The following is a 133,908-nucleotide window of genomic DNA, read 5'->3' on the forward strand; positions in this document are numbered from 1 at the left end:
CTGTTCACAGGCGTCCTCCATGGCCTGAATGAAGGGTACCTCTTCCTCTACCGCCTTCTCCTCCTCTGTGGATTTCCCCTTTCACCCTCCCTCTTCTTCTGACTGCTTTGATTTTCTGAACACATTATTGGTTAGTGTGGGGTGTGTGTTCACCATTGTGCACACAAGCGCATCAGAAGCGCATCCGAACAACGCCTGCACTTCGACCAATCAGAGCATCTACCGGGCTGTGACGTGTGTCGAATTATGGGCGGGGTGTGAAGCTAAAAACTGGTCCCTCCATCAAGAAGCCCGGATAGACTGGCTCAATTTAACGTGAAGCAACCTGCCGACCCTGCGTTACGTTTCATCATGCTCTCCGTGTCCGAGATTGTGTCTGTGTGAGTACATTAATATTTACTAGATAATTAGTAAGCTAGGCGAATAGGCTATTATTATAAAATGTATATATATTAGATATATGCTACTTTTGCTGTGACGCAACCTGTGTTGGTTTATCTGTTTTAAATGCGTCACCGGCTCTCCATCGCTCATTTTACAACATGTGGAGGCTGTAATAGGCTACTTGAACTTCAAATGTAGCTACATTTCCCCCAAATCCCCAGAGACACATACACTCAGGCTATATGATTAAACTGCTAGGCTAACGCTAATTAAAAACGGGCTGAGGAGCGCGCGGATGTGACGCTCGTGGGGATGCGGCTCAATTCTTTAAGCTTTTCAATGGCCCACGTGGAAGAGACTACTGTTGGCTCCGGACAGTTGAACACTTGCCTCACCGGTGGGACGGAAAACCCCCAACTTGGCTCATGGCTCAGCCGTGACGTGACGTGACGTCTATAAACCCACTGACCCATTATTACTCCCAGAGGTGGCATCTGTTCTGCTGCTGTGACTTTTATTTGTACACTTTGTGACACGTTATATGGCTTTGCCGCACGATGAGAGAGACGCACAACTCTCCCCTAACGTCGCGTGACAGCCTGGGATGACTGCATGCTGGCATTGTGCTATGACTACAACAACAAAAAATTCCAAACAAGATACAACACTAAGTACATCTACTCAATTACTGTAGGCCTACAATTTTGAGAATTTCCACCACACCTGTAATGGGATAACCAAGTAACCCAAAGGTGTAAATATGTATCACCTATTTTATGGGTCATGCTTCTGAGCTATAATACTCTTTTAAAGTATGTGTTTGTTTGGCTGTTAGTATTGTAATAATGGTAGCATTTCTTAATATGTTGTTTGTGGTGATCTGTCTTGAACTTGTGTCTTGTTTTTGTTTTACTATGCATTAGTAAACAAAAGAGTTTCTAAACTTGTTAATACGTGTATGAAGGTTGGATTAAGATCCAAAGGCAAAGGGATGGATAGATTCAACAGTAGAGCCCTCACATGTGCTTTATCGCATTGTTGGCACAATAATGTGTGTGTATGTGTGTGTGTTATAAAGATGCCCCCACGTCCCACAAGCCTTCTGCTGAATCAGATATTCCTGTTTATTTCCTTGTAACTGAATGCAGCATGACTGTGCACAGAGAGAGAGAGCGCGGAAATGAGGACGTCACTGTGTTTATACTGTGTCACAGTGGGTGTGTATTAGGGCTGGGCGATATGAAGAAAATCAAATATCACAATGTTTTTGACCAAATACCTTGATGTCGATATTGCGACGATATTGTAGGATTGACAATTGGTGCTTTAACAAAATATTATTTACACAATGAGATTTTTGATAAATAATCATCAGAAATGTAGATGTAATGAGTAAAGGCAAATAATAGAACAGCTAGAACAGTCTGCTAAGTACAGAAAACCTTTACTCTAATGCAGCCTTCAAAACAAGGAAAAGACCACACTTAGTATATTACGATTTTACGATATCTAAAATCTAAGACGATATCTAGTCTCATATCACGATATGGATATAATGTTGATATATTGCCCAGCCCTAGTGTGTATGATGTCAATGCTATTATTCAGGAGTTTTAAATAGTAAAGAAAGACCCAATACATCAAACACCGCATGCAGGCCAGGTGTCTACATACTTTTGGCCGTGTAGTGTGTTAAACGTTACAGAAAATAAACGCTGTTGATACAAGAGCTTATACATAGGTGACTGATCTTTGTTTTTCTGACTCTCTCAGTGAAAGCTATGAGGAGTGTCGGATCACAGCTGATTGGCTGCTGTCCAACACCCAGGTGCGGCCCACTGTGGGAATTGTCTGCGGTTCAGGTTTGGGTGGTTTGGCTGAGATGATCAAGGACCCTCAGGTCTTTAAATACTGCGACATTCCCAACTTCCCCCGGAGCACAGGTATGCACAGCCTGCAGCTGTCTGGAAAAACAGCTGTTGACATATATGTGTGTGCATGTTTGTGGGCTCTAAGCAAATGCAATGGGTGGCTAACTAAGTTGTGTGTGTGTTGCAGTGCATGGTCATGCTGGCCAGCTGGTGTTTGGAACTCTTAAAGGGAAGCCGTGTGTTTGCATGCAGGGCAGGTTCCACCTGTACGAGGGCCACCCCATCCAGAAGGTGAGTAGAGATTACCAGTCGTATGTTAACGGCTAGCAGTGGTGGAACAAGTACTCAGATCTTTTACCTAAGTAAAAGTACTAAGGTAGGGTATTGTCACTGATTTCCTGAATCAATTTCATTCTGATTTACAAGGTCCTGATGGAATTTCAGTTGCAATATGAAATTTAGCTTGGATATGAAGGAGACATAAACATTTACACAATACCACACTGTAAAAAATACTCTGTTACAAGTAAAAGTCCTGCATCGAAAATGTTACTTTAGTAAAAGTATGTATCACCAAAAAAATGTACTTACAGTATTAAAAGTAAAAGTACTCAATGCAGAAAAATCCTCACATTTTAGAAACTGGAAACGATCCAAACTGTTCTGCCAATCAATTACGTGTTTAATGGTCTAATCGTTTCAGCTGGACTTGTAGGCCTACTATTGTTGGGTGGTTTAATTTGTAATAAAACATTGTATTTTATAAACTATAGGTGTTTTGTGTGCCAAAATCTTAATTTGTAAAGTAACTAAAGCTGTCAGATTAATGTAGTGGAGTAAAAAGTAGAACGTGGCATGAAAAGAAAAGACTCAAGTAAAGTAGAAGTAGTCAGATTTGTACTTTAGTACAGTACTTGAGTAAATGAGTCTGTTACATTCCACCACTGCTCTACAGTCAGCGAGTATTGAGTGACATTTCAATTTTTTCATCTTCGTAGCATTATTTAACCCCCTTCCCACAAGCCAGAATGGCATAGTCGGTACCAATGGATTCCTTAGGTATCTAGTTTCATATGATGCAGACAAATGAAAATCGATTTCAATCGGAAAAATGATTTTATTTTAAACTCAGTCCTACAAAGTACCAATACCACGATGTATAAGTATTCCATTAACCAGCTTTCCCCCTGGAACCTAAGTTTTGTTGATAATCTACTGTAGGTTTTTATTTATTCAGCTGGTGTGTGGACACAATGTGCACAGTTGGAGATATCAGGGTGCATGTTCGATGAGAAGCCACCTGTTTAGTCTCGCTCTGAAAAACAACCTCAGACAGAACATCCACTGCAGTAAACATGCAAATATCTTCTCATCACTGACATTATCTAATGCTCTGTGTACTGTCAACTACTTGAGGTGCAGATTAAGTAGCAGATATGTTCCCTCCCTTTTGAGCAGGGGTGTCAAACTCAATTTAACTAAGGGCCACTCTGGAAATGAGAATCTCAATAAGGGCCAGACATGTAGTTTGACATGCTTTTATATTTAACCGAAAAAGTAAAATATCTTTGACTGTACAGGTGCTGGTCATATAATTAGAATATCATGAAAAAGTAGATTTATTTCAGTAATTCCATTCAAAAAGTGAAACTTGTACAATGTATACATTCATTCCACACAGACATATTTCAAGTGTTTATTTCTTTTAATTGATTATAACTGACAACTAATGAAAACCCCAAATTTAGTATCTCAGAAAATTAGAATATTATATATATATATATATATATATATATATATATATATATATATATATATATATATATATATATAAATAATAATAAATAAAAAACCAACTGAAAAAGTATGAACATGAAAAGTATGAGCATGTACAGCACTCAATACTTAGTTGGGGCTCCTTTTGCCTGAATTACTGCAGCAATGCGGCGTGGCATGGAGTCGATCAGTCTGTGGCACTGCTCAGGTGATATGAGAGCCCAGGTTGCTCTGATAGTGGCCTTCAGCTCTTCTGCATTGTTGGGTCTGGCTTATCACATCTTCCTCTTCACAATACCCCATAGATTTTCTATAGGGTTAAGGTCAGGCGAGTTTGCTGGCCAATTAAGAACAGGGATACCATGGTCCTTAAACCAGGTACTGGTAGCTTTGGCACTGTGTGCAGGTGCCAAGTCCTGTTGGAAAATGAAATTTGCATCTCCATAAAGTTGGTCAGCAGCAGGAAGCATGAAGTGCTCTAAAACTTCCTGGTAGACGGCTGCGTTGACCCTGGACCTCAGAAAACACAGTGGACCAACACCAGCAGATGACATGGCACCCCAAACCATCACTGACTGTGGAAACTTTACACTGGACTTCAAGCAACGTGGATTCTGTGCCTCTCCTCTCTTCCTCCAGACTCTGGGACCTTGATTTCCAAAAGAAATGCAAAATGTACTTTCATCAGAGAACATAACTTTGGACCACTCAGCAGCAGTCCGGTCCTTTTTGTCTTTAGCCCAGGCGAGACGCTTCTGATGCTGTGTCTTGTTCAGGAGTGGCTTGACACAGGGAATGCGACAGCTGAAACCCATGTCTTGCATACGTCTGTGTGTGGTGGTTCTTGAAGCACTGACTCCAGCTTCAGTCCACTCTTTGTGAATCTCCCCCACATTTTTGAATGGGTTTTGTTTCACAATCCTCTCCAGGGTGCGGTTATCCCTATTGCTTGTACACTTTTTTTCTACCACATCTTTTCCTTCCCTTCGCCTCTCTATTAATGAGCTTGGACACAGAGCTCTGTGAACAGCCAGCCTCTTCAGCAATGGTGTCTTGCCCTCCTTGTGCAAGGTGTCAATGGTCGTCTTTTGGACAGCTGTCAAGTCAGCAGTCTTCCCCATGATTGTGTAGCCTACAGAACTAGACTGAGGGACCATTTAAAGGTCTTTGCAGGTGTTTTGAGTTAATCAGCTGATTAGAGTGTGGCACCAGGTGTCTTCAATATTGAACCTTGTCACAATATTCTAATTTTCTGAGATACTGAATTTGGGGTTTTCATTAGATGTCAGTTCTAATCATCAAAAGTAAAAGAAATAAACACTTGAAATATATCAGTCTGTGTGGAATGAATGTATACATTATACAAGTTTTACTTTTTGAATGAAATTACTGAAATGAATCAACTTTTTCACGATATTCTAATTATATGACCAGCATCTGTATTATTGCATGTCTCGTATAGCTTTTCTATATGCCGACTCAAATTCTGTTTTGAGTGTCACATAATTACAGTGTGAAAAACTATTCGTGTCTCTTTGGTTTGGTGCACAACTAGTGGGGCCAACATTTGTTGTGAACTTAAATTGATATGCGGGCCGGATCAAAATTTGCGAGGGCCTTGAGTTTGACACGTGCTTTTGAGAAACACGCATTTTGCATTCTGTCCCCTTATCTTTGTTTCAAGCAAGGTTTGTGCAACTGGCATGCAAGTGATTCTTATATTTTTGCACCATTTAAAGCCCTAGCAGTCATTTGATTTATAAATTGCATTAGTGTGTGCAAGCTGAGACATATAGTGTGTGCAAGACACTCCCCTCTGGCAGGAGGCTGAGGTCCATCAGGACCAAAACCTCACGTCACATGAACAGCTTTTTCCCCTCCGCCACTAGCCTTATTAACATGGCACGGAAACCACCCTGACACTCCACCCCTGGCTCTTCATGCTGTAATGCTCTTTGCTCTTTATTTATTTTTGTATTTCTATCTTTATTTTTAATTTAATTTAATACATACTGTGTACATATACTTATATTGTTTATACCTATACTTATATTGTTTAATATTCCATCTAGAGAATGTGTGACGTGCACCAAATTCACCAAAACAAATTCCTTGTATGTGTTAAAAAACGTACTTGGCAATAAAACCCTTTCTGATTCTGATTCTGAAGTGTTTCACATTATCTTGTGTTCTCTAGATCACGCTGCCCATGCGTGTCTTCAAGCTGATGGGCGTGGAGACGATCATCCTGACCAACGCGGCTGGAGGCCTCAACCAGGACTACAAAGTGGGAGACGTCATGATCCTCAAGGACCACATCAACATGCCGGGGTTCGCTGGAATCACCCCGCTGGCCGGACCAAATGATGACAGGTAGGTGGAGGAGAGGAGACGGGTGGACGGATGGACGGATGGACGGATGGATGGTTCTGTGAGGGCAGATACTGCAAATTTGACGTGTTTAATGCGTAAAACAACCAGTATTTTCACATCATATGCAAAGGTTTTTCATAGTATTTGGCCTGGAATATTTTTTATTTGTCATCAAATCAAAAAGCAATTTTCATTTGAGTTTCTCCTCAAGTGTTTCCCACAGATAAGAAAGCAATTTTTTTTTTTTGGGGGGGGGGGGAGATACTTATTTTCGTAACAATCGAGGATCAAAAACTGAGGAGGCTCAGGCTGTTGGATGCTGTCCTCCTCTCATACTTCAATGCCTAACGAATCTATCTCTCTCTCTCTCTCTCCCTGACCCTGTCTTCCACTGAAGCCTGAAAATATTGTAAACAAATTTATAACATAATTAATTACACTGGTCGGACTGTTGAGCTCTGTTTCAGACTGATGCCTCTGGTTCAGGCTGGTCCTCATCCTCAACACGTGCCTTTTTCAGTCGCAGAAAATACTTTTCAATACTCAAGCAGTATTCAATATTTGAAGCAGCAAACATTCAGTGTAAGAGTAAAAAAAATGACATAACATTATTTATAATACCTTTTATTTGATTCACAGCTGCTACATATAGTGTTTTGACCTCAACAACCCAACTGCATTTTACTCAACTTGCGACTAGTTAACTTTCTAAAGCAGGCGCACGGTGGGAGGAGCTGTGTGTGTGTGTGTGTGTGTGTGTGTGTGTGTGACACAAGTGACAGAGAGACGGAGGAGGGCAGGGAAAGGAAATGGCAACGTGTTTTAAATAGCGTTTAAAAACAAAAAAACAACAGTCTGTGTGTGTGTGGGAAACACTATCCTTTCTGAAGCAGTCGTGACTCATTCAGGTTTTTTTAATGACTAAGCTGTACCCAGTGTTTCCCCTCTCCCACCATATTTCGTTTGTTCTTTGTTTTGTCCTCTCACACAAAACTGCCACACTTCAGCCCCGGAGTGACGATAAGCTGATGTCATTGTTAACAAAAGCGCCTATTGTTCTCGATGGCCGGAGGCTTTAACACGTATCAAAACTCTTTAACATGTTTTGTAGCTTCAGAGCAGAAGTCTGTGTAATGTCAGAGCATCAATGCAAAAAAACTGATTGTTTTTTTCAAATCCATGCACTGCGGGAGTGACCTGTTGACCCGTATGTGGACATTACAAATCTTCCATGCCCAGTGTTCACAAGTACTGTCTTTGGTTGTCCTCATGAGGACATGAACCAATCTCAGAAACTTGGTGTATTGCTTTAACGTTACCTGAGTCATTTAGGGGGAATTTTATTAATAGGCCAGCTGTGTGGTTGACTCAACACTGTCTTCCCCCTTTCAGGTTTGGCGTCCGTTTCCCCTGCATGTCTGATGCCTACGACCGCGAACTGCGTCAGTTGGCCCATGATGTGGCATCAGACCTGGGATACGACAACTTCGTGCGGGAGGGGGTGTACTGCGTCCTGGGAGGTCCCTCCTTCGAAACAATCGCTGAGTGTCGCATGCTGCACAGTTTGGGCGCAGATGCTGTTGGTGAGTCTGAAGTTTCCCCCACCCACACACACACACACTATGCACACAAATAATTGCAATTGAATATAATTGAAAACTGTGCAATTCCCTAGGCCCTAACCTCAACTACATATTTAAAAGGACAATTCACCCCAAAATCAAAACTAAATAAATGTTCCTCTTACCTGTAGCGCTATATGTATGTCTAGATTGTTTTGGTGCGAGTATGAAATTAGATAGCAGTTTCATGTAGGAACTACAGTATGGCAGAAAGAAAATAGTTCCTACATGAAAGTGGTCACAACCAGGTCTGAATTATCTTGAGTAATGATTTCTGCAAAGAGACATTACTGTTGAGTTTTTTTAAATGTATTTTTGATGGCGCTTTGAGCACCACAAGCTGAGTGCCATATCATTCCGTTATATTGGAGAGAAGGCAGACGGTGTGATGTGACTAACCTTGTGACTAACACAATAAAAAGAATTGTCACAGGATGTCTTTCGAAACCTCACTTTTAAGCAACGTCAAAAAATTTTATGTTGCAAAGTTTGTATAAAGCAGGATGTTGCCCTCATAAATTATATATATATGATATAAAGAACAACAAAGTTACCATAAAAAATACTGAGAAATGCTTCCCCTTACTCATACTACCAAATTACAATGCGGCCTTTATACTATATTTATTAACAAATCCACACTTCCTCTTAACTTCAAATGTCTGATTGTAATGAAAAATAATGTATTTATAATAGGGGTTCTATGTTTTTACATATGGATAAGGAAAGCCTGTTTTTGGCTGTCCAGTGAATTTGTATTTCATCTCACTGATTCTTTATTCATAACTTCTGTAAATCCAATATTGCCATGAAATAGTCCTGCACCCTGAGAGTCTTGCTAGAGTTGGGAGCGCTCCCGTCGTCTCAATCGTTTGATGTAAGGTGGTCATAAAACTCAGTCCGAGTCAGTGTTTTTCCCGCCTTGACGTTCCGACAAAATCAAACATGTTTGACGTTATCGTAAGTTTTAGGTCTTTGTAGTGAAGTCAAATCATGTGAACATTGTCAACAACCAATGGGTGCGCTCCCTCCAGCACCAAACAGGAAGCAGCAAACTGGGTAGAGTTGGTGTTGTTTATGGCTGCAATGGCGCTGCGCTAAGCTAAACGCTAAATCATCCAGCAGAGATTTACCGACAGGTAAACGCAGACCTGTGGGTACTGGCGGCATTCATCTGCATGTACGGCAGAACAGAAAATCGCCAAACTTTCCCTTAAAGGGGTGCTATGCAGTTTTGGCCATTTCTTCGCTTTTTGCTCGCAGGTTTCTCTATAGAGCTCCCCCTACAGCTTCGGAATAGATATTTGGCAGCTCCTATGTTTACTTGTGTCCGAGTCCTCGCTTGGTCAGTCTGCCGTTTCCTCTTTCTCTGTTCCAATGTTTTCCTAGCTTTCTGCTTCTTTTTTGCTGGCTCAGCCATGACGATGGTGTGAAAAACTCCATCGCTACCTTGTTAGCCGGTTCCTGAATAGGCGTATGTGTGCAGTGCCGTGAAGCAATTTGTTACATCGCGAGACTTGATATCACGCGTTACTTCCTGAAGCTGAGGCCGGCGGCTTGCCGGTCGAAAGTTTGCAAGGCTGGATTTTCCGCTCACAGGCACTAGGGGGGAGCAAGACGACCACCATTCAACTCGAAAAAAAACATATAACCATTCCAGTGACTCCGAAGCTGTTCAGTTAAGGTAAATTAAGCTAAAAAAAAAAACTGCATAGTTCCCCTTTAAGTTACCAGCTAACGCTAGCAGTAGCTTGCAAGCTTGGTTACATTTTTCAAAAACAAATCAAGTTGTAGTCTTGCAAATTGTGACCCTGCAAGATCCCATTTGTAACAAAATCTTCTAGTCTGTGACCAAAAACTCACAATGACATAATGACAGATTTACTTTGAAGTATTTTCAGAGTCTTCTAGTGCAGTGATCTTCAACAGGGGGTCTGCGACCCCTAGGGGGTCCTCAGTCATTGCAGGGGGGCCGCAAAATTATTATTTTTCCCCCCAAAATTAAACTAATATCTAATTAAAACTAATAATGTCTGAAAATATTAACATGAGTCCAACATATTATTAGCAAAGGTAAATCGGCCTATTCCTCTAAAACAACCTCAACAACATTGATATGATTACTGGCCTGTAAGGTAGCCACTATGGTATCCATCAGTTAAGCTTATGAATTCACTGTGTGTTTGACATTAAAACATGATGATATATGAATATGTAAATCATTTTAATAGCTTGGTGTTATATGGCACCATACAAGGGTCTGTATAAAGGCTTTAGGCCACCCTACACGTTATTGTAGGCCCAGTTTATTATGCAACTCAATTAAATACAATACATGTAGTAGGGGGTCCCTGCTAAGTCTCTCTTTCAGGTTAGGGGTCCTTTGAAGACCCCTGTTCTAGTGTATGGTAGGCATTAGAGCTGTTATCGAGCCTTAAAAGTTAGGCCCGACAGAATTTGTCCCGAGCCCGACAAGTACATTTTGATTGACAGCTTTTTAAAAGCCCGAACCCGTTTACAGCCCGACATTATTTAAGTGTGCGCATGCACACAGCTCTTTTGCCTTTTGTCAAGAATAAGTCATTTTTTAACATCATTTATTCATGACTAACTAGGGCTATAAGCCACTTGGAAGTTGGAACAAAGAAATAAAATAAGTCCTCCGGAGGCCAGCCTCCGTTTCACCTCCTCTGCATCCATTTTCGCACTAATCGAAACGCATCACCTGACCGCTAATTTACCACGCAACCCGGAGCGCAAGCCCGAGCCCGTGTAAAATTATAGAAATTAAGAGCGGTTTGGGCAAAGACCTTCAGCTCTAGTAGGCATAACTAACGGGGACACTGACTAGCGTTTGAATATTTGCAGCGTAACTTCTCACCTCCCTCTTTGTGTTTGCTGCAGGGATGAGCACTGTGCACGAGGTTATCGTTGCCCGCCACGCCGGGATGCGTGTCTTCGCCCTGTCATTAATCAGCAACCGCTCGGTGATGGACTACGACAGCCAGGAGAAGGCCAACCACGATGAAGTGCTGGAGACGGGCAGGCTGAGGGCCGAGGAGCTGGAGAAGATGGTGTCCACCATGGTGGCCCGGCTGGAGCTCATCAACAACAACGCCTTCTGAACATGTGACTGACGCCGCTCCATCTCTGCCAGACAGCACGCTTGTTAGAACTTAAGTTATAACCCCCCCCAGTATGGGTTTGCTACTTACTATATGAAAAAATAAGTTTCTTTGCTTTGTTTCCACTAACTGTTACTTTAAGTCTAGTCTTAAAAAATCCTGGAAACTGGTTAGTTTTCTTTCTACACTCCTGTCAGTAACGTTTACAAGTGTATAATTAGAGTATTTTTCTGACACATGCCCTGCAGTGATGTGTTACTGTATTCAGCTGACTGTTTCAGTGAAACAGTATTGATTGTAATTTTTAAAGTAATAGCTTTTAAATTAAATATACATATTTATTATTCTTTTTGGTTCTTTTACATTCCCAGATATCAGATGACTAATATGAATACAGAGATATTCACATTATTTAATGTAGAAAGTCTTGATAAGATTACGGCGGAAAAGTGGGAATAATAATTTCATAATGGTATAAAAGACGTGTAAAATATTTATACTAATTGTATATTAAGTGGTGTTTTTATTTGCTTTGATAACATATCGACAGTTTGATGAAGAGCTGGTGAAAAGGGATTATAACCTGCATGGGACAGTTACCAAAGTCAAAATCTCCTTGCATGTCTAATCACTGTTAGCAGACTGGGATCTGTGCTTTCAGAAATACTGTACTAAACACTATGTATGGAGCTACTTTTACAATAAAATGACTAAACTTTAAAACAATGTGGCTTTGTGTGAGTTTTTTCCAATACAGATGCAGGGTCTTTAACCACAGTCTAAAAAGGAAAAATCCACCTTCAGTCCTGTCATTTCATTTTGGCAGGTACAAACTTTCTCCTGACTTTCCCCATGTCTCATCTACTTCTTGCCAAGTTAGTTGTTTGCACATCCCAATCACAATGCAGTTTGTTATTGTATTACAATATAACATTTGTGCAATCCATTGTATAGCAACATAATCTCGCTTTCTCGCCTCAAAGTTGACATGCTCTGGACACTGTGTACACTGGGTTTAGTGCCCTCACTCACTAACTCAAAACTCAAAGATAATAGCTATTAATCTGCTGCCACAAAGTTGAAAGCGCAAAATTGTCTAAAATATCACTGTTTACTGTAGCATTAAAGGAGAACTCCGGGTAGTGTTTACGTTAATCTTGATCAATATACGTATGTGAGTACTGTCGATAGCAAAACAAAAAAGAGCCGAATCGGTGGTAGCAACATGGAGCTACTGCAGCTAATGCCGAGAGCTCCCACTTAGCTAAAACGGCAGTTATTGGGGCATAACATAAAGAGTGCCTTTGTGCCTCTTAACAGACACAAAATGCAATTAAAATGTCTGTGCAACATGAACAGGGCTCTTACATGACAACAAGATGCGTAGTGTATGAAGAGTGAAAAGCGGTGGTGTTCACAAGGAGAAGCTTGGAGTAACGTAGCTAACTATTGAGCTAGAGCTAGCCTTCTGTAACGCTGTTACTTTTCCATGTAGTTACATAGTCACTGATATGATCATAACACTACAGTGCTCAATTACCTATTTTTGAGGGGGGAATAAACTTAAAAAATTCGCAGCGAAAGCATGAACTGTCCTCTGGAGGACATCCACCAGACCAGCGGGCGCCCGTGGATTGTTGTCGGCCGCGGCAGGCAGGGAAGGCGGGGAGGAAGTAGGAGGATGCCGGACCAAACTCTGGTCAGGCCAATCACATCGTGTATAGAGTCGGTAGGCGGGGTTATGGCTGCTGCTGCTGAGAACAGCGGTCTTCTGGAAGACTTGGAGTTAAGCTTTTCTTGCACTGAAGTCATTCTTAAAAAAGGAAGATGTGTTCAGAGTTTTGCCGACCGGATACGGCAAAAGTTTAATCCATCAACTAGCTTCGCTACCTTCTTCATTGCTCTGCCTGGTTGAAGCGCTATCCTATTGCGTGCAGAGGGAATTTAAAAGACAACCGTTTATCCCGCCCCTCGGATTGAGCGCCGTCAATGGTGAGTTCCCAGACCCAACATCTTGATGTGGGTCTGGCTTGTCAGGCTACCTAAAGGGCCTTGTCTGCCCAAATCATGCAAAACAGCAACAGACCAACGGTACAGGAGACACATACTTGTGGCCATATACATTCTGTATGAATAAAACATATTTGAAGACTATTATTATTATTATTTATCTACAGGAATGAGGCCAGAAATGCAAACTGTAGCCCTAACAACTGTCTCCTGTCTGCCGATAAAGCACAACCTGCTAATTCACAATGTCAGCTTCCCAGGAAAAGAATGTCAACAAATGAATCAAGATGGTGTCCCCAGCTGTCTTCGCTGAGAGAGAACACCATCGTTATAGTTGACATTTTTACTGTTGGTTTGTCCTTCACCTTATCAGCCATCTTTTTCTTTTCTGCCCACTCATTCCACTGACATGCATACTCCAGTCTACACTCTGTCTTTTCCCACTTTCTAACCCAAACTAGAACCACTACCATTTGTCCCCTTCCTCTTCCTCCAAATAGAAAAAAAGAAAAATTTTCCATGACGCTCCGGCACCGTTGTTTATGGCTATACAAGGCTGTAAGTTTCCCTGCAGGGAATGAGCATGTGACATATGGCTACACACACACACACACACACACAGAAAGACAGACAGACACAAACACACACAGATACACACACACACACACACACACACACTCACAGAAAGACAGACAGACTCACAGAAAGACAGACAGACAGACACACACACACACACAGAGACAAACACACACACACACACACACACACACACACCTTTAAATGTGCTTAGGTTAAAAGTATGAAAATTATGTTTAACATGGGATTGTCTGTAGTTTGAAATGTTGCTTGTTTAAGCTGACATTAAAGTCAAAGACCTGTTTGACTGTTCTACCGTCACACCTTCTAATCAGTGTGCACTTACACTTTACACTTTTAAATGATGGTAAATAAAAAATGGTATGTTTTCACCACAGCATTTCTTTGCCCAAACATCTACTGACTATATACCACTGTACTGAAAGGAAAAACAGATGACTGAGTTCTTGCAGGAGTGTCTGCTCAGTGTTCATCAAGACATCTACTTCCTCCTCTAACACCTTTAAATAACTGTGTGTTTATGTTTGCAGTGAAGCTCTCCAAACTAAAAAGTTGCAGTAAGTGTCAAACGTGAAGGCTGCTCTTTCAATCATGTATGAAAAAGGAAGTGTCTCTGACTCTGATCACTGCTGCAGGACATACTGTTCCAGAGCAGTATTTGCACTGTACAACTTTACTACCTGTGTAACCCTTTCAACCCCAAACTAAACATATGTTGACCGTTAGAGACATTATTAAACCCCACAAACTATGGAAAGTACACTTAAAACGTCAGCCAGACCACAACAAAGACTAGGACTGAGTTGAAATAATCAATACTCCATCTAATCCATCTTTGCTGGAGTTGATCTGATATCAATTCATAAAATCTAGAAATCAATCTTTTAGTATCTGCCTTTTCACCATGGATGGATAAGTAAAAAGCACTCCAGACCCTGCTTTATAATCTTCACCTCTCTCATCTTCATTCTGTCTGAAGTGCAACAACTGCAAAGTATAAGAAAGAAGAGAGCACTTTATTTACTATGTTTCCAACAGCTGCTTTACTCGTTGAAGCTTTTCGTCTTATAGTCATCTTTGCTATCTGGTCAGGAAAGAAGTCTTAGTCAACTCTAATCCTAGTCGAGGGCGTTCAAGGATTCAGTTTTATGACTTCTGATGCAAATAAAAAAGCCCAAACAAGGAAGCGAGTCAGTAATTCATTTACTTTCTATTATACAATACAAGTCAATATTCCTAAATGGAGACAAACACAAGTGCAATGTGTTTGCATAGCGCTAAACATAGAAATACAACTATATACTTGGTAAATAATGAGCTGTCTAAAGGAGCGAAAGATCTCTTGCAAGTAACAACCTGCAACACCTACCCACATGCCTCATTAAAGTCTCCAAAGCCTCTGAGGATAAGAAGAAAACAGCTCGCTTCATTCTAAAGGAGAGAAAGATCTCTTGCAAGTTAACAACCTGCAACACCAACCCGCATGCCTCATTAAAGTCTCCAAAGCCTCTGAGGATAAGAAGAAAACAGCTAGCTTCATTCTAAAGGAGAGAAAGATCTCTTGCAAGTTAACAACCTGCAACACCAACCCGCATGCCTTATAAAAGTCTCCAGGTATAAGAAGAAAACAGCTACCTTCACTGTGGTTTTCTCTTATTTTGATATTGTTGACTCACGTTTTCCTGAAGACTAGCCAAGATGAAGTACTGCTTCATTTTGGCTTGACTGTATTGAGGGCATTCACATGTCCAATCCGTAGGACTTCAACTGAGCTCCACAACACACTAACCTGTCAACTTACTGACCGACAACTCAAAAAAAAAAAAGGAAAGGTCCAAGGCACTCTTCATGCAAAAAGTAAAAAAAAAAAAAAAGCCTTTATATTAGGTTTATATGGATGCAGTTATGGCATACAACTGTTTTAGAATAGAAAGTTCTTACTTTCACTTTTAGTTCAGCTGTATTACTTTACAACAGGGATCTTCAACAGGGGGTCCGGGACCCCTAGAGGGTCATCAGAGTTAATTCAGGGGGGCCTCCAAAGTATATTTAATTTTTGAAATAAATGCAACATATTATTAGCAAATATAAATCCCGACTGTTTACTGGCCTACAGTCAAGGTAGTCACTAAGGCCATCCACAGATGTGTGCCACATGTATGTTTAACATTAAAACATGATTTATAAAGTCATGCCAACAATTTTTAGGCTATTTGAATAGCTTAGTATGATATGGAAAAAAAGGTATGTATAATTGCTTTAGGCCGCCCTACAAGTTATTATAGGCCCAGTTTATTATGCAACTTCATTTTATACAATATATGCAATAGGGGGTCCCAGCTCCATCTCTCTTTCAGTTAAGGGATCCTTGGCTTAAAACACGTCAAAGACCCCTGATTTAGAGCATAAGTTCTCCAAGAATCTCTTTTATATCCACGCAGGTGAGTGATGTGTTCATACTGTATACTGTATGGTTTGAACTTTGTTAAAAACAATAAAGAGCTGGACGATATGGAGGAAATCTGATATCACGATATCTTTGACCAAATACCTCGATGGCGATATTGCGGCGATATTGTAGGATTGACAATTGGTGCTTTCACAAAATATTTTCACAATGACATTTAAGATAAATAATCATCAGTAATGTGGATATAATGACTAAGTGGGTAAAGGCAAGTAATAAAACAGCTAGAACATTCAGTTCAGAAAAAGTACATCACTTTACTGTAATGCAGCCTTTAAAACCAGGAAAAGACAACACTTAAGCCATTTACGATATTTATCTAAATCTAAGACGATATCTAGTCTCAAATCATGATATCAAAATCGATATATTGCCCAGCCCTATCTTCAACTGGAGAAAAAAAAAAAAAATAATAAAACCATAGTGAGCAGAAGGCAAGAGAAAGACTAGTATAATGAATCAGGGATGACATGTATGAATGGTATAAATACACAGTGAAATGTACAGTCCCGTCCCTGCAGCGGTGCTGTGCTGAGAGCTGCTGCAAACCGCCGAGGATCACACTCACAATAAACAATAAACAGGAGTTTCAACTGTTCAGGGTGTTCAGGCAGCGTGTCGTCATCTCTCTGCACTGGGATGTTTTTACGGTTAGGTTAGGCTGCCCTCTGGTGTCATTTCATCCACCACGGCGCTACAGGCTTGAACGAGGCTGTAATTGGAGTCGTGGTGAAGCAGTTAGTCGATGATAGTGAATGAATCAGTGATTCGTCCTTTATCAAGCAAAAATGCCAATCATTTCCTGGATCCAGCTGTGAGGATTTGTTGCTTTTTCTCTGTTTTTACACAAGTGCAAATTGTACGTTTGTATACCGAAACTGCCCGTTTAAAGGGAAGGTTTTCCTCGCCACTATCAATGCTTGCTCTTATGGGGTGGGGGGGGTATGTCCAGACCTACTCTATCTGTAAAATGTCCTGAGATAACTCCTGTTATGATTCCAACGCTTTTGAGTACATTTTAATTGAACTGAATTCCATCCTTCGGTTTTATGCTGCAGGACAGAGAAGGCCAGCAATCTGAAGGCGACATTTTGTGCTCTAGACCAGAGATCTTCAACAGGGGGTCCGGGACCCCTAGGGGGGTCCTCAGAGTTAGTGCAGGGAGGGGGGCGCCAAATTATTTGAAAGTTTGATAATATACATTAATATGAATGCCACATTTTAATAGTAAAGATAAATTGGCCTATTTGTAGAAAAAAATAAATGTATTTACACATTGAAGATAAGCTTACTATAGGTAAGGTAGCCACTATGGTAGCCATACAGTTAAGCTCAAGTGAGAGTCACTGTGCCTTCCACATGTATGTTTAACATTAAAACATGATGCAGAAATAATATCCATTTCTTTTCATCCATTCTGCACAGTTTAATATGCAACTTATGTTGTTAACGTTATGCAGTATGGGGGGGGGGGGTCCCTACTCGGTCTCTCGTTCAGCCTAGGGGGTCCCTGGCCTAAAAAACGTTGAAGACCCCTTGCTCTAGACAATTGTGATGCATATTTTTTTCACCCTTTTCTGACATTTTATAGACCAAACAACTGATGAGAATTATTCAAATTATTTCAAATGAATGAATCGTTAGTTTGTTGAGTCCCTAATAAATACAGTGAGAATGACCTGAGAATCACAAACGGTGATGAAATCCAGCTGCTGATTCAAACGATCCTTTAATATAAATCATAACAAAGGAGGGTAAAGGATTTTGGGGATACGTTTTATGGAAAGATTTAACTGGGAACAACATAGTCGGGCAGCTTTTTACCAACTATGACATCACAACATAAACCTGAGAGGTGCTTCTTCACTGGCTCTGAATGGAAAGCCCTCTGCTGACTGTAAAGGGGAGAGTTTATGGGGATAATAATGAGCGTCTTGAGCTTCTACAGTTTCAGTGTTCAGATGAAGTAAGGCATAGTTCCACTTGATGAGCTAAAAACAAACTGTGAAGATCAGTATGCAGGTAACTGGAAGAGGGAATTTATAGAATATTTTTCTTTATAATGACTCCACATTTCAGATCTTGTTTTTTTGGGATTTCTAGCATTGGAGGTGCCTTAAAAAAATACTGACTTGTGTGATTTTTGTTTGAGGGTGCAATTCAGTTTTTAATAATTATAAGTATTTAAAAAAAAAAAAAAAAGAAGCAAACATCTTAAAATCCATCACGATGGATTTTGCATAGTAGAATATGCATTATTATACAAAGTCCATGAGCAACGCAACGAGTTTACAAATCCCAACCCCCCCAAAAAAAAGCTGGCTCACTGGCTTTTTTGGTGTGTTCTTGGAGGGGTCACTTTTTATCTTTTTCACCTGAGCAACATTGCCGTAGACGTCTCTCCCTCTCAGCTGTATGTGTGAATGATTCTGTGGCGTTTCAGATGGTGCATCAGGATGAAGCTTTTCCCGCAGAGCGAGCAGCTGTAGGGCCGCTCCCCGCTGTGCGTGCGCTGGTGGACCCTCAGGCTGCTCTGCTGCGTGAACCGCTTCCCGCACTGCCCGCAGCCGTACGGCTTCTCGCCCGTGTGCGTCCGGTGGTGTATGCTGAGGTGGGACGAACACTGGAAGCTCTTCCCGCACACCGTGCACCAGAACGCCCGCTTCCTCTTGTGGCTCTGCTGGTGCAGCTTGAACTGGTGCAGGCGGCCGAACGTCTTCCCGCAGTGCGAGCAGGAGTAGCCTCGCGACGTGCCCGAGAGAGCTTTGAAGCTGCCTGTTGTCAAAGTGTTGTGCGGGCGACTGACGGCCGGTCTATCTCCAGCCGCACCCTCCCTCTCAGTGTGCTCGTCCGGCTGCCTCGCGTGTCCAACATGTGAGGGGTTTCTCTGCGAGTACCCTTGTTCCTTCTGCCTGTCCGGCTGCAGCAGGCCAGCCTGAGCTCTGGGTTGAAAACTGGACAACTGTGGGACGTCCTTCTGATACTCACTGCTGTAGATCCCGTTGCACGGCCTCTGAGAGGACAACTGCTGCACGCCGGCAGACTTGGCGGCGTTAGAAACCACGTGAACATCCGAATGGTCCGGGAATGTGTTGGAATACTCCTCTACCACACTGGAAAAGTCAGGGAAGCCGGCATCGATGTCATTCCCTTCGATTATGGACGTCCAGAGCTGATTCTCTCGATCGTCCACGGAAAAGTCGGCAGCAAGTTGAGTGTGCTTCCCCGCGCCGTGCTGGCATCCATCCTGGCCGAATCGGGATCGGTCCTCCTCCTTCTCTGTCTTGACGGTGAACTGAGGGCCGCCGATGTCTCCCGCATGACCAGAGTTATACAAGTCACCGAACTCGGATGATTTTCTTGTGGCTATCTCGGAATGGTTTAGCGGACGGTCCTCTTCAAACTGCTGGCTCTCCGGAGCATTACCCGTGCGGTAATGTACAGCAGAACCTGCAAGTGACAGGAAAATTCAAGAGGGGCCATGTAGTTCATTTAAAAAGGGGAAAACTTTAACTTCTTTATTTTCATTTCATTCTTGCATGATATCCAGTTCTTTAAAAGGACAAATCCGGCGCAAAATGAACCTAGGGGTTAATAACACGTGTACCGAGTCGACTGTTCTCTGGGATATGTTTTCATGCTAATGGAACGACGAACGCCGTGCGTATATTTTAATAAACAGATATAGTTCATGCATTTCCATGTCATTACATTTCACAAACGATAACTCCTATCGACCCATTGGGAAACCACAGACCATGGGAGATTTCAAGTGACAGTTCAGCTCAAGTTGCACGGCGTTCGTCGTTCGACTGGTCGTGACTGTTTCCCCAAGATGGCGCCCACCTGTATATGTGAACGGTACTGTCTTTCTAAAATATCTTTTTAACAAACTGTCTGTACAATTACAAAGTTCTCCATGCTTCGGTTTACATGTAGGGACCCTCATTATGCTACCGTCGAAGTGTGGTGCTATTTTGAGCCTTGTTAGTGGTATAGCAATGGCGATTTTTTTTTACTTTACCCTGTGCCCAGACGACTAGCGTAACTAAACTAAGCTAATTAGCGGTTTGCGCTAAAACTGGTCACATTTGATTAGCATGAAAACAAATCCCAGAGAACGGTCGAACTCGGCAGACACGCGTTATTAACCCCTAGGTTCATTTTGCGCCGGATTTGTCCTTTAACTCACCGATCGGTCCAGCAGAATCACTGATCCACAGCATCTCATCTGGACTCTCTTCTTTTATTGTGAACGAAACCGTGGCGTCTTCAATATCAGGAAACTAGATGGAGAGAGGACGGATTCAACTTTAGCTGGGACTGTAAACACAACGTTGGCATATTATAGGGCTGTGCAGTTAATCACATTTTAATCCCGATTACGATTTCGGCTCCTAACGATCACAAAAGCAATGCAATCGAGAAAAACGATTATTTTGCACATTACGTTTTGCAAGTCTTATTTTGTCTTGTGTTCGGAATATAAAAAAAAGTTCAAACAGGAGAAGAATGAAGGGAAATTTCACAGTTTAAGGTGTTTTCACTGTTGTGAACAGTTTGTTGAACAGTTTCACTGTTTTTTAAGTTCAATAAATGCAACATCTTTCCAAAAAGTCAATGAGTAATCGTGTTAAATAATAGCGATTTCAATATTGACCAAAATAATCGCGATTATGATAGTTTCCATAATCAGGCAGCCCTAACATATAATCACCATACAGCATGAAGTAGATTTGATGAACATGTTAGAAAACGTTTGCTGACACACAGCAACCTAAGCAGTCATTTGGAGTGGTGTTTCTGGCCACCAGGCAAATGTAAATCCAATATTCACTCTCGTTTTACTGTACTGTATTAATCAAGACCCCATTTTGTCCAGTGAGTTTACACTAATGCCTTCAGGACGGCGTTATCTGCTGCCTCCCAAGAAAGACCAACCGTTTCTCCAAATCATTCATTCCCTCTGCAATTAAGTTGCTGAATGCGGAGTAACTATCTTGAATGTATTTTTCACAAACCCTCACATTGGTTATGTGTTTAAAACCGATTGCAATTTATTACGTATGTGCAACACTTATCGATTTGATTCATTATTACACTTTATTGCACAAAACAGGGGGTCTGGGGTCCTCCGCCAAAATGGAATGGGAATCCCATTTCCACATTAAGTTCAGGGACTATGGTGATACAAATACCAGGAAATAATTAAATTGATCACAATGATAAATTCTTACAGAAAGAATATTTGAAAGTGGGGGGGGGGGGGACACGTCGCCCCTGTCCCCAGTGGAAATTATGCCCTAGCAGATACAACTACTGCTAGGGCGTTATTTTACTGAGTAATAACATTGACATAAATCAGACCTTAATATCTCCTGTAGGATGCGGACAGTTCCCCACATCAGTTCCTCTGTCCATGTAGTTTTCTGGTACACAAAAGGAAGAAATACATTTAAAAAAAAGCTAGACCAAAGTGAAATCAAATATATTAACATTGAACAATAATGTATAGTTAAGAATGTACAGCATTCATACAGTGCTTCCCTATACTAATGCCCTGCCGTTTCACAGAATAATGTGGCGTTTTGTTATCACGTCTGATACTTCCACATTAATATACATTATTTGTTTACTCAAATCGTCAATTACTAATAAATAAAGCAGAATTGAGCATCTTACCAAAGCCGCGCTGCAGCTGTGCATTTTTGTTCTCCATCATTAGTAATTTCCTTTTCAGCATATCATTCTCGCTTTGCTTTCGGGATATTTCGAGATGCAAAAACGCACATTTGTCATCGACTAGTTTAGATATCTCTGTCACTGCTGCTTTAACCAAAACCTCCATTATAGAGGATAGCTGGGTTTGAAAGGGAATGCACGTCGCCATGTCGACTCAGGAATAATTGAGAACAATATATGATAAAAAATGTCTCCTCGCGCAATTATATTTATTAAAAACGCGAAAAACAACCGACGCACTACAAAATGTTACATCCCTGTGTTGTTTCTAGCTAGCTGGAACCTTTTCTTCCGTGTGGCGGAGGGCTCTACCGTAAATACACGAGTAGGAACGCAGTAAGATTACAACCAACCAGGAAGAGAGGAAAAGGAGTCTGAGATGATGGCCTTAACATTTCTTTGCCAATACTCATAGGTGTGTCAGGTAAAACTTCTAAGTGACTTACCTTTACTAGTCTGGCATACAACTGTACAGCCTTAACAGTGACGGGATTGCTTTTTCTTTGGGTAAAATTTGCTCGGCTATACGGCAGGCCAAGATCTCTTCAAACACAAGAATGATGGTCGGTTGAAAACACAATATTAAAATACAAATTCACACTTGAATGTAGGCCAAATTTCCGTACTGATAGCTGCATTAATAAATCCTAAGAAAGCTCACCAACACCAGTCCACTTTTGAACACAAATAGTAGAATAGCACGGACCCCAAATCAAATCTACCGTACCTCCTTCTGCAGAACAAGCTTACGTTAATGCTATAAAATACAAGCTTGATTAAAATAATGAACCAATGAACTAGTTAGCATTTTAGTTGCTTAAGACAAGTTAATTCTAAAGGCCCAATCTGTGATTTGTGACCTTAGAAATTGGGGGTCCCTCATGGATCCATTTTTGGTCCTGTTCTGTTTATTGTAGATCAAATTTGACACCTTTTCAATGAATGTGGGAATCCTAGAAGTAAAGTAGGTAAGGTGAGAGTAACAAAAGGGCAATGGAGGAAGTTGTAATGAAATAATTTAACATTCAACAATCATTTATTTACACTGACTACTATTAAAATAACCAGACCAAAGTGCCAGACTCCACAATTTGATAAACTTAATTTATTTGAAAATACAAAAAAAAAGAAAAACAGAAAAACTGATTCTCATATTAATCTGTTCAAAGGTAATCTAACATCCTGTATAATGTGATAAACTATTGCTACAATTGGGTGTCAGATTAACATTTTTAAAGAGTGTTTTTAAATGTAATAACAAAAGAAAAAGTAACACTGCAGTGGCAGGGTTTGGGATTTCATTCCCATGTGAAAAATGTAGGCACTCATACTGTACTGGAAAGGTTTTTGTGTCACCATGTCAGTCCTTGATAGGTTCCCTTTCTGTGGGCTCAGCTGGAGTTAAGTGCTGTCAAATTAGTTTAATGACCTCTTCAGGTCCCGCCACCTGCTCCAAACTAATGCAAATTGCACCATTCATTCAGAACCAACTATTTACTCAACCAGTTTAATGGCCTTTTATATTACAGTTTAACACTGGCTGTGTAATTTGTTTTATCTGAGAACCAATGTCATTACCAGGGCATACTTTGTAAAAAAAAATATCTCCCTCAAAATAAATAGTAAAAAGTAACAACATAAGCAAAGAATAGCTTCAAATTCCATGAGTTTTCCAAATACTTGACTATGGAGACCCTGTGTACCACTGGGTCTTTAGTGTCCTGCATTTGACTTAGCATTAACTTATTGTAATCCCTTTCCTTTCTCCAAGAACACCATTGCCATGTTGTCGTTAGTGGGAGGCCGTATGTTTGAAATTCTGGCATGACAACATTTGCTTTAAATTTGTCTTTTGAAAGACTAAACCAACAAAATATTGAGCTAATTATCGAGACATTTTTCCATGCAGCTTTAAAGGCATTTGATGAATACAGTACATTGTTGTATCAGCATAGGGTTTGTTTGGTTCAACTTACAATTAAGACACTACTGTCCACCTATTTTATCAACATTATCTACATCTCTAGAAACAACTTTCCCTCACTGCATCCTCCTCAAAAAAAATATTTGGCATTATTCCATATTTTCAGATGCAATATACTGATGTGGATCCACATCACAGAAGTCTATCTTAGTACAATAATGGTTAGCTACCGTATGTCTTGATGAAAACTGATTAATTTCACATTTTATAGAAGAGGCGTGCTAGATCTTTGGCTGACATGCTAAATCCATGAACTTTGCATACCGTAATTTGTTCTAATTCAGCCAAATTCCACTAAATACTGTTTAGCCAAAAAATGTAATATCTTCAAACCCAACCTCACACTAAAGAATGAAAAACACGCTGACCGTATATATCCTTGATGATAAACAGCATGTTTCCAATCAGGAAATTCAGTTACAGTGCAAAAACATTTAATTTAAGGAACATAGAACTGTATAGAGCTTTGATTCTGTATGAGGGTGAGGTTAGTTTAGTTGGACTGAAAAAGTTTGAGTTACAGCCAATATTGATGACACAATACTATTAGTAGAGACCTAAATGACTCCACATTTATTTGCACTGTGAAAACAGCAAAAAACTGATATTTCAGTAAGTGGAGTGATCAGCATTAACTTAATGGTATTTGCCCGTTACCATTTTTAAAACAAAGACAGGTATCGTTAATTTGAAAACAGAGCTAAGAGGAGGTGCAGAAGTCTAGTTTTCACTCAGAAAACTTAAATTACAATATGTTGAAAGATTTAGGGATGCTAATTAGGGGTGCAACGGATCACAAAACTCACGGTTTTGAGTCAAGGATCGCATCAATTTTCGGACCAGCACAAAAAGGGGAGGAAGAATATATATATATATATATATATATATATATATATATATCACACACACACACACACGGGAGAACAAGTATTTGATACACTACCCATTTTGCAGGTTTTCCTACTTACAAAGCATGTAGAGGTCTGTAATTTTTATCATAGCCTATCTAAAACAAAAATCCAGAAAATCACATTGTATGATTTTTAAATAATGAATTTGCATTTTATTGCATTACATAAGTATTTGATCACCTACCAACCAGTAAGAATTCCGGATCTCACAGACCTGTTAGTTTTTCTTTAAGAAGCCCTCCTGTTCTCCACTCATTACCTGTATTAACTGCACCTGTTTGAACTTGTTACCTGTATAAAAGACACACTCAACAGACTCCAACCTCTCCACAATGGCCAAGACCAGAGAGCTGTGTAAGGACATCGGGGATAAAATTGTAGACCTGCACAAGGCTGGGATGGGCTACAGGACAATAGGCAAGCAGCTTGGTGAGAAGGCAACAACTGTTGGCGCAATTATTAGAAAATGGAAGAAGTTTAAGATGACGGTCAAGCTCCCTCGGTCTGGGGCTCCATGCAAGATCTCACCTCGTGGGGCATCAATGATCATGAGGAAGGTGAGGGATCAGCCCAGAACTACACGGCAGGACCTGGTCAATGACCTGAAGAGAGCTGGGACCACAGTCTCAAAGAAAACAATTAGTAACGCACTACGCCGTCATGGATTAAAATCCTGCAGCGCACGCAAGGTCCCCCTGCTCAAGCCAGCGCATGTCCAGGCCCATCTGAAGTTTGCCAATGACCATCTGGATGATCCAGAGGAGGAATGGGAGAAGGTCATGTGGTCTGATGAGACAAAAAATAGAGCTTTTTGGTCTAAACTCCACTCGCCATGTTTGGAGGAAGAAGAATGATGAGTACAACCCCAAGAACACCATCCCAACCGTGAAGCATGGAGGTGGAAACATCATTCTTTGGGGATGCTTTTCTGCAAAGGGGACAGAACGACTGCACCGTATTGAGGGGAGGATGGATGGGGCCATGTATCGCGAGATCTTGGCCAACAACCTCCTTCCCTCAGTAAGAGCATTGAAGATGGGTCGTGGCAGGGTCTTCCAGCATCACAACGAGCCGAAACACACAGCCAGGGCAACTAAGGAGGACCTTGAGATGCTTCTTACGGAGCGTAAGAAGCATCTCTAGGTCCTGGAGTGGCCTAGCCAGTCTCCAGACCTGAACCCAATAGAAAATCTTTGGAGGGAGCTGAAAGTCCGTATTGCCCAGCGACAGCGCCGAAACCTGAAGGATCTGGAGAAGGTCTGTATGGAGGAGTGGGCCAAAATCCCTGCTGCAGTGTGTGCAAACCTGGTCAAGAACTACAGGAAACATATGATCTCTGTAATTGCAAACAAAGGTTTCTGTACCAAATATTAAGTTCTGCTTTTCTGATGTATCAAATACTTATGTCATGCAATAAAATGCAAATTAATTACTTAAAAATCATACAATGTGATTTTTGGATTTAGATTCCGTCACTCTCAGTTGAAGAATACCTATGATAACGATTACATACACATTCTACATGCTTTGTAAGTGGGAAAACCTGCAAAATCGGCAGTGTATCAAATACTTGTTCTCCCCACTGTGTGTGTGTGTATGTGTGTGTGTGTATGTGTGTGTGACTTTAACCCCATCAGTCTTTTTGGTCAAAATTCTTATTCGGTTAATGGTTAAATGGTCCCAAGAAAGATTGTATTGGAATTTTTGCCCGACCGACGCCAAAAGTAAATTAAAGCCCAGACCTGGCCAGCTTTAAAGCGTGAATTATGCTTCTGCGTTAAATCTACGGCTGACGTGCTCTTCTTAGAAAATGTAACTACATGTTGCGGCGACGCATGTCGCTTGGCCGTGTCTTGGCAGCGTTGCATTTCCCCCCGACTCATTTCCTGGTTCTCCTTCTCCATAAACAACATGAAATCAAGGAGAGGGTTAACTTTTCCTGCTCCAGATTTCCAACCGTGGTCAGAAAGCACTTTGTTTCTCTCTCTCTCTGACTCCAGAGTCGGTATTCGCTCCAAAGCTAATCGCCATCACTCTCTCACTCGCTCTACCACACACTCCCCACGCACACACACACGCCGGCCCTGCTATTCTCTTAAAGAGATCGACGCACAAGTGTAAACTTCAGGTCACTTGCGTAGGCTATGGCTGAAGTTGTGCGTGGAGCCTCTGCAGAAGCATAAATCACGCTTAAGCAAGCAAGGATCAACAGTGTCAAACACCCAACAATGCTTAATCACCTTTAAAAAAGTGTTTTATAAATGAGGAGATGAAGTAGGTCAAATTAAAAGGAAAACATTTTGTGCAAAGTACATGTTGTACTGGAAATGTGACAGAAGCTAAACAGACTGACTTTACTGCGAAGAAGATTGTAATTAATCAGTACTGCAAATAGAAAACTAATGATTTTTTTTTTTTGTTCTTCTGCATTTACTTTTGGGACATGCCGAGCATTTATTTAGATGTCACATTGGCTTGTCGACCGTCTGCACTTTGCCATGTGTTATGACTGAATGTGATGAAGCTTGGTGGAGAATCGCGTAGTTCTCCTTTTGTTGTGTATATCATGCATGAAGTTTAAGGTGCAATTTCAGGATGCTCATCTGATTGAAAATCTTACCACATATCTCACAGCTGAAGGATTGCTCTGTGATATTTTTACACTGGTGCCTCTGAAATAAATTAAAACTGTCAAAGCTTTGCCCACAACTTGAGCATATAAAGCCATTTTGCCTGGCGGCATCCCCGTCACAGTTGTCCGCCTGGTTGCCTGAGGCACTCATATTAAATTCAAACACACCTCCCTCGCGAGTCCTATCACTCAGTGCTGTGTACTCATTCACAGCCGCCTCTGATGCAATATGTTGATCTTGCAGCTCAGGTGCCAGCGTCATATCAGAGCTTCTGGATTGCATACCCATCATAGAATACTGATTATTGTGCATCGTTTCTTCCTTTTCTTTGTCGTCTAGAAAAGGCAGATCCCTTATCGGTGATGTGAATCCCTGCTGCCCGTTGGCTGCTCCAGCAGCAGGATTGAGGTGATACTTGGCATCATGTAAAAGCACGCAGACCGTTTGGTCAGGATCACTACTCTTCTCTATCCCAGATGTCCACAGCTGCCTGTGGTCGGGCGCTCCGGTGCCATTGTCAGTCAGTAGAGTTTGGAAATCCTCCCCGTTTGGCTCCAGCTTAACCGTCACTGTTTGCTCACCAGCTGCCTCGCCGTACGCGGTGCCCAGGAACTGTTCCTCTAAAGCTGACAGTCCGGTCTTGGCTTCTGCCAGGTTCTTCAACGGCTGGCTATCGGGCATCGTAAACATCAGGTGATGAGCCTCCAGCACGTCTGCGTTCTCCCCTTTTCAGAAAAACAAAAGGCGACAGAATTAAATGAGCAAATAGTGTTAACAGATGAACTTTTTGTTGTGCTCCTAATTTATTTATTATTTATTTATGTATTTTCTGGACTCTATTTCAAGACTTATATTTCTATCTACTATTTTAATTTATTTTTTATTTTTTTAGAAAACCCACTTTTTTGTAAAAACCTATTGCCTGTGTGTCACCTTCGGATAGACAATGTTTTGGTTACAGATTAATCGTCAAAGTCTTTTTTTTTTTTTTTTCCCCAAAATGTGAAAAGTGCTTTATTGTCATTACATCACCTTACAGACGTGTAATGAAAATAACTTGTTCCATCTTCTCAAATGTGAATATTTGCTAGTTTCATGGTCTTCAATGATAATCAACCAAATATTTTGCATTTCAGAGTGTTGGTTGGACAATACAAGCACATTGACAACTTGGACTTTAGGAAAATGTGATGGGCATTTCTTTTACCACTGTCTGCCATTTTATGGATCAAATGATTGATGAACAAAAAAAGTATTTGTATTTTGTTAGATTACAACCCTGGTTATGTTATCTGGGACGGACACCGTTGGCCTCTTACCATTCCTGTGCGTCTTCATGTGGCCCTTGAGGCTACTCTTCTGATTGAAGCACCTCCCGCAGATATGGCAACCGTACGGCTTCTCCCCGGTATGAATTCGTAAGTGTCTTTCGAGGTGGCCGACACGCTCAAAGACCTTGCTGCAGTACTGGCAGACAAAGCTTTTCTTTGGTTTGATCATCTGAATCGACCTGGTTCCTCTCGGTCTGTGGTGACTCAGCGCGGCTGCCGCCATTCCGTGCAAGCCCGCCTCGCTTGATAGAAGCGTGTCTGGGGATCCGTACGGCGTTTGGGAGACCATGCTGTTTTTGAGCTCCCTGTACGGTTTCCCTGGAAAGGAGAACGTGCTACAAGAAGCTTCGACTGGCGGCGGCAGTAACTGAGCTTTCCCCGGGAAAGCCGAGCTGCCCAGATACACTTCGCCGCTGATCTCCGCGTGGTTTTGCCCGTGTAATCTGGTCATCCACTGCTGGCTGTCTCTCTCAAATGTTGGGAAGTTCTCACTGAGGCTGTCCCCCGTCTCCTCGGTTCCTCCGTGAAACGCTGGTTGTAATAGGTTCTCCTCTGCCGGCTCAGATTTGACGTGTACGGGTGTTGCGAGAATATCCTCGTTCTTAGGTAGGCCGTCCTCAGCTTCCCCCTGGCTCTCTTTTTCGGTGCGAGGAGTATCGGCACATGGATTCCCCTCGGGAGTCTGTTTCTCTTTGCCCACTTTGATCTCAAGTGGACGGGGCTCAATACCTGTTTAAGTAGAAAGAAGTCAATGAAGAAAATGCAATTAACATGTGGCCATATATAGTATGTAAGTCATGCAAAGGTTGCTTTTCAAATTAATTTAATCGCAATTCTGTGATAATCAATAGATTGCTAGCCAATCCTATAATTACACATTATGATATGGGAACACAAAATGCCTGCGAGAAGGTTAAGTGCAGGTTTTTTTCTCTTTATTCACTGCAAGTCCAAACTGTTAGAAAACAGCACAATTCTGCAGCACAAGTTTTCACTCTGTAAATTTAAAATGACAATTATAGAGCAACTCTGAGTCCAGACTTTGGACTTAAACGTGGCTGGGGGGCATCGGTTATTTTCCTCAAACTGCTTTCTGCCATCCCGTTGAAAACCTCTTCCTCTTAGGCTAGTTAACATATGTTATATGGTTTCCCCTCGTTCATGTGTTGAGCGCCACCTCGAAGAGCCATGAAGTAACCACGCTGGGAGCAGGGAAATGTATTTAGAGCGCCCTATTTTATTCATTAAAATATCCATATTTGACGCCAGCGTATCGATACTTTTATCGCACGAAAAAGGACATGCACAATACTGACATATACAATACTGATATATTGCAGTATTGATATTTTGTTCCACCCCTATTCCTCATATCCTTTTAGTTTATACCAGTTTAATGCATTTATCCCCAAACCAGTCTGTCCCCGTGTTTACGTCCCGGTCTCCCCATGACCTTTCCCGATAATCTGTACAGTATATTCAGATACAGATGCACTAGAACGCAAAAACATCCAATTTGTGTTAATCTGTCAAGAATCATTGTCTGTAAGAACCAGGTTTGTAAAAATTTACACCCCAATCTATTGTACGCGCTACAGCCCTCAGCAAATTAGGCAATGAAGTTCTCCGTTAACGCAAATCAGGGAAAATTGCCGAGCCGTGCTGAACGAAACGTCCCGACACCAATCCGTCTGAAGAGGAAATGTGTGGAAGCATTATTGATTCGACAGCACAGATGGAAAAATCATGGATAAAAAGGGAAAGCTGCTTGCTGCCACTTAAAAACAGCCTTACAGTAATTTGGGCAAGAACATGAAGTGAGATGTGACCCCCAGTAATAAATATCCAATAAGTCTCGCCCTGGGGAAGCAGAGAGGATATTAAAAGGCTGGCCTTCTTATGAACCAGCCAGGCAAACACAGCTGTCAGCGGGGCACTTTTAAAGTCACCATCCCCCCCCCCCCTTTTCCTCCCGTCTGGCCTAAACCATAGAGTTTTTCTCTGCTTGCTGTGACGCCGAGGAATGTCACAGCCAGAGACTTCCAACTGTGAACTGAACCAAGACTCCGAGACGGAGGACAAAAATAACAGAGATACTAGCTACCAACGTGTCAGGGCGATATAGACGAGCTTCCAATTCAGAGAAACGTTTGCGGAGAGTCACACCCATTTTAAACATTATTCAAGATCCAAGGGAAGTCTTTATGCTATGAACTTTAAGTAGGGCTGTGCAATTAATGCTCAGGGTGCCTTCTCCCAACTCCGTCCCATCTGGAGATCAAAACAATACAGCCTTAAAGGTGCACTATGCGTTCCTGCATGACGTTACTTCTGTTGAGGTTCCAAGTAAATTCAAAACAAAACAGAGCAAGCTCGCCCCTCCCCCGATGTTTCCGTAACTGTCATGACTAACTGACTAACTGTAACTAACCCCCACCCCCTCCCCCAACCATCTTGTCAGTGATTGGCTGGAACGTGTTTGTTGTATTTTGGTGCCTATCCTGTGCCTCTAGTCTTTGTTTGACGTTTACGACCCCCTGTGTTGTCTCCCGAGACCGGGCTTTTTCACAGTGTATTCAGGGAGCAGGCAGCTAGCGGCTCAAGGAGAGATGCCTACGATTTAAGACAAAAATGAAATTGTGCTGAAACCATGCAGGAACGCATAGTGCACCTTTAAAACGAAGATGCTCCTATATAACTGCAATGTAAAGTCTGTTCTGCTGTACGGTTCAGAGAGCTGGCGAGTTGTCAAAACAGACATGAGGAGAATGGAACTTTCCATAACGGATGCCTCCGACGAATATGCCAGATCTTTTGGCCTAATAAGATCTCCAACAATGTACTGCACAAGAAAACGGGAAGCCGGAGAATCACCAAGGAGATTACGCACAGACGCCTGAGATGGCTAGGACACGTGTTGAGGACATGTGTTGAGGATAGAGCAAAAGTCGCCTTAAGATGGACACCACCTGGCAAAATAAAACCTGGGAGGCCCAAAACCACCTGGCGCAGAACTGTGACACAAGAGCTGGAACAGATGAACCTGTCATGGGGAGAGGTCCAACATGCTGCCAGGGACCAAATGCAATAGAGAGTGCTCATTGAAGCCTTATGTCCCATAGAGGATGAAGAGGAGTAAGTAAGTAAGTAACGTGTTTCCAAGTCATTGAGTAATAGTCGTGATTTCAATATTGACCAAAATAAATCGTGATTAGGATTTTTTTTCCATGATCAAGCAGCCCTAACTTTAAGAGAATCATTTATGCAATCATCCAGTTAAATATGAATACTGTATGCAGGCAGAGAGACAGGGATCACAGGCTAGGGCTGCACAATTATTGGCAATTTTATCAAAATTGCAATTGAACTAGTGCAATATCCAAATCGCAGGAGGGGGGGGGGGGTGCAATATTTGTTCAAGGCAAAATATGTGTCAAACTGTTCTGAATGAAGTATTGTGGTGCTGCAGAGACATCCCGGCCTACAAATCCTATCCTATGGACAAAAGAAAAAAAATCTTGTTTGGTACAGATCCTCGCATAAATCACACTATAAATCATTTAATTTTTAAATATTGCAGAAAATGAGAATAATGATACAAAAATGATCATTCCCTCCAATATCATGAATCATATCGCAAGATCAGTCAAAATAGTCACAATCTGATATTTTCCTCAAGTCGTGCAGCCCTATCACAGGCATCTAGGTTTGATCCCTCGCGGCCCTGTGAGCCTCACTAATCCTGCCCCTGCTGAAGGGACCTTGGGCAAGACACTCACTCCCCACCAGCCCCACAGCCAAACCTCCTGACCCTCCCGGAGCAGCAAGACAGACGGAAAGAATTTCTTCATTTTCAAACATTTCTCAAGACAATATTGCCTAAGTGACTCTTTTGGGGCGACACCCTGCTTTGCATTTTAGATCTAATCGAACTGACGCTTGAAAAAGTCTTTCCCTCTTTCCTTGTAATGAGCTTCAGGCGACAAACTGCTTTTTTTAAAGAGATGGATATTTTTTAATCACCTAAATATTTTCTGTTTATACGATACCGCTGATGGCGACTCCATCATATCCGTTTCCAGCAAAACAGAGTGAAAGCAGAAAATACAGAAAATCCACATTATGTCTTTACAAATGAAATAAATGTCAGACTGACTGACTTGTGATGTGCATTCTTCTTAGAAAACAATTAGTGTTTAGAAATGTCTCATGATATATTTTCTCTAGAAGTGTATTATTCAACATTTTGTTTTTGTTAAAGGAAAAGAAAAGAAAATTCTTCTAGAATCGCAATAAATGAAAATCTCAATACAAATCGAATCACCACCCATGTTATCGTGAAAGAATCGAATCGGGACAAAAGCACATCGTCCCGGCGCTGCTACTTACATCTTTTGTGTATCTTCATGTGCTCCTTTAGGCTGCATTTCTGATTGAAGCGTCTCCCGCATATCTCGCAGCGGTAAGGTTTTTCGCCAGTGTGTATCCTTTTATGCCTCTCCAGGTGCCCGGCTCGCTCAAAACATTTACCGCAGTATGGACAGATGAAGCCTTTCTTAAACATTAACCTCTTCACCGTCCTCCTCCGCGCGATGTTGTACGAGTTACGGTACGGACTGTAACCCAGCAGCCCGCGGCCGAAGGCGCTCTGCTGACACCCAGAGGAGCTGCTGCAGGGCGCGGCCAGTCCCGTGTCCAGAGAAGATTCAGGGAGACACGACACGGGGTTCTGTCCTAGGTTTAAATAGTCAGAGTTGTTGCGTCCTGCCGGAGTTTGCGTTGTCAGCCTCCACTGCGCGCTGTCCCTGTCATACGAGCCCAGTTCTTCTTCTCTGGCCTCTTCACTTCCTTCCTCCACAGGTTCACATTTCACCTGCACCTCAGGTATGGACAGGCTGTTTGGGTCCTTATCAGCGGGCCCATGCTCAAGCAAGCTCCTCTCATCACCAACATCATTCTGACTATCTGTGGAGAGGCAATGATAAAGTTGTAGAACAGTGTTCAAAGTAGTTCAAATGTTAATGTCATAATTAAGTCTGTGCAATAAAACTGGTAAAACAGTAAAAATTCATTCCAAAAATAATGGGGACCAAAATAAGGAGGGAGGTGTGTCTGGGCTGAAACACACTTTTTGTGATCCTCAATTGTACAGGTATGTCACACTTTCATTTCACACTGTTATAGTTTAGAAACAAAGTGTTAGTGAAATCTAAACTGTTACATAACAATTTCTCAAAAACATGACACAACGTGCTAAGTGAGGACACTCGAGCAAAGCGGTCCTCTCTCGTCCAATTTAAAAAAAATAAATGTAAAAAAAAGGACACAGGGTCTTTTGTAGCTGATACATTACTGCTGCCAGTCAACCACCTATGTGGCAGTGTTTATAAATGTGAGCAGGTTATTTCACAAGGTACATTTTTATTCAAACCCCCGCAGATAGACAGAGCCTTGCAGAGATGTAGAGGTCCTCAGGTAAACACCAAAGTCAGATGGGTGTCAAGAAACAGATTCCCATCCCTAAGAAACCCTGTCCTACATCAGTGTAATAGTAAAGGGTGATGTAAGAGAGTGTATCCCAGTCAGATTTATCCCAGATTAAGTAAGGTGTGATTTAAGAGAGTGTATCCCAGTCAGATTTATCCCTGGTTAAGTAAGGTGTGATTTAAGAGAGTGTATCCCAGTCAGATTTATCCCTGGTTAAGTAAGGTGTGATTTAAGAGAGTGTATCCCAGTCAGATTTATCCCAGGTTAAATAAGGTGTGATTTAAGAGAGTGTATCCCAGTCAGATTTATCCCAGGTTAAATAAGGTGCGATTTAAGAGTGTATCCCAGTCAGATTTATCCCAGGTTAAATAAGGTGCGATTTAAGAGTGCATCCCAGTCAGATTTATCCCAGGTTAAGTAAGGTGCGATGTCAGAATCAGAATACTTTATTGATCTCCTCAGGAAAATTGTTTAGTTGCTGTTGCTTACAGTCAAATTCAAGGTAAAAAAGAGTAAGAAAAGAGCAAGTCAATAAGTGTATAAAGTAACAAAGTAACATAGCTCCTGTAAGAAATAAAAACGTTAAGTGGAAGTAAAGTGAGATCAGGTTAAAAAGATTGTTTCTAAAACAATGGATTAAACAAATTCTATTGTAGTACAGTGTGAACATAAAGTACGAACATAAATAAGTACAGTGTGAATATAAGTAGCAGAAGTACATAACAGATATTGCACATGTAGCTGATAAATTATTGCACCAGATAATTATTGAACATAATTGTCCAAGAATATTAAGAGTTGATGTGAAAATACATGATGCAAGTCCAGTTTTTCTGTAAGAGTGTATCCCGGTCAGATTTATGCCAGGTTAAAATACAGTGTGATGTAAGAGAGTGTATAGATACAGTGCGATGTAAGAGAGTGTATCCCAGTCAGATTTATCCCCGGTTAAGATAAAGAGAGTTTTAGGTTTGTAGTCATTTCCATCTTACCATCTCTGCCATGGCTGTCAGGTCGCAGGGTCACTCTTTCCTGCAGTGATCTCAGCTCGTCGTGCAGAACCTCAATGTTGCCCTTTAGCTTCTTGATGTCATTTTCACGCTGACACATTTCCAGCCGCAACTCCACCACGCCATCCTCCACAACTTTGGCGATTTCTGCCACGGCTGCTTTGGACAGGGCATCGATTATGGAGGCAATCTGAGCCCGCAGAGCGACGCTGCTCAGCATTGTTAAAAAAAACAACAAAAAAACAACAACAAAGTGGCAGCGAAGCCTTAACTTTAAAGCGAGAAAAGTGTCTCAGTCGCATTAGCTAGCCGAAACAGGTCATTGCTGAAGCCGCTGCCTGTACATAAACTGCAGCCAAAGGGTTAGCTTTCTGTTGGTTTTAATGTGTAGCGCTTTCAGCTAGCAGAAGCTAATTGGTACAAAGAATAAACACAAGTTCTCGTTTTACGGAAGTGATGACATAAATACCGTAAAACAGGCGGGAAGGCGCAACGCATATTGCAGAGTCACTTCCGAGGTTAGCCCAGTTTTTTTTTTTACCAGCAAACATTACAAACATATAAGAAATAATCCAAGCAGCAGTAACCTATAAAATAATTGTTTTCAGTCATTGTTGTTACAATTACTCTTTGTAGTGGTTGTTTTATAGTTTGTCTTTATATGCTTATAAAACTTGTAGAGTTGTTTTTTTTTAATCCCTTAAAAACCAGGGACACAGACTGCATATTAGTTACGGCTAGAAGTCCTAGCTACATACATTGCATTGGTTGTCTTTTATTTAAATATAACAATGCCTGTATGTATCATCCCTGTCAAATAAATGAATACAATAAAATTAACATAAATGAAATAGAAGTTGATAAACATAAGAAAACTTGCTTAAAACAATACTTGTTTTTCTTTTCTTTTCTCTATGTATCTGTACTTATTTTTGTGAGTTTCCCTTTCGGGATCGATAACGACACCTCTTATTTTAACAAATGTATTTTAGCACTGTTAAACAACATTACATTTTACAGTTGACCTAAGGAGATTTTTTTGGCCATTTTAGGCCTTTATTATATAGAACAGCTGAATATGTGAAAGGGGAGAGAGAGGGGGAATGACATGCAGCAAAGGGCCGCAGGTCGGAGTTGAACCTACGACCGCTGCAACAAGGACTGAGCCTTTGTACATGGGGCACACACTCTACCAAGCGAGCTATCCAGGTGCCCTGAAATTTGACTTTTTTGCCACCCTTAACTAACGGTATTGTAAACTGGCCTGCCCCAGCACACACTGAGACACAAGGGACGTTGACAACCATTAACTTACTTTATCATTTATTTATAGGTCCCTTTTTCTCCCAACAAAATATGATTTTATTCTACCATATTCATTTACTCAGAACATAGAAAGCTCACTCAAAACAAAGAGGAAAAAATCAGATATACTGTATATAAACACTATACAATGTTATAAAAATAAGTTACGGAAAAAATAAGCAGGCATATAATATAATATATATATATATATATATATATATATATATCCTTATATACTAAAAAATCCTGCTTGGGAAAGTTAGAACCTTTAAGCCAAAATGGGAAAAAAAGGAAACATTGGGAACATCAACATACATAACTAGAGAACACAAATATCTACAGACAATTTTAAATAAAGTGCAAATATATAACACAATAAATGATTGCACAGGCACACAATCACACTCCCTTTACTATATAACACAGTAAATCATCGTCACTGTTTTTAGAGGACTACTTGTGTGTAATCAAGGTGTGACAAGTCATTTTAGGTTCCATACACAGTCCGTATCTGGAAAGGTCCAGGGACAAAAGGAGCATTACAAAAGAAAAGTACCAATCAGTGAGAGGATATCTGAACATTTCCAAGGCACTAAACTCCTCTATGAACAGTAAGATCATGATAAAACTGGAAAAGCTAGGCATGCATCGGTCCAACTTTTTCTCTCCCGATACATATTCCTATACCTGAAGTGCTGGGTACTGATCTGATAACTGTTCTTTTTCTGAAATTGCATGGAACTAAATAGAATTATTATTATGTAAGGTGACACAAGCCAAGAAATTCAGCCCGCAGTTACTGAACTTATTTTACTGGCAGCGCAACTTACATTTTATGACATTGATAAAGAGTGTTTTTAATATGGAACGTTCATGTCACGGCAGATACCCAACCTGCTTAAAGGAACACGCCGATTTATTGGGACTTTAGCTTATTCACCGTATCCCCCAGAGTTAGATAAGTCCATACGTACCCTTCTCATCTCCGTGCGTGTCGTAACTCTGTCTGACGCACCCACCGCTAGCCTAGCTTAGCACAGATCCTGGAGGTAACCGGCTCCATCTAGCCTACTGCTCCCAATAAGTGACAAAATAACGCCAACATGTTCCTATTTCCATGTTGTGATTTGTATAGTCACAGCGTGTACAAATAACAAGGTCACATGAGACACAGCCATCTTCTAACCGTATACATACTGGGAACTATATTCTCAGAAGGCGAAGCACTGCTACTTGGGCGGAGTGATTAGCGCAACACCTGAAAAGCACCGCTGTTACTCTCTGCTCCTCAACCACGGGGCTTCTCAGGTGCTGCGAGCAAATCACTCCGCCCAAGTAGCAGTGCTTCGCCCTCTGAGAATATAGTTCCCAGTATGTATACGGTTAGAAGATGGCTGTGTTTCATGTGACCTCGTTATTTGTACACGCTGTGACTATACAAATCACATGTAAATAGGAAAATGTTGGCGGAGCAGTAGGCTAGATGGAGCCGGTTACCTCCAGGATCTGTGCTAAGCGAGGCCAGCGCTGGGTGCGTCAGACAGAGTTACGACACGCACAGATGTATGGACTTATCTAACTCTGGGGGATACGGTGAATAAGCTAAAGTCCCAATAAGTTGGCGTGTTCCTTTAATAAAGTGCATTGGCTCGTTGCAGGGAAACTGTTGCATGGCTGTAAATCTATCTAAAATCAACACCACTACTGGATTTCAAGGCTGAAATCCCCAATTATGAATTTCACAACTACAAGTGTAAATACAGTATGTGTGCGGGGTATGTTTGGGCGATATGATGAGTCTGCAACATATGCAGTACACTGGTTACAGCAATTTGTAAACATAACAGTCAAATGTTTCCTTGAACACTGCCAGCAACCCTGCTTTGCTCCCTGAAATGCAATGCAGACATTAGGGGTGTAACGATACATCGATCTGGACGGATATATCGATTCAATGATCCACGATCCAGTATGATCAAATGCAAAGTTAAGATATCGATACATATCATCTGTAAGATGCCTCTTTATTTTAGATTCCCACTTTGTATTTATTGTTTTATTGAAACGTCTGGAAGAGCTCAGTACTAAAATTGTCTAATCATATTTTAGTTGCTTCTCCAGAGTTGAAATAAATGGAACGGTGTTAAATGGGCATTAATCATATCGTCTCGTATGGACAGCAGGGCCCTGAATTGAATCAAAATCACATAGTGACAGACTTTTAAGATATCAGCAAATATCCTATTGTTGTCCAAAGAATCAATATAACATGGTATTGTGATAAAAAAAATGATGATTTACACCCCTAGCATACATTGGATGGTTGCATTCGATTCATTCAAACTGTCAAAGCGCACCGGGAAAATTGTTTTCTGAGCGCTATCTTCCTTGCAGGTGAATCTCTTGATGGATTTTGAGGTTACCCAGCACAGTGAAGCTTTTGCCACACTGTCCGCAGCTGTGCGGCTTCAGCCCGCTGTGGAAGCGCTCGTGCCTCAGGCAGTTGTCCTGCCTGGAAAACATTTTGCCGCAGATTTTGCAACTGAACGGCCTCTCCCCCGTGTGCACACTCTGGTGCGTCTTCAGCCGGGTCTTCTGTGTGAACGATTTCCCGCATTCGAGGCACCTGAAAGGTTTAAAGAGTTGGTGGGAGGCCTTGTGTTCTTCAAGCTGAGACATGCGAGGGAAACCCCTGTTGCAGACCGAGCAGATGAACAGTTTCTGGTTTGTTCGCCAAACGTTCATTAGCCGTTTTGCTCTTAGGTGGTTTCTATTGAGGATGTGATCCTCTGTGTGTGATCCTAAACTGGCTGCTGTGGCCCTCTGTGGATGGGGCGGGGCTAGTGATGGCCCAGCCTGTTGCGAGCACGGGTCCTGACTGACTGCAGGGTGTGAAGCACGTCTGAACTGTTCATTAGGAACAGACTCTAAAGTGGTACTTCCCATGCACATGGGGTGAATATCTACCTCTACTTTTATCGGCACACTTAAGGAATCATCTGCAATTCCCTCTGCTGCGGCTGATGAAGAGTTATGTTGACTTTCTGTATTTCTAGGAGCGACATATTGCTCAGCATGAGGTGAGAAAAGCGATATGTGCGGCTGCATTGAAACAGAGCCTTTCTCAAACATGCTACAAGCAGGAGGAGGCCAGATCAGGTCATCTGGCTCTCCCAGCTCAAAGCAAACGTCTGCCGTTCCAGTGTTGTCTGCTGTTTCCTGTGTGGCGAGTACATCGGCGGGCTCGTGTTTCACCGCTGGGCTCATGTCATGGCTCTCCTCCGTTCCATGGCCGGGCTGGCACAGTGAATGAGCAGACTTTGGTTCCAGATACACTGCGCATGTTTCCTCATCTTCTTTTTTATCTGCAATTGACAGAAATAAAAATTGCAGGTAGATATTAGACTTTGACTTCACAAATCCAAGTCCATTAAGCAAGGACACAGTAGATGTGTTTCCATCCACCTGGTTTTGTGAGCATTTTCTGTATCCAATAATGGATGGAATCGCTGTAAATAAAAAAAATCGAAATATCACAACAACAAAATGTATGCTTGACTTGAGGTGAAAACGTTGGTGTAGCTATAAAAGCAAACACTACAGTTTAAAACAAACATGTCATTATTTGGCACTACTTCATTTTTATTGGAAGTAAATCCTACAAAATAACTACAGTTAATCGTTCGGTTTTGGACTCTTGCTCAGACAAAACAAGCAATTTAAGAATGTCATCTTGGAAAATCTCAAAAATCATCATTTCGTCATTTATAGATTGAATTGTTGTGAATTGTGAAAAAAACAAAACAATGAGTGCCTAACAGCATTGATGGCATTCGTAACGTTACTTAGGCTACAATCTAGCTAATAGTTTAGATTGTATTAAAATAAGTGATTTGTCTTTAAGTCGAATTTAACAAGAGACCATTAAAATCGTTAAGGATCTTAAGTTGTGTGTATTAAGCAAGAAATGTTGTGCATAGGAATGGAAAATCTGAATTTCAGACTTTTTGAATAGAGTTTGGTGTGACGGTTCTCTCCCACAGAACTAGATGTGGGAGCTAACCTTACTGTAGCTTACCAGTTATTGCTCACCTTTTCGCGGTACCCGATTCCCGGCTGTTTGTTCCGGTTTGTCCTGCGTAGCTCGGGTCGCGGCGGCTTCCTGAGCGTTGCAGAGTTCAACCTCCATCAGCTTCAAACTTGTTTTGAGCTCCTGAATCTCGCTGTCCCTCCGACACATCTCCAGGCGCAGCATCACATTACCGTCCTCCACCAGCTTCGTTATTTCGGCGACCGCAGCTTTCGCTAACACATCCATGATGGCCGCAACCTGCGAACCGAAAGAGGAGGGGAAAGACATCCTCCGTCCCGAGTGAATATAAATAAAAACACTGTAGAAGCAAATGCCAAGCTTTATTAAACAGCTGGGCTTCTGCAGTGAGGCGAAGCAGCTTCCCAGTGGTTTTATTTTTGTTTATTTCCGGGAAAATTAGATGGCGGATGTGATGTAAAGGGCAACTGACGTAACTCTTCTAATAAACGTGAATTAAAAAATAATAATAATAATAATAAACGTGAATTACAAACGTCTCTATTTCTATCTCCAAATACTAACAAACACGAAACAATGAATAATGCATATTAAAATAATACGTATTTTTAAATAATGCATATACCATGTCAAAATGTTTCTGTATAAGTGTAAACTGGATCTGGACTATACTTCATGCAACAACAAAAAAATTATATATATATATATATATATATATATATATATATATATATATATATATATATATATATATATATATATAAAGCTCTTTGTCAGGTAAAAGTCAGCAATATATTATATTAAATGTCAGTAATACATTAATATAATAATAATAATAATAATAATAATAATCCAATGGCTCTCAGTCACTTTGTGACACTTCAAATAAATAAACATGCAGAACAAAAAAAGAAACACTGAAACTATCTTGGAAACATCTTTTTATTCACATAACCAAAAAAATACTTGACTTCTGACATTATATTCATCATAAATGATACATTTGATTCATCATCCCTGCTCTGAAAATATTTAACTACATACTTGAGTGCAAACAGGTGTGAGAGAGGTCTGAGACTAATCTTTTTTACTTTTGATCAAAATGGAGTGGGGTGACCTAGTTCTGGGTTATGCATGTATTATTTTATCCTCAACATGTTTCAGCAGCACTTCACCTTTAATCTCATCTCACCTCTGTGTTTGCTTTCAGTTTCAGTTTTATTAATATCAGGCAGCACAATTGCAACCTTTGTAATGGTATCACTGTTGTTCCAATTACATCATCCCTAGTTCGAGTCCGTCCGGGGGACTGTCTCCCCCCTAACTCTTCTCCCTAATTTCCTTTCAGCTCTATATGGTTCTCTAACGAATACAATAATAAAATCCTCCCCAGAAATTATATATATATTTTAAAAATACTAGTTTCTTGACTGCACATCAAGTTTGTGTGTTGTAAAAAAAAAAGAAACTCACCTTAACATCTACTAGTAACAACTAGCATTGCAGTGAGAATAGGCTCCTGTAGCCTATTAATAAGCCATCCTCAGTATTGGAAGGAAAAAAAAATACAGCCCATTATGCTACACTTAGAAAAATAGTTCAAATCAAATCAAATCACTTCATATCAATATACAGACACAAAAAAACACTTTACTGTACTTCATTTCCCCAATCCCTCTGCCTCTCCTTCTCTTTCTCGCACTCTTTCTCTTTCCCTCTCCTCATGGTTGCTATGGCAACCGCCTCATCGAAACACATGCTGAGGGGGCTGTTTGTGCTGGTGTCCCTCGCGTCCCTTTCCTCCCCCTCCCTTCTCCTCTCCCTCTCTCCTTTCTCCCCTCCCCTGAGTGTCGGCTGCTCCTTTCTCCCCCCTCCGTCGTCTTCTCCGTCTCCCTCACACCCTCTGCCCTGCTCCGCTGGGACTCTGGCCGTGTTTTCTCTCTCTCTGTCGGCGTCTCTTTGCTGCTGCTGCTGCCGCAGGGTCAGGGCGGTGATTTTGCAGTGCTGCGGCTTCGGGGGCACGACCGGCACAGCTTTTACTTGGTAAACCCTCGGGTTTTTGGAGATGACCAGCTTCCTTCCCACTCCCCCTTGGCTGCTGTCACCTCCCTCACACTTTCTGCCCTCTTTCAACTCCTTCACATCACACCTGACCTCTTTCAGCCATTCATCCACACTTGGCGGTGTTCTACATTGCTCATCGGCTCTCTCTTTGTCATTGTTCTCTTTGTCCACTCTGTCATGCTGCTGTGCTTCCTCATTTACGACATGCTTCCCATGAATGGCTTCTTCTGGTTCACATGTCTTTGTAAGTTGTACGTTTGTCTCTTGTTCCCCAAACTCCTGCTGCATCTCTGCGTCTGTGAGCTTTTCCTCAGCCGTCTCCATTGATTCCTCCGCTACCTCTTCTGTAACTTCTGTCTCATTTGTCTCTTCTCCGTCCACTTCCACCATTCCCTCTCCTGAAACCTTTGCTATCTGCTCTTCCTCTTCTCCGACTCTGACATCTCCGATCATGTCTCCCTCCCCACCGACACTTTCTCTTGTACCCTTCGCCTCGACCAGCTTGCTTTCCTTATCCTCTATCACTTCACATATAACATGCTCAAGTTCAACCCAAATGTCCCAGCCTGCCCTACAAATTGCACCATCATGCTCTGTGTCGCCTCCCTGCATCTTTTCTTCATGTTTTTCTTCAGCTATCACTTCAATGCCTCCCTCAGTGGTTTCTTCCCACATGTCATCATCCCTTTCTTTTATATCCAGAACCATTCCTTGACATATGTCCTCTGTCTCTTTGTACACCTCCCTGTCCTCTGCCTCATCCCCGTCTCTCTCTTTGGTATCACAGGTTTGGGGCTGCTCTGTTACAGAAAAGTCTCCGGACTCCTCTAAAGAAACGTCATCGGTTTCTTCCTGTGTAGCACAAGGGACGTCGTGACGAGGTGGGTAATCGCTGCGATGACTGTCAAACACGTCCGCCTCTTCCTCCGCATTTAGGTCGGCAACGGTGCTTGATTCATCATCGCTCGGGAGTGGGAAGTCTACGCAGCAGCGCGTTGAAGCCTCTGGAGTGAGAGGTTGTTCTTTGTCACTGGGAGGGTCTTCCATGACATCTTCCTCTGTCGCTTCCCTGCAGATGGATGACACATAGAAACATTTAAGACAGCGACATCTTGCTTTGGACAACTAGTTTGTGAGGTTTGTAAAATAAAGTTTCAGTGTATTTAGTCGATTTTACATTGCATTAACAGTTAGTTTTGATTATTTAACAAAGTTTGCTGTGTGTTGCATTGATGTGATTTGGGAGAAACTATTTTGCGATTTGGAAGAACTTTTTTTTCCCCATTTATTTATGAGGGCCTAAACACACTCTGCAAAAACATGAGATCTACTTTTTGCCCATTTCTTGATAGCTTGACTTTTATCACGCCAATATCTGCAGAATTGTTTCATGATTATATGACCTTTCAAAATATTTATCGGCCTAATTTTATATTTGTAAAAAGCGGGATAGTGGAGTGCCTTGCTGTCTTCCACAGAGCCCTCTCTGATACCCGTGGGTGGTGCTGAAGTATGTCAATTTCAACTCGCTTTTGGTGTTGTTACTTTTGCAGGGAGCAATTACAAGATAATGGTAAACGCAAAAACAGTTAGTTAACTGACTCAGTACTGTCAGTTGGGCAGAAATATCTATCCAAGGTTTGCTAATATTAGCTAAGATATACTACTGTACCACTACTGTTGGCTATTGGTCATACCAGGCCAAGTTAGCCTGGTATGACCAAGGTAAGCCTGGTACCTCGCCAAAATGCAACCTAGGGTCTTTTTGTGAATGTACCCGAGTCAAACTTTCGTTTAAAAGCATATTTAGGACGGAATCGCCACTTTTAAGATTTACCGTATTCTCGTTTTTCGGTCAAATGACCTTTTGAATGGGAGTGCTGGGGGCACTTTTATGCTAGCCTCAAAATAGCTAAGAAGGCTTGACACAACATGAGACTTTGCTCCAAGTATCACCGGGGGCTCTACACCTTAACGAAAGCATTGACAACATTGTTTGTGTACCCAGAGTTTACTAAAAAGAAAGGTTTTGAACAACTCACCGTAGCTCTGAGATAACAGGTGTGTTATACATATATTGTTATATATTTAAATGTCAAATAGGTATCAATTTCACCTTTGCCTATTGTTTTCCAGTTGCTCACTTCCCCGGTGAGCTTCCTCTTCCTTCTTTGTTATCTCCTTTTCTTCCAGCGCATCATTTTCTCCCTTATCTTTCCCTTCCACCTGCTCCAGATCTCCAACAGTTGATTCTTTATGTGCAGAAAATGCAAAGTTCAGTGACTGGCATCCTCTGTCCGCAGAGCTCTGGGATTGATGTGTAGGAACTCCATCTAGAGTGCATCTGTCCTGTTTGTGAGTGTCTGGTTCAAAGCTCAAATTATTTAAGAAGAAATCAGGGGGAAGGCTTTTAATAAACATGCTCTCATCTTCCTCGCTGCTGTAATCGTTGGCATCGCTGTCCTCCACTGCAGCCTCCTCTTCAGAGCAGGACTCCTCCGGCCCGTGGATGGGGGAGGTCATGTACGGCAGGCTGAGGGATTTAGTGTTTCGGTTGTGTGAGTTGATGCTGAGCGGCCTGTGTGGATTTAACTCTGCCTGGCTCTGGGTTCGTGTTTGAGGGGCTGGTGGCAGGTCTGTTTGCAGCTCCGCAGGACGACTGGAAGGCCGAAATTGCGCCATCACTTCATACTCATCATCTGAGTGTCCAGGAGGTTCAACGGAGAACTCGGTCACCTGAGAGGTAAAATAAAGAGACAGGAAGTGCAAGGGAGAAAACTCTTCATTTATCTTTTACCCCAAAGAAAAGAACTACTGTTCAAATCTGTATAAATACACTCTGGATCAATAGAAGATATTTCCAGGATAATTGCATGAGTTCTGGCGTGTGAGCCACACGCGGGATGTCCCTCCCCTTCCGCTCTCTGTGTGTTGCCGTTCTCAAACTGTGGTCGCTTTGGGAAACAACAACAAACTTCGAGCTAGCAAGCTACACATTTTGCAAGTTTTGAAGAAAATTTGGATTGTGCAACAAGGCAGGCCTGCTTGGTTCTTTTGGGGAATGATTGTAAAGATTTACAAAGAATATGTTTAGGGCATTTCCTCTCTAACTGGGATGTTTTGGGATTGATTGGTGAGATTGCTGTGGACGAAGTACACACGGCGATACACTGGTAACAGCAAATGAGGTTTAACAATGTATCCAGCTAATTTAAATAACTCAGGTTACTGCTCAGGCTGTGTCACCAGTTAACTTCTTTTAATATTGTATGTGGCGTTTTCTATTGTGGGGGTGCAAATGTTCCACCAAAACAAGTTCCTTCCTGAGACTATTTAGAGCCACTGCCTCTGCTTCCGGAGCTTAGCACCGCCCAAGACCATTGTGATTGGTTTAAAGAAATGCAAACAACCCAGAGTGTTTTTTTTTCCTCCTATCCCAGAATGCATCTGTGGAGGAGCCATACCTTACTCCACAGCGCTGTGGAGATAGAGCTGGCAAAGTGAGACTAGTACAGATACAACAGTACACACCTGGTAGGAGACACTGCAGTCCATGTGTTCCAGGACGCTGCAGTCCATTTGGTCCAGGAATTCAAAGTTATCTTGAACGTAGCCTGACATCTCCTGGTCGTCCCCCTCCACTGCAGTGGAGTTGTGGACGTCAGACTCATCAAACACACAGTCTCCAGCTGGCAGAGTCACCTCTGGCTCACAATCAGCTGGCTTCACCACTTTCATATCTGGAAATGAAGCACGGGCTAAGATTAAAAAGAGCTTATATTATTTACATCCATGTAGTGTACAATAAATGCATCCAGTGGTGAAAAAGTATTCCGATTCTTACTTAAGTAAAAGTACTAATACCCAGGGGCGATTCTAGGATCAGACCTTTAGGGGGGCTCAGCCCCTAATGAGAATGTGACACGGATACAGTGCCTTGCAAAAGTGTTAACCCACCCTGCTAAATCAGTAATTTCATTAGCCGATAATCTCTGCACTAGCTACTGAACAACTTTTTTTTTTACACTATTAACACTATGATGGAACTAAACCTGACACTTTATAATCCACAGTAATAACGACCAGTTTGACACAGTGTTCTAACATTCAGCAATTTGAGTTACTTACGTTTCAATTTGGGTTCTAATCTGCGCCATTAAATGACCAACTTCTTCTTCTCTGGGGACTACCAACGTTAAACTTCACAACCATCTCCTGCTCTCCCTCTGACAGATCAGATAGAGACTCAGCCAAAGGCGAGAGTCTGGCACAACCTTCTCCGATTGGCCAACACTACGTTTCTGTTAACCCTTTCCTTGACTGGGTTACAGGTGCATAGCATCGGCGGAAGACACACAGGATATTAAACCTGTTTCAAGCCCTTTGAACAGGTAACTGTTTGTCCTCTGTCACTAACAGAGAAGTTTGCAAACTCTCACTTGAAGCACCAAAATCGATTTTAATTTTTTTTTTAATTATTATTATTATAATTTTTAGGGGGGCTGAGATGAAATTTAGGGCTTTAGTCCCCCTAAAAAGGGTCTAAAATCGCCCATTCTAATACCACACTGTAAAACTACTCTGTTACAAGTAAAAGTCCTGCATTGAAAATGTTATAGTATGTAAGTGTCATCTGGAAAATGTACTTAAAGTATTACAAGTAAAAGTACTCAATGCAAAAAAAATCCTCCCATTTTAGAAACTGGAAACACCAAACAGTTGTGTGTTTAATGCTCTAATCATTTCAGCTGGACTCGTAGGCCGTTATATTGTTGGCTAGTTTCATTTATAATAAAACTGTATAAACTATAGCACACATGTTTTGTGTGCAAAAAATCTTAATTTGTAAAGTAACTAGTAACTAAAGCTGTCAGATTATTGTAGTGGAGTAAAAAGTACAATATTTCTCTCTGAGATGTAGTAGAAAGTGGCATGAAAAGAAAAGACTCAAGAAAGTACGAGTACCCTGAAATTTGCACTTGAGTACAGTACTTGAGTAAATGTACTTAGTTACATTCCACCACTGAATACAATAAAATAAACATATATGCTTATGAAATGGGTGAAATTACCCATGTAGTCGTCACCATCCTTGTCATCATCGACAGCAGTATCTTCCTTGGTGTTGGAGGCTCGTTCCTCTCTGGGTACACCTTCCAGGACTGGCTTGCAGCTACATTCTTCTCCGACTTCCTCCTCCTCTTCCTTCTTCTCATCCTCCTCTTTCTTTCCTTCCTGTCCTTCCTCCCCACCACCACCTGCCACTGTATTCCCTCCTGCATCCGCCACTCCTTTCTCGTCTGTCACTTTCTCACTGGAATTCTTCTCCTCTTCCTCAACCTTTTTGCTCTCTTCCACCTTCCTTTCCATTCCTCTGCTTTCACTCCTCTCCACCTTCTCTCCTCCCTCCCTCCCTTCCACCCTGTCCCCTGCATCCTTATCCCTGCCCCGGTGGATGACCCTGTCGCCCCCGCCCCCCTGCAGAACCCCTAATGCCAGGTTGGAGGTGATGTGAAGGGGCACAGTGACCGTGGTGGGCCCTGTGATGTGCATGGCTGCTCTTCGGCCCACTTTAGTGGAGAGTCCCGGGGATCTGGACTGAGTCTTGTTGCCTGTCACTCCTGAACCTTCGGAGCCAAAGGAAGTGTAGGTGCCCTGGGTCCCCGCGCTCCCGCTTACTAACCCTGTTCCCCTGCGGTACGTCACCGCATATTCACTGCCACCGATCGCACCGGCAGATGGTGTGACCTCGGAGCCAGAGTGGGGGGAGGAGGTGACCAGGGGAGACATGTTGGTGGACGGAGGGCGCTGGCCAGTACGTCTGCAAACTGCAAAGAAATAAAACAGACAGATAAGACCAGAGGCTAAGTGTAACTGTTTTTTTTGTTTTTTTTAATCTGTAAGTATGACTGTTAATCTGTATCACAGAAAGATGTGTATCTTCTGACTAACAATTTAGTTTTAACCCTCCTATTGTCCTCGGTCTGACCCCTTTTCAAAGTTTTCTATATCAGAAATTAGGGTTTCTTTCAACAAAATTGCCCAAAAATAACATGGATGGTTCCATGCAACGCTCTTCGCAAGTACAATTAAAATGTTTAAAAAACGTCAAAAAATGTTCAAAAAAGAAATGACAAAAGCGCCAAATACATTGAAAAAAGCGACAAAAGGCACTGAAAGCCTCGAAAACAGCAGAAAAAAGCTTTGAAAAAAAGCGTCAAGGTGATAACAAAGTTAAAAAAAGCTTTAAAAAATGTGTTGAAAAAACGTGAAAAAGTGTTGATTTTCAGGTATGACCCGGGAGGACAACGCAAGGGTTAAAGGGTCAGTACACACAAACTAGAAAAGTTCCCCCACATATCCTCAGGGTTATCCCGCCATAAAAGATGTTTAATCTTTCTCTAAAACTTCTCAAAAGTCAAACTAAACTTTTTTTTTCTGTTTGTGGTGCTCTAAGAATTACAATTTGTTGTGTCTTGCAATTCCCAGTTACTCCTAATAATCCACAGGCTGTCAAATAGAGGATGGATACCTGGTTCGGACGGATTCGGGTAGGGCTCGGTCACATCAGCGCAATAAGGCATTGAACATTTTAAATTTAAAAAAGCTTATTATGTAGGTATGCGTCTGTGTTAATGTGCGCTTTTTGCCCCGTGTGAGCTGATGCGCTCATCTGTTGACATTTCCGAATGCCTTCCTACAGTTGTTTAATAAAAGCGGGCTTTCCACACAAACAAACGTATGTGTCATTAGTATGCGAACAAACTGAATGAAATGTGTCTTAATGCCTGTCAGGCTCAGGCCGGGTTCGGTTAATGCTCTGTCGGACGCGGGCCGGGCTTGGACAGAAAAATGCGGCCCGATCCGCACTCTACTGTCAAAAACTTCCCCTGTAACTACTTTTTTATCAATATAAATTGTATATATGAATAAAATAGTCCCTATATTGACAGAATGTTCTGCTCATGATTCAGGGAAACAGGGACATCGTTTATGTAAGGACTAGTACTTTTGAGTATTTCAAATGTTGTTTTTTTTTATTATTATTTGAGCAGCACAAACAAGATTTAATACATTAAGTTTCACAGGCAGGCATCTCCATGCTTTAGTTACATGAGAATGTGTTTATCTATATATTTATTTTGGTCATTTTGGGAAAACTGACCCTTCAACAAAACACATACAGGTTTTTATTTCTCCTTTGTGTGTGCAGAGTTAAATAATTAGTTTCTTCAATCGTTGAAATATTTATCGTTCTGACACAATGTGTTGGGAAATGTGTGACAGGAGCAGCACCTTCGTTTGGAGAAGGCGGGGTGCTGAGGGAGTCCATGCTTCTTGCCGGTCTCAAAGCAGGCCTGGCTTTCTCTGAAATAAAGAAGCAACTATTTAAGAGAAAATATGAAACTGGGGTGAGGGTAAACAAACGAGTTACGGCAGGAAGCGATGGATCTCACTTCAGAGTACGGTACCGTTCTGTTGTAATATGGTACAAATTACCTTCTAATAAGATATAACAGTGGGAAATAACGACAGATCTCACTTCTGTCCTTAATAAGGATGTAACTAAACTATAATCCTCACAATAAAATAATAATAATAAAATCTCACAGTATCTTAGTGTTTTAATGTCGTACAGGATCATACTGTAAATGGCAATGCATTCTGGGAGAAAGTAATAAACAGCATTATATTACATACATATATTACAGCACTATCTCAGAATGTTACAGGTTACAGGTATTTACTGTTAATAGCAGTGCATCTCAGCAAAATAAAAAAAAAGCGGGAATTACACTTTGAAATATTTATTTTTCACCAGTCCAAATTAGGCTTTTAAAAAAAAAATTTTTTGGATTAGGAGCTAATAATTTCCGAGACAATGTTTATTACATAGCCTATTTATTACATATTATGGGCTAGCCTATGGCTTACGGCAGAGTGTGTCTATTCTTTGTGTGTGTGTGTGTGTGTGTGTGTGTGTGTGTGTGTGTGTGTGTGTGTGGGGGGGGCTTGTTTAACTATATTTGTGGGGTCCAAAAACTGGGAGTCCAGTATACTTGTGGGGTCCCAACAGCTTTGTGGGGCCAAAATGCTGGACCCCACGAGTTTAAAGGGCTGTTTGAGTGTGAAGACTTGGTTTTAGGATTAGGGTTAAAATTAGGTTATGGTTATGGTGAGGGTAAGGGTTAAGGTAAGGCATTTAGTTGTGATGGTTAAGGTTAGGGTAAGGGGCTAGGGAATGCATTATGTCAATGACGGGTCCCCACAAAGATAATGTGTGTGTGTGTGTGTGTGTGTGTGTGTGTGTGTGTGCGCGCGTGTTTATTTTCTCATGTGACGAAGCTGCTACCAGTATATTATGTAATGTAAATTAAAGCCTATATGTGGTTGGATAGTAATAAGGCATTAGATGTTCTGATGTATTAACTTCTATGGGAGTAGAGCGTCAATGAAGCATGTATTATTAATAATATATATATACCACCCACTAACTCGGCGGGACTCCGGAGAGCATGCAGGCATCAGTGTTGGGGAGTAACGGAATACATGTACCGGCGTTACGTATTCAGAATACAAATTATGAGTAACTGTATTCCGTTACAGTTACAATTTAAATAGTTGGTATTTAGAATAATGTTACATTGTTGAAATCAATGGATTACATGACGATACTTCTCTGTTTTTTATTCACACTCGCAACTCCATGCATTTCCCAGAAGCCCCAGTATGAAAACGAAAAAATTTGCTATTTGCGTGATCACTGATAGAGGTAGAGATGGAGCCGGAACCGGCACAACAGAGCCAGGGCAGGAATGCGTTTCTATCTTGGAAATTCAAACAGCATTTCACATTAAAGAAAGAGAAGGGAGAACGAAATATAACTGTTCACTGCAGTGCAACTTCTGCTTGCCAACAACCAACCTCCTTTTAGCGTCCAAATTACTCCACCTCCAACCTGAAGAAGCATCTTAAAGTAAGTTATTTTATTTAATTAGCCAAGGGTAGTCGTCTGCTGTAGTTTTACTGGTCACCTTGCTATTTTATAGTTGACGTGCGACTTTACATCCTCCTACGTGCTGATTTACTATCCCCAGAGCCGTTGAAAGACTGACTAGCCCCGTTTGACATGTTAGCTAACGTTAGCTAAAATTAGCTCGTGGTAGCTTAGACTGCGGTTAGATTTTTGTAGTATGCAGTTCGGGACTAAAAATACAAAAATCTATCTGCTTGTTTAGGTACACATTCAGCCAGTTGGAACAGAAGAACACACCAGAATAGGGCTGTTTAGTAAGCTGTATGTGATGGCCGCATTCCTACACTTATAAAATGCAATTCAATGTGGAAGTAATCCAAGTACTCAGATTGAGGAACGTAACAGAATACGTTACAAATTACATTTTTGGGCATGTATTCTGTACTCTGTAACGGAATACGTTTTGAAAGTATCTTTCCCAACACTTGCAGGCGTGAGGGACTGTGTAAAGTAGACCAGAGGTCTCAACGTGGTTTGACATTAGTTTTCTTCTGAGCAACAAATGACACTAAAAAGCTCTGCCCAATATTTGGTTTCTAAATAGAGTGTCATTTGGTATAATAGTGTCTAATAAGTACAGCATATTTTTGGGTTTAATACGGCAATATATGCAGTTTCTAGTTACAGCATAATTTAGGTGTATGGTGTCTAAAACTGTGTTTTGTGTTGTTTTCTGTCTAATAAAGACCACATCATTTTCTACTTACATCATTTCTACTTACTACTATGTCTTATTTATGTACAAATTACAGCATCATTTAGGTGTTTGGTTTCTAACTAGGGTATAACTGTTAATTTACTGTCTAATAAAAATATTATTTCTAGTTTTGGTCTAATTTGATACAAAGTACAGTTTATTACGTCCTTTTAATGTACCGTAAAATAAAGTGAGACCCAATTAGGTTATAAAGTTTAGTTAGGAATCAAACCCCACCCCCTCCCAAGGACCTTATATAATTTCCTTTGCATAAAAAAAGACATTTGCACCATAAATTAATGCAGAAAAGATACAAATTGTTGCAGAAAAATTCACCAGAATGCTGAATATGAAGTGTTTGATGCTCAAAATGTTTGCTCAAAATGGAGAGCTCACCCCCCATGTTGAAACCAAAGTTATGCCCTTGCCTAACTAACATTACCAGAGGCCACAATATCTGTCAGACATTTTAAATTATGATCATCATTTTTCAACAGAAATGTCTTCCTTTACCAGAGAAGTGAGTCATCTTCCCCTGCTATACAATGTATGAACCTCAATGGGAGGGTTTTACAGTTTAAATTGTAGAATGTAGTTAAACAATAAACACAGATGGAAAACACTGTAATTCATTTAAAAGGAAATCATCAAGGGTAGGATCAACTAGCAGGACTAATAACCATGATGAGGTTTTGTACCTTTGGCTGAGTGTTTGTGCCTCCGCCGGGGGTCCTGGAACCGCCCCCCGATGTTGAAGATGGACATCCACTTCCTGCCTTTGAGAGATCCTTTCCTCCTGAACAACACAGAGAAAAGAAGTCTAAAGAACCTTTAAAGTTTTATAAATTAGTTACTTGATGTAATGTCATCATGGCAGGAAACACTGTAAGCATCTTTCAACCACAAATATTAATATAATAACATGAGCTAAGGTTCTCTAAATGCATGCATGGTACTGTACTGTCACTTTAAACCTCTTAATTTTCCTCGTCTTACAGAGCTGAGAATGATTGACCTTTGACCTGTGTATAGCCATGTTTCCATCCACACGTTTTTATGCGAATGAAGTAATATGGAATGAATAGTGGCTTACAGAAACAGTACAATTTGATTGAATTTCATGAATATCGACACAAAGTTTGTACCTTCGATCTCATCGGATTTTCTCTTAATCGGTAAACGGCTTATGCGATAAATGCTGATGGAAACGCTGTTTGCCGAATAAATAATGAACTGTGATTACGTTTTAGGTCATTTTATTGTTGCAACCCGCCATAAAACAAAGAAGTAGTTTTAGATCATTTCCGCCACATATTTCCGCTTTCTTTGCAGTGGACGAACGAGAGACGTTTTAAATTTAAATATAACAGCTATTTTAGATAGCAAAAATCGAAGAAATGCCATAACTTATCTGCATCATCATAGCGATGTTTTGATAGCATCGTTGTTGTCTAATTATAGCTTGATATGTCGCTATCAGCTGGCACATAAGCACTATTACAACTTGTGCAGTATTAATCATTTGTAGACGGCGCGATCCATTTTGGCGATCAAAACTTTGTTCGCAAATGTTAGCTTGAATGTTGTGTGATTCAGTACAAAAAGAATGGAAACACCTTAACATGTCTCAAATCTATTCCATATACCAATTTGACTGCAAAACAGCATGTGACGTCATTACGCAACAGGTTTTTATTCGCTTTAAAGCCGCTGGCTGGAAACACACTCTCACCGGCTTTATTCACATGAATGTTTTTAGCAATTCGATTGACAAGTGGATGGAAACATAACTTATGACAATCTTCCGATCAACCAGATGAGTCCTAATAAATAATGAGTATACTAACTTGTCAGTGCCTTCGATGATGGAATGGTAAGGTCTTATGGCTAGAGGACCGTCTCCTGGACTGATATTACCAAAGTTGTGGAGAGGCTTAATAGAAGAGGCCTTGAAAAACCCTTCCTCCTGATTGGGCATCGCTGACGGGGAGGGGAGGGACTTTCTTCTCTCGTCTGATGCACCTGAATACAGAAGGCAGAAGTAAGTCAGCATGCATAGTTAGCAGGGTTTTCCCTACCATTATAAGTCTTAGGTGCAGCCCTGAGCCCTTTTTGCCAGCACCTAAGCCGAATGAATGTGAAATGCAGCAAAAAAACGCTAACTAACTAAAAGACTAGCTAGCTTTTCCAAAGTTTTAGACTCACATATGGTGATTGTAATGGTCAAATATTATGTCGAATTACATATTTGTTTTAATTGAAAAACATCACATTTTCTTGAGGAAAGACCCCTAAATCTCCCCGCCAAATATGCACACCTAAGTCTTCGATAAACCCAGGGAAAACACTGAGTTAGGCGTGTGAAACCAAATGGAAACAAAGTGTTATTATCAGGCCGGTGTGTTACCATGTTCAGGAAACAGCTGGGGGACGTGGTTTAGGATGAACTCCACCACGATGGACTGAACCCTGACCTCCATGAAGGCTGCTGTACCGTTAAACCCAGACGCCTCGATGTCCTTGGACCTAACACACATATTGGGTGATTGGTTGATTGATTGATTGTTGGAAAGAAAAATGGAAAAGAAGAAATCTAATGCATGTTGTAAGGAAATAAAGCAAGGATAACCACAGGTGAATAAATAAACAGATAGTAGGGCCGCACAATTACATAGTTTTTTCATCGTCATGGTGATATCAACTTGCGAAAGGATGCGACACATCACGAAAGACACTCAGAGATTTTTTGTGTTAGATATATAGATAAATATCAGCAGAAAACTGCATTTTAAAATGTAACTGTCATTCATTTTTAGTGGTGCCTTTTATATTAGATGTTAGAATGTTAGAAATGATTTCCTTTCATTTGTTTTAAATTCAACAAGCGTTTTGTTTCAAAAATTATTTTTTTGCTCAAAGGCACCTCACTAGAACAAGCCAACACATATATATTATGAAACATTATAATATGAGCAAACCTGAGCAGATTGGGGGCCCAGACGATGGCCAAGTTCCTAGAGTGCATGTTGGTCTCTGAGCAATAAGAGGCCATTCTGATAAGATGGCGCATCAGAAACTCCAGAGTCCTGATGGCAAGAGAGTGAAGCGCTGAGTCAATGAGTGAAAAACAAAATAAAAGCTTTCAAAAAGTATGAATTGGCTAAATCATTTACCTCTATGTTGACGACCGTGTTAATTACTTTAACAACCAAAATCATATTGTACAGGGTTTCTTAGGAAACAACTTTATGTATAATATGATTGCCCCCCCCCCCCCCTCATATTATAGGGGAGGCCGTTGCCACTCTGTGCCCCCCTTCTAGCCCCTGGGGCTAGAAGGAAGAAGGAAGTTGAAAAACTGAACAAAGAGGCAGGCCACATGTAGATGCCCCCAGTTTTTCCTAACTAGTGTGGACTTTGTAAAAATCCCCAAAACTCATCCAAACTGTAAGTAAAATAATGTAAAAAGCTGTAAGGGTTCCCACTGGATGGTTTAACTGCAGAGAAAAAAAACAGACTTTAACCTGCTTTCTCAGTTTCATGTAGAAAGCAGCATGAAATGAATAAAAGAGGCCCTCAGACAGTTATACTGGACTGTACCTGTAATGTGGTGCCGGTAGTTCTTGCAGCACATCTCGGATCTTTACCAGCCTCTCCTCCTCCAGCTGGATGGCCACAGCCTCCTGTAACACAGATGTGGGTTTAAAAGAATATGTTAATACAATTTATCACTTTTAATTTTAATTTAGTATTTGTTGGAAATATGGCACATATAGGGAGATCTGGACTTAATCTGATCCTGAGGGTAGGAAATTTATGAATAATTTTCAATGCATAAAAAATACTGTATGTCCAGCCCAAACAGGCTTACAAAACACCATTATTTACAACAAAGGACCATTTACCAGATAGTAGCAACATAAATGACATACTATATTAAACAAATTAACCTTCTTGTCATTTTTCCCATGCTTTAGAGACAAAGGTCGCCAACTTATACACATTCAATTTAAACAACCACTCCGTTTTGTCGTCATCGGTACAATAAAACATTTCTGGGTTTTGAACAGACATTTCATTTAGGATGGATGTTGTTAACTCATCATAGGTACTTTATACCACTGTGATACCCCAGTCCAATACTCTGAATGAACATGCAACAGGGTTGAAATTATGTGAAATGTTTGCATGTCGGAGCTACTCACCGCAAACTTGTCATACAGCTGGTATGTGAGCAGAGGGTTGGGCAGCTCTCTGAAGTAAGCTTTACACAGAGAGCTGACACAGTGAATGTCTTGCAGGTACACATCCTTGTGCAGATCTGGAGTCCCGTCACTCTCAAACTCACCCCTGCTTGTATGCACACATAGATTCACTTTAGAGCAGCGATATTCAACAGGGGGTCCGTGACCCCTAAGGGGATCCTCAGAGTAAGTGCAGGGGCGGCGCCAAATTATTTAAAAAATGTTTAGATTTTCAAAAAGGAAAATCTGTCTAAAAATATACAATAATATGAATCCAACATATAAGTAATAGCAAAGATAAATTGGCCTATATGTAAAAAAAAATAATTAATTTACACATTGAAAATTACTATAGCTTACTATAGGTAAGGTAGCCACTATGGTAGCCTACAGTTAAGCTTAAGGATTCCCTGTGCCTTCCACAAACATGATGTATAAATAATACATTAATATTAATTTATTTTTATCCAACCGGCCTAGTTTAACATGCAACTTCATTTTATAAAATATACTGTATGTACAATAATAGGGGGTCCCTACTCCGTCTCTCTTTCAGATAAGGGGTCCTTGGCCTAAAAAACATTGAAGAGCCCTGCTCTAGAGGTATATATCAACACAACATTAAAACTCCGGTGGAGCATACATTTACACATAATAGGTTCAAAGAAACCTGCCTTAATTTCTGTATGTTGGACGACACTCCAGACAACCTGTAGATGCCATCCACGATTCCCTGTTTCTCAACAAACTCACTGCAGTATTGCAAGACCTGAGGAACTGTGTGAAACAGTGATTTCATGAAATGAATGATAACATAAAAATGATATGCAAAATGTTCAATTTTTGGACTTCATTTAAAAAAGAAAATCAGCTTTTATGTATTGTGTCTGTGTGTTTCTCTGTGTTTCATAAACAGTAGTCATACCCCTTATATGTTTTGATTATTGTGACACATGAAAAAATGCCCTGCACTGCTATCTCGTGACTACGACTTATTTTATTCTATATGGACACATAGTTGTGATGGAAACATCATGTTTATGGAGAATAAAAGAAGCTTTGGGAATGAGATAGCAATGTGCAGGGTTTTTTTCCCCTGTTTTTTGCAGATTATTGTTAACCAGCACCTGCAATCATCCAATCATTTATGGATGTGCATGTACCTGCTGATGATTGCCAAACATGTAATGCACAAAATATGTATTAGCATCATATCGTAACATATTGAAAGCATGGAGTATGAGTACTGTATCAAAATGATTTAAGACACAATATACAGACATGTGTTCATAAAAATGTATCCAAAGGTATACATTTATACAATTTTTATACCTTAAAATATTTTGGGAAACCATTGTTTTTAATTACTATTAACTATTTAATTACTATTTAATGGATTGCCATAAAAATTCATAGAGACATTCATGGTCCACACAGGATGAATCCTACTGACTTTGGAGTCTCCATCAGGTTCCTATTTTTGGTTTTGTGGAGTGAAATGTCTCACCAACTATTGGATGGATTGGTACAGACGTTGATGTTCAAAATGAAAAAGCGAAATCCACTCTTAATGAGTTTGAAATGGCAGGATGGACTGTTGAACACAGACTACTGAGAGAAAGAAAATAGTAGCATGTACTCACAAGGCTCAAAATATAAAGTGCTCAAGAGTTACTCATTCGAGCATTTGTGTAGACCCAGTATGGTTAATGCTGTGTGGTTTGAAAAAATGATTGAACATGTACTATAAAAATGCATGGGCAAGTGTTTTCTTGACTTTATCACTTCAAAATGACAAACCAAGCATGTTTAAAAACATGACAAATGATCTGACCAAATATCAGCTGTAGAAAACCTTTCAACCATCACTCCCGTTGAATGATTCTCTTACCAACTGTTTCGTTTCTGTCAGTGACATTTAGAGGATGTCATTCGTGGTTTTGAAATATTCACAAAAACACATTGGGTAACACTTCTATTTGACCAAATAAATGAGGACATTTATCCATATCTTACACATATTGTTAGATAAACTCTGTATGGTTATTAACACTTTTGTTTCTGGTGAGGTTACATGCACATCTATTGATATATAATCGGTACAGGATGGTGTTTAGTGTGTGTGTTGTAATGCCTGTCATGAGGAAAATGGTTACAGGACTAAGTCAGTTCACTTACTCTCTTGATTGGTGGCGGCAAGGTGCTCCAGCAGATCACATCCAAACACCTTGTCTTTGTTCCCTCCTTTTCTTCGAACTCTCCGCATCTCTACCTGTCTGCAGTTTCACCTCACATTCAGACCGGCCCAAGCTGCTCTGTTTGTGACCGTCAGAATGCCTGACTGTCTGTCTGTGTGGCTGCTGGATATGTTGCCCCGCTCGGTTAATGCGACACTGACTTCGTAGGGGCCCTGCACATTTCACAGATTTGACCGTGCTGCTGCTGCTGCTTCTGTCTCCCTTGCCTCAGTGCATGTTGTTGGGTGCAGGTTGTTTCTTCTATAAGCTGCGTTCCATTTGGAGTTCATACATTAAAGCTGGAGTGTTTGGACATACTTTAGGTTATCTTCCACCCTGCAAAAAACAGAAATAACAAGTTTCATTCTGCAAACACCAGCTTCAGGTCGCAGACCACAGTCTCCTCCAGAATCAAACGACAAACTGCTCTTAATCCTCAGCGTGCATATGTGGCTCTCTACTTCCCCCCTGATGCACTAAATTTATTTTCGAATGAAAGGCCACACCCTTGCTTCTGTACTTCTCCTATTCAGTGAAGTGTACCTCAGAATGTTTCACTCCAATCACACCATACTGTCTTTGTGTGCTGGTGGACCCACTTAAACGTCCACTCTCAGCTCCGGCCTGAGGACTGAGTTCAGCCCAGGCCCGGTCTCTGCTTCCTGCCTGCATGCCACAGCCATTGCGGCCCCACTTTTTTCACTGCAGCGGAAGTCGAGCACTCTTTAAGCCTGAACATATAGACTTGTACAGCCGTTCAAACTCACTGCCCACCCCCTCCATCTTCCTGACACCTGCTACTGCTCTCCTTCTGTCCACCATCCCTCTCTATCTGTCCACTTTTAGGAAAGAGTTCAAACATAGAAACGTGAGGAAATAAAAAAAAGTTCAAAAGCAAATAAGAGTGTTCCTACCTTCAATCTGCATCGGCACACAAGTAGCAGCATAAAATGATGACGCAAGAAACCACTAAACTTCCCCTGTTAACTTCCTGAGTGTCTCTCCTTCTCTTGTGCTTTCTCTCTGTATGTGGCCCACAGTTTCTCCGCCTATGCTGAGTAGGGAAATCAGTTCGGTGTATCTGTTCAATGCATCTATTTCCCTTTATGTGCCCTGTTTGCCTCTGGACCGAGCTCCATGTGTGCTTCTCACCCTGACAAAAAGAAATGGACATGTAATGTACGTACGTATATGACAAATTCAACTCATTTCAGCCCATTTCCTTTGACTGTCAGTTGTACATCAATACTACATGCCAATACAAACTAAAGCATCACACAGAGCCTCAGTGAGCTCTGTAGAAGTATCACAAGGTTCAACAAAGGCTCCAAAAGCACTAGTGCAATTACCACAAATTACTTCAAAATGCAAAAAAACTACTGCAAAGCAAAACGATCCCGAAGACCCAACAGAAACTAAAACTACAACAAATAAATCACAAGTTGGCAGAAATGACTACAGATTAACAAACAGTAACACGTAGTACAGGAATCATTATAATGTACTGCAAACAACCACAAAGCATATCCCAAAGTACCACAAACATACCACATTAGTACATAGAACCAAAGAGAATACCAATCAGCTTAGCCAAGTATCAAGAGCTTCCATAAAGTACTAACAAGGGACACAAAAAGCATGTGGTGAAATATTCAAAAGTACTAAAATAACCACAAAGTACAACAAAGAATCTCAAACTACAACATTAATACAAATAATTGTAGAATACCACAATACCACAAAGTAAATATGCTCTCCATTACAAGTAAAAGTTGTACTGTACATTTAAAAAAATGTTGTTATTGTAGCTGTCCTTGGCTTAAAAAACATTGAAGACCCCTGGTGTACTATATACTGTGCGATATTGTATTAAATAGAATATTTATATGTTTATTTCTCACACAAACACATATCTAAATATGGCATGCATGCTCATTACCTAGGTGAGATTTAGCTTCCTGTTTTATCAATATTGATAATGTTTGAATGTGGTTTCTGTATATCGACGTCGACATAAAGTTATGGACATTGTTTTTTAAAGCTTTAGTATTTTAGGTCATTGTTAATGTATAATAATTACAAGAAAAACTAAATGTCTTGCGATATTAGCAACTCTGTCATATTTGCAAATGTCTTTAGTCACCTAGATTCACTGTGACTGCTGACTTCCGCCGCTGGGGTCACAGTCATACTGTCTATGGTCACAGTGCGGATGTAGTCAAATATTTACGGTAATACAACAAGTGACGCTGCTACGGTCACCTCGTTACGGATTCCAGTACGTCCCTAAGTGGCAGAAATAACGTTGAACTAACAGCACTGCTATCGTTAATTAAAACAAACATTCCCCAACTTGTGTTTAAATCATATTGCGGAAGGTGTCGAAATATGTCAGTAAGAAAAGATTTATTAGTTTTAATGCGACTAAAAGCAGAGAGGGAGTGAGACCGCCCGAGCTGACCACGGGTGGTAAAAACGAGCGACCCTCCCCCTACGTTACCGTCCGCGGAAGACATTTAGTATTTTTACAGCACGAGTACACACAGTCATCTGAGGAGCAATTTGCATCTATTTAACCTGCAAGTGAATGACATACAGACGCGTACAGGTGAATATATTTATTTCTTTTTGAATAAAGAGACTGAACTCGGCGTCAACATGGAGGACTGCGGCTTCCAGAGCCAGTTACTATCCGTCATGGAGGTCCTGGCCAAGGCAGCTGTGGCGGAGATAACCCGGCGTGTGGATGACAGCTGCGCGGTGCTCCGGCTGGAGGTGAGCCAGAGCCGGCGGGACATCGAGCTGCTGAAGCGGAAGAGTGAGGTGATGGAGGCAGAGCTGAGGAGGAGCAGGATGAGAGCCAGGAGGAAAGGTGAGGACGGGTTGCCATGATACATTTATTTCCTGGTGTCATGTTGTTGTATGTAGTTTCTGCTTTGAACCCTTCACCTACAACTCCTACTCCAGCCTGCCTGGTTTGTTTTTGCTGTTTCGACTGAAAAAATGTCCAACAAATGTGAAATGAGTGAGTGCCCTTGCCCTTTTTATCCAGGTTTACTTAAACTTTCAATATATGGCAGTTATTTCATACTATTATGTGTTATGACTGTGTAGCGCTGGGCGATAGGAAGAAAATCAAACATCACGATATTTTTGACCAAGTACCTTGATATCGATATTGCGACGATATAGTAGGGATGACCACTGGTGTTTTCACAAAAATATTTCCACAATGAGATCTGTGGTAAACAATCATCAGTAATGTGGATATAATAAAGTGGGTAAAGGCAAAAAAACAAAACATAAAACAGCTAGAATGGTATGGTAAGGTCAGGAAATTACATCACTTTACTGTTATGCAGCCTTTAATACCAGGAAAAGACAACACTTGTGTCATGTCACGATATTACCATATCCAAAATATAAGACGATATCTAGTCTCATACACCAATATTGATTTATATTGATCTATTGCCCAGCCCTGTGACTGTGTATAATACCAGTGTAAAATGTGGTGTATGTTTGTTGTTCTTCCTCAGCGTTTTACCCTCCAGCAGCAGAGAGATTCTCTCCTTTAGTCCGAGTGGTGTTGAACAGAGGGAGACAGAGCACATGTTGGGATGCTGAGGCTCAAACTCAACCCCAGCAGGTATGGATACTACAACATATTATTTTGATTGTTTATTAATATGCTTGTTTGATTAATCAGTTGATAATTTAGTCTGTGAAATGCCAACAAATAATGAAAAATGCCTCTCACCGTTTCCCAGAGCCCAGTGTTATTTCTTTAATTAGCTTGTTTTGTCTGACCAACAGTCCAAAGCCCATCTATGCTCAATTTACAATGATAGAAGCAACAAATCCTCACATTTTATAAGCTAGAGCCATGGCTGTAACAATTAATTTCTTACATGTTCGCTTGGTAAATGACTTAAACGATTCGCTGATTATAAAAAATGTGTAATGTCTTTGTCTTGATTCATTAGTTAGTCCTACTCAATAGCGAATGTTTCTTGTCTTTCTTGTAGGGCTGGGACGACATGCTTTTGTCCCGATTCCATTCCTTCCCGATACATGGGTGCCGATTGGATTTGTATTGTGATTTTCATTTATTGCGATTCCATAGCATCGATACGCTGAATATTGCGATTTTCAAAAACAAAAAGTTGAATAATACACTTCTAGAGACTATATATCATGAGACATTTCTAAAAACTAATTGTTTTCTAAGAAGAATGTATATCACATGTTAGTCAGTCAGTCTGACATTTATGTCATTTGTAAAGAAGAACATAACATGGACTTTCTGCTTTCTTTTTTTTTTCTTCCTGTTCTCTCACGGATTTGATGTAGTCTCCGCCAGCGGTACCGTATAAACAGAAAATATTATGGTGACTCGTTGGTAAAAAAATAAATAAATGAAAAAATATTGATTCTGGGGAAAAGAATCGATTTTAAAAATCGTTGCAAAAAAAAAAAAAAAAAAAAATCACAATACATGTGTTTTTCAGTTTTTTCTCCCACCCCTACTTTTCCAGTGCCCCATGTGAGCTTAAAAATAAAAGGTTCACGAAATGCATAATGAATGGTATTTTACAGGTAGTTAGTCTCGCGTGTGTGAGTACTAATGTTGAGCGTGGCGTTGCAGTGTGCAGACGTGGAACGTGCGAATGAAGCTGGACACATCCTGATCAAAGAGGAGTGTGCAGAGGAGGACCTGTGGAAGAACGAGTCGGAGGACAAACTCAGTGAGTTCAAACACAAACCCAACACTAACACTGGGCTTATTTCATACTGCCAAGGGCTCATTGAACGGGTGGAAAAAAATAAAAAAAGATCTCTGGTAAAAATTAGGGCTGCACAATATATATATATATTTTTTTTAAATCGTAATGGCGATATCGACTGGCGCAATAAACACATCCCGACAGACACTCAGAGGATTTTGTGTTAGTTGAAAGTAAATATCAGTAGAAAACTGCACTTTGAAATAGAACTGTCACTCTTTTTTTAGTGGTGCCTTTTATATTCAGTTCAATTTGTATAAAATATCGTTGGAAATAATTTCCTTTTTGTTTGTTTAAAATTTTACAAGCAATTTGTTGTATTTTAGCAGAATACTGACAGCAGCCGTATTCAACAACTTTATCGCATATTTCCCTCATATCGTGCAGCCTTACTAAAAATGCATGTCTCCTTCAAAAACAATCCAAGGCACTCGTAGGAATATGAAATGTCTGCATGTACACACTGCGTTTCACATAACATGATCAGCAACAGGTGTATACTTTTAAAGCGTGTTGTAGCAGCGTGTGTATGATTACAGAACGTGACAAAAGAATACCCACATTTCTTAATACATTCCAAGGTTTTATCTGCCTATTTCAGAGTAGAGAATAGAGCTGAAGAAAAGACAGTTTAGCTACAATGTGACTTATTGCCCTCCATTTGGAAACACACATTCTTTGTGTTCATAACTTGGATTTGTTGAAACCACTGGAGCCAAGCAAATTCAGGTCAAAACGGACTACAGGTTGTGTTTTATTGTCTTTCATCTCCTCAGAGTTGGTCCAGTTTCTCTTGGTTCAACAGCATTTTATTGAACCTGAATCCAGTATTGAATCTGCTTTTTGAATGTGAACCCTTATTGGGCCCATTTAGGTTTTATTCATTTTACGCAACAAATTCTAGAAATTTCATATTTAAGAACCACAACGCAAATGGTAACATTAAACATAATGAACACTTGTATTTGTTGTGCTATTTAAATGGCTAAATGTTTTGTACGTTGCTCTCTGGCAATAAAGAAAAGAGTGATATCAAAAGATTTGTTGGACGTAGAGCCGATATGAGCAAAACATGCGATAACTTTGTTGAATACCACGATAACGATGTTACTCGCGATAAATAAAAAGAAAATAAGTTCTAACAAATTGAACACTGATATAAAAGGCACCACTAGAAAGAGAGACAGTAACATTTTAAAGTGCAGCTTTCTACTGATATTTTCTTTCAACTAACACGACAAATCTCTGAGTGTCTTTCGCAATGTGTTTATTGCGCCAGTTGATATCGCGATGACAAAAAAAAACAAAAAAACCCCGATATATTGTGCAGCCCTATTAAAAACCACTACTTTAAGATGCTGTGTGGTTCCTGTGCTTTTTCTTTAGTCTGTGAAGCTGAGCAGATGCCACGTTTGGAAGCCTCACAACCGGCCCAGACTGACATCTTTGTGGAACATTACCACCCAGCTGAGAAGGCAGCCGAGCCTGGATCTCTGGTTTTCCCGACAGACGGCTACGACACGTTCCCCGAGCAGCAGCAGCAGCAGCCGCCGAACAGACACCAAACTGCCGCAGAGCTCGTAGTGAAACACGAGAGAGACGGAGAGCCCGAAGAGAAGGCAGCTCCTCTTGATTCAGCCCACAGGTTTGTGACAGAGGAAGGAGACGGACAGCTCTGGTCGTCCAATCAGTGCAGAGACGCTGCTGAGCAGAGCTTCCCGTACGCTGAGCAACAGTTCGAGCCACCTCCCTCTGTGGCCCCGCCTCAAAGCGGACTGCATTTGGAAGACACGGTGCCCCGACTTCACTCGATAGGGAAATCCCACTCGGTCGTGGTGAGTTCAGCGCGCGTGAAAAGACGAGCCAGAACGTTTGGATGTAAGAGGCCGCAGCCAGATGAAGGACACGGTGCTTTCTCACAGATCAACACTGTGGGCCGATGCTCGGCTCCTCCGCCGTCACAGCTTCATCAGTACCCAGAATCTCCCCAAGGCAGGAACCCAAACCAGGATCTGACGCCGCCGCCGAACCTAGCCGCAGGCGTTTCTTCTTTCTGCGGGCACAGCCGCAGCGGCCTGGGCCTGGCGAGGAGGACGAGGACGCCCTGGAGGTCCGGCGTTGGCGAGAAGAGGTTCAGCTGCACGTACTGCGACAAAAGCTTCATGAGGTTCAGTCAGCTCAAGGAGCACCTGCGGAGCCACACGGGGGAGAAACCGTTCAGCTGCCTGCAGTGCGGCCGCAGCTTCACCAAACAGTGCAACCTGATCCGACACGCGGTGGTGCACAGCGGAGAGAAGCCCTACGCGTGCTCGCTGTGCGGCAAGTGCTTCACCCAGCGCTCCAGCCTCAAGTCCCATCAGAAAACAGCACACTGACTTCACAGGGGTTTAAGGCCGATTTATGCTTCGATGTTAAACCCACGGCGTAGGTATGTGCAGATACGGACCCTACGCCGTAGGCTGGCGTGCTCCAGGCCTGGGTACGGACCCTACGCCGTAGGCTGGCGTGCTCCTCTCAAAAAATGTAACTACACAACGAGTTGTTGCGGCGACACAGACCGCAAAACAACTGTGTGCGTGTGTGTGTGTGTCCATTGTCAGCGTCATTTCCCTGCTTCGCATTCATTTCTATGGGAGCAGCGATGCAATGCATTCTGGTAGCGTCGCAGGGACTTTTGCCCTTTGTTTGACCTTTGTCGATCTGAAATGAAGACAGATTCAGCAACTGCATGGCCTGTTTCTCGCTTAAAATGTTTTCAGAAACACGTTTGCTTGTCCAGACTGATCTCATGAAGTGGCGTATGTATGACACGCCAATTCATATGCCATTTTTGCCGTGTTATCAAGACGCTTACTCGTTTTTTAGCGTGTTTATCAACGCCGTATGGCCTCCATTGACATTACCTTGCGATTGCGTGTGAATTTACGCCGTAGCGAGTAGTATGAAAGGGCGAAAATCCACATAGGGAGGTTGGTTGGGGTGGTGGATGGGTCAAACACAGGACTTTCACCCAGGAGACCGGGGATCGTGTCCCGCGTGTCACGTTTCCTAAACTCAACCAGTTCTTCTTTTCCTAAACCCAACCCGTCCGCTGTATATGGCGCTCAAAATGCGTACAGATAACACAGCACTTTGCTTTAGAAAGTGGGCGTGTACGTTTACGTCCGCTTTATACAGCGTAGACATACACGCGGATAGCTCAAAATGCGTACAGATAACACGCCACTTGGCTTAAGAAAGTGGGCGTGTACGTTTACCTGAAGTCATGATGTCATGTTGGCTCGTCAGTGGTCAGTGAAGAGAAACTGGTGGAATCCCACTAGCATGCAAAGGGGAAGCATATAAGCATTGCTCGGCCGTGGCTTGGTAGTGTTGCATTCCCCCCCCCCCCCCCCCCCACCGAGTCGTTTCCTGGTTCTCCTTCATAAACAACATGAAATCAGGGAGAGGGTTAACTTTTCCTGCTCCAGATTTCTGACCGTAGTCAGAAAGCACAGGGGAGACTCTTTGTTTCTCTCACTATGACTCTAGAGTCACTACTCGCTCCGAAACTAATCGCCGTCACTCTCTCACTCGCTCTACCACACGCACGCACGGACACGGAAGAAGCATAAATCGCGCTTTATTTTATACATTTGATTCGCTGATATATGGATGCAATTGTTTTGTTTGTTTTTACTGTTGTTTAAATGTATATATTTTTGTTTAACACCGTTTCATATTATAATATTTAAATAATATAATAAAACCGACTAGTCTGGAATTGTAATACCAAAACTTTGTTTAAAGCTATAGTGCGTAGTTTCTGTCGCCCCCCCCCCCATGAGGAATTCTAAGTAATGACAACAACACTGTCCGGAAATCATTAGCCTTTTTTCCTGGTATTCCTACCGCTCAACGCAGCCACTAGTGTCCATTCTTTTCCGTACAGTATGTTGGTGGACTATTGAACCTTGAACATGTGAGTTGTAATCCATCACACCAAGTCTACAGTTTTTTAAGTCTTTACTGCATTACCTCACAACAATAAATATCGGACTAAAATGTATGTACAGACTTCAATTGGCTGCCTCAAACTGGAGGGAATGGTCAGTATATCCTGTTTTGAAAGGCTCCATTACAGTAAAATGTCTTATTTACACCTTTATCGCTTTGGTCTTATCAACATTGTTAATATATTTTACATTGTAAAAGTACTTGTCTAACATGTATTGTTGTGAAATGCAATGATGCACATAAGGAGTGACAGAAAAATGAAGGATACCCTTATTAAGGATATAATACCTTCACACAAAAATACCTTCACAATTGCAGTAAGTTTTGTCAAATTAGATCCAGATTCTTTTGAATATCGCCAGGGATTTATCTTTCAGGAAAACAATGTTTAGCTCCAAGACATGCGAGAGAAACAAAGTGGCCTCACAGCCAAAACACACTAGCTCATTTCATTTCGGCGACCATGTTATCCAATCTGTCCGTTCATACCAGCTGTGATCAGGTGCGGAGCGGCCGCGCCGGCCCGCGTGCTGCGGCATTCGTCACAGCGTATACAGGAAGGCCACAGTGCAGCTGGATACTTTACAAAAATAAGACACATTTCAAAAATAAAACACCCAAGTTTATGGTGATTTTGGCTGTCGACTTCTCAGCTGTGTCTACAGCAAGACACGCGATCAGGCACACACACACACACACACACACACACACACACACACACTGCGGTGTGTTTTCGCTGTTAGGCTTGCCTGAGTAAAGCAGTCTAACATCACTTATTGCAACCAACCTGTAGAGAGCTGAGACGTTACTGTGACACTTCATCAGGATGACAAGTGTGGATCGTTTGACACCAACTGTCCACGAAGGTTGCATAGCCAGACCTATCTCCACAGCACTGCGGAGGAAGGTCTGGCAACAGGAGCAAACACTCTGGGTCGTTGGCATTTCTTCAAACCAATCATCTTGTTGGGCGGCGCTACGCTCCGGACGCAGCGACGGTGGCTCTGCTAAATAGTCTCAGGAAGGGACTTGTTTTGGCGGAACATTTGATCCCCGCTTAAGAAAACGCCACATACAATATTAAATGAAGTTAACTGTTCACACAATACTGTAACGTGAGCTATTTAAATTAGCTGGATACATGGATAAGGCTCATTTGCTCTTACCAGTGTATCACCGTGTGTACTTCGTCCACAGCAATCCCACCAATCGGTCCCAAAACGTCCCAGTTAGAGAGGAAATGCCGTAAACATATTCTTTGTAAATCTTTACAATCATTCCCCAAAAGAACCAAGCAGGCCTGCCTTGTTGCCTGATCCACATTTTCTTCAAAACTTAAAATTTTCAGCATGTTAGCGTTGCTCAGAGGTTCCGGTTGCTGTTCCTCAAAGCACCGGAGTTTAACGTAAACACAAAGGAAACGGAAGGTGACGGACATCCGCAACTTTCCGGTAAATGAACCGTCGTCGATCCAGACCAACTGTCCACATGATGAATCCAGTCTCGGAACTTGCAAATCGAATCTGAGAGCAAAAGTTTTCACACGTATTTTAAAACAAATATGACATCCTAAATGTTAATCCCAGGCTGCCTGAGCTTCTCTGAGTGTGAGTAAAGTTTGCACTGAAATACAGAATAAGAAACAAAACGCAAGGAGAACTCTGAGAAGCTTTGTTATTCGATCAGCAAAAAAAACATCTCAATCTGTATTCATCCAGGCAGGGAACACAAACTTTTTACACAAATATACAAAGGTAAGACATTAAAAAGGTTTTCTCATAAATATCAAATTAGATCCTTTATACTGTAAAACAGTGTCATAAACGTTACATTGGTTGCATAGAAAAGTAGTGATTAGTTCATAGGAGATCGCTGTACAAGTGCATTTTAGTTCCTATTGAAGTGATGGGACCGTATGAGACCGAGATCAGCAGAATGGAACAACAGAGACAAATCTACAGTCATTTAGTTTGTACACAAACATTTAGATGAACAGTGAAAACCATTTTGATGTTAGACAAACCTTCGCAGTGAGACTCTTTACCTCAAGGAAGTCTATTTTTAGAAATCCACTGGAGTGTGTTGATAAAGGTAGAAAATGTCACGACACCACCAACTTCATCAGACAAATTAGGCCGTGTGTCTCGATTAGCTTTAGATTGGGAATGTGCTCGGTAACACTTTACTTGAAGGTATCTACATAAGAGTGACATGACACTGTCATGAACACGTGACACTGTCATGAACACATGAACCCTAACCCTAACCATAACTTGTCAGGGACAAAAAAAACGAATGACACTTACTAAAAGAAGCATTATGTAACGTATATAACGTTTATGACTTCTTGGTTATAATGTTTATGACACGTTCATGACAGTGTCATGTCACTCTTATGTAAATACCTTCAAGTAAAGTGTAACCATGTGCTCCAATTAAATGAAACTATACATTGGATTTGAAGTCAAATCCCGCCACTTGAAGTTAGCTTGTACCATCTTTGCAAGAAAAGTGTATTCATTTGTTTAGCACTAATAATTTGTGATAGAACAAACATATTTTAGGCGTTTCAAGCACTACTCAGCTCGGCTCTCTGTCAGCTCCGTTTGGACATTTCCCTCACAACAGAGTGGAAAACTCGACAACAGGCACGTCTGAGCGGTAAGAACTGAAGGACTAGGTTGTGCCGTTTCCTAAAAGCCACTCGTCATCTCAGCACCACCATGGCAACTTCCTGGTTAACTGATAACCAACAATTTGTAAGGAGCATCAACAGTAATCGCCGTTTGTTTCATAACACACGTTTCAGGACATTTTTGCAGCATTTCGACAAATGTACTATCTTTTGTTGTATATAGTTGATGTATAATTTACATTACTGCTGTCTAGGGCTGGGTACCGAATTCAATATTTTTTTAGGCACTGACCGTGTTGCCTCTTAAGTATCGGGTATGGAAAAATGCCTCGTCATTCAATACCCAAGAAGTAAATCAGCATCAGTGAGCCAATAAGCACGCAGCATGCTTCTACGAAGATCTAATAATGTCTGTGATTGGCTGTCGAACGTGACACGACATAGAGGCACGCAGGAAAAACTACGCTACACAGAGAGACGGTGCTCACGTAGCAGGAGCTGAAAAAATAAATAAAAAGGTTTGTGATGTTGTTGTGATGTCTTTTTTTTTGTTTGTTTTATAAAATTGGCATTGAAAAAAGTATGGTTTAGGAACCGGTATTGAGAACAGAATTTTATATTGTATAAACGATTGTATCTGAACGATACCCAGCCGTACTGCTGTCCTTTATAATAAGGTGGACATACATTTGATTTCCCCCATTTTCAGGGAGCGCCTTGTTTCTAGAAATTTCAGTTTGGACTTTAAAGCGAGACTATGCAACTTTTGCAGCACAACATCCACTGTAGACTACATTCTTGGGGGTGAAAGTGGATTCTTGCCTTTGGAGACTGTATTTGTGACACAAAAAGGATGTGGTACACAGAAAACAGCAGCAAAGGAAAAGAAAGTCAACGCAGCCATTTCTAAAGTGTGCTAACATTAGCCACCATAAGCACGGCTACTACGGCTAAATCCCTGAGTGTATTGAAGTGAGAAAGTAATTCAACTTTTCATTTGAAAGAAGATTTGAAGGAAGATTGTTATTTTTTTTCTTTCAAAAAGTTACATAGTCTTGCTGTAAATCTTGCTTTTTGTTAGTTTCTTTTTTTACTTTGGCTTTATTTTTTTGGACAATTTCATCGTCATTGTGCGTGAATAGAGAGGCAAGAGGGGACTGTTTTGAAAACTTGTGGTGCGTTCGATTAAACTCCGACATCCGAGAAAAGAAAGAAAGAAAAAAAAAAACGTTAGAAGGTCCTTTTACTACAACATCCGTGTTTGCCTACAGTTTGTGTTCTGGATGGGATGTCTCGCCAACACTGCCTGTGAATGCTCGGCTTTGTCTGTTGAATGGTGTTAGCTTGACTGATTTACAGCACAGCTGACCCAACAGAAAGGTCACTATGTCACCGAGTGTTGTTTTTCCACGCACTCAGTTATTCTAAATCCCCTCTAAATTGTCTTGTCGTAATATCAGCGCACCGTCTTGTTAATCAGAAAAATATGGGATGGTTTTTATTTTATTTAGCATAAACATTTGTCTAACAAAGAACACAGGAGGAAAGTGTCAAAACACGAGCCTTGATTTTTAACAACATACACAACACAAGGGATCTTCAGTACACCTCGTCATGGACAAGACGCCTAAGATAAGACACCTTTAAAAGGAAAACAAATCTACACCATCTCACAATATTAAATATAAACCTTTTTCAAAAAAAAACAACCTCTATGCCAAGTGTCCACTGTGTTGATAAAACTTTTTAACTTTTTTTTTTTTTTTTTTAATGGAGACTTGTCCTGTCACACCTGGGTGATAATATCTTTGAAAGAGACTTATTTATTTACATCACATGTGCTTGATTTATTAATCCACGTTATACATTCACTTGACAGATTTAAAAAAAAAAAAAAAATATCAAGTGTTTTTTCTCTTCTCTTTACATTTTATTTTTCCAAAACCTTTGAAATGTGTCCGGTCTGTCAGTCTGCTGCCTCTATGTCCTCCGTCCAGGGGAAAAAGTCCCCTCTCTCTTTTCCAAATCCACCACATCCTCCACGTGTGTGTGTGAGTGTGTGTGTGTGTGCGTGTGCGTGTTACATGGGGCAGTGTGTTTCTGTCCCTCTCTCTGGTCCCTCACCTTCGGCCAGGCTGCTGGAGCAGTCCATCGCCTCCCCACTGTTTCTGTCGCTGCTGGGGACCATCAGAGACCAGCTCTCCCCAGGCTCATCATCCTCGTTTCCCTCCTTCCTCCCCTCTCCCTCTCGTTCCTCCTCCCTTCCTCTCTGCCTGCAGTAAGGCGGGATCTCAACCACGACGTATTTCTTCACCCAGCCGCCCAGCACTCCCTTCTGCCGGACGTCGTTTCCCATCAGGCCTGCGTCACACCTGGAGATCGTTGCTGAGAGAAATATAAAAAGAGGGAAATGGTGTTAAGGACAAAACTCAGGAGCAGCACATCTCATTTCACATACGTGAAGAAAGTTCAGAAGACTTTGATGACTTACACAGGAGACTTTAATTAACTCGATTGAAGGAAGATTTCAGGCAGGCAGTACAGTTTAACCACGATGTGTTATTGTGTCATGCGGTCCCAACTCTCTGAAGTCCCTCACTTCCTGAAGGTGTATTTAAACTCATGCTGGAGGCGTTACGTGTAGCTTAGTCTATATCCACGACGTTCCACTTCCGGGATTGCTCCGGTGCCGCCGGAAATTCCGCCGGATGCATGTCTTTTCGTCCGATGTCCGTTACCTTCCTCTTTCTTTGTGTTGGCGTTCTAAACTCCGGTAGATTTCTGAGGACTATGGTTAACTGCTCCTCAGATCTCTGCAGGGTAAATCCAGACAGCTAGCTAGACTATCTGTCCAATCTGAGTTTTCTGTTGCACGACTAAAACAACTTTTGAACGTACACAGGTTCCACCAAAACAAGTTCCTTCCTGAGGCTATTTTGCAGAGCCACCGTGGCACCATTCGGAGCTTAGTGCCGCCCAAGAAATTGTGATTGGTTTAAAGAAATGCCAATAAACCAGAGCACATTTTACTCCCATCCCAGAATGCTGTGTGGCTAGCCAGACCCTCCTCCGCAGCACTGTGGAGGAAGGTCTGGCAAAGCGAGACTACGTTTACTTTCCCTATGGCCTTAGCAGGGTGGGCGGCACCGTCTTATCATACAGCTGTCGTCCCGTCGTCGATAGAGGCACAGAGTTGAAGTACTTCTCTGCCTGGAAAGGTTATGAGGTTATGTTGGACACTGACCTGAATGACACCTGGCTGCCATTGTCTCAACTTACATAGCATGAGTTCTTTAGCTGGAAATTCCACCCCAAACGGGAAAGGAAGGGAACAATTATTATCTAATTTGGTGATACAGTTGAAAAAACACTACACCTGTGGCTTAGTTCCTGCAACAGCTTCCCACTTGTACCAACTGCCAACAACCACGTACACACATAACAACAACCCTTCAACATCATCAAAATCAGGTGCGTTCCAATTATTAAATGCCAAATAATGTTGCAGTTATGTGTTTTAAGCTCTTTGCAAGTGTCTCTTTTTTATTTTTGCCACATTATCAAAATATGAAAAATGTCTATGCCTATTTTCCCACAGCCCTATGTTACCCAAGATCAAAATTAGGCCCTATGTTCCCACATTTTCTTTTTCATAAATTTGTATCAGATTTTATCCCCCTAACCCTAAAAAATGTTGTGGGAGGATAGGGCTTAAAGCGTAACTCTCGCAAAAATGCAACCTAGGATCTTTTTGGGAATGTACCCGAGTCAAACTTTCGTTTAAAACCATAATTAGGACGGAAACGCCACTTTTACAATTTACCGTATTTTAGTTTTTTCGGTCAAATGGCCTTTTGAATGGGAGTGCTAGGGGCACTTTTATGCTAGCCTCAAAATAGCTATTTTTAAAACACTAAGAAGGCTCGACACAACATGAAACTTTGCTCCAAGTATCACCAGGGGCTCTACACCTTAACGAAAGCATTGACAACATTGTTTGTGTACACAGAGTTTACTAAACAGAAAGGTTTTGAACAACTCACCGTCGCTCTTGTTTCCGGCCGCTACCACCTCGGCAGTCAAAAAAAAACGAGTCGATATCCGAATGCGAATGAACGGACTCCATATGAGGCTCCTTTTTCAACTACGAGGTCAATACTGTTTTTCAATAACGACAAAACAAGAAATAATCCGTGCATTTATATGGAACTAAGCTTTAGGAGGTTTACATCTTTACTCTCCTCCCTGTTATGTTGCATTCGAAAATTGATTGTTTTTGACTGATAAAATGGCTGCGGCCGGAAACAACAAGACCTACGCCGAGTTGTTCAAAACCTCTCTTTTTAGTAAACTCTGGGTACACAAACAATGTTGTCAATGCTCTCGTTAAGCTGTAGAGACCCTGGTGATACTTCAAGCAAAGTCTCATGTTGTGTCGAGCCTTCTTAGTGTTTTAAAAATAGCTATTTTGAGGCTAGCATGAAAGTGCCCCCAGCACTCCCATTCAAAAGGCCATTTGACCGAAAAACGAGAATACGGTAAATCTCAAAAGTGGCGATTCCGTCCTAAATATGCTTTTAAATGAAAGTTTGACTCGGGTACATAAAATACAACATACAAAAAGACCGTAGGTTGCATTTTGGCGAGAGTTACGCTTTAAATTGAAGGGAAATGTAGGAACACAAGACCTAAAAATGTCTTAGAAATGTGGAAACAGGGCTGTGGGACCATTGGGCTGTGGGAACATAGGGCTGACCCCTTTTTAATACTACATAGGATTAAACTTAATGCCAACTTCACGGCCATATGATGAAGGAATTATTATTATTATTATTATTATTACTACACCAAATGAATTGGCTTTTGAGGGGCTTAACATATTCAAAAACTCAACAAAATTGGCGGTCGCATCAAGTTTGGTGAAAATGTACGTATTTTAAGGGTTTCGGGAATAGGCGCACAAAAATGGCTCGCTAGCGCACCCTACAATGTTAAAAAAATTTAGCCCCTGCAGTGCATTTAACGTAGACTCACGAAAGTTGGTACCCATATGTAACATGTCAAGATGTACAAAAAACGTCATTGGAGCCATACCCTAAACCCAACAGGAAGTCTGCCATTTTGATTTCAAAATTCGAAATGAGTGCAATTTTGGCCATTTCCACGTCATACTTTAACGAACTCCTCCTAGAGATTTCATCCGATCAACTTCAAATTTGGTCTGTGCCATCTTAAGACGTTAAAGATGAAAAGTTGTTGAAAGAAAAACCTTTCGTCATAGGGCGTGGCCGTGGCGGGGCGGCCATTTTGTGCGTTTCGCCATCAAAAGAGGAAGTGGGTGTAACTTGAGTGTACATTGTCCAATTGGCTCGGAACCTTTCAGGATTCATAATAGTCCAACCCTGAGGACAAATAAAGGCCGATATTTACTTAAAGTCATAGCGCCCCCTAGTGGCAACAGGAAGTAGGCCTAAAAGTCAAGGTGCTAGACTTTAACAAACTCCTCCTAGAGATTTCATCCGGCGGACTTCAAATTTGGTCTGTACCATCTCAACACCTTAAAGATGAAAAGTTATTAAAAGAAAAACTATTTGTCAAATGGTGTGGGCGTGGCGTGGCGGCCATTTTGAGTGTTTAGCGATGAACAAAGAAATTGTTGTAACTTGAGTGTTGAGTATCGTTGAACTCAGCGGGGAGTTCCCTTATCATTGGTGACGATTTGCAGTGTCTGCGCAAATGCACGGTCGCAAGGAGCGGAGTCCGCCAGTAACCCCGACGCACGCAGAGGCGCGAGGGCCCGTCCATCGCTGCTTGCAGCTTTAATTCAACGTTTGTTTTTGTTAAAGAAGGAAAAGAAAAACGCAATACTCAATATTTCTAGAATCGCAATAAATGAAAACCACAATACAAATGGAATCTGTACCCATGTATCACGAAAGAATTGAATCGGGACAAAAGCATATGGTCCCAGCCCTGTTTTTCAATACTTTTAAGACCCCGTGGGAACCCTGTAAAAGGACACCTGATCAGAGAACTCACGTGGCAGCGTTGTGGAGAGCTGGCTGAGGTTACAGGTAACAGAGCCGTTGTTGTTGGAGCTAACAGCAGCAGCAGCCAGGTGGAAGACGTCGGAGCGGGGCAGTTGGGGGGACACCGGTAGGGAGTGACACTGTCTCCCCGGCAACTGCTGCCAGTAGTAGGACGTCTCCTGCTGGGCTCCTCCGGGCCCCCGAGCAGACGGCTGGGTGCTGAACACACTCCCCGGAGGAGAGTGCAGGTCGAACACCAGCGAGAAGACCGACTTGCTGGGCACATCGTAAAACTTGATCTTCCCCCCGCACAGGTCCTCGCGGGCGGTGAACGGGTTGATCTTGCGAGCTTTAGAGGCTCCGTGAGCGATAGGGGGGTTATAGTAAGGGTCCTGGACGTTGACTTTCCTTCCTGGTTTGCAGGAGAAGATGTCCGACTGGCTGCGGCTGAGCCAGATGTTCCGGCGGGGGCGGGGGGATTTCGGCGGGATTTTATCGTTCTGGAAACCCAGAGGGTTCAGTCGCTTGAAGCCCTGGATCTTCTCACCTTGAGACAAAAGAGACAGGTATGGTTTTATGACACAATTTTAGGTTCAAATTTACAGTTCACTGGGAGACACTCCCATTGACAAATAATTGTCAATTATCGGTGTTTTAAGTCCCCAACGTCGTCTTCCAGGCAGCGCTGCCTGGAAGGCACTAGGATTAGGCAATGGTTAGGGTTAGATGCCTTGAAATCGATGGTCGCAGCGCTGCCTTGAAGTCAACGTTGGGGGCTTAAAACACCACCGAGCTCAATTCTCCCACACCTTGGGGACACATTGTTGTGTTCATGATTGAAATACTCTTGACGAAGGTCCAGAGTGACCGAAACGTTAAGTTCTCTTTAATGAATGGTGATGGTTCAGCAAGAGCAGTGTGCGGGATTTTCTCTTTCTTCAAGTCCTTGTTTATGTCCTACGTCTACCTGCACAGAAGAATTTCTTTAAAAAGGTCAAATATGGCTTAAAAAAAGACCCTCCGACAGATGATAGTCAGGGGAATCTATACAATGGAAAGAATAACTTTCATGCTGAGATTACAAAATGCAGGATTTATGGATCGACGGTCGCCTTGGCTGGATGTGGTCGGGGGGCCGAGACACAGGGTTAGGAGCTTTTGGATACTTTTTGCAGCTAATGCCTTCTTTGTAACTGTATGTGATACGGGGTTGCTGTGGCTGTTAATGTCAATGATATGGCTTTTATATTGCCACTTTTGGTGCGTATTGTTTCTTTGTTTGTTTTGTTTTGTGTAAAAGGATCAAACTGATGCAGTTGTGGGGAAATACTGTATGTTCTAGAAGGTTAAGTAATGTTGTAGGTAACATGCAACTCAGCGTAAGGAGATGGACCGGAGAATAAGAGACAACTGGATTTAAAACATAAAAGAAATATTGTAACAACTGGAATGTATGCTAATGTATACAATTCAATGAACATAAAGTTGATAAGAAAAGGTCAAAGTTATATCAAATTATAACTATAGTAAGTCTAGAGTTGTGTCTTCCATTTTTTGAGAGAAATAGACAGTCCTATTATCTTGTTAAAAGTGCTCTGATGGTAAAATAGATAATCTAATGTAACCACTAGGTGGTAATACAGGCTAAATCCTGCATAGAGTACCTAGACACAAGTTCCTTGAATCCCTGTCCTTCAGATGTTTCCAAAAGCACTGGATTATACAGAAATGTCCTCTAATGTGTGGTTGGATCTTAATATTCTCTTAAACTTGAATTAGTGCAGCAGGGAAATAATGAGGATGACAGAAACAGGGATTTAAAAAGAAAAATGGCATGTCTAGATAGAAACCTCAGTTTGCAGCAATCGATCACATTGTTAAGAAAGAGATTGTTTATACAAACAGAAATATCAATTTCCTTAGTAGACAAAAATCAGTTACTCCTTAAAGTAGACACATAAACAAATGAGCTAACCATGAAAACATCTTATTTTATCTTCCTCTCAATCCCATTTTTTGTTTCGCTTCATCCATGCCAGGAAATATCTGATTACTCATGTGACTCACGAGGGCCAAAACAGCTACTCTAACAAACTATTTGGCTGAAAAGCTGTTTTGCGAGAGAAATATTTCCTACTACGAGAGTGATGCTGGTTTACAGGAAATGCTGATGCTATGAGGTAAACAGAGAGGGGGAGCAGAATAACGTCATGACAACTGTCAGATCCAGGCCATGTTTTACACACAAAGTAACTACATAAGATGTATTTCTTATGCCAACAGGCCCAGTATGTGTTTAATAAATGTTGTTAGCTTCTAAGTACATTAGTAACTAAGTACTGTACTTAAGTACACATTTGAGGTACCTTTACTTTCCATGCCACTTTCTACTTCTCCTCCACTACATTTCAGAGAGAAATATTGTACTTTTTACCTCGCTACATTCATCTGACAGCTTTAGTTATTAGTTACTTTATAAATGAAGACTTTTGCACTCAAAACTTTTAGTTAAAGTTATAAAATCTGATGTTTTATTATAAATTAAACTAGACAACAATATAACGGCCTACAAGTCCAGCTGAAATGATCAGACCATTAAACACACAACAGTTTGGATCGTTTTCAGTTTCTAAAATGGGAGTATTTTTCTGCATCGAGTACTTTTACTTTTAATACTTTAAGTACATTTTCCAGATGATACTTACATACTTAAGTAACATTTACGATGCAGGACTTTTACTGTAACAGATCATTTTAACAGTGTGGTAGGATCTGAATACTTCTTCCACCCCTGGCTTCGTCTAGATTAACCCAAAACCAAATGTAAGAATCCACGCTGTTGTGTCACTACTCTAAATCACTCCTGTATCCTGTGACGTCATGTGTTTGTGTTCACCTTCTTCACACACTGTAGTACTGAGGAAAATGAGCCAGCTGGCTTGTCCAAACAAAAACATTACCGCCCCCCGTCCCAACTCTGTGTTGTTCAGACATGCAGGCGGCGGTACGCTGGACCAAATTAGAAGTGAAACCTGGGCCTGCTTGGATCAAGTATCTCAGAGCAGTTTTCCTCCTCAGTCGTAGTGAAGTTTATATTATAAGCAACCCAATGACTCCGCTGCTTTGAAGTGTGATATGGATAAATGTAAGAACAGATTTTTACTGAATAACTTACTGGGGTGCAAAGAACAGGTGCTCCAGATAGAATAGTGGAAATAGGGTTATTACTCTCCTGGCAGGCTTATTATCGGGCTAAAAAGGAAGGGAAGTTTAAATCTGGCTTGAACAAAGCTGGTTGTATGTTTGGGTGAGGACAGTGTAAACAGTAGCTGACTGAACATACATGGAAACAACAGTGCACTTTGCAAGAGGAACTGGTGTTAGGAAAGGAGAGAAGTTTGTGTCAGGCTGGACACTGATGGGTAACAAGTGAAATATTGGCCAGCTGAGCGGCTAGCAGTCTGACTGGGTTGAGGGAAAAATGTATTCACATATGTAGTGATTTTTTTTTCGCAATGATTTTTTTTATTTTTACCAATGGTTCACCTAAATATTTTCTGTATATACAGTATGTACGGTATATGGTAACGTATACACACACATATATATATATATATATATACATATATACATACACACACACGGTACTGCTGACGGCGACTACATCATATCCGTTTCTAGCAAAACAGAGTGAAAGCAGGGTAAATCCAGACAGCTAGCTAGACTATCTGTCCAATCTGAGTTTTCTGTTGCACGACTAAAACAACCTTTGAACGTACACATGTTCCACCAGAACAAGTTCCTTCCTGAAGCTATTTTGCAGCGGCACTACGGCTCTGTCCGGCACTTAGCGCCACCCAAGACGATTGTGATTGGTTTAAAGAAATGCCAATAAACCAGAGCACGTTTTCTCCCATCCCAGAATGCTGTGTGGACTAGGCAGACCCTCCTCCGCAGCGCTGTGGAGAAAGGTCTGGCAATGTGAGACTACCTGTTTCCCTTCCCACCACTTTCCTTTACAGGAATTTACAAGCATCTTCTTGTGGACAAAAGGAGGTAACTATCATTGCCTTTAAAGAAATGACAACCCCCCCCCAGCATCACAGAGTGAGACTTTGTGCAGTGCTGGTACCTTTGGGTATGGTCTTCTTGTCATTGTCCCCGCTGAGTGGGACGCACTCGTGCTCCATCTCTTCAACTTTAAGGCGTGCAAGAATCTCCTCGAGGTGTCTGACGATGTCTGGGAAGGATGGACGGAGTTTAGGATCCATCTGGGGGAGGAAAATAATGTACAATAATGGAGAAGGATGAGATGTATATTTATATACTGTAGCGTGGTGAATTAGCAGGGATCGATTGCACTCATCAGATTTTCATCAGGGAAAAGTAAGTAAGTAAAATGTATTCATAGAGCGCATAGAATCACAAAGTGCTTTACATAAAAACATACAAGATAATACATATTAAAAACAAGACACAAATAAAATGAAAAAGTAATACGTAAAGTGCAGACCGTCTTTGTATGATTTTTAAAAGAGTCCACAGAAAAAGCATTAAAGCTTTAGTGCTTTACTTTTTGATATTAATGAACGTCCGTTACATTCAAGCCATTGCCAAATAAGTTGACACAAAGCTAATTACATATACATATATATATAAAAAGAGACAAGTTGACAAATATGGTTGAAGTAGCGTGCAATGCTCTGTATGTCAGAGTGAGAACTTAAGTACTGTAAATATGTACAAATGCTGAGGTACTTTACTTGAGTCATTTCTTTCTTATGCCACTTTCTACTTCTACTCTGCTACATTTCAGAGAGAAATATTGTACTTTTTACTCTGCTACAATTATCTGACAGATTTAGTTACTAAAAAATGAAGACCTTTGCACACAAAACACATGTAGTTTATAAGATATGATGTTTTATTATAAATTAAACTACCCAACAATATAACGGCCTACAAGTCCAGCTGAAATGATTAGACCATTAAACACACAACTATTTGGATCGTTTATAATTTCTAAAATGCGAGGATTTTGGAGTACTTTTACTTTTCATACTCTAAGTACATTTTCCTGATGATACTTACATACTTTTACTTAAGTCACATTTTCAATGCAGGACTTTTACTTGTAACAGAGTAGTTTTACAGTGTGGTATTAATACTTCTACTTAAGTAAAGGATCTGGATACATCTTCCACCAGTGGAGAACATTAAACTGAATCCTATATGCAACAGGGAGCCGGGGAAGAGACTTAAGAACAGGGGTGATGTGAGAGCGTTACAATAGTCAATGCAAGATGAGATCAATGCATGTATAAGTATCTCAAGGAAAAGGAACACCAACCTGATAACTTTCCATTTACAAAAGGTGCAACACATAACAGTGACCATGTTAATTATGCAAACTTATACTTAGAATTTACATTTATGTAAATAGAGGAGAGAGAAGACCAGAGCTTGTATTTTACAAGATGGTCTTCCAGGAAATCTACTGTATTGTTTTTATGGCTTTCATTGGAACTTTCCTTTGAAAACATGCAGTTTCTCAGCAGAAAGTGGTACAAAAGAAAAGCCTTTAGGGGGGAATCACCTTTGCATGTCAAGATGTTACATCATGCATCTTTATTGAAAATATTTCAAGTGAGGAAAATTCAAAAAGTAGGGACCAAAGTTGAAGATGAAGAAAGAAAATTAGGCAGGAATAAGGAGAGGTAGGTAGACTGTGTGGAACAGGTATACGAGGGAGCGTGCTGCTGGGAGAGAAAAAGAACAGATGGTAGAACAAGACGGGGCACAAACATGCGGCTTAAAGATGGAGACATACAGCTGACACAGAAATGCAAAGGGGTTGAAATAAGCGGCTAGAAAGATACTGTAAGACAGACTTTTATGAAAATCAAATTACACCTACAGTCATGTGAACAAATTAGGACAGCCATGCTAAAGTTGACTAAAAAGAGGAATAAAAAAATCATCTTTAGGAAATTGATCTTAATGCCTTAATTAAAAAATGAGGAAAAATCCAACCTTTAAGCACACCAATTTTCTTTGTGAATAAATAATGTATCGTAAATAAATAAATGTTCTTCCTTAAAATACAGGGGGCATAAGTAAGTACACCCCTATGTTAAATTCCCATAGAGGCAGGCAGATTTTTATTTTTAAAGGCCAGTTATATCATGGATCCAGGATACTATGATCCTGATAAAGTTCCCTTGGCCTTTGGAATTAAAATAGCCCCACATCATCACACACCCTTCACCATACCTAGAGATTGGCATGGTTTTATGTCGGTTAGCCTAATAGCTGGTTTGATATGCATTGAGCGATGATCTAATGGAAAGTACCCCATGCCAATCTCTAGGTATGGTGAAGGGTATGATGATGATGTGGGGCTATTTTAATTCCAAAGGCCAAGGGAACTTTATCAGGATCATAGTATCCTGGATCCATGAAATAACTGGCCTTTAAAAATAAAAATCTGCCTGCCTCTATGGGAATTTAACATAGGGGTGTACTTACTTATGCTCCCTGTATTTTAAGTTAAAACATTTATTTATTTACAATACATTATTCATTCACAAAGAAAATTGGTGTCCTTAAAAATTGGATTTTTCTAATTTTTTTATTTAAGGCATTAAGATCAATTTCCAAAAGATGATTTTTTTATCCCTCTTTTTAGTCAACTTTAGCATGGGTGTCCTAATTTGTTCACATGACTGTAGGTGCTCTGGGAGAAAACTTGGATGGAGGATGAGGGAGAAAAGGATGATAAAAGCGAGACAACAGACAAGGATGAGAAGGGATGGAGGGAGCCAATATAGGATCAGTCAGCAGGGTGCTCCAAAGTCTTTAATGCCCTTGCCCACTGTGCTTTGTAATTATGTCAGAGAAAACCCAAAAAAAAAAAAAAAAACACAATTCCAGTCCAGTGATTATTATGCAATGTGAGAAAAAAAACTAAACTCTCCTGAAAAAAAAGGGATTTGTTTTGGTTTGATTTACGTAACTTCCCCTCTGTTTTCAATAGTGATCGATTTCACAGCAAATCAATGTATGAAGAGAGAGAAAAGCCAAGTCTGCCGAGGAACTGATCCAGCTTTTAGTGAACGGAAGACCCCCTGGATAGTGAGCTAATTCAGATTATTCAGATAATCAGATTCCCCATTTATCTCCGAACAAGCGAATAATACAGTAGTTACTTAGGAAATTAAAAATAAAACTGAGGAACTCCCAAGAAACAACAAAGTCATAAACACCTTCTTGTCATTACGTGGTACCTGCTCGTCTCGCCTCGACTCTACTCGCCTTTTTCGGTTTTCCATTACGAAAAAAAGTACCTGGTACCTGCTAACAGGTACTTTTTTTAGTACCCCCTCAGTCGAGGTTCCAACTGAGCTGAGGCGATACCAAAAGGTGACGTGAAAGCGACAGATGGGGGTGTCCTGAACAAACCCGCCATTTTTAAATAGTTCAGCCAGCTGTGTTTTTTTTTGCTGCCCTTCATTGGCTGTGGCAACAACAACACACCTTCGACGTTCTGTGTGTGTGTCGCGTTAGGTCACGGCAGTTTACTGCGGCGCCACTGGTGTGTGCGTCGAGCCGGCATGTGTGTGTGTGTGTATACGTAGGCTACGGCGAAAGCTCTGCGTGGAGCCTCCACAGAACTGTAAAACAAGCTCAAGTGGCCTGATGTTTATACTTGTGCGCTGGTTTGTGCGTCGAGTCGGCATATAACGACCAGCCACGCTGAGGCGGTACTAAAATCTGCAACGGAAAACGGACGCAAAGTATGTCGAGTCAAGTCGAGGCGAGTAGAGTCGAGGCGAGTCGAGCAGGTACCATGTAATGGAAAAGCGCCAATAGATGCACTTAAACATGACTAAACATAACTGTAGCAGATACATGTTTGCTGGTTGCTAGGCCTGTAACAATTATTACATAATTATTACATAATTGTCTAATCGCAATTTATTTACGTAATCACGGTTTCCTTGATTACGCAATGAATTGCTCACATTGTTTAGATATGCCAAATTGTAATTATACCAGTGATTACTGGTCGGAGTGTTAAGCTAAAGCTATGCTAGCGGCAGCTGACACTGACTCAAGCCAGAGAAATTGAACATGACTATATATTTTTGGGGGGGGAGATACAGTTAGAAAAAAAGTGAAGTAAAGAAGCAGTGATGACTATTTTGCCGCATAGTTTTGCCATAGATTTTTTGTATTTTATATATTCAGTTTTTTTTGTTAATGATTAATGCTTTGTTTTATATTGATGAGGATACATGTTCTATTGTCAATTTTATGTTCCTTTGAGAAAAAAATACGTTTTATGACAATGAAGGGCGTGGTTTACGTGCCGTGTACTATCACAAGTAGACTTTGTTACAATACTGTAATGTCTTAAGTGACCGAGACAAAGACACACTGATTGGACAGAAGTGTAGTGGACTCACATTGCAGCAGTTGAAGGCCAGCTGGAGGAAGTCTGGCGGACAGTCTCCAACCATGTGCTGGAACGTGTGATAGTCCAGGCCGAAGTTCTGCTCAGGAGGGAGAGAAGAAAGAGAGATTTCGATAGACGAAAGTTAAACAGGAAATATGTATTTACCATTCTAAAAGTGGGATAAACACAGAGATGGACAGAGCTTCATCAGATGTTTGACATACTGCAACTCCTCTGCCAAAAGCAGCTTCATGTCATACTAATCCCTCAGACACAGTCTGGCTGACTGCCAAGTTTGCATTTTGGCTCAGTCCACTGACATTTTAAATCACACAGGCTGTGAGATAGAAGAAAATGTTTCTGCAGCTTTCAAAAAGTTTTTACAATATTTTGTAAAATATTGTAAGAATTTACATTAAAAAAATAGCTACAGTTGTTTTGAGGTAAACCGCTGCATTGAACTATATGTAACGATTTACAAAGTACACGGCATTTCCTCTCTAACTGGGACGTTTTGGGACTGATTGGTTGGATTGCTGTGGACGAAGTACACACGGTGATACACTGGTAAGAGCAAATGAGGTTTAACCATGTATCCAGCTAATTTAAACAGCTCACGTTACTGTATAGTGTGAACTTCATTTAATATTGTATGTGGCGTTTTCTTTTGCGGGGTGCAAATGTTCCACCAAAACAAGTTCCTTACCGAGACTATTTTGCAGAGCCACCGTCGCTGCGTCCAGAGCTTAGCGGCGCCCAGGACGATTGTGATTGGTTTAAAGAAATGCAAACAACCCAGAGCGTTTTTTTCTCCCATCCAGGAGTGTTTGCTCCTGTTGTCAGACCTCACTTCGCAGCGCTGTGGAGATAGGTCTGGCTATGCTTAATTCAGTTTGATGATTCAGCATGATTCATCATGATTCATCATAAAGCAGAAAGTGGTCATCAGATGAGATATCGCCTTCACAAGAATGGAATGGACAGACATGATGTCACGAGTCTAATTAGTTCATCCTGGAGTCCAAGTTAACGTTTGTGCCAAATGTGGTGATTTTCCCTCCAGAGGGTTCAGAGATAACGCGTTATCACAGACTTACGGACGGACGGACGGACATAATGCCTCCGGCCCGGCCACAGCTGCTGCTGGCACAGAGGCAGACAACTGACTTTGCCACACACTTTAAGGTCTGTGTGAGTCATGTAAATATATCACACTGTATAAACAAGGTGTTAATTATGGGATCAACAGATCAACCTGTGGACAAAGCAAACAGGCAGGTGGAGGTGATACGAGGTTACAGGGTGGAAAAGATGTGAGAAGTAGATGAGCAGTCACCTCTGTGCGGGGGAGGAAGTCTGGGTCAGCCTGGACCCTCGCAATGATCTCACACAGGACTATACCGTAGGAGAACACATCCGCCTGAAAACAGACAGACACACATGAACACATGCAAACACCAACGCTTGTTTTCTTTTTCAAAAATGGTAAACTGTCTGGTTTAATGGTAACACCCCCCCTCTATGTATTATAAGTGATTTGCTTTGATCTATATCCCATTGTTGCTGCTTTTGATGATCCATTTCACCCAAGTGTTTAAGTTCTGATGTAATCCCTCCCTCTCCCTCTTAAGTTCATTTTTCCACACCATCTCAGTTTATACCACTACTTGCAACTTGAGGTCAAACTTTACCTTCTCGTTGTAGGGTTCATCCCTCAGCACCTCCGGAGCCATCCAGAAAGGAGAACCAACCACTGACAGTTTCTCTACTTCAGCACTGCACACAAACAACACACACATTGATTATGTAGAACACGTTAATCGATTTGGTCCATTATACTGATGAAGTCGTTTGTGCCAAATGCTTCAAGAAACTTCAGAGGCTTTGAGTCAACTCCTGAATTCTGTCTTCCTGGTTGAATAGTTTTGTTTTCTCTGTGTGTACTCTCTAGGCAGTGTTGGAATGTAACTAAGGACATTTACTCAAGTACTGTACTTAAGTAGCCTACAAATGTTGAGGTACTTGTACTTGAGTCTTTTCTTTTCATGCCACTTTCTACTTCTACTCCGCTACATTTCAGAGAGAAATATTGTACTTTTTACTCCACTACATTAATCTGACAGCTTTAGTTACTAGTTACTTTACAAATTATGGTTTATAAATTATGATGTTTTATTGTAATTTATTATAACTACCACACAAAATAACCGAACCGTTTGGATCGTTTACAGTTTCTAAAATGTGAGGATTTTTCTGCATTGACCACTTTCACTTTTAATACTTTAAGTACATTTTCCTGATGATACTTTACATACTTTTAAGTACCATTTTCACATTTTTCAGTCTTAAAGAGATGTCAGATAGTCCTTCAAATTCACTAGCTTTTGCTCTGTTTAGATTTAGATCGGGTGAAGTCGGGACCACATTATCTCAAATCTTTGTTGGCAAAGATGTGTCACCCACTGGCAAACCGAAACTTCACTTAGTGAAAAATGATAGGCGTGGCTACATTCTTTGTGCCTTATTTATACATGTTTTACATCCCCCACACACATACTGTACGCATAGATATACAAGATTTAGAAACTATCATCGGTCAAAATCGTATCAACTGTGTTCCCTGAAGACGTTTAAAAAAAAAATAGAGAAAACTGTCCCCCCTCCTTTATTGTGCTACTGCAGCATTAAATAACCAAAACCCTGTATTGATAGTATCCTGCTGTTATCAAAACACTAAAGTTGAGAATGTGAACTGTACAGCGTGCTGTGATGTCAGTGCCAGGCGCGCATGTTAATAAATAACCCTTGTGCCTGCTATGAGGAGGAGGAACACACTTAAGTGAGTTACAAATAGCCAAAGGAACAAAAAAACATTGTAGTAAAGAGCTGACATGGACATAATGATATTGGGATACACATTTTCTGACCTGACATTTTCTCTTTTTGAGGCTATTTAAAATAAGTTGCACCAGATGTGACACACTCTATATCTTAACAGGTCTTTATAGTGTCAGAGAGAAAATTAACTCCTGCAGCTATAACAATAACAAGGGCCTAATCTTCAAAAATTAATAACAAGGTAAGGGTTAGGGCAAAAAAACAAAAAACGACATCAACAGATACATTAACCCGATCAATGATGTCACATATACCACAACATTGGAGTTATCGTGTTTTTTTTTTTAGTTTTGGAGCTACAAAACTGGCCAAAAGGTTTTGTTGATGAAGCCTGGTGAAGTCTTATGGTCACTAGGGGGCAGATACAACATCAAAACAAGCTACTGTACCAGCACATCACTGGATTATTAAATTATTAAACAACTGGCTGGTCACACACATAGACTCAGACGCAGACAAGAACGTTACAGTATAGGGCCTGCACAACTGACTGACTGAGTATGGACTAGTGCGATATCCAAATATTTGTTAAAGGCAAAATATGTGTCAAACTGTTCTGAATGAAGTATTGTGGTGCTGCAGAGACGTCCCGGCTTACAAATCCTATCCTACAGACTAAAGAAAATCATCTTTGTTTGGTACAGATCCTCGCAAACATCACACTATAATCATTTTTTTTATTTTAATATTTTTCAATGAAAATGAGAATAATATAGGGATCGACCAATGTTGTTTTTTTTAAAACCGATACCGATTATTAGTAGTTAATGAAACAGATAACTGATATTTGGAACCGACTTTCTTTAAATGCTTTAAGCAATTATTTAATAAATGATAAACTGTCAACATAAAACATAGTGAAAGATAGTCAGATAGTGATATCATATTGTACAACGTTAGCACTCAATTGGAGTCTTTTTCACCACCTATAAAAAAAAAAGTCCAATATTCACTATTCTTTTAGCTCTAATTTTCTGATTCAGATAGCTGGGGTTTTAACTGCCAAATGCTCGACTTTGTTTTTTTAAGATTATTTTCCCTTTATTGTAGTGACAGTGGATAGATGTGAAAGAGGGAGAAAGATGGGGGATGACACGCAGCAAAGGGCCGCAGGTCGGATTTGAACCAGGGCCGCTGCAGGACTCAGCCAACATGGGGCGAACTGGGTGAGCTAGAGGCCGTCCCATGCTCGACTTTGTTCATCAGCCAGTTACTAGCTGTCCGTTTGCCGTTTGGTGATTGGCAGGTAGTGTGCATGGGTTTGTGTACAAGCCAACAGCTGAGACTCAACCACCGGTAACTGTGCCATTCAAAACCAAAACAAAGAGCTAAAAAGAGGCTGAGAGTTGGGTGACAGCCCCTTTCATATTACACATTCATTAGATTCAATGTTAAAGCTATAGTGCGTAGTTTCTGTTCCCCCCATGACTAATTCTAAGTAATGACAATAACACTGTCGGCGCGTCCACATGAGACAAGCCTTCCGTGATCCACGCAGTTGCTTGTATCCAAGGAGGACACAGAGGATTAAAAACAACATGATGGACTCTTCAAAAGAGGTCATTATCTTTAACAAAAAAACTCCAGTTTTTGCGTGCGGAAGTTGCCGGAAGACACAGTCTTCTGAACATAGCCATACTGAGAAATACAGAGAGAGTTGTGTGGAGCTGATAAGCTCGATTAGCTCTGTATCAACATATTTGGCAATGGCTTGAATGTAAGGTACGGTCATTAATATCAAAAAGTTACACACTACAGCTTTTAAATCAAAACTATTGAATAATGCGTTAACTCAGTAAGGCAGTTAGAAGAAAGGAAATGAGCTTCCTTAAGTAATTACAGTAGGTAATTCCTAATGAAGATGTAGGCCTGGGTGTATTTATGTAGAGCAGTAATCAGTGGAGAACTTCTTACAGATTGGTGGGGATCTTCTCTGCCAGGCCAAAGTCTCCCACCACTGCGGTGTAGCAGTTGTCATCACATTTGATCAGGCAGTTCTGTGAACACCAAAAACATTATCACTATCATCACACACGTTAAGATGAGGAAGTTGAGACACTGGGGTAATGAAAATATCAGCCAAACCTCCACTTTCTGATTGAACTTAAGCCTTCAGTATTATTTACATTCTCATTATCCGGACATCACAAAATGGGAATTAACAGGAGATTTAAATTTGCATTGCTCTGAAGTTTGAACGCTTCCCCTTCGCCCTAAACGGAACTATCTGTAAATCTACCGTTACTGTTCGTCGCCATGGCCATCAATATTACACAAGCAGTTCTGTAATTGTACAGTACCAAACCGTACGTGCACTCACTGCTGACTTCATTTGCACAACCCTGTCTAACATGACAGTTAAACTGACATTTGGTAGCCACGGATACTGAATTGAGCTGAACGTTAATGTTCTATATACACTCACAATTTGGCCATTGTGGGTTAGCGTGCTATACCATGTGGCTTCAGTGTACAATAATGTACAGTACACATTTGTATAATTAAATAAATAATATAATAAAAAATAATAATAAATGTATAAAAAATAAATATAAATAAGTGCCTTTGTGTTTACATGTGTCTTAAACTGTAACCTTGCCCCATTTTTGCCTTGTGCCCTATGTATCATAGCCTTATTCCTGGGGCGTTGTTGTACATTGTGAATTTATAGCTCATAACTCCTTTATAATGGAAGGGTACATTGACATGAAGCTCTATAAAAACACACTATAATCTCTAAAACAGGATGAAGTTACAGTTGGAAGGAGATAGTGCTTGGAACCAGTAGATAGTACTAGTTAGAATATATATAAAACAGAGAGAAAGTTGCCCTATCCATTGAGCTTTATGACTGAGGTATAAGTCATGAACAAATGGACTTTGTATTAATGAGGAACTATACTCTGCGAGGCTATGACCACACCATGTAAAACTGCAAAATAATTGTCTACTATAACAGGTTTCACTTACTAACCTCTCAGTCAGTGGTGGAGGAAGTATTCTGATCCTTTACTTAAGTCAAAGTACTAATACCACACTGTAATAAATACTCTATTACAAGTAAAAGTCCTGTATTGAAAATGTTACTTTTTTTAAAGTATGTAAGTATCATCAGTAAAATGTACTTAAAGTATTAAAAGTCAGAGTACTGAATGCAGAAAAATCCTCACATTTTAGAAATTGGAAAGGATCCAAACAGTTGTGTGTTAGTTTAATTGATAATAAAACATTGTATTTCTTAAACTACATGAGTTTTGTGTGCAAAAATCTGAATTTGTAAAGTAACTATTAACTAAAGCTGTCAGATGAATGTAGTGGAGTAAAAAGTACAATCATTCTCTCTGAAATGTAGCGGAGTAGAAGTAGAAAGTGGCATGAAAAGAAAAGACTCAAGTAAAGTACCTCAACATTGCTGTACTTGAGTAAATGTACTTAGTTACATTCTACCACTGTTCTTGGTGCCACTTTTGTATTCTTCTAGAGATGAACAACGTTTTAAGCCTAGACAGACTATAGGTAGGCGTTTACAGCAGAGTACATGCTGTGCCTCTTTCCCTGCCAGCTCCATGCCAACATGGCTCTGGGGCAAGTTGGAAAACTAGGAGCTGCTTGGTACAGATTATCACATTTGACTGCGACACTGTGTTCTCTACAGAGAGGTTAACATGTCTAGGAGCAGATAAGAGCAGATAACACCTTTAAAGGGCAACTGTTATAGCATTTTCAGGATTATACTTGCATTTTGTGTTTATACTAGAACATGTTTACATGCTTTAATGTTAAAAAAAAAAACGTTATTTTTCTCATACTGCCCATGGCTGCTGCACCTGTATTCACCCTCTGTATGAGACGCTCTGTAGGAGCTCCTGTCTCTTTAAGCCCTCCTCCAGAAAAAGCCCAGTCTGATCTGGGGGGAGGGGGGTAATGTTAAGTGTACTGTAAGTGTTAAGTGACTTCAGCTTTCATTATGTTTTCTGTCTCTGTCTGTCCTTTCGCGATGATGGATGAAATCGCCTGTGTGCCCATATGTGCCTCTTCTGCGCGATGGTGCCGCTGTGTTTTAATGTGCTGGGTAATGTCATTTTTCCCGCCGTGCGCTACATTAAAATCAATGCGACACACCTTACAAAAAGTGTGGAGGTTGTTGATATGACTAGGTAAGATGCATGTAAATTGCTGCGCCCAACACTGTTGAAATGTACAGCTATATTTCGATTTCTTTGCGGGAACACCGCCTTCACCTGCCATTTTTATCGGCTCGCTTTCGGGTCTGAACTTTCCGTGAAGCAACTGGGTTATAGGTTGCCAGGTTGAGGTGACAAACGGGTTGAAAATTATTTTTATAAAAGGAGTTTGGGCCATGCAAATTATGGGAGTTTCCCGGGAGAAATAACAAACCGGGAGGGGTAGCTATGGATTACAGCTATGTTGCGTTATGCTAACGTTAGATTGCAGTGGGACGAAGCAGCACTTTCTACCGTCAAAAATCGTAGATAAAGGCTTCTAAACCAAACACTACCCAATCGGCCATGTTTCAGGAGTAATGTGACCCGGAATTGGGGAGAATTTAACGACACTGGCAGCCAACGTGACACTGTTTACTGCCGTTAGCATGCAGTTACATGGGACAACGTTAACACCGCATAGGCTTAAAAAACACTCCAGTCCTGCCTACTTGGAGCAGATGACCAATCATTGCAGGCCGGCTTAGAGTTGCGTAACACTTAGCCGAGAGTAGAAAAAACTGTTAAAACTGGAGTGTTCAGAATAGTTGGAAATCTGAACGTTTTAGCTCACAGGGATTTGTCTAAAATACGTTTACCTCATTATTTGGCCAAATCAGAAAACACGGAAAAGCATAATATGTGACCTTTAACATTTGTATCCAACATCTAACACAGGAAGCCTTTTGTGTCTAGTGAGTGGGTGAAACAGGTTGAGGAAAGCTCCCATTGATCAAAATAAATCGCTAATCTAATGTAGATTAAAAAAAATATTTTTACTAAAATTTTTACTGGGTTGTACTGGTGCCACAATAAGCCTGCAGTTCTATTTTCAGCTCTGGTTTTTCCTCTTAACGACCAATTAGCCTGTGTAGCTAACCTTGGAGGTGAGGTCCCGGTGGAATATGCCTTTGGAGTGCAAGTAGGCCAGGCCGCTGCCGATCTCACAGGCCAGTTTCACCCTTGTGGGCCAACTCAAGTGTTTGTTGCTGTCTAGAAGCTGCTCCAGGTTTCCACCGTTGATGTACTGCAGAAAGACAAAGAGAGACACACGGATGCATAAGTAGGCAAATATTAACAAAACACTGACACACAAGGAAAGGAACAAATACTATGGTAACTAAATGGTTCTAGGCCAAAAAATGGGATCTAAGAAATTTCTTGAAATTTAATTTCTGCTAGATTGTTAACAGTAGATGGCCGAATTATGGGCTTCAGAATCTATGGACTGAAGATATTGAACGACATCATTTGCCAAACAATAATTGATTACTAAAATGAAATAAATTGCCATGTTATGCTCTTAATAGCACGATCTTCTTGTATGGCCATTGTATCAGTGAGCTGGTAAGATTTCACAGGAATTAAATGTGAGATGTAGTAAATGTAGCGTAAATACTCATAATAATCATAGCGATGCAACACTCTCTGCTGCCAGTGACAAAAACATGCAGACAAGCAGAACATGCAGAACATCCATGTTATGTTCTTCTTTACAAATGAAATGTGACACGTGATGTGCATTCTTCTTAGAAAACAATTCGTTTTTAGAAATGTCTCATGATATAGTGTCTCTAGAAGGGTATTATTCAAATTTGGTTTTTGTTAAAGAAGAAAAAGAAAATCACAATACTCAATACTATTGTCAAATTTTGACAAATTATTGACAAAAGCATATGGTCCCAGCCCTAGTTAGCTGGCTTCAAAATTCATTGATCAACCGGTGACATAAAGGTACTGACTAACACAAACCAACTGGCTATCCAGCTGGCTCACACAGTGGATGAGTGATTGGTGGGTAGTTTGGGTTACAGGGCCTGCCGGCCTGGGGGCTAGCTGGTGTATCGAGCAATTGGCTAACAAAAAAAAAAAATACGGCTGGCAGCTTATCCAACTGCCGGCTGACAGAACTGCTAGTTTCCTGCGGGCATGAATATGGACCGTCTGATCAGGCTGACGAGTGGGCAGCCAAGAGGACAAATCAGCTCAGTGGGTTTTAAACGTATCCAGGGTCCTTCCCTCTGTCGGTCAGCTCTGATCCAGAATTACTTGTCTGACCTGCATGCATGCAAACACACACACGCACACACAGACACACTAATCCCATGTCATATATCACGAACAACAGTGGTTAACTAGACATAGCTGGGATGGGATAAAGAGATGGTCTGGTTTAGCTGTGGTTATCGGTATGACCGACAGGCACAGAATTAGGCCATACTGTAGGGGGCTGATGGTGAGGGGGAGGAGGCCTCGTGCTTCACACAATTGATCTGGTTAGATTAATCCTAGTCTCACGTTGCCAGACCTTCTTTCACAACGCTGCGGAGGAGGGTCTTGTTAGTCCACACAGCATTCCGGGATGGTGGTTTATTGGCATTTCTTTAAACCAATCACAATCGTCTTGGGCGGTGCTAAGCGCCGGACGGAGCCACGGTGCCTCTGCAAAATAGCCTCGGGAAGGAACTTGTTTTGGTGGAACATGAGTACGTTCAAAGGTTGTTTTAGTCGTGCAACAGCGCGTGAGTTTTCCAGCTGAATGCAGGGTCACACCATCTCTTCAGACTACCTTCATCTTAAGTGCGTAAGGACAATGGCGATGTCAAAAGAGACGAACTAGACTGAGTTTTCAATCAGTGGCATCTTTAAGAAGTATCCTTATACATTTAGAATTTAAAGTATAAAAAAAATAAATAAATAAATAAACATGCATGTAACTGGCTTGATGCTTAATAGATTCACTTTGGATTGGAGTCCAGGAACGCTAATATGGAAAACCTGCCTTGCCAACCATGTTAAACTCATTGTGATACAGTTAGCTCAGAAAGCCCATGTAGGTATGTTTCGTATTAAAGCATGAGTATATAGCTATACCTATGATTTAGGTATGGCACATAATGTTTGTGCATTTTTTTTGGATCCACTGCCTGAGTGACCTATACTAGCAGTTTGTTACTGCTAGAGTAAATATCTCTATGATAACAAATCTTGTTTTAAATATTAACTCAGTGGTACACCGCAATAAACTAGAATGTCGCCTGGTGAAGACAAGAAGTGTACTTCCTGTAACATTTATGGCCTCTTTTTTTCAGCCTAGGACGCTATTTAAATTCATTATTTTTCCTCGGATCCCACACAGTGAAACAATTATTAAAAAATATTCCAACAGGCACGAATAAGCCTCATGTCCATGGCATGTCTTTCTTTTTTAGATCCTAATCAACAGTACAGACAAGAGTCTATTAGAGCCCAGAAGGTACTGGCACAATGATTTATTGCTATTATTTTGAAATGTCAAAAAGGGCTGAGGACTCAGGAAATAACAGATAAAGCAATGTTTTACCACATCCCAAAACGTTGACATCCGTACAGTCTTATACTATCAAATGTCCTGACACACGCGCACACACACACCCACCCCAATTCAAGACATCATAGGATTACAGTATTTGTCCAACAAATTCCTCAATAGCCACAGAGTTCAACATCTGTTGTCTGCCTGGTAGAGAGAAACAACAGGGGAAAACTCCACTGGAGACAATTAAAACTCAGACTAATCCAACTTCATTCCTTCATCATCTCATTTAAGATCTAGACAGCACCCATTTTATTCTCATGCTAACAGGATACGCGGCGATTGCAAAGTTTTTCCTGGTCCAAAATGCAAATCACACGGTTTAGCGAGTTTAGCGAGTGCACCTGCAGTGTCAACTAAAAGTAAATGAATGGAAGTAAAGTTGCATTCAAAAAATCCTCTTATCAGTATTTTCCTCTGGAATTTGCTCTATCCTATTTGTCAAGTTACCGATATACCACAGTAATTACTTGACATAGCACGTTTGAGCCATATCTGTGCCTCGCCGTGATCGTGCATAACCTCGAGGGCTAAAGGAAATGAGAAACATACTGGTAATTGTTCTGCTACACTGTCTGTGTTTCAGGTTTAAAAACCTGGAAAGACTCAAACAAAAGTTTCCTTGTTTGCTGCTGGGAGCAGCTTCAAACAGCAGTATAATCCTGCCATGGGTCAAGAATTACCATTAGCCCAGATTATGATTGCAGGAGCATTTCCTATAAAAAGCATTAGATTGAGATTCAGCAGAGACAATACAAGGCTCTGTGCTCTATATAAAGTTGGTGTCTTGAAGACGGGCAAAGGATGCTGCAAAATGTGTCAAAAAAATTGTTCATTTATTGTGCGTTTCACCACATTAAAACAATCTGTGGGCCTGGCATTTGCATAAACTATGTTTTATGTTACGTTTTCAAACATATCAAAACAGAAGGCAATAAATACACAAATCACTGTTTTAAAGTTTTTTTTGGGGCATTTTTAGGCCTTTATTTTTGACAGGACAGCTGACACATGAAAGGGGAGAGAGAGGGGAACGACATGCAGCAAAAGGGCCACGGCCGCTGTATCGAGTACTGAGCCTCTGCATATGGGCGCGCTCTACCAGGTGAGCTACCCAGGCGCCCTAAAAACTCTGTTTAATATGCCGTTACGCACAGTGAGGGAATGTAACTAAGTACTCAAGTACTGTACTTAAGTACAAATGTGAGGTACTTGTACTACTTTCGCCTTTTATTTTTGTGGTATTAGTACTTTTACTTAAGTAAAGGATCTGAATACTTCTTCCACCGCTGGTTATGCAGCTCACGGTTGCTGGTTGCCATAGTAGCGCAGTACGCTTTCCAGCTGAGGTTTTTCAGGAGCTCAGACAGTCAGAAAAATAGTAGTCTCGCTTTGCCAGACCCTCCTCCAAAGCGCGCTGAAGGAGGGTCTGGCTACTCCACACAGCATTCGGGGGTGGGAGGAAAACGTGCTCTGGTTTAATGGCATTTCTTTAAACTAATCCCAATCGTCATTGGCGGTGCTAAGCTCCGCACAGAGCCGCTGCAAAATAGTCATGCGAGAGAAAACTCAGATTGGACAGATAGTCTAGCTAGCTGTCTGGATTTTCCCTGCAGAGATCTGAGGAGCAGTTAACCATAGTCCTCAGAAATCCACCGAATTTAAAATTCCAACACAAAGAAAGTGGAAGGAAACGGAAAATACATTTTCTGCAACACCGGAGCAATCCCGGAAGTGTAACGTGAAGGATAAAGAAAAAAACTAGAAAAAATAGTGACCGTCAGAGCAAGCAATGTAGAGATTTGACACAGTAAACAGAGTGCAAAGAAATGCTAAAACATCTCAGCCCTGGACACAGTCTGAGCTGACCAACAAACTAAAATAAGACCCAACACTTCTCGGCTCAATGGACAGCGTTTGGCTGCTTGTGGGAGACGGATATGGATGCTACTGCCCGTTGTTTGGCTGCTCTTAATGCTAACCAAATTCACAAAAGTGAAAAGTATTTCATTTCTATTTCTTTCTTTCTATTCTAGTCTATTTTGCAATCGTTTGTGGATTTGCATGCGTCTGTGCGTGAGAGACAGTGAGGTTTCTCAAGGTAGCTCAGGGCCACGCAGTAACTTAATTCTCCATTTCCTCTGCGCACGGCCTCATAGTGGGGGTCAGGTAACAAAACAGCATGAGGGTCAGAGCATTCAGTTTGGTCCTGACACGACACAACAGGATCTGTTTACCCTGCAGCAAGAAAACCAGACCTACCGCAGTGTGCGTGTATATGTGTGTCTTACAATGCATGGAGTCACTTTGTAACTTCAGCATAGGAAGAGGTGGTTTTCTCTCTTATGTAACTGCAGAAGGTTGGTCTTTGTCTTTGTTTGTCGAGGCTACAATAAGCACATTCACGCAACAGTATAATCACGTACATGTGCGTGCGCCCGGAAGCATCTTTAACAGCGTATGCTTTCTTCAGAGTGGGATGAATCATGCGTTTTGTACCGTCTGTCCACATTTACATGCATTTGCCACACAAACGTGATTACAGAGATGCATTTTAAGCCCCCGGTTCAAATAATTAGCCATCCCAATTTCCCAGAGCTCAAATTGGTATCTTCATATTGCTTTTTTTGTCTGACCTTCATCTGAAAACTCAAGAAATGTGGTTTACTATAATGCAAGAAGGAAAAGCAACAATTTCTGCTGTAAGAAGCAAATGTTTGAACAATGAACAATTAATCCATATTAATCAAAATAGTTGCAGATTCATTTTCTGTTGATCACTGTTGATAAATGAAATCAACTAAATTCTACTTTATCTTTTGCTAAATTCTCATATCTAGAATCCATCATGTTTCCAATGTTACTTAGCTAATAGTTCAAAATATGAATTGAAGCATATTTGTAGACTTCTGTGTTGTTTTTTAGACTAGTGATTTTCATTTTAACCAGTGTGTGCTTGTATTAATAACATCATTTATTGCAAATGTCCAGACAGAAGCTCGACACAAAAGCCGGGACAAATATCCTCTTACATTCTCAGTCAAAAGTGAATCTGCTTCACATCGGCTCAGTGTCTTTTAGATTAGGTTTCACGGTAATATTTGCCCTTTGTACCTCTCAATTCTCTTCCAAATGAGGATAATAAGGCCTGACCTTCTGTACAACCAGCCTTTAAATAGTATAATAAATATATCAACTGCTTTTCAAGCATTTTGCAGGACTAATTGGTGATTATCACAGTTATCTAGCCATCACGCTCTCTTACACACACACAGACACACAGATGAACACACACTGGTTAAATATAGGCTTTGTGCAGCCTCATGGAGTATGTCCTAACACCAAGCATCTCTGGAGAATTTTATTAACTGCCTGTATCAAATTATCGCTCCATCTTTATTTCTCACAGACACACACGCACACACACACTCTAAGTGTTATATCTACTTAGCAACATTCAGTTCTTTTGGTTTTTCCGCAATTACAGGCTAGCGTGCTTCTGTGTTGTTCTCATGGATGACGTGATGTTCACCTGAAAATAGTAGGAACATATGCAAACACATGGGTGTATCGGCTCGGCAGACAGAAGTCTGAGGAACATAGGCACACTACCTTTCATTAGTAGAGACACTTTGATCTCACATATTGTATGTTCACAAGCTTTAATGTGAAATGGTGCGTTTTCCTACCTCTGTCAGAGCGTGAAGCTGGCCCTCATGGACACACACTCCTTTGAACCTGAAAAACCACAAAAGACATGCAAGATGAAGTTCTCATATAATGTCACGATTTAATCTTCGAGATAACCCAGGGGCAATTGTTTGAAATTTCATAGGCATTAATTAAATACTGAGTACTGAGGCTGACACACAGACGTGTCTTACTGTATCTTGACAATACACAAAGTGTTCAGTTCCTCTTAGCTCAAGGACTTGCTCTACAGGGTCAGATAAATGGAAATAATGAGGAAATGTCGACACAAAACCCTTGCATGACCTTCTCTGCTGCGCTGTGAGTAAACAGAGAAGGCAGGAAGAATAGTGAAGAAAAGATTATGATTCCAGCGGACAAGTCCAGACAAGTGATTACTGAGAGACTGTCTGTTAACAGGAGGATAATAACAGCTCTCAGTTGCTTCACCTGCATTTCATCCATTTCTCCCTCTGTCAAGCCTATCAATTTCTACATTCTTAAAGGTCCCATGACATGGTGCGCTTTGGATGCTTTTGTATAGGCCTTAGTGGTCCCCTAATACTGTATCTGAAGTCTCTTTTATATAGGCCTTAGTGGTCCCCTAATACTGTATCTGAAGTCTCTTTTATATAGGCCTTAGTGGTCCCCCTAATACTGTATCTGAAGTCTCTTTTATATAGACCTTAGTGGTCCCCTAATACTGTATCTGAAGTCTTTTTTATATAGACCTTAGTGGTCCCCCTAATACTGTATCTGAAGTCTCTTTTATATAGACCTTAGTGGTCCCCTAATACTGTATCTGAAGTCTCTTTTATATAGACCTTAGTGGTCCCCTAATACTGTATCTGAAGTCTCTTTTATATAGACCTTAGTGGTCCCCTAATACTGTATCTGAAGTCTCTTTTATATAGGCCTTAGTGGTCCCCTAATACTGTATCTAAGGTCTCTTTTATATAGACCTTAGTGACCAACTGCCACTTTGCTCGTTTGAAAGTCATGATGTCTCTCTCTCATGGGTGGGCCAAATTATCTGGGCGGGCAAAGCAGAGAAAGGGGAGGTAACCTTTCCTCTTATGACGTCATAAGGAGGAGATCGGCCCATCTGAGCTTTCATTTTCTCAAAGGCAGAGCAGGATACCCAGGGCTCGGTTTACACCTATCGCCATTTCTAGCCACTGGGGGACCATAGGCAGGCTGGGGGAACTCATATTAATGTTAAAAAACCTCATAAAGTGACATTTTCATTCCATGGGACCTTTAATGAAGAATGAAGAAGAATGGATAGTGTGTCTGTCTCTGTCTGTGTGTGTGTGTGTGTTTCTCTACCACTCTGACACATTGGATGTCACTATATTAGAGAAAAAGCCTTGTTTTAGCTTCATGACAATGCTTTTTACTTTTTTGTCAAAAGGTTGGAAAATATCCTTAACCTAGAAAGGACCACGCAACCCTTCAACTCAAGTGAAACAATGCGTGTGTGCAGAGCAACATATATGAACCAACTTTGTTCACAAGCAGCGTTGAAGGCCTCGTAATTCTGAAGGGAATGAAAAGGTCAACTTTATGGGTCCTTGTTAGGTTTTAGCTAACAATGCCCCCCTCAGTGTCTGCTTGTTAAAACACACACACACACACTCACACTCAACTAGGCTCAACAAAGATGGCATTGTAAAAGATAATGTGTGTAAGCACAAGTACACACACACACACGTGCATGCGTATGTTCATGTTCGTAAACACACACTCTCCCACCCAGAGCAGAATGTGAACTTGACAGAAAGTGTTTACCACAAAGAGCAACATACTATTCTGGGGTATCGTAGTCATTTGAATTCTCATTGGTATAACGTTTTATTTAGTCTACAGACTTTTCCGGTCATAAAACCGAAGGCAAGTCAAGTTTATTTCTACAGCACCTTTTAAACGCAGCTGCAGTTCAAAGTGCTTTGCATAAGAGGAAGAAGTACATTAGTGCAACATTTAAAAACACAATAAAAAGGAAAATAAATATATGATATAAAACTTTAAGGGACATTTAAAAAGGACATAACATGCACATTTTTCATTTAGACGTAAAAGTGGCTTAAGTTGGGGCGCCTGCAGGAAGTTGGTTCCATCTGTGTGTAGCATCGTAGCTAAAAGCAGCTTCACTGTGTTTGCTTCTGACGAATAGCTGACTGCTTCCTAAAGATCTAAGAGAGCTGATTGGTTTATATTTCTCAAACATATCAGAAATGTATTTTGGCCCGAGGCTGTTAACTGGTTTCTAAACTAGTTGGCAGTGTAGACTTAAGGGGGGTAAAGGGTAATGTGCTCAGTTCTTGTAAAAAGCAATTAAATGACCGTCATTTAACACTCACACCTGACCAACTACACAAAGAGTTCAAAAGAGAAGCTAAAAAAAAAAAACCTTCCCATCCAATGTATGTGCATCTTACTGCTGACCAAAGGCTTGCTCATAATATTATGCATTCTGAAAAACACTGTTTTCAGAAGCTCAATTACTTAATGCATGTAATGACAAGTGTCTCCTTATATAATAGTCACAGCTTCCCAAAAATAGAATAAATACAGTGTTGCATATTATTATCTTGTTTAGGTGTTGTCTATTTTGACTGCCTGTGCTCTGGGTATCCATGTGGAAGAGCCAATCAGCTGTCTACACGGCATGAAGTTCAAACTCCACATTATTGTGACTGGTCAGCTCGCGGAAATATTTTTGCTCGTATTATGCAATTCCTCTAAACACTGTTTGTTTCAAATCATAGTGGTATAGAGCACTGGTTCTCAAACTGTGGTACAAGGATAGACAGTATATAGAATGGACCAACAGTTGCTCTGGACGGAGACCAGTGAAGGATATTAGAAGCACTTTTACGGTGATGGCTGAGCGTTACTGCGCAGCCTCCAACTGAGAGAGATGACATAAATGTGACGTGAGCAACGTGTCTGAAAGCTGTAAGTCTTCTGGTAGCTGTGCCAAGAGAAATCTCAATCATTCCCAACCTTGCAGAGACGGAGAGCGTAGGTATATGTAAGGAGATAACATATAGGCACAGGCTAATTATTGCTAACTAAAATGCTAGTTAACATTAGTAATTAAACTTAAACAGCTAATGTAAGTCAAAACTGCCTGCGAGCTTCTCCTGTACTATACGGTAATTCCTCTACTATGCGACAGTAAGTCGCGTGGTTATGACACAATCGTTAGCCTATTTTTATAAAAACGTCTGCTACGGAGCCATAACGTGAGGTACAAGGTAATGGAGCCTTTTATACATTGTCGTGTTTCTTTAGAAATAAACAATGGACAAATAGAGTCTTTAAACGCTTCAGATGTAAAGTTATTCGCTGTCAACGTGATAATTTTGACAGCGAATGGTAATGGGATGCTAACGGCGGGTGAGTGCTTGTTAGCATCAAAATGGCGCGCGTTACGCATTGTGAGGAGAAGCTTACCCCCTATATATATATTCTTTTATTTTTTAAAACAATACTATAGAATTATTATAACATTTCCAGTAAAATTTGATCAGTTTAAAATAATTTAAAATAAGTGTTTAAGTGTAATATTTTTGTTTCGATATCAGCTTGCTACATAGTTACGTTCATGAACAGTTATTTATTTACCTTTATTTAACCAGGAAGAGACTCATTGAGATTAAAAAATCTCTTTTTCAAGAGTGTCCTGGCCAAGACAGGCAGCAGTACAACCACACATACAAACACAAAAGACACAAAAACACTAAAAACATAAAACAACTGACACAGCAAATCCCTCAAAGTCAACCACAATTCTAAACACATCAGGCAAAACATCTACAGCCAGATGTGGCTGCCTCCAAGTCAATCAACATCCTCTTAAAAAGCGACCAATGAGACCAGCTCATTAAGTTTCATGGATTTCTGTAACTTGTAACCATGTAGAGGGAGCAGCAAACCTAAATGCCTTTTTCACCAGCTCAGTTCTAACCGTTGGAACAGACAGAAGGAAAAGATCCTGATAACGAAGATTGTAAGTCCCGATACTATTTACACTGATATAGGTCATAAGGTAGGATGGAAGCGTACATCCATAATTAGCTACGAGCTGTGATGGCAAGATAGTAAGCAGAGGTAAAATGAATGGTTCAAAAACACTGCAATTGTGGCTCCAAACAGGAACAATTAGGATGAGAAGTGTGTATGAGGAGGAGAATATTTCGAGAAGCCATGTTGTAACTATAAATGGTCTGCTCAAGTAGCAACAAGTGCTAGTTGCTACTTGAGCAGCGGCGTTGACGTCTCCACAGCACCTGCTAGCAGCAAATGATGCAAAACCCCAAGGAGATATGACCTGAGTTACCATTGTTTTTGATTCAGTTGGAGCGGGACGGAGGAAGTACAGCGTGGCTGTGGCGGTCGACAATAAATATTGTTTTCAGGAATAAACCTGCCTCCTGCTGCGTGAACTGTCTGTAGCTGAGTAGGGTAGGCCTACGCTATTCTATTTTGACATGGGCCATAATGTTGGTTCTTAGAGAGTATCATATTTTCTGAAGTGGTACGTGGTGTAAAAAGGCTGAGAAACACTGGTATACGTAGAGGGAACAGCAAACACACAGTCTCATGCTTTGCCCATTTAGCCTGGCCAATCATTGAGTGGAAATTTCTGGGAAAAAAAAACATTAACCTGATTGTTAATAGGCTTGTCCGGTGCTCTCGTGACAGAAAGGGCCCGCCTAGCTTTTTGCCTCTAGGCAGCTGCTGCAGCTCTAACAGGAGTCGGCAGTTTAGAAAATCCATTGTTAATAGACTCTGTGTTTGACACAGTTTCTAGCCAACCCCAAAGGAAACAGGTCACAGCCACAGACTCATCAGTAAGTGAGAACAGAGCGAGGCAGAGGCACAATAATATAATACATATCTAATACCGAAAGTGGCAGGTGTTAAAAAAAAAAAAAAAAAGACTAATATAATGAGTAACGCCATTCGAGTGGAAATGATGAGGATTTACTTTTGATGTATTATTAGTATTTACTGAGTGACCTAAACTCTTAAGCCTCAAAATAAGCCTACTGTGGGGGTGACCTCTAGCTCACCCAGTGGGAGCGTGCCCAGGTTCGGGTCCTGCCTGCGGCCCTTTGCTGCGTGTCTTCCCCCATATCTCTCCCACCTTTTCTGTCCATCCACTGTCACCACAAATAAAAGGGAAAAGCCCCCAAAAAATAATCGTAAAAAAAGAAAAAAAAAGAGCCTACTGTGAATGTATCAAAGCAAGCTTGTTCCAAAATATTACCGGCATCTTATTGTTGAATCTGTTACTATTAACTGATACATAAGGGGCCAAAGTAAATCACTACCAATAATCCAGAGCCAATCACGTTTTACAAAGTAGCTGATGTTATGCGATTATGCAATGATGAAGTAGAACAAAAAGGGGAAATAACACATTATTTGCTTTGTTTTATAAGCTACATTGGCTTTTAAGTTGGATTCTGATGGTTCTTTCCCATAGAACAAAGTCAGTTAAAAAATGACAAGAAGACAGCTGAATATCTTTAGTAACCCGCTTGAATATAGTAAGTTAGTGAATTATTTGGTTACCAACCTGAGTATATGTGGATGGGAAAGCCGGTTCATTAGTTGGACCTCTCTCAACATGTTAGCTCTGTTGCTGCTGAGCTTGTTCATCTTCAGAGCCATAACTTGGTCTGTAGCCCGATGACGTACCTGTAAAACAGCAAAAAGTGTGCCACATTTCAACATGTTGCACATACAATCAAGTAGGGCTGCACAATTAAACGCAATTTTAGCGAAATCGCAATATGGACTAGTGCAATATCCAAATTGCACTATTTGTTAAAGGCAAACCATTTTGAATGAAGTATTGTGGTGCTGCAGAGACGTCCCGGCCTACAAATCGTATCCTACAGTACAGAAAACATCTTTGTTTGGTACAGATCCTCGCAAAAATCACACTATAATCATTTTAATGTTTTAAGATTTAATATTAGTCAATGAAAATGAGAATAATGATACAAACATGATCATTCCCAACTGTCTTAAAAACACATTGACATTGATCATTTTCAATAATGTTCATCAGCTCGGGTCACTATGGGTAAGTCTTGAACAACTTGAAACATTTCTCTTCTATACTTGTATATTAAAAAAAAAATAAAAAAAAATATCTGGCTCATGCAGCAAAGAAACAGAGGAAGCAGAAAAGGAAGGCAGTTCATAAAAGAGAAGTGAAATGAGGTCAGCCAATGCTGGCCAGCCATGACAAAGTAGATGTGTCAATCCAGAGCTGCACAATCAATTTTGTGTTATTGTACATTGGGATTTCAGTTTCCATCTATGCCTTGGGTGAAAGGCAGGCAAACACTGTAGACAGGCCATGGCGTGAAGACAACACCGCTATAGTTTAAAACAGTACGCATGTGGCTACAACAAGAGAAGTCAAATAGTTTGGTTTAGGAGACTATCAATATTACTGGGTTACGACTGTGATCACAGTGCATTACAGCAAAAAGCCCAATGTTGGATAGAAGCATTACCTGGCTACAGTAAATTCCAAGTATTGATTAGGTCTATGAACAGAAAACCTTCTGTATATATTGTTGTCAAAATTGATATTCAAAGATTTTAATTTGGAGGTATTCCAATCAAACTGACATTTGCTTCCCAAAATAACTGCAGTCCATTAAATAGGTTGCAAAGGCTCCCGAAAGAGCACTAAACACTTTTTATTTACTCTCTCTAATGAAGCAAATACAAAAGGCAAATGTTTATGCTATACATGTTTGCTGTTAAAAGACAAGAAAGCCCATGTTGCGTGTTTATTCATTTCCGCCATGACTTCCCAGCCTCTGAAATGGTAAAGTGAGCTGAGGTCTTTTGAGGTCACACCACAGGTTTCAGAGACACCCCCAACGCGGTGCATTAATTACCAAGAATGCAGTCTCTTCTGCATACACATTTATATGCATGCAAATAGGAAATATCAACCCTGCAAACCACAGAAGGCAGCACGTCGAATGACTGAGCTGCTGCAGATTAACTCCCTTCCTGACAGCAGAAACAGAATGAAACGATGATGCAGGTTTCAACAAGGTAGTCTAAAAAGGCTAAAAGGACAGCCCTGCTGTGTCTATAGGTAAAGAGCCTTCAGCAACAAAGAGCCTAGCCTATTCAAACATTATCAAGAGAAATCATTCGGAAGCATTATACATACAGTACATGCAAAACAGAGCTGCTTATCGCCACATTAGTGTGACAGTGACGACCACATCTATGCTACTGCACTGTTGACATTATACATCAACACCTTGACTTTTAAAACCACACCAGACACAATATATTAAATGGGAGGCGTGGATACTGCTAATGTGCAACTGTGACACAGTATGTTTAGTTGTGGAAAACAAAAATGATAATATATGATTACACGTGCTTAATTATGTATCCCTTAACAAAAAATGGTGGAACATCATTTGGATAGCCCATATTTGCCTTGGGTAATCGCAAACTGCTCCCTCAGAGGACAGCAATCCAGCCTAGGAAAATCCTGAAAATTTGTATCTATGGAAATATGTTAGAAGAGAGACTGTAAGTCATAATTCAGTACTGGATGGCTTTATATCATCCTTAAACAACTCTTCCATCACCACAGCCATGGTACATTGGTGACACAGCGGATGGGCAGTATCACTTAGGGGAGGAAAAGGGAATTGAGGGACGGTCTGAAGTCAGTTAGCCAACTAATTGGTCGTTCAGGTCTTAGTCGACTAAGATTTCCTTAGTCATTGTTTATGCTTTTTTTCCCATGCAGTATGGGCCCCTCTCTGCTAAACTCTAGATTTAAAGTGTGGCTTTTGCACGATTCTTTGTGGAGAAATACTGAGATTTGCAGATCTGTCGATTAAAATCAGGTAGCCGATTATTTGACTAAGAATTTCTTTAGTCGAGGACAGCAGGAAAAAAAAGTCAATATGGATTATATAGGAGGCATTAACAATGAAAGGCAATGGACAAAACTGTTGTTAGTGGTGGAATGTAACTAAGTACATTTACTCAAGTACTGTACTTAAGTACAGATTTGAGGTACTTTACTTACTTTACATTTCAGAGAGAATTATTGTAATTTTTACTCCACTACATTAATCTGAATAAAAAATAAGATGTTTTATTATAAATGAAAACAGCCAACAATATAACGGCCTACAAGTCCAGCTGAAATGATTAGACCATTAAACACACAACTGTTTGGATCGTTTCCAGTTTCTAAAATGTGAGGATTTTTCTGCATTGAGTACTTTTACTGTTAATACTTTAAGTGCATTTTCCTGATGATACTTGCATACTTTTACTTAAGTAACATTACTTGTAACAGAGTATTTTACAGTGTTGTTTTAGTACTTTTGCTTAGGTAAAGGATCGGAATACTTGTTCCACCACTGACTGTTGCTTTACTGTCATTTTTGGTATTTGGAGACATCGCCGTGAAGTGCAAAGTTATCAACATTATCTATATAAAGTAGTCATTCAGATTATGAGTACACACACACACACACACACACACACACACTCTGTTCAAGTTCAAAGGAAGGGGCCTGGCTATAAGAGCCGAGAGTCTCCACCGCAGGACAGCAGAAACAACAGATGGCCACTCCTCCCCCACATCCGTCTATCCTCCTCCGACCCCCCCAGTCCTTACTCTTTACATCCCCCCATCTGATCCCCCTCTTTCTCCTCCTCGCTGTGGCCTCCAACAAACCGGCGTCCTTAATCCTCATTTTCCCCAGTAGTCAACCCCAACTTCTTCTTCTTCCCTTCCCATCGTTTCTGCTCTCTGGTCTTGCCCGCTCACTTCCACAACATCTCCTCTGTTCACTACTGCACATTCCTGGAAAATATAATCCCAGTGTCCCTGTCCTCCAAACCCTTTCTTCCTTTTCTTCTCCTCCCCCTAAACCAAGCTCTAGAAAACCTCAAAATAACCTTGTTCTCTACAACTGTACTCCATTAAACTTCATTTCATCTCCAATTTCTCACCCCCTTCAACAGTCTTGCCACCCCAGCTCTCCGACATCAGAAGCTTTTCCCCCTCCAGTTCCTCCTCTTAGCCCCAACCTCTGTCACCATTAATTTCACCGCTTTTTTTGTTTTTTTTGTTTCTGTCTCGGTCTGTCATCCTCCTTGACTTCATTCTGCTCCATTTCCTCTTCTCTCGCCGTTTACCTATGCATTCTCCTCTCTCACAGAAAAAAAGGCATTAACAGATATGTCCATTTCTCACCTAGAGGCTAAGATGGTACCTATAATAAATTGCACACGGTAAGCACAATCCACGAAAAAGCGTTATTTAGCGTGATTATATGTGTTGGAAGTTTTAATCTTTCTTAACTCGACACTGACTTTTGGAAAGATGTTGCATTTGTTGAACTTAAAAAAAAACAGTGAAACAGTTAAATCAACAGTGAAAACATCTTGAACTGTGAACTTTACCTTAATACTTTTCCCGCTTTAATATATATATATTTTTTAATTCATTTAGAACACAAGACAAAATACGAGTTTACTAGCAAAACAACTGCTTTTCTCGATTAGATTTTCTTTGTGATCGTTAGGAGCAGATATCGTTATCGCGATTTAAGCTTGATTAATTGCACAGCCCTACATAAGTGATCCATCCTAGATTTAGATTAAACAAAGAAAGACAGAGACAGGGTCTAAGCAGCTAATATTATGTGTTTTTTCCCCCCACTCACTTCTGATTTGAATCAACTCAATTAATACTCACAATGATCCATTACAGAGTCATGATCCAACTGTTAGCCTACATTTTCTGATAATAATAGAGATGCAAGGTGCACACATAGCTTTAAACAGGCCAAGATATGCTAGAATAAAGTGTCTTGTATAGGGTGTGCTGTGTTTATAAAGGTATAGAGCAGGGGTCTCCAACAAGTAGCTCTCAAGCTACCGGTAGCTCGCGGATAGGTTGACAAACTGAGACACAACATTACCCCGATATTAAAAGTGAGGTAGCTAACTTTGTGGGCCATAGACGTGTAAAGTGGTCATTTTTTCTTGGACCGTGATGGGAATATTTTCAGTGAGGTAGCTAACTACGTGGGCTAAAAGAAGTGTAAAATAGACATGAACCTTGACGTGAAGTTAAGATTTTCGTAAGCTTTAGGTATTGCAATTTCAGCAAACAGTAGCTTCATTCAGCTTACGTGTGTTATGTAGATAAATGTAAGCAATGTGATGCAAGTAGCTCTTGGCCACTTTCGTTATTTTAAAGTAACCCTTAGATGAAGAAAGGTTGGAGACCCCTGGTGTAGCGTAATGCTCTTAAAGTTAGGGATGTCCCGATCCCATTCGCTAGTCACGGATCGGAGCCAATTTGTGCATTTCTTAACTGATTGGGGATCGGCAGTCACCTCGACCACATTACTCCGATCATTTATATCAGCTGAGTGCAATTGGGGATGGTGATGGCGCAGTGGATATGACGCATGCCTTTGGTGTGGGAGACCTGGGTTTGATTCCTACTGCGATACATCAACCAATGTGTCCATGAGCAAGACACTTAACCCCTAGTTGCTCCAGAGGCATGACCCCTGACATATATAGCAATTGTAAGTCGCTTTGGATAAAAGCGTCAGCTAAATATAATAATGTAATGCAATTTGCGGCAGGACTTAAACTGGCAAGTAACTTGGCATTACTCATTAACATGTAACTGAATGTTAAAATAAGCTATTACACCATTTCAAGTAGAAGTTCATTTTATATGTGAGTTTTACAAAAATGTTAGCTGCAGTAAGTTAAAAGTATTAAGCTAAAGACATCTTTTAGTTACTTTGTTTACTCAGTTATTTTTGTAAACCAAAAAAAACTGTGTGCAGCTCTATTATCTAGGCAAATACAAGTATCAGATATTCAATATTTTACACATCGGAAAGGGATCGGGGCCCAAAAAAACTGATCGGGACATCCCTGTGTTTGATACAATCTGTATAATATCTATGGAGAGAGGAGGGTCAGAATGTGACTGGTGTGGCCAACAGTTATGGACAGTATTTGGACAGCTACTCTTCAGCCCAGCACCAACAAAATACTAAAGTTCAAATTAGGATTGGGCATCAAGAACCGGTTCCAACTTGGAATGGTTTCAAAAATTACGATTCCAATGGAAATGTTTATTGCAATCGTTTCATATCGTATCGTTTCGAATCTGATCAGCGGTTCCAAATTTAACACAGTGTTGTGTTGTGTTGTAGTACAGTAAGCGCTGCGGTGCTCTAAAGTGTGGCTTTTTTTTACGGTGAAAAAGCCTGGTAAAACTGTAAATCACCATTCAATACAAATGCATTTTTCCTCTTATCTGTGAAATAAATTGAAATTTCAACTCCCTCTAGGGATCGACCAATATGGATTTTTTTTTTAGTGCCAATACCGATTTTTTTTTCATCGGCCTTAGCCGATGAACGATACGGGCTGCCGATTTTCTTGAGCCGATATTTGGAGCCAATAATGCTTTTGCTCCCTCAATTTACATCATAAAAATGTAAACCCTGCCACACTGGATTTGTTTTCGGAATCTGCGCTACCATTTCATAATAATTAAATAATTAATAATTAAATAATAAACAAAAACACAGGTCAGTGTCACTTCTGCAATCAATATACATTCATATCACCCAAATTATGTGTGCAATGTGCATCATATGGATGGGTGCACTACATATGGTTAACTGTGCAAGGGTAAAAGGCTTTCATCAACAGCTACAACACAGCCTTGATGATGCATTGCTTGCTGACATATTATAAGACAGATATAATCAGGTCATCGCAAAATGTTCTTTGTCAACACACTGAAATAATTTAAGAAAACAAACCTGAAAAGTAGCCATTGAAATAAAGTGCTTGATTTGATTTGTGCTGGAAGCCTGGCAGGCTTCCAGCACCAGCACTGTGCTAGTGGGGGAGGGGCAGTGCATGATCTGCACGTGAACTGCAGCGTCTCCAGCAACACAGAGCTGCCTATGGAGGCCTGTCTGCAAATAATGCTGGGAAAAAACTATCGGCGAACGCAGCAGCCAAACGCAAATATCAGTCCGATATATCGGCCTGCTGATAAAATCACAATCACAAACCCCCCCTCAAAGAATCGGAATCGAGAATCAATAAGAACCTGAATCGAAAGGAAGAATCAGAATTGAAAAAGAATTGTTCAAATCAAAAAGGTTGCCCAACCCTAGTTAAAATGCCGTTTTAAAAACAGCAGAACAATAGCAAAGTGACTCCTGTTTAATCCAAAGCGGCCGTACTAGTTTCCCTCACTGATACATGCTGTAAATGTGGACATCATTAATTGATACTGCAGGCAATTGTTTGTTACGAATAAGCTCCAGTGTTTACACAGCCCACAATGGGGAGTTTCAGACAGCTGGCATAACCAAATGACTTATTATAGGCTAAATATAGCTGATAAAATCAATTCAAATATGCCATGAGTTTAGCTCCAATACATATCTTTACCATCGGCCATTCCAGACACAGTGGAAACTGAAATTCAAACCAGTTCACCAATCCGATTGAGATCTACTGTTACAGTAGAGGGCTCATTGTTGTGCACTGAATGAGACCATATTAAAAATTCCAATACACACAGAGTGACAAGAAAATACAAACCCTTGTAAATTAAAATGTAATCTGATACAACACATTTTGTGAAATGAAACTGAGCCTGGCTTAATGTCATCCAAAACCTCCTAGGCCATGATTTTAATTAATCAGATTATTCCCCTTCATGTTTAAGAGACCACAACCCTTCCCCCATACTTGTCAACTTGATTCTGCGTTAACCCTTTGCATAACAAGTGGTCAGTCTTGCATGTACGCATCCAGAAGTCACAACGAAACCAACTTAAAATCAAATGCTATCAGTCTCGAGGCTATGATCGTTTTATTCCACACGAGTGCAATTCAGCTCCTTTCCTAGATCAGTAGTCCTTTTCACACTGCTTATCAGTCCCAAACTGAGCAAACATTTCACACAGTCATGGTGAAATGTTGGCGTGGCGGTGGCCTAAACAGAAATGATGAAATAAAAGGAAATGAAATGCATCTGCTGATGGTTGTTGAAAGAGAGGCTTCACTTAAACCTAACCAACCAAAATAATAATGCCAAACATGCTTGTGTGACTCCCATTCACATGCCTGGAGGGGGAGGACACAAAGTAACAGGGTTAACAACTGTTTAAGTGATGTCTTTTGAAGTGATTGCTTGACCTAAAACTGCCTGGACAAGACTAGTGAGTGAAGACCAAGATAGCTTAGAAACAATCAGTCTTTGACCCACCAAGCATATCAACATGACAATATCAAATTAACACATATAAATGACATTTACTTGTGACGGCCTTGCACAACAACTTCCCTTTTATTTCTAGGACTATTAATTCTGACCAATAGGCAAAAGTCACTAGCGTGGCTTTTGTCACGTAGCAGAGAAACCGATCAATCCTGAGGTCAAATGAGTGTGTGTGTGACCTGAGAGACTGTCTGACCTATTATAAACCACTCTGGATGGATGGATGGATGGATGGATGGATAGAGTGAGGCATGAATGCCGTAGAAAATCCAAGAATAGAGCTGCACGATATGAGGAAAAAGGAATTCAACACTGTTAAATATCGCGATAACGATATTACTTGCGATAAATAAACAGATATTTAAGTGTACTCAGTTCTGCATTTCTGCTGCTTAAGTATTCTGCTTAAATACAACATGTTGAATGTAAAACTAACAAAATGAAATAACTTCCAACATTCTTTTATTGAACAAATTGAACATTGAATTAAACATAAAAAGACACCACTAAAAAAGGAATGGTATTTAAAAGTGCAGTTTTCTTCTGATATTTCCTTTCAACTAACACAAAAAATCTCGGAGTGTCTTTCGCGATTTTGTGATGCTGATAAAAAAAATTTAAAAAATTATATATTGTGCAACCTTATCTAAGAACAAAATAAAAGGGTTGGGAAGGGGAAGAAGATAAAGTCAAGCAAGGTAGAAGAAAATCAAGGTCAGCCTGAGGAATCCCAGAAAAGAGAAAAACTGTAATGACGAATCTCCACCCACCTTGAAGACGTCAGAGAAGAATCCCGAGCCAATCCACTCACAGGTGAAGTCATCAAGGCGTGTAAGACAGGAGAAGGCACTGATGAGGGCTCTGTAGGATGATGGCCATACCCTGCCCGCCTGGGGAAGGCAAGAACAGTCTGGTATCAACAAGTTAAGAGGGAGTCTCTATCGGATGGATACGCTGTAGGACCGCTGATGCAACTTGCTTGTGCAGAAAAATGAGATAGAGGTAGACTGATAATGTTGCCTTTAACCCTGATGTTGTCCTCGGGTCAAATATGACCCGTTTTCAAAGTTTCTATAGCAGAAATTTGGGTTTTCTTAACCAAATTGCCCAAAATCAACATGGATGGTTCCATGAAACACTCTTCACAAGTCAAATGAAGGATCAGTTCACTACTATCATTGACTTTTGGGTGTTTTATTTCATTTTATAGCATTATTCTGACTAAACTTTGACAGTCTGTGATTATCCATCAACATCCTCTGATCTTAAATGATCTAAATGGAGTGTAAAAATAGTGGTAATAAGTTGGTGTTAGTGTACACTGGTGATAGTGGGGGGGAAAAGCACTGAAAAACGCTACAAGAACATTGAAAAAACGTTATTTAAAAAAAGTGTCTGAATAAGTCACAAAAACGTAAATTTTCACCCGGAAGGACAACTCAAGGGTTAAGTGGGACAATAACTAGAAGACTAGACACTAGAAACTAAAGACTGGCTGCACCAACATACACAGATTTTCTCAGACGGACAGAAAGAGGCACACACTGACGTCTCAAGGCAACCCCGCAAACCCCTCAAACCTCAAAACCTTCCAAGAACATGAATTCTAGTGTTTATCTATTCTAAAACTCAATCGACAGCGTTAGCATTTATTTGACAATTACTAGTATCGCATTGCCAGACCTATCTGGATTATGGTCTGGCTGCAAGAGTTAACGTTCTGGTAAAGGGGATGTTTGTATTTCTTTAAAGTGCCCATATCATGCTCATTTTCAGGTTCATAATTGTATTTTGAGGTTGTACCAGAATAGGTTTACAAGGTTTAATTTTAAAAAAAAACACTATTTTTGTTGTACTGCACATTGCTGCAGCTCCCCTTTTCACCCTGTGTGTTGAGCTCTCTGTTTTAGCTACAGACTGAGACTTCTCACTTCTGTTCCATCGTTGTTGGGAGGCGCACATGCGCAGTAGCTAGGTAAGGATCACATCATCTAGCTAGCTGTTTCTCCAACTGCAGTCAGTACAACGCAGGATTAGCCGGGAGACTTCTTCTAAACGAAGGCGCACTTCCAACTTTGCGTGGAATACCTGCAGAACAGGGACATGTAAGTAGTTCTTTTGTAGATTATGGTGAACTTGTGTGTGTTGTAGCAGTGTTTTGCCATTGAGAACGAGCGGGCTAACCGCTAGCATGCTAGCGCTAGCATGCTCGTTTCGGCTAGTGACGTAGAAAGCCCTGCAAATTATGAACAGCTCACCCGGAGACTGAAGACAGGTTACATTCAGAAACCCGTATCTCACTCAAAACAGCATGGATGGTTTTTTTTCCAAGTTTGTATGCATGTGGAAGCACCAGAGACACAAAATAACACCCCAAATCCCAGAAAAAGTGATTTTTTTTATTTTTTCATAATATGGGCACTTTAAACCAAACACAATCGACTTGGGCGGCGCTAAGGCCCGGATGCAGCGACGGTGCCCTTGCAAAATAGATAGCGGAGATAGCGGAAGGGGAGGAGAAAGCCTGACATCTAACACGTCTCTGCATTGAGTAAAACAGAGTAGACAATTACTGCAGATAAGCACACAGAATAGTTTAAGACACAGATTTAAAAAAATCTTATAGTTAATATTATTAACTGATGGCACGTAATTCAGTTGTGATTCCTAGAACCTCACATAATCTATGATCCTGCCTGTAGACAATAACTGACCCAGACTTGAACCGACCCAGTCCAACTTAGTCTGATCAGTCCAAATCACAATAACAGGCCCGCATGATTATTTATTTATTTGTGTGTGTGTGTGTGTGTGTGTGTGTGTGTGTTTGTGTCAGAACTCTACACTGTTGTCTCCTTCATATGTTTCTCTATCCAAAGATAGCGAGAAAGTGGAAATATAATTATCAATACATTTGATGAAACTCTTAATATCTGCAAAGGAACCCTGTGTACTGTAATGTAAATGACTGTATAATAAAGGGGCCATAATGCATTCTACACGTAAAAATAAAGAACAACGACTGACCTGTGAGGGCGGGCCCATGGCCATCTCGCAGACCCCTACCCCTCCGATACCATCTTTGTCCTCACTGATCCGCTCGGGTCGCGTAGGGATCCCAGCGATGGAGTTGCGTTTATTCCGGTCCATGGTGATGTGAAGGATGGTGATACCAGTGAGGGTAAATGGGCCTTCTTCTGTAATGTACCCACATGACAAGAGGACTAGATTGTTTTAATGGTGCCGAGAGTTCCACGGCAGCACAGAAGTTACTCAGTTTGTGTCCTGGGAGAAAATATGTCACACACATAGACTTCAGTTTCAAATGTTGTTTAGGGCAGCCCTGGTGACACACGCTGGCTGCATCCAAGACGTTTCCTACTAGTCGAGTTCCTCACTGCTTGTAACTGGGGAGTCCACCTGGATGAGAGGGTTTTCACATGTTTGACAGATGTATAGGGAGCCCTTGGAGACCTAGAGAAGGTAAAGTGAAAAAATGAATGTAGGGTAATGTATATGGTTCCATAAAAGAAGAGTACAATGGCAGTAGGGTATACTTGTTGAAACTGTATACTCATAGTTATGCCTCAAAGGATACATGCATATTTTTTGTGAATCCTTGTCACAGAAAAGAATCAAGATGACTTAACCCATTATGATCACATTCACACAGTTAGCAAAAGCTGTTTTTGCAATGTTTTTGTTATTTAATAGCAGCTGTAGCTGTAGACTGGGCCTTGCCTCAGGAGGATGGATGCGACAAGCCACTATTGCTCAACAGGCCCAAATGTAATGGCTGTAATAGGGGCTGATTGTCCAATTATGGGAGATTAGCCAAGGAATAGCCCAGGTCCTGGACCATTCTGCCATCCAAAACAAAATCAGCAGGGTACAAAGGGTAACAGGAAAGAAGGTGTGTGGCGAAAGGTCTTTACACTCATAAACAATGTGGCTTTTGCATCTAACTTTTAAGAACAGTTTACTCCAGTATCTCTTGATAAGACATGTTGAATTCATGTTGAGAATTCTTTTTCCAATACTTTGAAAGAAAAGTGGAGTAAAACTCAACTTTAGGGACCAACACTGGATGTACACATAACTTTACAAGAAACCTCCACCTGTAATGGAAGAGCAGATTGACAGAAAATGAATTTGCATCCATTTTGATAAGCAATCATTAATCAAGTTAATTTTTGAAGAACAGTCCCTGGCTCCAGCCTCCTCATAGTGAGGTATTCTGCTTCTCACTGATCCATTATTGTAATTTGAATATGTGTTGGGTTTGGACTCACTTTGGGATTTAGGAAATTATGATGGGTGCTGTTGTTTTGTTTTTACTATTGTTGCAGCCCTATACTCATCTACTTCAGCTGTGTTAAAGCAAGCTGACGCAGTAGCACTACAGTGTCATTTAACTTCATGACATAAGGTAAACATTCACTGACTAACTCTTCCTTTGTGATTGAACTATGCATAACATTGTCAATACTACAAAGCCTGCCATCATGTACTCTGAGATTTCTGTCCCCACACGCAGCATTAACACATTGCCTCACATATGTCAGGTGTATTTAGAAATGTAGCCTACAATATGTGTGTACACCAGACACAACCGGAAATGTTCAGCAAAACCTGTTACAGTGTAGAGGAACAGCGGCAAATTTAAAAGAAATGTACAGAACTGACCTACAATAAACCAAAGCAGAGGCACGAAAGTCAATGTTAGGCCAAGAAGATGACTAATAAGCTCAGATACTAAGAACAGCATTGAGATGAAAGAGCCAGATTCTGCCTTGGTCTGTTAGCATTACATCACAGACAGTAGACTACAGAGTTACAGTGGACCTACTGGACAACTTCTGACATCATTCTTTGTCCCAGCCACATCCTTAAAAGGCTTTCTACCCTCCACTTTCCTTTTTTCTCTCCAATGACAACTCATTTTCTGCCTGTTTGAAATCGTACGGGCAGAAATAAAAGTGCCATGCAGTGCCAAGAAAAATGCAAGCCACGAGTACCAGGGCCAGTTCGACGCTTTCTCATTTCAGTAGCTGTCCGATCCAAGAGCGGGAACAGAGACACACATCTCATCTATGTCCATGTATCTGAGTAGACGAAAATAGGTCAGCAAGTAAGATATAAATTCACCCTCGATTCAAAAACAACTACCAGCAAAAGAGAAGAGCTTCTGTAGCCACACTCCCACATCAGCGGTCAACGCAGCCGATTCTGACTAAACAAACGTCCTACACTTACTCGAATTTCAGTCATGCAAATGATGGAAACAAACAAACCAACAAGCAAAAACGTCAAACTTTTTGTTATTGTACAAGATACTGTCGGTGGGTACAAATCTATATGCCTTCAGGATGATCTTTCCAGCCTAAAGCAGTACACTGACCACCAAAAGGAATTTGTACACCCACTTCTGCGGTGAACAATGAAAACAGACATCATCTAGCTAGCATCAGTCCATCAACTAACAGCCCCAACTATAGGGGAAGACAATCCAGGCCACATACTATAAACATGGTTCATACGCATTTTAACCAATAATTTTCCATGACTTTTTGGCAAATTTCCATGACTATGTATTCCTGAAAATGTCAGTCAACATTATACAATAAGAATAAAAAGCTGTGTTAAAGTTTACCCTCAGAGGTTTAACAATAAAATGAATGACAATGTATGTGGTCCATAGTGGGATTTGTTATATCGCACCCCGAATAGAACGGTGAGGTTAAGACGACGTGAAATACATTTTTTTATGAAACGATTTTTTTTTAAAATTAATCACATATTATTATGCCGTGTTAAAAGAAATTCCATGACTTTTCCAAAACTTTCTGGGTCTTTTTATTTTCCCAAAACCTTTCCAGGCCTGGAATTTGCATTTTTCAAATTCCATAACTTTTCCAGGTTTTTTCAAAACGTATGAACCCTGTATAAAACAACATTATACCATTACAAAATAAGATCATATCACGCTGCAATATTGCGCAATATGATAACCCTCAATGAACGATGCTGCAGGAAATCTTCTTGATGCAAGTGATTAGGGATAAAAAAAATAAATTAAAAAAATAGTCAAACCACCAGTGTTCATTACTATATTTGTTTCTAAACTATACCCTGTTGCCTACATATCCAAAGGGCATCCATTTAAGACACCACAGCAAAGGGACTGTGCATGGAAAAGGGTGGAATTTTAAAAGCTGGCCCTTTTTTTTGGTCTGTAAAATGTGGCTTGTTGCTCCTCCAAAACAGATGGGACATCTCCAAAGCAGCCGCAGGCCAAATGTTTTAACAGTAGTTTGGGGGAGTGAACCCTATCCAGCTGTGTGCCGCTGGATTACAGACTAATAGAAAATGTCAGCAATAAATCATAATTTAAGCGGTTATAATGACAGGTTGCAGAAAGGCTCTTTGAAGGGCAAGACGTTATAAATGGGCGTGTGTGGATGCGTTTGAGAGAGTTATTTCTTCATGGAGAAAGACTGTGTATGTAGCCTTTACTTGCATCACAAAAGAAGAAATACAAAAAGGAATAGCACTATTTTAAACACGAGAACATCTACTGACCATTTAAGCAAACTATTAATAAAAATGTTCTTAAAAATAATTGTGTGCTTCTACATTGAGCGACAGACATAGTTAAAAGATATCTGTTCACTTAAAAAGCCATCTTTGTCAAGTATTTGAGCAAGGTCACATTCAATAACAGTGAATATAAGCCTCTTATCTGACCACAATATATTGTGTTGAACTGCGAAGATATATGAGCCGGTGCATACCTGTCATTCTTCAAGGGTTTATGAACAAGTCCATGGGGCAGGGGGAAAAAACTGCCCATTATCTGGATGGACAGTTAATGAGTCAATGCTGCCAAAACAGCTCGAGTCATATTAAGTAGAGGTGGTAAGATGAAGACTCAAATGTTGGATTAACATCTTTTAATTTGTTGGGTGAACGCCAGACAGAAAATGTAAACAAACAAAAGCAGCAATAGTCTGTATTATCTTGTAACGTTACTCTTTGTGAAAGTTTAGCTGACTTACCTGTTGTTATTTCATAGAGTTGTTTGCAAGAACGGTTTAAGCTGAGTTCCATGTCTTTTCCTCGGCCAGCGTGTGCTGAAAACGGCGAGCGAACGCCCCCCCCGAAACAGCGAAGTTGGTAACACAGCTCAGCCTCTGTGGCTAGTTTGTCAACAAAACTAAGCTACGAGAAAAGCTAACAAACATTAGCCTGACACACACAAAACAGGAAGTTTTTCGTCGCCGACGGCTTAAGAGTCCAAATACCCAACGACTCAAAGTGACTTCGAAGTCTGTTTCTGTCGTCTTTGTTTCCACAAAAGAGCAAAGGACGATGTTTGTTGTACCGCGGCCCGGGATAATATTTCAGGCGATTATTGCTGTTTGACAGCTCCGTCGTCTCTTCGCTCACACCCGAGTAACTCCCACTGGCCCCGCCCACATTTGATTGGCAGGTAAATTAACCAATCAATAGCCAGGCGTGTGTGTGTGTGTGTGTGTGTGTGTGTGTGTGTGTGTGTGTGTGTGTGTGTGTGCGCGCGCGCGCGCTTAAACTCTCAAACGGTTAATGTATATAAAAAATAACAAAATAAAATGCAGAGAATTCAAAATAAAACTAAAAAATGAAATCAAAAAATCAACTCAAATGGTAGGTTTTCAAGTTTACTCATAAAGAAGATTAAATGGACACAGACAGGAGTAGAATCATCAGCTTTGATCGCAAATGAGTTTTCAAGTGCAGGTTCAAATGTATTTGTCACTTCTGATATAAATGCAGTTCTAAGTGCTTTACAGAGGGGAAAAGAGAGGCATACAGCAACATAACAGAAGGGAAATAATGAGAAGAGCCAGAAGCAGTCCAAACAGTAGAGAGACACAATAATACAGAAGAACAATAATGACAAAATGAAAACAAATTACTTTATGATAAATACTGAATGCAATCTTTTTTTTATTATTAACATTAAGTCACTCAAACATATTTTTTTAAAGCCAAAATTAGTTCAAACACTCAAACCTTTTTTTAAACCTTTTCTGCAAGGTAGTATTTTGGTTTAACAAGTGAAACCTCAGGGATCCCTGCTTTTGTTAGAGTCCATCTTAATTGTGTTTTACCAAAGCTCTTTGATGTTTAACAAACTGGAGAACTTGAAGGCATAGCCTTTTTGTGTGCTTTTCTATTAACCTATTATTTTTTTTCAGTTGGAAGATTACTTTAAGAGGCCACTGATTAAAAGTGTTGCAACTTTTGAGAGTGACTAAAATACATTTGTGGGAATTGATTGACCAATAAATAAGTTATATGCATGTGTATGGGCCAAATAGGTCTAAATTTATAGAATTTTTCCTACAAGGGCAGCTGCTTGGACCTCAGCTTGGAAATATAATATAATATAATAATTCATGGAAATAGAGCATCATCTAGTGGACAAAATTAGGCAGCACTGCTGTACACATTAAACAGCAGGATATCGCCACCCATCAGTGTTCCCAGTTGCTTTAAACATTTGTTTGGTGCAAGTTTGGTGATAACTTTGTAGGGAAAGGGTTCTCTATGTTTGGAGCAGGTGTTGGTGCAGGATTCAAACATTGATAGATGAGTCATCTCAGCCACTCATTAATTGGGGGTGGCAGTAGCTGTAGTCTGTAGGGAGTTGGGTTGGGTTGGGAACCTGAGGCTCGCTGGTTCAAGTCCTCATACGGACCAAAGTATGGTGGTGGACTGGTAGCTAGAGAGGTGCCAGTTCCTCTCCTGTGCTCTGAACCCCCAACTGCTCGGGGCGCCTGAGTGTGTGTATGTCAGGACTGTGTGTAATGTGTGTTCTAACAAAGTGAAAACATTGTAATTTCCCTTGTGGGATTAATACATTATTATTATTAAGTGTGTCCTGCCACAGTAACAAACAGAATCTGGGATAAACATTTGACTGGAATTGTACCTAGTATGATTTCATGTGAGAAATAAAATTGATTGATTAAGGGTGAGACTATCAAGCATTACATGACAAATATTAACAACACTGGGTGAGGTCAAGTCACATTTGCTTTCATCTGTTCTATATCTTCCATATTATGAAGACCAACTTCCACCACTTATTAAAGACAGAATCTATCTTTGTTATGTCACAATTAAGATGATTCTCATAATTGTGATGGAGTGGGTCATACTTATAGAAAGATAGTCTTATTTATGAGAATATGTAGCATTTAAAAATGATTTGTTGTTATTGGCCCTCAATTGGATGAACTTTCTTTGTTATGGCAGAGGCGTGTTGATTTGCCAGAGTGTTCACAGGGCATTACTCATAGAAGCCCATCTTAAAATGAACACCAGCAGGGCAAAGCATGCAACTTACCAGGAGCACCAAAAGCCCCAGAATCACTGTGCAAACTATAACACAGCAGTATATAAACACTTAATATTGTTTATAACACACTACAATGGTACAAGAGATTTACATTTGTCAACAATTATAGTCTCCTATGGAAACTGATAACTGATGTATAACATTTCTATTAATGATTCGTAGCACAGTGTAAGAAGGCTGCATTATTATACATAAGACGTGCAAAATAATAATCTCACAGTGTGTTGTTTGTGCACTTGCACAAACAGTTGTAAAGTAGTTGTAAACTGGTTATAACTGTCCATTTTTTATTTCATTTTAATATTCTAAGTTTTTTTTTGTTTTTTTGTATGTGTTCAAAACTCATGTTGAGCTTAAAGCTTAAAGCTATTTTGAGTTACCTGGCTGGCTAACTGAGTAATCCAGCTTGGTGCAATACCCCCACCTGGACTCTCTGATGGACACAGTATTCTTACACTTTCCCATAAATAGTGGTGTATTTTAATTTTTTTTGGGTGTATCTATGGGCACTTTTTGAATAAACTCAATTGAGTGGCACTTTTTTTGACATGTGACTTTCTTACACTTTCGTATCACATGATGTGCCGGTTCAACTTCCAATGTGAACTAATTGGTAGCTTGCAAAGCTTTACTTTCAAAGTAGCTTCCCCAACACTGTGCATACTCTATTAACAAATATAAATATTACATAGTTACGTAAACTATGCTGAAATATGTAGGCGTATTTTACATTTTTACAATTGTTGTAGCCTATGTTATACCATACATTTAAATACATTTCCTAACACATAATACATTTCTGTAATACTGAAGATGTTACCTATCCATTTTAGAAAAGAAAGGTTATATCATATATGCCAAGGAGATGTGGCATACCCTTTTGTGTACACTCATCAAGATGTGAGATAATTGCTTTATTCACTGTGACGTTCAAAGAAACAGAGCACTTCACGTTTCATTTATTTTTTATAATCAATTTATTGTTTTTTCTTTTTTTAACATACAGAACAGAAACACAAATTGAACAAGAACAAAAACCCTCACCCTCTGCAGTCTTGAGGAAAACAAAACAAATAAATAAACGGAAATCACACCTTGCCTAGTCACTCTCCTCTATTTCTTGTGGCGCTGAGGTCATTAGTTCTGATATTTGTGCTGCTGCGCTTTTCCATAGGTCAATGGTCGATGACTTGGCTTTGTTAATCCTTGCTGTAGAGAGCTCAAGCATATCTATGTCTAGAACATACACCAACCACTGTTTTATACAAAGTGAGTGGGGGGGGGAGCCAGCATTGAGCTATCATTTTCTTGGTTGCGGTTGAGCCGGCTAGCCAAATTTTCTTCTGTCTCTCAAGCAGGTGTAATTTAGAGTCGCCATTAAGCAGCAAAACAATCGGGTCAGAAGGAAATTGACATCCTATCACATCAGATATTATTGATGTTTTATTCCAGAACTCATGCACCTGTTCACACTCCCAGACCATGTGCAGGAAGGTTCCAGTTTGTTCAGGTTGACAGAACGTGCAGTAGGGAGTGGGAATGACTTTAGAGACGTATCTCTTCTGAGGAGTCCAATATGTCCTATGACATATGTTGAAGTGGATCTGCTGATGATTTGGGTTCTTGGATCAATGGAAAATGTTGTCCCAAACTGTGTCCCAATTAATTGCATTCCCCTCAGGGCTCAGCTCTCGCTCCCATTTCCTTGCTATTGGGAGTTCTCCTATGGATACTTGCATCAGTTTAGCATAGATCTTAGATGCTAATCCTCTCACAGGAAAAATCAACAAGCCATTTAATGACTAGGTGTGCCTCAAGACTGTTTCCCCATGGCACTCCATAACATTTTAGGGCTGATCTTAAGCGCAGATACAAGAAGGATGTCCTGGGGAACTCAAAACTAGTTCTTCGGTCTTCAAAACTCAACATACCTTTCTCATTGAATAGCTGGTTTACAGTATAAATGCCTCTGTCACTCCACTGCTTACAAGCAAAGGGTTTGTTACCAGACGTTAAGTGTGTATTTGTCAGGATTTGTGATTTGAACCCAGAAGCAGACCGCAGACAGTTCGAAGTTTAACACAGTTTATTAATGAATTTAGACAAGGTAGCTGAATGGACTGGTGGGAAAACCTCTCAGGCGACAGAGCAGGTTGTGGACACAGGCAGGGAGACGAAGCATGCAGGACTGGTGACGGCAGGTGGAGAGTGGCGTCAGCAGGTAGGTTGAGAGACTGTAGAGTAGAGTGGTTCTCCTTCGAAACACAAAGAACAGCATACAGGTTAGCAGGCAAAACAGCAGGTAACAAAAGTACCGCGACAGACTCAAAACTGGACGTTCACCTACGTGACTAGACTTAACTATCCGGTGCCGGACAGAGAGCAGCCACAGCTTAAGAAGCTGCGCCGATGAGCCACGGAAAACAGGTGGTTGATTATAGATTGCCTGCAGCTGCGAGTCATCCCGGGAGCGGCCAGTCACACACACTGCACTGTGAGAGAGGAGAAAGAGAGCGAGCAGAGGAGAGGGAGAGGAAAAGAGAGAAAGAAGACTCCAGGGGAAGCCCAGCTTGTCACTTCCCCACTAGTGGATTCGTGACAGTATTGTGCCAAATTGGGGTGTTCAAATGCCACTTGTTGGTGTAGCATAGTTGCTCCTCCACCTGTGTAAAGATGGTCAATGTGTTGGTGACAATAGGACAATAGGCTAGCATACACTATTTTGGACACACACCTGTAAAGGCAATTCACGTTTCATTTTAAGACTTCCATTATCAACCGCTTGTTCTGGCGTGAGCTTATTCCAAAAGATAAAGAAGCTGTATTCTTTTACTGCTTTATTCTTTGCTTTTTATTAATTAAAATGATACGCCCCTCGCTCATCTATTCTAGCGCTTTGGAGCTGAGAACTGCGAGTATAATCGTCCGCTTTGTCTGTCTGCATTGGGATCACAACAACACACACAACAGCTGTTTTTTAAAAGAGGCAAAACATGTCAGAACATTGTGTCGAAGTTTACATGTGCTGGGTGTAAAACTCCACACTCCATAATGTCCTCAGGAATTTGTACAGTAACTACTGACACAAACCTAAAATCACAGTTTTTAAACAGTTATACAGAGTCTGCATTTTAATTATAATGCAATTAAAATAATAAATACATGTCATTATTACATGGCTCGGTTGAATTCTAAGGCAGACACGCCAACCCGATAATCGGCCGTTAGACAGTCTGGCGAGGTCTGTGACTCGAGTCTGTTCGGTGTGTTCCGTGCCGTCGTCCGTCGGAGGAGCTGTCGGCCTTCATTTTGGCCGACCTGACTTGCTGGGTCGGAGGGCGGGCAGTCGGACTGCTAACCCGGAAATAACGAGCGGGATGAGTGACGAAGCCTCTCAAAATCTGATGAAAATCTTTTAAACTGACCTTTGTCGATCTTAAATGAAGACAGATTCAGCAACTGGATGGCCTATTTCTCGCTTAAAATGTTTTCAGAAACGTTTCAGTGAACTATTTTCGTAAAATACGAGATCGTATTTCGAACAAGCCGCCATTACTATCGGCTGGAGAAGCCAGACCCACGTGACGCGTTGTCATTTCCAGTTTGCATTTTTTTGTATTACGTTTCGCGTACGCGCAGAACGTACGCTCAAGACGGCGTCGCTTCGAAGTGTTCCAAGGCACTTTTTGGCCCTGGGGGGGCCGACTGATCGGTCCGACTGCCTTTTCTGCTGACGGTCATCCGTCGGGTTGGTGTGTCAGGGGCTTTAAATAGATACAGAGTTTATGTTGCTATGGACACAGGATTCCAACCGTAGAGACGGTGCGGACTATTTTCTTTAGCGGAAGCAATGCAATCGTATTTAAATCCCCTTTTATATCAATATTTTGTGTCAAATTATTGATTTATTTGGTAAGTAGCCATGTAATAAGCAGGATAATGTAGAGCGAGGCGGTTGTTATAGCGAATATAACCCCTTCAGGCTGATTCGATTCGCTCATGGATGTTTAGTGCCAAGCTGAGGAGATGGGTGCAGTCCAGGTTATACATGGCATTTGAAAAAGTTCATGCCAGTATACAAAACAGACAGACAGCTCTAAACATTCCAGTAAGCAAATATCAAGTATCGAAATTGACAATTATACCTGACAGTATCTGTTGAGGTTTTCTCATTTGTGACCGTTGGAAAAGTGGAAAGATGAATCAAAATGGCTTGTCATAGTTTTATACTGTGTCTGTCGACATGAAGTGTATTTTACGATGATAAAATTACTGTTTAATTACATGGAGTCAGGTGGCTTTACCAATGTTTTTATGTTTAAAAGAAGGATCTTACTTTTTAACCCTTGTGCCCTCCTCAAATGTACTACCCTCTGGATACCTTCATGTCAAAAATGTACACGCACAAAAAAAACAGCTATTAAATCATCATACATCAATATTTTTTTCTGCTTTTTAACATGAATCACTTAAACAACTTCAAACCTGCTCAAAACTACCAAACATTTAATAATTTTCAGGATTTTACCCCTTTAAATTCCAGTTTAATTATTTGAAATATTTGAATATTTATTACAAAAACACACAAAAATGAATTATTTATCATGTAATAAATAGTAGGGGGATGGGGCTTTGATGGTGATTAGAGTCTTGGATATGTCAAAGATTAGCAACAAATTGATTTGATTACATTAGTATTTTTTATTTACTGCCAGACACTCCCTCTGGACACCTTCGTGGCCAAAAATGTACACGCACAAAATCTGCAATAAAATCATCATACAGCAATAATTTTTTCTGCTTTTTTGCTTGAATCCCTTACTCAGCTTTAGCCCTGATCAAAATGATCAAATATTCAATAATTTTCCGAATTTTAACTCTTTAAATGCCAGTTTAATTATTTGAATTTTTCTTTTTCTTTTTTTAAAACACAAAAAAAATAATTGTTTTCCATATAATAGGGGGATGAGGCTTTGGTTGGGATTACAGTCTGGATATGTCAAAGATTAGCAACAAAATTGATTTGATTGCATTAGTATTTTTTATGTAGTGCCAGATACTCCCTCTGGACACCTTCATGGCCAAAAATGCCTCATTAACTTCCATTAAAACCACATTTCAGCTGTGGCAAAAAGTGGGGACACAAACTCATTATGGAAATGTTTACTGAGGTAAAAAATTAAGGCAGATAATGGGTCATTTTTTCATATACTTCTATAGAAACATACTTTTTTTGGAGCAGGTGGAGTCGCCCTGTCCATTCTGTGTGCGCTAAAAAAACAGCGTTCGTACACTGCCCAGCTCTGTAAATGGGAAACTAATGAAGTGGCTCGGACCGAGCCACACAACACTATTTCCTTGGTGCTTGTGCACAGGACAGGGGATGGCCATGGATATATAAAGAGAAAGGCAGCGTGAGGGAGATGGACGGTAAATTTGACACATGCTAACATTATGAATGAGCACTGACGGGAGGGGTGTATTTGTTAGCGTGTGAAGTTCAAATATCAACAATGTTTCTCCAGAATTGCAGACTCCACCTTTAACTGGCTGGTGATTTATCTGTTCACGTCTTCTAATCAGGATATTTGTATCTATAATTTGGCATTAGTCTGTGTAACATCACAGCTCAGGTGAGTTCTGAAGAACTCCTGGATCTTCTTCCACAGGTGGACTTCAGCTGCTGCATGAGACCTGGGCTCACCCCCCCACAGGACTGGCTTGCCTACAACCCCATGGAAACTGGAGGGGCAGTAGGGTCCGTACGGCGGCTCTAGGTAATGTCCTGCTGCAGGGTAAGACACCCTCTCAAAGTTGTCCTTCCCATGACGCTGCAGTCTCTCCACCATCTGGTCCATGTAAGCCTTGCTGTCCCAGTTGAGGTCGTCCTCTGAAGCCACAAAGAGGAAACGTCCCTTGGCTTGTTCAATGGGGACCAGGGTGGCCTTGTTCTCCTCTGCCAGCGGATTATGCATAACATTCTTGCCAATAAAGGCCCCTGACTCAGTGGGAACCATCTTGCTGATGTCCATCATTAACGCAGGGAGGATTTGGCTCTTCTTATGGTAGAGGGGTAAAAGTGTATTGGCACAGCAGCCGTTAATCCACACTGTGGCCTCAACACCTGGCAGGTAAGAGGCTATTGATAGTGCAAGATCTCCGCTTTTTGAAAGGGATAGTACACCAACTCCTTTACTGCCCACCTGTGGAAAAACATGTAAACTATAACCTGCTTTTTACTATTTCTTGTGATGTCACAAAGGTTCCATCTTTTGTAGATAAACAAATGGCGTTTTTCCATTACATGGTACCTGCTCGACTCAACTTTTTTGGTTTTCCATTATGAAAACAAAGTACCTGCCAACAGGTACTTTTTGTTTAGTATCACCTCCGTCGAGGTTCCAAGCGAGCTGCGGCGATACCAAAAGGGGACGTGAAAACCTGCAGACTACCGATTGGTCGGAGAGAATCGTCACCAATCACTGCGTCATCATTGCTAGCGACAGACGGGGGTGTCCTGAACAAACCCCCCATTTTTAAATAGTTTAGCCGGCGGTGTTTTTTGCAGCCTCCAGCTTCTTTTGCAAAAACAACACACCTTCAACGTTCTGTGTGTGTGTCGCGTTAGGTCACGGCAGTTTCCTGCGGCTTCGCTATGACGACCAGCCACGCTCGCCTCACGCATGAGGCGGTACTAGATCTGCAATGGAAAAAGGAGCCGAGACGAGTAGAGCTGGTACTAGCAGTGGGTAAGCGCCAATAAATGGAACTTAACTAATTTTAGCCACTGAGTACAGTGGCTAAAAATTATTCTATCTTTAGCAACCCCAGTGATGGTATACAAATGATCCTAAAACAAATACTATCTAACAACTCACCTTATCTTGTTTTTTTAAAAACTCTATAGCTTCTTCGAAATAATCCAGATGGACCTCTTTGATGTTCCGCGCCATGTCATCATGACCGTACAGTGCTACAGTCAGAACCACAAAGCCACGGTTGGCCAGCAGAGAGGCCCTTTTCTCTGACAAACCTCCACCAAAAGTGTACAGATCCAACAGGGCAGGGAATGGACCTCTTCCTGCATTAAGGACACATGAGAACCCAAAATGATGGCATCTTAACTTCAGAGGAGAGATATTCAGCAAGGTAATAATCAGGATAAATGAACACCAGCATTTTCCTTTAACTTTACTAACTGAATGACTGGAAGCGTGACAGAGACATAGTCCAACCTGGGGGAGTGAACAGCACTCCACGGATATTCCCCTCTTTGATGGGGAGCCGGTTGACTCCGTCTCCAATCAGAAGCCTCTCATTGGTCGCCTCTGCCAGCATCCTGCCCTCACCCTCCTTCTCGTGCACAGAGAAATTCACCACATGGTAGTTCAGCGAAGTAGTTTTTATAAACCTCCTGTGCAAGGTGTCTGCCCTCATCGACCACAGCAGACCCATGGGTTCAACCCCGACGTAGCTCCCGCTGAGAGAGGGGTCTCTCTCCAGGTCGATCTCCCCGCTCCCATCAGCCTTGTAGGTGGCCGAGGAACTGAACACCAGTCCCTTGTCGTCAGTGGTTCTGGCTGTCATGGTGACCACCTGTCTCGCCCTCAGCCCGGCCACCTTCACCTGAACTGGCTCATCAAACATGCACCTGGCTCTCGGCAGCAGCCTCAGTCGGACTTGGGAGGACATCTCTCCTGAAACATATAATAAGTAGGGTATTGTTAAAAAAAATATTCAATACCGACACCAATACCATGACTTCGATACCGGTTCCTAAACAATACTTTTTTTCTATACCAATTTTATAAAACAAAAAGAAATTACAACATTACACATTAAGGCACCAATCTTTTTTTCAGCTCCTACATTTCACAAAAAGCATGGATAAAAGAACAGTCACATTGTCAAACCTCTTCACACAGTCAGGGAAACTATGTGGACCACACTGTCAATCAATTGTCATTTCTTTCACACAAAATGCATACAATGACCACATTCACCAAAATCCATGAACTCTTTTCTCATACATATATTCCACCACCTGAAGAAGAATATATATATATATCTGCAGCACATTGTTCAAATGCTAACAAGATGCTTTCAAAACTGTTAGAAACACATTCAAAACAGACTGATGGCAGAATATTTACAATAACCTGAAGTATAATCCTTCCAAACAGCTGATTTCAGCTGAAAGAGAGATGTGATGTTGAGGATAACTTGTGGCTAAATGCAGGAGAGAGGGAGGAACCCTCACCGTTCTGTACAGTTTGGGTGATTATACTATAGCCTACATGTTGTTGATGGGTTTTTGTAATTATTACTGCAGCCCTGGATTTTCTGGATGTAAAAACATTTTTTTTTTTTTTTTACAAGTACTATAAATTACTATATGCACAGATATAAAACAATAGATAAAGGATATTGAAGCAAATTGTAGATTCATTCTTGTAACATAAACTTGAGTACAGTCAAAGTGAAAGGTCTTTTTCTATAATGAAATACTTATTTATGTGAAAAATCATTCAAACTGATTTTTATGTAATGCTCCCTGTTCAAACTCCCTGTTCTTAGTGTTTTTTAGGTCAGTGTGTTATGAGTGACGAGGTTTGCTTTCTAAATGTGAGAGGTGTTGCCAGTGTTTTGGTCCAGCGAGCTTATTTAGAAACATGTATGAAATGTTCTGGTGGTTTGAGGAGAGATTATGTAACTGTTTGGCCAAGATATGTTAGTAGACTGTATGAAGAGTTTTGAAAAAGTTGCTTCATATTGCCTGATGCAGTTAGCGAGTTAAAAAAAAAACTGTAATGAGTACTGCGATAGAGGAAATGCACTTTTCCTGTGATCGCCCCACTGAGTGGAAAAACAGTGTGTGTGTGTGTGTGTGTGTGTGTGTGTGTGTGTGTGTGTGTGTGTGTGTGTGTAGCTGGACATTATATAAGTTGAGGTCATGGATGTAGGTCAAGTACCACAGGCAACAATAGGAGCTGATGTGGGCCTCTACAGTTCAGCGTTGGATTTAAACATATATATTTCTGCAGTACTAACAAAGCACATGAATAAGTTCAGTGTTCTCCAAACAGACCCCTGTGCTTTATAGCACATGATGCATGGGATGTTGGGGCTTACATCGCCATCTTGTGGCAAGAGTGTCTAATGGCAGGCTCCTGAGAGAAGGCTGAGCTGAGGATTGTCCGTGTATCCACAGCCTTATATTTATTCTTCGGTTCCAAAAGCTATTAAAACATCAATGAGCCGCAGCGTTGCAGTGCATGTTCCTTCTTTACCATGAACATCGCAGAACTCGCTGAAGCGCCAAATGTGTGCTCTATGAGAACAGCATTTACTCCTGTTTGAGTAGCATGTGCTGTAAACTACATTGCCAAGCTGTTGCTGTGCCTTTAATAATAATATATAATAAGCGACCTACCTTCAGTTAAATGAATAGTTGCTAATATTTGCTTCACTGTCCCTTGTGTTTTCTATATTGTGCTGTCAGAAATGCTAACAGTCAGCTAAGATATGTTAGTAACTTCTAACGCAGGCAAATGTACAGTTTTACAATTAGACTTTGGACCCAGTTTCCACGTTCGGTAAACTTGGAAAGACATTCACAGATTCGAACTTCCGGGATCAATAACTTCTGAGCAAAACGTTATTAAATCACAAACGACGCATCTTTCCTACCGTAGTGAGGTAAACAACGAGCAGGGTTGTAGCCGATTCTGTGGTCTGTTCCGGGACCATAGATATCTGGCAGGAGCCAGTGGTTACTGCCACTAGGGGCGCTAGAGACTCTGGTCGCGACCAGCTCCTCAGTGGTCTGCCCTGTGGTCCCTGTGGTCTGTGAAGCGGCTTTAGTATTTTCTCCCCTTTCCTGTCGTTTTGGCAGCACTGTTAGCTGGATAAATGTCAGAGATCATAATCTTTTGTCTATAAAATACACTATATCAGATATATTATGATTATTATCGTTATTATTATTGATTATGAAGATCCGTGTGGTCAGGACCAGCTGGTCTCTGACCAGTGGCACAGCGGTCATGACCAGCTTCTTACTGGAACAAAGGGCACTAAAATGACTGGTCCTGATCACCTCCTCTGTGATCTGTTCTGTTGTTTGGACCAGTTGAGTGATCTGTGGAGTGTTTGTTTGTATTTATTATAACAACAACTACTCCAAAGACCACTCAGTAACTGGTCAAGACAACAGGTAGATTGCAAGGACCACAAGACAGACCAGTGTCTGTGGCTGAAACTGGGAAATTCAGTTTCACTCTGGAATAATTACGTCTGGCATGACCAGATCTTTTATAAATATTTTAAATAACACAGAACAACCAAATGGTGGTAGGTAATACATCTGATTTCATATACTGCTTTATTAAAAAGCGCTCTGCTTCTCACCTAAGACCATTGTCGACGCATATGCAGGACGCAAAAAACGAAAGTTACTGTTGCACTAGTCTGGACATCTTTCCGTGCCAACGTTGCAATAAAGGTTTCCTAAATGCCATGTAGCCTGTATACATTTGATGTCAGCTTACTAACTGATTGCGCGTTTTGCGTAGATTTGGACTTTTATAGCCTATGTTTTATTCCACTTTGTTTAAACGGGGCCTCGTTCACCTGTTTGGAGCTGGCTGGTGAATGTGTCGCCTTGCTGGATACACCGTGACTGTTTGTGGATCTACTAATGGCTGTGGATTACTTTTTTTTCCGTGTCATTGGATTATGGCAAAATACAGATCTTTTTTCTCAACGCGTCTTAACGTTTTATGGTGAGTTTGGAGAGGCATCTCAACAGACTGTAGGTCCAACACTGAGTGTTCACTGTTACATTTTAGTGTCGGGACATTCCGCCACCGTCTGTCTATTGCGTTCCAAGACAGCCGCGCTGTGATTGGATTTCATAAGGGCGAATTGTTAAATTGTTACAATGTAATTTAAAATCTGCTTTAAAAATAAACATATATGTTTATTTAGCATGTTTGGTTTGTCCATATGTGCTCGTGCTGTGTTCCCCAAGTGGTAGGCCAGGTCTCGGCTGCTACAATGACTTTTTTTTTGTTGCCCCCCCTGGCTAGAATGTCAAACTCCGCCTATGGTCAGGACCAGTCATTTTAGTGCCCTTTGTGCCACTAAACTGTAAACCCCAACATCACTTAATTAGTTCAAGGCCAATTAACAACACATATACTGTGCACTTAGCATATATTTTGATAGTTAAATAAACCTAAAAAGTGGTTGTCAAAATATGTACTCAATGTTTTTATGTTCATATGGCAAGCAGTCACTTTCATGTTCAACAAAATGAAAATAGTGTGTTCACTTAACACAACAAAAACACATAATAACAACATGAGTTCCAGAGTTATGCTGAACACAAACATTTTGTGCCGTTTTACCATAAAACTGCCACAATGTTTTGTGTTTTTACCAACGTATTATGTTTTAGTACACATAATTAAGTTTGAACTAGTCAAAGCGACGTTAAATTTAAAGGTTGATAACAACTTCCACTTCTTTGTTTGAATAGAAAGGATACATACAATGTGTGTTATGTTTGATTGGATACAACATTCATATTTAGTGTTAAAATGGCATATATTGTTAAGCTCAACGAACAGCATAGAATTTGTGCATTAGGTTTACATTTAAGTAGTTTTTCTACCAGTACCAGTTGTTTAATGTGTATTTGACAAGCAGTTACTTTCTTGTCCAACAAAATAAAAACATTGTGGTCACGTAACACAACAAAAACACAATAATTACAACATGATTTGCAGTTATGCTATGAATTTTGGATTATATTTTTAATTGTAATCCATCCTTTCAGGACTTGTTCTGGAATCATAGTGTCGGGTTACAGCAAGTCCATGAACAGTATGACGTGTAAAGAGTTATGAATTCAAACTTATTTTTCCCTTGTATTGTTAAAAAAAAAAAAAAAAAGCTAAAAACTGATGCCGGGAATCACTGGCCGCTTACTACAATATCAAAATATTTTGCCCACGGTAAAAGCATCAGTGCACAAATGACAGAGCTTAATGGTTTCTATTATACACATTGTGTTTAACCATAAAAGAAAAGAT

General features: G+C 40.8%; 8 protein-coding genes across 10 annotated transcripts; 2 read left to right on the plus strand and 6 right to left on the minus strand.

Annotated features, from left to right (window-relative positions):
* Positions 1 to 269: 269 nt before the first annotated feature.
* On the plus strand, positions 270 to 11,877 carry LOC144526139 (purine nucleoside phosphorylase-like). Its single transcript, XM_078263358.1, has 6 exons — positions 270 to 380; positions 2,158 to 2,327; positions 2,443 to 2,546; positions 6,229 to 6,404; positions 7,797 to 7,987; positions 10,931 to 11,877. Exons 1-6 carry the CDS (start codon positions 352 to 354, stop codon positions 11,149 to 11,151), a joined length of 891 nt encoding a protein of 296 aa, XP_078119484.1. The 5' UTR covers positions 270 to 351; the 3' UTR covers positions 11,152 to 11,877.
* On the minus strand, positions 11,377 to 22,254 carry LOC144526138 (uncharacterized). The gene is made up of 4 exons (XM_078263357.1): positions 21,908 to 22,254; positions 21,593 to 21,654; positions 20,418 to 20,511; positions 11,377 to 19,675 (listed from the first exon to the last, which is right to left on the minus strand). Exons 1-4 carry the CDS (start codon positions 22,113 to 22,115, stop codon positions 18,633 to 18,635), a joined length of 1,407 nt encoding a protein of 468 aa, XP_078119483.1. The 5' UTR covers positions 22,116 to 22,254; the 3' UTR covers positions 11,377 to 18,632.
* A 2,605-nt stretch (positions 22,255 to 24,859) lies between these two features.
* Positions 24,860 to 35,775, minus strand: LOC144526566 (uncharacterized). The gene is made up of 4 exons (XM_078264118.1): positions 35,306 to 35,775; positions 33,216 to 33,791; positions 28,815 to 29,555; positions 24,860 to 28,220 (listed from the first exon to the last, which is right to left on the minus strand). The coding sequence occupies exons 1-4, from the start codon at positions 35,541 to 35,543 to the stop codon at positions 27,427 to 27,429; spliced, it is 2,349 nt and encodes a 782-aa protein (XP_078120244.1). The 5' UTR covers positions 35,544 to 35,775; the 3' UTR covers positions 24,860 to 27,426.
* Positions 35,776 to 36,357: 582 nt separating this feature from the next.
* On the minus strand, positions 36,358 to 41,104 carry LOC144526825 (uncharacterized). The gene is made up of 2 exons (XM_078264493.1): positions 40,721 to 41,104; positions 36,358 to 39,993 (listed from the first exon to the last, which is right to left on the minus strand). The coding sequence occupies exons 1-2, from the start codon at positions 40,986 to 40,988 to the stop codon at positions 39,008 to 39,010; spliced, it is 1,254 nt and encodes a 417-aa protein (XP_078120619.1). The 5' UTR covers positions 40,989 to 41,104; the 3' UTR covers positions 36,358 to 39,007.
* A 499-nt stretch (positions 41,105 to 41,603) lies between these two features.
* arhgap30 (Rho GTPase activating protein 30) lies at positions 41,604 to 59,979 on the minus strand. Of its 2 annotated transcripts, none has more exons than XM_078263359.1 (14): positions 59,873 to 59,979; positions 58,900 to 59,294; positions 57,396 to 57,498; positions 56,683 to 56,827; positions 56,078 to 56,160; positions 55,456 to 55,563; positions 54,885 to 55,003; positions 54,325 to 54,499; positions 53,176 to 53,273; positions 50,040 to 50,111; positions 47,816 to 48,571; positions 46,275 to 46,483; positions 44,860 to 45,479; positions 41,604 to 43,812 (listed from the first exon to the last, which is right to left on the minus strand). In XM_078263359.1, the coding sequence occupies exons 2-14, from the start codon at positions 58,985 to 58,987 to the stop codon at positions 42,330 to 42,332; spliced, it is 4,059 nt and encodes a 1,352-aa protein (XP_078119485.1). In that variant the 5' UTR covers positions 58,988 to 59,294; positions 59,873 to 59,979; the 3' UTR covers positions 41,604 to 42,329. The 2 variants fall into 2 exon arrangements, with proteins under 2 accessions (XP_078119485.1, XP_078119487.1); XM_078263361.1 differs by lacking the exon at positions 59,873 to 59,979 and adding an exon at positions 59,502 to 59,599.
* Positions 59,980 to 61,212: 1,233 nt separating this feature from the next.
* LOC144526142 (uncharacterized) lies at positions 61,213 to 72,085 on the plus strand. 2 transcript variants are annotated; one of them, XM_078263363.1, is made up of 4 exons: positions 61,213 to 61,830; positions 62,498 to 62,607; positions 63,607 to 63,706; positions 65,132 to 72,085. In XM_078263363.1, exons 1-4 carry the CDS (start codon positions 61,617 to 61,619, stop codon positions 66,118 to 66,120), a joined length of 1,413 nt encoding a protein of 470 aa, XP_078119489.1. In that variant the 5' UTR covers positions 61,213 to 61,616; the 3' UTR covers positions 66,121 to 72,085. The 2 variants fall into 2 exon arrangements, with proteins under 2 accessions (XP_078119489.1, XP_078119490.1); XM_078263364.1 differs by lacking the exons at positions 61,213 to 61,830; positions 62,498 to 62,607 and adding an exon at positions 63,209 to 63,504.
* On the minus strand, positions 69,399 to 119,874 carry tesk2 (testis associated actin remodelling kinase 2). Its single transcript, XM_078263362.1, has 13 exons — positions 119,463 to 119,874; positions 115,432 to 115,878; positions 113,175 to 113,294; positions 104,623 to 104,744; positions 99,029 to 99,077; positions 92,865 to 93,011; positions 89,676 to 89,758; positions 86,555 to 86,639; positions 86,200 to 86,283; positions 84,874 to 84,960; positions 80,538 to 80,676; positions 76,416 to 76,952; positions 69,399 to 72,761 (listed from the first exon to the last, which is right to left on the minus strand). Exons 2-13 carry the CDS (start codon positions 115,552 to 115,554, stop codon positions 72,457 to 72,459), a joined length of 1,881 nt encoding a protein of 626 aa, XP_078119488.1. The 5' UTR covers positions 115,555 to 115,878; positions 119,463 to 119,874; the 3' UTR covers positions 69,399 to 72,456.
* A 6,265-nt stretch (positions 119,875 to 126,139) lies between these two features.
* On the minus strand, positions 126,140 to 131,605 carry LOC144526860 (acyl-coenzyme A thioesterase 5-like). The gene is made up of 4 exons (XM_078264558.1): positions 131,501 to 131,605; positions 129,046 to 129,507; positions 128,689 to 128,891; positions 126,140 to 128,013 (listed from the first exon to the last, which is right to left on the minus strand). The coding sequence occupies exons 2-4, from the start codon at positions 129,500 to 129,502 to the stop codon at positions 127,405 to 127,407; spliced, it is 1,269 nt and encodes a 422-aa protein (XP_078120684.1). The 5' UTR covers positions 129,503 to 129,507; positions 131,501 to 131,605; the 3' UTR covers positions 126,140 to 127,404.
* Between the last annotated feature and the right edge of the window lie 2,303 nt (positions 131,606 to 133,908).

Source organism: Sander vitreus, chromosome 12, assembly GCF_031162955.1.
Source record: "Sander vitreus isolate 19-12246 chromosome 12, sanVit1, whole genome shotgun sequence".
In the NCBI taxonomy this organism is placed as follows: domain Eukaryota; kingdom Metazoa; phylum Chordata; class Actinopteri; order Perciformes; family Percidae; genus Sander; species Sander vitreus.

What these genes read in the sequence shown, in the direction of transcription:
- LOC144526139 (XM_078263358.1), top strand. Translation starts at nt 352, where the DNA reads ATGCTCTCCGTGTCCGAGATTGTGTCTGT. An exon ending in CAACTTCCCCCGGAGCACAG is followed by an intron (nt 2,328 to 2,442) that starts GTATGCACAGCC and finishes TGTGTGTTGCAG; the next exon opens with TGCATGGTCATGCTGGCCAG. An exon ending in AGGGCCACCCCATCCAGAAG is followed by an intron (nt 2,547 to 6,228) that starts GTGAGTAGAGAT and finishes TGTGTTCTCTAG; the next exon opens with ATCACGCTGCCCATGCGTGT.
- LOC144526138 (XM_078263357.1), bottom strand. Translation starts at nt 22,115, where the DNA reads ATGGCGACGTGCATTCCCTTTCAAACCCAGCTATCCTCTATAATGGAG. An exon ending in ACAGCTGCAGCGCGGCTTTG is followed by an intron (nt 21,655 to 21,907) that starts GTAAGATGCTCA and finishes TTTGTGTACCAG; the next exon opens with AAAACTACATGGACAGAGGA. An exon ending in TGATTCTGCTGGACCGATCG is followed by an intron (nt 19,676 to 20,417) that starts GTGAGTTAAAGG and finishes TGTCACTTGCAG; the next exon opens with GTTCTGCTGTACATTACCGC.
- LOC144526566 (XM_078264118.1), bottom strand. Translation starts at nt 35,543, where the DNA reads ATGCTGAGCAGCGTCGCTCTGCGGGCTCAGATTGCCTCCATAATCGAT. An exon ending in TGACAGCCATGGCAGAGATG is followed by an intron (nt 33,792 to 35,305) that starts GTAAGATGGAAA and finishes GCCTCTCCACAG; the next exon opens with ATAGTCAGAATGATGTTGGT. An exon ending in CATGAAGATACACAAAAGAT is followed by an intron (nt 29,556 to 33,215) that starts GTAAGTAGCAGC and finishes CTACTTAAACAG; the next exon opens with GTATTGAGCCCCGTCCACTT.
- LOC144526825 (XM_078264493.1), bottom strand. Translation starts at nt 40,988, where the DNA reads ATGTCTTTCCCCTCCTCTTTCGGTTCGCAGGTTGCGGCCATCATGGAT. An exon ending in GAATCGGGTACCGCGAAAAG is followed by an intron (nt 39,994 to 40,720) that starts GTGAGCAATAAC and finishes TGTCAATTGCAG; the next exon opens with ATAAAAAAGAAGATGAGGAA.
- arhgap30 (XM_078263359.1), bottom strand. Translation starts at nt 58,987, where the DNA reads ATGCGGAGAGTTCGAAGAAAAGGAGGGAACAAAGACAAGGTGTTTGGA. An exon ending in TGCCGCCACCAATCAAGAGA is followed by an intron (nt 57,499 to 58,899) that starts GTAAGTGAACTG and finishes TGTTTCACACAG; the next exon opens with TTCCTCAGGTCTTGCAATAC. An exon ending in ACTGCAGTGTCTCCTACCAG is followed by an intron (nt 45,480 to 46,274) that starts GTGTGTACTGTT and finishes TTTACCTCTCAG; the next exon opens with GTGACCGAGTTCTCCGTTGA.
- LOC144526142 (XM_078263363.1), top strand. Translation starts at nt 61,617, where the DNA reads ATGGAGGACTGCGGCTTCCAGAGCCAGTTACTATCCGTCATGGAGGTC. An exon ending in GATGAGAGCCAGGAGGAAAG is followed by an intron (nt 61,831 to 62,497) that starts GTGAGGACGGGT and finishes GTTCTTCCTCAG; the next exon opens with CGTTTTACCCTCCAGCAGCA. An exon ending in CGAGTCGGAGGACAAACTCA is followed by an intron (nt 63,707 to 65,131) that starts GTGAGTTCAAAC and finishes CTTTTTCTTTAG; the next exon opens with TCTGTGAAGCTGAGCAGATG.
- tesk2 (XM_078263362.1), bottom strand. Translation starts at nt 115,554, where the DNA reads ATGGACCGGAATAAACGCAACTCCATCGCTGGGATCCCTACGCGACCC. An exon ending in AGCTTCACGCTCTGACAGAG is followed by an intron (nt 93,012 to 99,028) that starts GTAGGAAAACGC and finishes GTCTTTCTGCAG; the next exon opens with TACATCAACGGTGGAAACCT. An exon ending in GAGAAGATCCCCACCAATCT is followed by an intron (nt 86,640 to 89,675) that starts GTAAGAAGTTCT and finishes GTTTGTGTGCAG; the next exon opens with TGCTGAAGTAGAGAAACTGT.
- LOC144526860 (XM_078264558.1), bottom strand. Translation starts at nt 129,502, where the DNA reads ATGTCCTCCCAAGTCCGACTGAGGCTGCTGCCGAGAGCCAGGTGCATG. An exon ending in AGTGCTGTTCACTCCCCCAG is followed by an intron (nt 128,892 to 129,045) that starts GTTGGACTATGT and finishes TCCTTAATGCAG; the next exon opens with GAAGAGGTCCATTCCCTGCC. An exon ending in TTTTAAAAAAACAAGATAAG is followed by an intron (nt 128,014 to 128,688) that starts GTGAGTTGTTAG and finishes GTTTTTCCACAG; the next exon opens with GTGGGCAGTAAAGGAGTTGG.